Source organism: Tenrec ecaudatus, chromosome 7, assembly GCF_050624435.1.
Source record: "Tenrec ecaudatus isolate mTenEca1 chromosome 7, mTenEca1.hap1, whole genome shotgun sequence".
In the NCBI taxonomy this organism is placed as follows: Eukaryota; Metazoa; Chordata; class Mammalia; order Afrosoricida; family Tenrecidae; genus Tenrec; species Tenrec ecaudatus.
Genome location: NC_134536.1, coordinates 159,018,451 through 159,119,381, shown reverse-complemented (window position 1 = coordinate 159,119,381; position 100,931 = coordinate 159,018,451). Strand labels below are relative to the sequence as shown.

General features: G+C 46.7%; 1 protein-coding gene across 2 annotated transcripts; it reads left to right on the top strand.

The window, feature by feature from the left end:
- The first annotated feature begins 34,775 nt into the window (after positions 1–34,775).
- GPR137B (G protein-coupled receptor 137B) lies at positions 34,776–100,504 on the top strand. Of its 2 annotated transcripts, XM_075555290.1 has the most exons (7): positions 34,794–35,332; positions 73,971–74,020; positions 81,021–81,243; positions 83,952–84,101; positions 88,221–88,349; positions 93,244–93,368; positions 96,414–100,495. In XM_075555290.1, exons 1-7 carry the CDS (start codon positions 34,964–34,966, stop codon positions 96,520–96,522), a joined length of 1,155 nt encoding a protein of 384 aa, XP_075411405.1. In that variant the 5' UTR covers positions 34,794–34,963; the 3' UTR covers positions 96,523–100,495. The 2 variants fall into 2 exon arrangements, with proteins under 2 accessions (XP_075411406.1, XP_075411405.1); XM_075555291.1 differs by lacking the exon at positions 88,221–88,349 and having other exon boundaries at positions 34,776–35,332; positions 96,414–100,504.
- Positions 100,505–100,931: the final 427 nt, after the last annotated feature.

Below are 100,931 nucleotides of genomic sequence, written 5' to 3'. Positions count from 1 at the left end.
GAGAGAAAAAAATTTTCTATATCAGTATTTTACAAATGAGTTACTATAAATGAATTTGCATGAAATAAAACTCCAAAAAGAAGTACATCCGACCACAGTTCAGGGATCTGAAGATCTTTGTGATCAGAGCGTGGTGTAGAGATGATTACAGATAGTTAGGTTAAAATGTAGCATTTCATTCGAGCTCTCTTTTCCCCACATTGGATGATATGTGGATTTTGTCTCAATAAAACTGTTTTTATTTATTTTATTTTTAATAAAACTGATTTTAAAAAATGCTTTTTGTTAACTTTACCCAATTCATTCTCTTCCTGAAAAAACAAAAAAACAAAACAACAAAAAAACCCCTGGAAATTTCAATAGATGGCGCCAAAGTCTGTCTTTTCTCTTCTGTCCAGTTGCCTTTTCATCACAGTATTTCACAGTGAATGAGTTTCACGCTTATAAAAAGATAAGAGGAGGCTTCCTATGTTTGCAGCAACACTGGACCTTGTTGTTGTTGTTAGGTGCCATACAGTTTCCACCCATGTGCACAACAGAACGAAGCCCTTCCCAGTCCTGCGCCGTCCTAACAACTGTTCCCCTGCTCATGCCCTTTGTTTGCAGCCACTGTGCCAGACCATCTCCCGGAGGGTCTGCCTCTGCTCCTCTGCTTTACCGACACGACGTCCTGCTTCAGGGACTGGCCTCTAGATGGTGAGGGGGGGAAATGACCCTCGAGGGTTGTGGGCTAGGTGGGATCCAGATTCCCAGGCTTCCAGACGGGCTCTTTCTGATCTCTGTACTAGTTCTAGCTCTGCTCCCATCTGTCCCATCCACCGTCTCCAGATGTCTTGAGACTCCATGTGGGGCTAGAAGCTCAAGACCGAAGAGGATATGACACCCTGAGCCCTCTCCTTCTACCTAGACCCAGGCCTCTTCCCCCCGGAGGTGGAGGCAGGCATCCAATTCTGTCTAAGCATGCTCCAGGGGAAGGGGACTGATAGGAGAGAATGGGAATCTAAACCATAAATCCAAGTTAGATAGTTACCATATATACTTGAATATAAGCCAACCCGAGTATAAGCCAAGGTACCTAATTATTACCTGGGATATCAGAAAAACTGATTGACTGGAGTATAAGCCTAGGGTGGAAAATGCAGAAGCTATTGGTGAGTTTCCATAATCAAAACAAATGAAAATAAAATTACTAAAACTTGAGACATCAGTGGGGTAATGCACTTAAATATTTATCTATTTATAAATCATTTTATTGGGGCTCATACAACTCTTATCACAATCCATATAAATATTTATTTTAAATAAAAAACATAAATAAAAGGACAACAAGTCATTTAACATTAGTAAACCAGTACCGGAAGTGGAAAATAGGTTCAACAAAAACAATAAGGTATCAACAATGATACCTTAAGAGTACTATTCCCTGAGCTCAATCAGCAACCAAGCTAAAATGTAAAGAGTTAAAATCCTTCAAAACTGGATTCCTCATCATCATCCGCATCCCAATGCAGAGCTTCAGCTGGTGTGAGGTCATCATAGACGCTGTCCTCACTGAGATCGCCATCATCACCGTCACTGCTGTCATTTTCATTCAAAGCGCAGTCTTCACTGTCATCCATAGCATTACTAATACTACATTTCTGGAAGGCCCGTCGCACCATGTCTTCTGGAATGTCTTCCCATGCATCTCGAACCCACTTTGCTATTAACTCTAGGTCAGGTTTCATGAGATTTCCTCCTTGTGTTAGTCGGGCTTGACCAGATGACATCCATTCATGCCACTGACCCGTGTCTAAGCCGAACCCCAGTTTAGCAGCACATTTTTTGTGCTGAAAAACTCGGCTTATTCACGAGTATATACGGTATGTCTAACTACAAATATCTTTTTATTTGTTATCTATCTGAAAGGTCAGCAGTTCAAAACTACCCAGGGGCATCCTGAAAGAAAGACCTAGTGGTCCATGGCCAAGAACACCCGATGAAGCATAAACCACTGGGTCCCCAGGAGGTGGAATGGAACCCATGGCCATGGCTTTGACTTTCCCTTTTCTACGCATTGCGTGGCGGAAGAGTGAAGATTCTTCCCCTCCAGTCTTAATCGTCAGGCGGAAAGCATATCAGATCTGGTTCTGTGCTGTGGTCAGTTTATGCTTGCCTCTTCCCAGCTTTGCATCCAGAGACCACTCCTCAAAATCACACACCAAACTTACTGCCATCGAGTTGATTCCAATGTACACGGACTCTATGGGACAGTGTAGAACTGCCCCTGTGGGTTTCTGAGACTGAGAATCTTTCAGGGAGTAGAAAGCCTCATCGTTCTCCCCAGGAGCTTCTCTTGGTTTTGACGGCTGACCTTGCCTTTAGCAACCCAATGCATCAACCACGACATGACCAGGGGTCCTCCCACCCACGTCGTTACAGAATAATTGTAAGAGTCAAGTGAGTTGGGTTTGTCCGAAGTACAAATAAATTATAATAGATTTCTACCAGAGTAAGAGGCAGCCAATAAATTTTGAAAATTTATCATGAGAATGCCTAGCAAGTATTAGTTTTATAGAAATAAATAAGAGGGCTGGGGACCACTGGTGCTTCATTTTCTCCTCCCATTCCAGAGACGTGGTTTATCTTCTCAGCTAGTCTACTTCATGTGCACCCATTACGTGTCTCTCCCTAGATGTTTTCATGTTGCTGTGATGCTGAACAGGGTTTTAGGAGAGTTTCTAGCCTGAAATGAGTTAGGTCAAAAGATGTCTAACTGTCTACAGATGGACTTTGGGTCTCCACTCTGCACGCTCCCTCATTCACATTGATAGGATTTTTTGTTCTGGGTCTTTGATGCCTGGTACCTGATGCCATCGACACCTCATGATGACACTGGCTGGTGTGCCTCGTATGCATACAATTAGTACAGTTAACATTATACTCTGATGCCATCATTTAAATGGTAATACTGCCCATAATAGCCATCATAATAATTGGTGTGGAAACAAAACTATGACCAGAACCCGATCTTGCATCAAATAAAAAAAGTATAACATTATCTGTGTTTGTGCATATATGAATCTGGGGGAGTGGACATTAAAATAGTCACAGCTGCTATTTCTGGATAGCTTAAATTTCTTGCTTGTTCCAAGGCAGAAATTTCTTCTCTGGCTTTTAAAATATTGCTAGTGGCCTTTTCTTTCTTATTTTTATCTTTATGTTATTATTATTTATTGCTGTTTTATTTAGTAATTTCTGTTATGTTTCTAAGTTTATGAAGCACAGAAGGAGTGGACGCAGAGAGACGATAAATGATGCAATAGTTCATCGGGGGTAGGGGTTGGGAGGGTGAGGGAAATTAGGGAACAAATGATGAATGCCAGAGAGGGGAAGAAGAACTAGAACTGAATGTGCTGATGGTAAAAGCAGCTTAACTATGGAAGGGTATGATATGTGAGTTTTATACCAATAAAACAATTTTTAAAAAAAGAAATCATTTTATTTCAAGAAAACATCCTGACCCAGTCCAACTCCAGTCCATGGGTCTGATGCTCTCTGCAGCCGTCTTCATGTAACTGAAGGCCTGAGAAAAATGCAGAAAGGTGAATCAGGATGCATGGAAGTCATAGGCTGGTGGGTGCAGAGTTGAATGGATCCAAGTTCAGTGGGAATGTTCAGAGCTAGCAGGGTCAGCGGCCTCCCATGGGGCCACCCCTAAAGGCAGACAGAGTCCCAACAAGGATGAAGGAGGAGGACAATAGAGAGAATGGGAATTTCTCACGATCTCAATATCTAGATATTTCTCACGATCTGAAGAGCTGCACCCTCAAGCTACATCCATCATCTGCCTCCGACCTGATTGATAGTTTGGACGTGCCCCTACGCTTTCCCACAGGGTCAAGTTGACATAAAATCCCACTGCCACAGTCTTGCTGTGACTCAGAGCTGAGTCAATAGTACTGAGTTTGCTTTCTGGTTTGGGGTCAGAAAGGGAGAACCCTGGCTCTTTCTGTGCATGTAACTTCTAGTACAGTGACTGCTTAATCTCTCCCTCCAATTCTGGCTCCTCTGGGCATGAAATGAGTTTTCCCAGTATTGTGTATGTTTTATTTAGTGCACCACTGGGATGATTGCTCACTAAATCAAACAGTGACTCACAGCCATGTATCTTCAATCCCCTAAGATGCATGTGAAAGCTGGACTTGAATAAGGAAGACTACAGGAAAATTTGGTGCATTTCAATGGTGGTATTGGGGAAGAATATTGACAAGTCCTTGGATTGCCAAAAGACCAAGCAGGTCTGTCTTAGAAGAAGTACAGCCAGAATGCTCCTTAGAGGCAAGAACAGCAAGACTTTGCCTCATGAGCATCGGATACATTATTAGGAGAGACAAGTCCCTGGAGAAGGATTCCTGCCTGGTAAAGCGGAGGGATAGAGAAACCGAGGAAGACCCTCGATGAGTTGGATTGACGCAGCAGTTACAAGAACGGGCTCAAACAGAAGGACAATTCTGAGGATGGTGCAGGACCAGGCGGGGCTTCGTGCTGTTGCACCAAGGCTCCCTATGAGTTGGAACCGACTCAATGGCAATCACCAATGAAAGCCCTCGGCTGTTAATGGAGAGGTCGGTGGTTCAAACCCACCAGCTGCTCCTTGAGAGAAAGCCGTGGCATTCTGCTTCTGTCAACAGTACAAACTTGGAAACCCTGTGGGGACTGTTCTGTTCTGTCCTGCCAGCACCAGCGTGGTCATCCCTGGAGGTGTGAAACTGAGCGGCCTGCGATGGCACCCATGGAAAAGCACCCCCCACCCCCACCCCACACAAACTCAGCAAACGTTTATATAAGCTTAAATAGATATGCTTCAAGAGCAAAGCTGAGAAGGGCCCTGGGCTAGGAAATGGTTCTTGTTTCTATTTATTTAATTTATTTATATAGTTTTATTAGGGGCTCATTCAACTCTTACCACAATCCATACATATATCAATTGTATAAAGCAGATCTGTACATTTGCTCTCCACCCAAGTCCCTGGCGTCAGCTCCTCATTTTTTCCCCTGCCTCCCTGCTTCCTTATGAACCCTTGATAATTCACAAATTATTATTTTGTCGTATCTTGCCCTGTCCAACATCCCCCTTCGCCCACTTCCTTTCTGGTTGGTGAAGGCACAGTCAAAAGGGTGGAGATCCCAACTTCACAGACGGCCGTGCAGCTTTCTGCTTAGTTCCCTTCTTCTGTTCTTGAGTCGTCTCAACAGTTCGGTCCAAGTTTATCTCAGACTAGAGTTCGGTGGCAGGATCACCAGGCCTATCTCAAGGTTAGGGTATTAGCCCGGGGCTGACCTCAAGGTAGATTGTTCCCTCAGAGGCAGAAGTCTTGGCGATTTCCCCACCAGGGACAGGTCTAGCCTACCCTACTACAGCATCTTTAAAAGTTGGATGTACCTCGATGGCGATGAGATGGTTTTGTGTGTGTGGTTTTTTTGGGGGTATGAAAGGATCTCTCCCTCCCTTTCCTCAGCATCTCAGACTCCTGGCTGTTTAGCCATTTTCCTTTCCAAATCTGTCACTGAAGGTCAGCATAAGCTCCTCCAGCTAAGTCTTCTACATAAATAAAGACAAGTTCATAGGATCCTGTAGTTTTTGATAAAAGTTTTTATTTTGGTGAAATACATATAATAAAAGAGTGGCCATTTCCAGAGTTATTAAGGTTCCGGTTCAGTGACATATCATTTCTATATTCCTGTCTACTACCCTCCCATCATTAATTACATTCTCCTCAACACATCTGCTTCACAAGCCCTGCAACTAGCCCCATCAGGTTGGCAGACACCTCTTGGATACCGAATCTCATGGCTGACTCCTGGCCTGTAGCTTGCTTCTGGTCTGTAGCATTTGAAAATTTTATTTTCTACTCCTTCCTTGAAATATTCTCTTCCCACAGTTGACACACTATCCTGGGTTTCCTCCTACTTCAGGCTTCTCTTCCTGGTTGAGTAACCTCTCTCCACTTCCTGGGCTGTTTCATGAATCACCTGACTGGTTTGCCTAACTCTACCTTTGTGATTTTTTTTTAAGTTTTATTTTTCACTGTGATTTTTCTCTAGGGAAATCTGAGCCTGGTTCAACATCTGCAAGTGTGGCCCGAACTCTCGGGTTATAGTTAAGATTCCTTGATAAGATCGAGAGTGTTTCTTGTAACGTGGTCTCAGTAACTTCTAGAATTATCCTACCCTCACTGCTGTACAGATCAGCAGTATAGAACCATTTATAGTTGCAGGGAAAGCCCAGGTTGTCTTGCACCTCAGTACCTCCACCCAGGCGGTTTTTCATCTATCAGAACAAATCCTACTCTGCTCTTCTTTGTAGTTATGTGATTTCTCTTTTGTAGAACTTATTTTATTATACTTTCTGTGTTCCTGTCTGCTACCCTAGGAAAGGGTGTGTTAGTCTGGGTTGACTAGAAAAACACATCCCGAGACACTCATATGTGACTAAGAAAGAGCTTTAACTATGAGAGCCATTGAATATTGAGAAAACATCCCAGCCCAGTCCAGATCAAGTCCTTCAGTCTCTTATTAGCCCCTAAGTCTGATAACAATCTATACATTCCTCTTCAGACTCATGAAACACATGCAATGATGCCGAAAGCAGGAAGACCACAGGCCAGTGAGTAGAAGGTATTGTGGATCCAGTGGCGTTGTAAGCATCTCAGCGCTGGCGTGGGTCTCCACGTGTCTCCTCCAGCTCCAGGGCGCTAGTGTAGCTCCACGTGTCTTGTCTTGTCTTGTCATCAGGAATACCAAGTGGAGAGTGTGCGCATCTCGCTTCCAGTGAGCTATTTATCTCCATCACACCTCCAAAGGAGATCATCAAGCAGTGACCTATCAACAGGCTAAACTCCACCCCATTCACTCTTAATAGTCTCAAATTGGCACCGGATGATGTAACTACCACAAAGGGTAAGCTCCCTGAGGACAGGGATCTTGTTTTTTTGTCTTCATCTGGGTTGACTAGAGAAACAAATTCATAGACATTCATATGTGGATAATAAAGAGCTTTATATAAAAGAGCAATTGTACATTGAGAAAACATCCTAACGCAGTCCAGATCAAGTCCATAAGTCCAATATTAGCCCATATGTCTGATACTAGTCCATACATTCCTCCTTAGACTCATGCAGCCATGCAATGATGCAGGGTGCAGGAAGATCACAGGCCAGTGCGTAGAAAGTCTTGTGGATCCTGTGGCCGTGGAAGCATCTCAATGCTGGCGCGGGCCTCTCCGTGTCTCCTCCAGCTTGCTGAGTGTCTCAACAGCAGGAAAGGGAAGGCAGAGAGCCTGTGGGTCCCGCCTCAAGGGAAGAAGACGGGCGTTCCCAGAATCCTCAGGAGAAGGCCACAGGATCCACGAGACTTTCATGCCATGACCACACAGAGGCATTATTGGCTCTGACCTGATTGACAGGCTGGACACCACCCTTTTCAAGTTGACAGAAGGTTATGTAACTGCCACTTTTTTTTTCCACTTTGTCTCTCAGTATGATATCTCACAGTTGAATGATAAGTTTGTTGAGTGATTCTGGGAAAGAGAGGATGCTCGATTGAGATTTTAGTGTCAGTAAAGGGTACAACTGGGACTAGAAAGCAGATTTTGAAAACTCCTTTTTTTTTCTTACTGCAAAACCGCTTCTGCAACATGCAAACATGCCTCTGGAGGGAATGCTCGTAGAAGAGGAAAGGGGTGTCGTCACTGCATGTGAAGTGTGGTCCCCGGAAAATAAAGGGAAGTGAGCGCTGGAATCCTGGGCTACAGTAGGAAGAATGCTCCCCACAAGGCATTTCATCACACCCTGGGCGGGCTAGAGCTGCCAAGAGGGAAAGATCCAAGAGACCAAAACCCTTGATCAAGAACTTGTCTGAGTAATACGATTGTATTAGGTTTGGGGGCGAGGGGCCCTTATAGGCCAGGACTAAGAGCAGTACTATTTCTAAGAACAGCACTGCTTCTCCCAGGTGGCAGCTAGGCCGGACAGGAAAGTTTCAGCTGAGGGGTGGGGGTCATTCTGGGGCTCCCTTTTATACCAACAGTGTGGTAGACCACAGAAGCTCCAGTGAATCCATTCACCCCACAGCACTCAACTCAAAAACTCAAATTCACTGCCATCAAGTCCCTACGGGTTTCGGAGACGATAGCTGTTCGCAGGAGTAGGAGCCCAGGCTTGCGCCCACGGAGTTGCTGTTGGTTTCAAACCGCCGACCATGAGGCTCACAGCCCATCTCAGAACCTCTGCACCACTCGGGCTCCGTAACCCCACTCCACTAGCATGCCCCAAACTCAGATATGGGCGAAGGAACAGGAAGCATTCTCAATGCTGCTGGTTCTGCTCTGTCTCCTTGTCTATCCGTAGGGGGAGATTATCATTTAAGAGGCCCCAAGGACACTCTGGGAATGCTGGCTTCACCGAAGAGGCCATTTTTAGAGCATGGATTTATGTCCTTACAACCTCACATTGGAGTTTAAATATTTGTTGTTGGTTAGTGCTTGCCAAGTCACTCCTGACTCATCAGAACCTTATAGACAGAGCAGAATGAAACATTTCCCGTTACTTTGCCGGGCCTATGATTTTGGGCATGCTTGAGTTTATCGTGGTGGCTACTATCTCAGTCGAGTTCATTGGTTTCCCCCTTCTGCCGTGCCGACCCTCCAGCAAACATATCCTTTTGTAGGATTGGGCTTTCCTGGTCCAAGTAAGCGAGCCAAGGTCTGGCCATCCCGGGCTCTAAGGAGCAGTTTAGGCGTATGTCTTCTAAGACGTTCTTTTGGCAGACCATAGTCTAGCCAATATTTTGCTTACCAATGTCAGTTTTGAGAAAAGGCGTTTTAACACGTACTTTAATCTCATGTTATTGAAGAAGATGAAGTAGATGCTCTCTTTAAAACCCTGTAATCATGATCATGACTGCCCTGACTTTTCCCTCGTACATGTGCTCCCAGTGCCTACAGGCTGAGTGCTGGATTGCTGGATTGTATTGTTAGGATTAAAGGAATCAGCCCCAAGGGAAACCAGAAGCTCTTGCATTAAAGAGGGTGCCCTCAGGTCCAAAGATGGCAATAACAGAATCCAAATTTGATGACGGGGAAAGTATCTGAGCTGAAATTGTGGACACCCAATTTGTAGGAGGCGAAGGAGGACATGCGAGCCCCATCTGCAGAGTAGCTAGTGGATTAAGCCTCTGGCAGATGCCCTCTGGCCTCAGGTAAGGGAAGAGAACAACTTTACTACCAGATGGGAATTATTGTAAACTTGTTTGCATGGTGGATGAAACTATGGTGTAACATGATAGTTGGTCAGTTGACTTCCCTCTTGACCCCACCTGAATTTGTTCTAGGCTTACATATTTCTCACTTGTTCCACGACAGAAATTTCCTCTCTGGCTTTTAAAATATTGTTGGTGCTCTTTTCTTTCTCACTCTTTGTTTTCACTTCTACCATCATATTATTCTTATTTGTTCCTGGTTCGTATTGGTTTAGTTTGTTATCCCTTCTGTTGGGTTTCCCAATTTAGGAAGCACAGAAGGAGTGGGTGCATGGACAAGAACTGACACAACGGTTTATCTGGGGCAAGGAGTGGAGAGGGAGAGGGGATTTGGGGAGCAAATAAGGAACGTGGGAGTGGGAGGAAACATTTGAGTAGACCGTGATGTTTACACAACTCTTTTTCTAAGTAGCTTAACTATGGATGTGTCTGATATGTGAATTTTATATCAATAAAACTATTTTAAAATATATATCAGGGAGGGAGAACGGTGAGAAAGGGTGAGAAAGGGGAACCCATCACAGGATTGGATATATAGCTCCGCTCCCCCAAGGGAACGAATAACAGAAATCTGGGTGAAGGGAGACAATGGACAGTGTAAGATATGAAATAATAATACAATATATTCAAGGATCAAGGATTCACTCCCCCACCTACCTTCCTGGTATCACTGCTCCTGGTCCTAAGGGGTTTATCTGTTCTGGATTCCCTCCATTGCCCCCTCTCCTGTTTCCCCGTGGAACCGTCAGTCCCATTGTTTGCTCCTTCTGATTGTTCATCCCCCCTATCTTGTCCAGATAGACATGCACAGACCATAATACACGCAAAAAAACAAAGCAGAGCAAAACACAACAACAAAAAAGACAAAAAATAAATAAATCAACAACAGCCAATACAACAAAACAAAAAAATAAAGAGAAAAATAAAAACCAACAGCAAAAACGGAAAAGCCCTCAAGTGGAGCCAGGTCTGTCTGTTGACCTTTATGAGTGGTTTCCAGTCGAGGGCACTGGGGTCCCGCGCTCTGGGCCCCAAGTTCACCTTTGGCATTCCTCAGGGATGTCATTGCTCTGTTCCCCCTGCTGCTCCACTGCACATCCTTAGTGCTCACCCGGAGCGGTGGGGTCAGATTGGGCACATCTCCTACACGGTGTCCCTGGTGCTGTCCCCCTTAGCACTATGTGTCAGTGAGGAACACGTGTCTTGTCTCATGATGGGCCAGCCCTGTGTGCTTTGGTGCTCTCAGCCAGCATATTGTCCTTGGGGCTTGTTGGCTCAGGGTGAGTTCCACTCTCTCCTTCCCTCTTCGTTTGCTCCTGTTCAGACGCGCCCCCCCTTCATGAGCTGCAGCTTCAGTGCTGTCCTCGGAAGCACATGACTCTGGGGTGGGGGTGGGGGGTTGCTCACGTAGTTGGAATTGGGGGCCGGCTCCGCTGACTCTCTATTGGTTCCCTGGTTCATGCCTCTATGTTGTATTCATATCTTGCCGGCCAAGTTGAAGTCTGGTCCCTCTCTCCCTCTCCTGTGGAGATATAAACAACACCCTCCTCTCTCTCTCTCTCTCTTTTGTTTTTCTTCTCTCCCTCCTTATTAATTGGCTGCCCGATGCATCCCTGGTTGGGTTTGGTACCTGCCGTAGTACATGGACCTCACCCTGGGCGACATGACTAGTTTTATGATGAAAGTGGGACAGTCTCCTGTCTTTCTTTTAACGGACTTTTGCGAATAAACCCTATGAGTATATACTAACCATTTGCTTTTCTTTTTTAATGTAGCGTTCTGAAAATATGAAAATATTTCCTCCCAAAGGATCATGTCTAAAACTTGAAAGTTTTTCAACTACCTTGTTCTATGCTAAATGTTGAGGTCTTCCTCAATAGATCATTTGTTATTGAATTTGACTGAGTAAAAGATAGTGCAAAAAATATTGAACAGGGGAACCAGTGGAGAGGTCGGAGGGGCTGGCCCCAATCCCAACTACATGGACAGCTGCCCCTGCCCCCCGAAGAATTTATTTCAGAGGACAGCACTGAAGCTGCAGCTCAGGGAGAGGGACCTGTCTGATCAGAGGACATGGGAGCAAATGAAGGGAGAGGAAGAGAGAGTGGAGCACATCCTGGCCCACCAAGCCTTCATGACAATATTTCCGCTTAGCACAGCCAATCCACAGAGAGGACCATATGGCCGGCCCCACTAGGAGACACAATATCTCTCACTGACCCATAGTCCTACAGGGGACAAAACCAGAGACACAGTGTGGGAATTGCACCCGATCTGATGCCACCACACCGAGGCAGAACACTAAGGGCATGCAAGAGAACAACAAGGGAACAGAGCAATGAAGTCCCCAGGGTATACCAAAAATAGAGTTAGAAGCCAGGACTTGGCACCCCATCAGACTTGACCAGAAAACATTCCTAAAGGCCACCAAACAGTCCTTGAGCTAACTACAAGCTTTTTTGTTGTTGTTGAAGTTGTTGTCTTGTGTTTTTTTGTTTTATTTTATTTTGTCATTGGCTTTTTGTTATTGTTGGTTTTTTTTGTTGCTTGCTTTTGCTCCATTTTGTTTTTGTGCATTTTATTATCTTCACAGGTCTGTCTAAATAAGATAGGCTGAATGAACAATCTGGAGGAGAAAACAACGGGACCAATAGTTCCGGGGGGACATGGGAGAGGGGGAGGTGGGGAGAAAGGAAGTGGTGTTAACAAACGTAGGGACAAGGGAACAACAACTGATCCAAATCGGTGGTGAGGAGGTTGTAGGAGGGCTGGTAGGGCTTGATAAAGGGCAATGTAACTGAGAGGAATTACTGAAACCCAAATGAAGTCTAAGCATGATAGTGGGACAAGAGGAAAGTAAAAGGAAATAGAGGAAAGAACTAGGAGGCAAAGGACATTTAGAGAGGTCTGAATGCAGACATGTACATATGTAAAAATGTTCATAAATGAGGATGGGGAAATAGATCTATGTGCATATATTTATAGATTTAGTATTAAGGTAGCAGATGGACATTGGGCCTCAACTCAAGTACTCCCTCAATGTAAGAACACTTTGTTCTAATAACGTGGCATTCCATGGTGCTCACCTTCCTGACACAATCGCTGAAGACAAAGCGGGTTTGTAAGCAAATATGGTGAAGAAAACTGGTGGGTCCTGGCTATCAAAAGATATAGCATCTAGGGTCTTAAAGACTTGGAGATAAACAAGTGCCCATCTAGCTCAGAAGCAACGAAGCCCACATGGAAGAAGCACACCAGCTTGTGTGATCCAGAGGTGCTGAAGGGATCAGGTATCAGGCATCAAAGAACAAAAAAATCATATCATTGTGAATGAGGGGGTGCGGAGTAGGGACCTGAAGCCCATCTGTAGGCAACTGGACATCCCCTTACAGAAGCGTCATAAGGAGGAGATGAGCCAGTCAGGGTGCAGTGTAGCAACGATGAAACATACAACTTTCCTCTAGTTCCTAAATGCTTCCTCCCCCCCTCCTATCATGATCCCAATTCTACCTTACAAGTCTGGCTAGACCAGAGGATGTACACTGGTACAGATAGGAACTGGAAGCAGAGGGAATCCAGGACAGATGATCCCTTCAGGACCAGTGGTGAGAGTGCTGATACCAGGAGGGTGGAGGGAGGGTGGTGGGAAGGTGGGGCAGAGAAGGGGAACTAATTATAAGGATCTACATATAGCCACCTCCTTGGGGGATGGACAACAGAAAAGTGGGTGAAGGAAGATGTTAGTGTAAGATGTGACAAAATAATAATTTATAAATTATCAAGGGTCCATAAGGGAGGGGTGAGCGGGGAGGGAGGGAAAAAAATTAGGAGCTGATGGCAGGGCCTTACGTGGAGAGCAAATGTTTTGAGAAGGATGAGGGCAACGAATGTACAAATGTGCTTTATATAATCGATGTACGTATGGATTGTGATCAGAGTTGTATGAGCCCCCAGTATAATGATTAAAAAAAAACTCGACACGGAAATGAGTTTGAAACACTGTCTAAAGGTGGTGGGCAGGTGCACATGCTGAAGAGGGCCTGCGTGCTCTCGTTCTCTGTGCTGCATCGTGGCCGAGAGGAAAGCATGCAGGCTCCATTCCAACACCTGGCTTTCGTTTGTTTAATGGCCACAGTCTGTTTCTTGAGAATCTTTTCTTTTAAATAAAGAGCATTTTAATGGAATGCATGTCCGTACCGAGCAAAATTCATGTCGATTTAGCAAACGTTAATTATTTCTGAAGCTTTGACTATCAACTCTAAAATGCTGTAATTACAAAGTATATTTTAAATGTAAAAATGTAACCATAACACTTCATCAGTTCCTCAACATTTGTCATTTTATATCAAATTAGAAGACACATTCATATTGGCATAGAGTCCATTCTGGTCATAGCAGTCCTGGAGGACAGGGTAGAACTGTAGGCTTCTGAGACTGAACCGAAGAAAAAGAAAAACCCTTTATTGGTATATAGCATAGATCGTACAATTCAGTAGTTCATCAGTCGTATTACAGTGAGCTGTGCAATCGTCACCGCAACAGACTTTAGAGCATTATCTTCTTTCTTCTGCTCATTATGATTAGCTCGCCATTTCTCCCCCATCTCCTCTGCTATGCCCAAGAAACCATTAATCCCGTTATTGGTGCTATAGATTTTCTATCCAGGATTTCTTTCTTTTTTTTAAAAAAAAACATTAAAAATAACTTTATTGGGAGCGCTTACAGATATTATAGCAATCCATAATTCAGTTAGATCCAGCATAATTACACAGTTGCTGCCACCATCCGTTTCAAGACATTTTCTTTCTTTCTTCCTGAATTCTTTGATATCAGCTCCCTTTCCCTCCTCCCTCCCTCCACCCTACGCCCCAGGAACCCTTATTACATTATATATTATTATCATTATTATTTTCTGCCATGTCTTTCACCATCCAATGTATCCATTCACCTATAATCGTGTTATTCGTTCCCCTTGAATGAGGTTCCTGGATTTCATATACAGAAAAACACACAAAACAACAACAACAAAAACCGTAACAATAACAAAGTAAGACAGTGAGAAACCTCAATTGAAAAGAAAGTAAAAAAATACTAAACACTAGAACAAATTTAATTCCCACACTGTGTCTCCAGTGTTGTCTCCTGTAGGGATATGGGTCAGTGAGGGACGTCATGTCTCACAGTGGGGCCAGCCGTGTGGTCTTCTCTGTGGACTGGCTGCTCTAATTGGGAACATCGTCCTCACGGCCTGGTGAGCCAGGATGTGATCCACTCTCTCCTCCCTCCCCCTTCATCTGCTCCTGTGTGCTCAGATCAGTTATGTCCCTCTTCCAGCGCTGCAGATTCAATGCCAACCTTTGAAATAAATTCTTCTGGGGGAGGGGCAGGTGTCTGGGCAGTAGTTGTGCTTGGGACCAGTAGAACAAATTTAAAGTGGGTCAAAAAAGAGATCAAACAATAAGGTGTTAAATTTTAACCTAACTGCATCTGCAATGCAAGGCAATTCACGTCCCTGGTCTCTGGTCAGAAGGGATTATTCACCAGAGGCTTAACCTATGTGTGAACCCCGGCAAATGGACTTGGGGGTTCACTGCCATCCACAGCCGTCTGCAAACCAGGAGTGCACAATTTAAGTTTTGTACTACTCCCTCTCTGCAACTGAGTTTTATTATGTGCAATCTTTGGATCACACAGGCTGGTGTGCTTCTTCCCTGTGGACTTCATTGCTGCTTCACATGTAGCTGCCGGTCTGAAGACAAACCTTTGAGAACACAGAGCTGAGTCTTCCTGATACCCGGGCACAATCTAGTTCTCTGCCATATCTCAGTGACCCCTCATGAGGGGGAGGAGCCAACAGGGCTATGCCAGAAGAATGAATTATTCTTCGACCGGGAAGAGAATGAAGTGTGAGCCCAACTCCATTCATATATCTATGATTTGTGGTTCACTTTAGAGACACTATTCCCACTCTATGTTAGGGAATATAATCAATCATCCCCCTGTGACATAAGGTAATCCGATCGACAGTGTCATTAATTTAGCCTATGGTATAGAATTTAAGACATTGTTGGGAAAAGGAAATTATGTCGGTACAGATCAGCTTCAGACCACAATACACGAAGTGCTGACTTGTACAGATTAAACTGTGGAAAAAGAGAAGTTGGGGAGAAGCGGGTGTACAGTTTTGAGAAGCAGTTTGGAGAGTTGGTGGCTTAAAGTGAGCGGCCACTATTTACACAAACAATGGGGGTTGGTGATAGGGAAAGGGTATAATGAGTTACTTTTAACAGTGCCTGGCACAGAGACAGAAATCAATAGACACTAGGAATGCTGGTCAAAAACTCACTTGAACCAACCTGCTAAGCCTCGCTGAGCCCAGCAGTTGCCAAACGCTCTTAACTCGAAAAGTTTTATTTCTTTGTTTTTGAGGGTCAGGCACTATGCTGGGCATGTGGTCATAGGAATCCAAACCACATGCCTGCAAGTTTCTATCCAGAAGGGGACCAGGAAGACACACGTCCCAGGGTGGCTTACTCAGTGTGATAGTCTGGGTACATTAGAGAAACAAATCCACAGGAACTCTTATGTATAAGAGAACGTTTTATATAAAGGGTAGTGCACATCAAGAAAACATCCCAACCCAGTGCTGCCCAAGCCCACAAGTCCAACATTAACCCATATGTCCGACACCAATCCACAAAGTCCTCCTCCATCTCACAAAACACACGCAATGATGCTGACTACAGGAGGAAAGCCCGAGTAGCCAGTCTTGGGAAGGAAGCTGACCTTTGGGGATGGTCTAGACTTGGTTTCACACCTTCTCAGATCAGCTCCACTCTTGCTCACCTTGAGCTTTGATTCCTTAGCCATTTTTCTGCCTGTTCATTGGAGGTGGTTTTGGCCATTTGTTGTTTAGAACCTACTGCCCTTGAGTTGAGTCCACCTCATGGAGACCCTGAGCTTGCAAGGCTGTCAATCTTTACTGAAGAAGACTGCCACACCTTTCTGCCACCAAGCGGCTGGTGCGTTCAAACCACTCACCTCTCCGCTAACAGCCAGAGAGTAACATGACTCATCCAGTTTCTCAAAAACCAAACCGTAACTTCCAGCAGCCCCTGGTCAAGCAATCGCTCCCATCTGAGTCCCAGCCTTCTTCTCATGTGCCCTACAAGTGAGGGAATGCTCCAGGATAGGGGAGTCCTCGCTCCTCTGGCCAGAATGGCTGCCCCTCTGCTGGGAAGCTTGCTGATGTCCCAGGAGGCATCTGATACTTCCTCTGCTAGGTCTGTTTAAAATCACAACGCTTTTTTGACAAAATAATAAATGTATAAATTATCAAGGGCTCATGGGGGAGGGGGAAGCGGGGAGGGAGGGGACAAAAATAAGGACCTGATGCCAAGGGCTTAAGTGGAGAGCAAATGCTTTGAAAATGACGAAGGCAAAGAATATACAGATGTGCTCTACACAATTGATTGTATGTATGGATTGTGATAAGAGTTGTATGAGTCCCTAATAAAATGAAAAAAAAAAACCCAACAAAACAAGACAAAAAAGAAGGAAGAAAGAAAAAAAAGAAAAAATAATTTAAAAAAAGAAAAAAGAAGAGAAAAAAAAGGAAGAAAAACAATAACCAAGATCAAAATGCCTTTTAATGTTCCAGTCCACAGATTGGGTTATGCAGGTATGTATGTGTGCCTGTCTGCCGCAGGCTCTTGGAGGTCACTGCCTCTGTGTGGCAGCCGCCTTTCCGAACTTGCCCTGATTCACCAGCTGATGGAATCTGCACTTAGCCTGTCTGGTCTGGCCCTGGTGCTCAGAGCTTCCGTAGCGCTCACAGGTGGGCATTCACAGAGCAGCACAGTTCCTTCACAGCCCGAGAATGCAGGTTAAAGACCAAGCCCGCACAAGGGCTTAGGTTAAATGACCACAGCTGAGCAGTCAGCAGCGATCACTGGGGCAGAGGACAACTTCCCTTACCAGGCCCCTGAACAGAGGCCGAACCCAGCTGCATGTTCCAGGAAGCAAGTCTGCTGACCAGGGCGGTGGTTCACTTGTCCTATCCAGTGTTGTCACATGGCCGTACTATCAAGTGCCAGGAAGAGGGTCACCACTGCGTGCTTTACAACTCCCGCCTCTGGGCCTAATGTGCAGTGGGCTCAGTCAGCTGTGTTCCTTTAGGGATGAGCCCTAACCTCTGAGTCTTCTGTCCCCATCAATTAGCCAGAAGAATTGTATCCTAAATTCATGGGTATATGGTTAGGCTGTTAGGGATGAGTGAAACTACGCACGAACGTGTTTTATTCTTGTCGGACAGTGCACGATATGACAAAATAATTATAAATTAACAAGGATTCATGAGGGAGAGGAGAGTGGGGAGGGAAGGGAAAAAAAGAGGAGCTGATGCCAGGGCCTTAAGTGGAGAGCAAATGTTTTTGAGAATGATGAGGGCAATGAATGTACAAACGTGCTTGATACAATGGATGGATGTATGGATTGTGATAAGAGTTGTATGAGCCCCTCATAAAATTATTTTAAAAAGTGTTTTATTCTAACACATTAAAATGTTTTGTTTGTTTGTTGCTTTGTTGATTGGCTTTTCTCAAGCCTACTTAATTCTGCTTAAGCCCTGGCGATGCAACAGGTGCAAAGCGCTAGGTTGCTTACAGAAAGGTTGGCACTGGAACCCAGCCAGGGAATAAAGACGTGGTAATAAGGTAATAAGGATTTCAGCTCAGAAAACCTTATAGGGCAGGCCTGCTCTATCCTGTATAGGACGCTTGAGGAGTGACAGCTGACCCCACGTAATACAAAACCAGCACTGAATCCTCATGCCTGGCTCCCCTCGCCCCTGCCTTGCTCACCATGCTCGGACCTCCCCAAGGCTATTCCACATTTGCTGATTCTCTTAGCTCACACCCCCGTGGTTTCTGACCCTTCCACTTACCAGGCTTTTCCTCTCTCTTTTAGTTCCTACTTCTCTGTTAGCCTCACCTCCATCCTGCACTTCCTCTTGTCTGGACCTCGAGGGCTGGCCTGGGGAATCAGCAGGCCAGAACTACTCAGCCCCAGTCTTGTGCCTCTGAGTCACTTTTTTGCTACGGTGGAGAAAAGATAAGTAAAGGCAGGCAGGCAGAGCGGCACACACTCCTCTCTGCTCATGGAAAGGCAGCCCTCCTCTCTCTCTCTCTCTCTCTTACACACACACACACACACACACACACACACACACACACACACACACACACACAGTCCCTGGGAGGTGCTCAAGGTGAACCTGGAATCATACAAAAGAGCAGCCATGGAAAACTCTCTGGTGCGGTTTTACTTTGACACATGACGACGGTTTTTGTTGTTGTTACTCTTCCTGTTTCATGTCCCACTTTGTCGTGCTTGGCACTGAGTGCATCGCTTGAGCTTGTCTTCACTATAGCTCCAGGAGGTCAGTTGCCCACTCTGGATAGGAAGGAAGATTGACGGTGTTCAGCAAATCAGCAAATGGCGAGCCTCCATCCCAGCTAGTACTTCCAGACCTGCCCTTTGGAAGAGCACCTGATGTGCTTCAGGTCTTTTTGATGTCCTTTTTTAAAAAAACATTTTATTAGGGGCTCATATAACTCTTATCACAGTCCATACATATACATACATCAGTTGTATAAAGCACATCTGTACAATCTTTGCCCTAATCATTTTTTTCTCCTCTTTTCTTTTTTTACATTTTATTAGGGACTCATACAACTCTTATCACCATCCATACATATACATACATCAATTGTATAAAGCACATCCATACATTCCCTGCCCCAATCATTCTCAAGGCATTTGCTCTCCACTTAAGCCCTTTGCATCAGGTCCTCTTTTTTTTCCCCTCCCTCCCCTTTCCCCCCTCCCTCATGTGCCCTTGGTAATTCATACATCGTTATTTTGTCATATCTTGCCCTATCCGGAGTCTCCCTCCCCCCCCCCCCCTTCTCTGCTGTCCCTCTCCCAGGGAAGAGGTCACATGTGGATCCTTGTAATCAGTTCCCCCTTTCCAACCCACTCACCCTCCACTCTCCCAGCATCACCCCTCACACCCTTGGTCCTGAAGGTATCATCCACCCTGGATTCCCTGTGCCTCCAGCCCTCATATGTACCAGTGTACAGCCTCTGTCCTATCCAGCCCTGCAAGGTAGAATTCGGATCATGGTAGTTGGGGGGAGGAAGCATCCAGGATCTGGGGGAAAGCTGTGCTCTTCATTGGTACTACCTCGCACCCTAATTAACCCATCTCCTCGCCTAAACCCCTCTAGAGGGGATCTCCAGTGGCCGACACTTGGGCCTTGGGTCTCCACTCTGCACTTCCCCCTTCATTCAATATGGTATATATATATATACACACACACACATATATCTTTTTTTTTTTGCATGATGCCTTATACCTGGTCCCTTGGCACCTCGTGATTGCACTGGCCGTTGTGCTTTTTCCATGTGGGCTTCTAGCACCTTCTTAATTATCTTTCCCTTCCCTAACATTAGCACCCCACCACCCTGTAGCTTCTCACTACCCTTTCCAGGAGGGCAAGAGGTATGAAAATCTTTTCTCGAAATGGTAGTAACCATTTCATACAATTGCCCTTTTGTGATTGACTCACGCAACTCAGTGTAACAAGTGTCCTCTAAGTCCATGCCCATCAGGAAGTGTCGCGGCTTCATCAAGAATCCCTGTTGATGCATAGGAGTTGGTGGTATGGATCCACCAGCCTTTAGTGAAGCAGCCTTTCCTTGGTGGGGGGGGGGCAGTTAGGTTGTTTCCATCTTCTTGCTATTATGAATAATGCTGCAACGAACGTGGCTGTCCACATATCTATTCCTGTTATGTACTCTTATTTCTGTAAGGGATGGCCCAAGAAGCACTTGCTATTTCTTTAAAAAAAATTAAATTAATTTTTAATGAAGAATATTTGTATGCTGCCAACTTATTTGAGACTTGAAGAAAGTACAATTTAACTTAATATTTTACTATGAAAATCATCTAATCATTCTTTAAATAATAACAATAATTATTTTAAAATAATTTTATTTGGGCTCATATCACAAGACATATCACATGGTATTTCTATATGCAATTGTTGAGGAAGCATCTTGCTGCTTTTCACAGTATGGGACTGCTCTACGGGACCAATCGCAGTGGATGAGGGTCCCAATCTCTCTGGCCTCCCCAGCATCTGTTGTTTTCTACTCTTTCAAACATTGCTGTGACTGCTGGTATGAGGTGGCGGGTTTGATTTGCATCTCTGTGGTAGTTACATCATCTGGTGTCAACTTGAAACTATTAAGGGTGAAGGGGTGGAGTCTAGCCTGTCAATCAGGTCGCAGCTTAATGACCTCATTTGGAGGCATGATGGAGATAAAGCGCTCACTGGAGGCCGGATACCCCGTTTTCCTGTTGACAAGCCACATGGAGCTAAACTGATGGAGCCAGAGCGTTGGAACTGGAGGAGCCACGTGGAGAACCACGCCAGTGCTGAGTTGCTGCTACCACCCCTGGATCCACATGACTTTCCACCCACTGGCTTGTGATCTTCCTGCATTTGGTGTTATTGCATGTGTTTCATGAGTCTGAAAAGGAATTTACAGACTGGTATTGGACATATGGGCTGATATCAGACTTATTGACTTGATCTGGATTGGACTGGGATGTTTTCTTAATATATAATTACTTTTTATATAAAGCTCTTTCTTAGACACACGTGAGTGTCTCTGGATTTGTTGTGCCAGTCAACCTGGACTAACACAATTTCTCAGATGGCCAGTCATTGACAGCATTTCTCAGATTTTTGTTGGTTGTTTGAAGATCCTCTTTGGCACAGCCTCTACCCATTTTTTAATTTGGGTTGGCTTTTTTAAATTGGGCGTTTGAAATTTATATAGCTTTTTAGAGACTAGTCCCTTGTCTGATATGTCATTGGGTGTTGTGTGTGTGTGTGTGTGTGTGTGAATCCTATCGATTCAGACCTCTAGTGCATAACTCCCTCTGGTGTCCAGAACATTCCTGCCCACAGCATCCTAGCCGCCATTGGTTCCCCTTGCCTGCCTCCCCTTGCTTTCCTGGTCCCAAAGGAGAGGAAAAGGCAGGGACAAGATGAGTATTGTTCCAGGGGGCAGTTCACTGGTTCGTGGGCGAACTTCATTCTGTCCTTCCCAGACACAAGTGGCTACTGTGATGGAAAATGCAAATGAGCCTCTGGGAGAGTGGGATGGGGGAACCATGCCCTTCTATGACCCCAAATTCTGACTTGCATTTTTTTCCTTTGGGGCTTTTAAAAAATTTTCTTCCAGCAGGCCCGGCCTGAAATAACTTAAGACTCATTGTTTGCTGTCATTGTTAGGCGCATTTCTATGCATGGCGACCCTCCACACAGAGAAGAACAGCCTAAGAAGATTTCCAAAGTTGCAAATCTTTACTAAAGCCGACTGCCACATGTTTTCCCCAGAGATTGACTGGTGAGCTCCAGGGACCGACCTTTCCATTAGCAGCTCAGTGCTTGGCCTCCGGCTCTACCTGGGACCATTCTTCTTGACTTCCATTCAGGGAATTCCAAAGCTTTACTTCGATGGTCGAATCATTTAACGAGCACCGCACCACGTGCCTCCAGTTCCTAAAGTTTCCTTGCATCTGGGCGAGGGGTGCGGTTTGTGATAAAGAACTCTACGGAGGCTCCTGAGTGAAGAAAACTCGGGAGGTGTGTTCTTGGAAGAAGGAAAGCATCTAACCCAGATTCAGATGGTCAGAGAAAAAGAGGGAGACCCTCAAGGCGATGCACGGACGCCGTGGGTTCAAACCCAGCCCGATGCGGAGGACGTGCAGACTTGGGGGTTCAGATGGTTGTCCACAAGGTTGTCACAAGTTGGAACCACCTGGATAGAAGCTACCAACAGCACACACTATTGTGAATGTTGTAGTGCTTGGTGACGTTACTGAAAATCATTGAATTATACGCTGCAAATGGATGGATTTTTTGATTCAATAAAGGTTTATAAATCGGATACATTGACTTGTTTTTAAATGCAGTCTTTTCAAACACCTTGTAGGTATGCAGCAGATAGACACTGAGCAAGGAAGATCAGAGAGGAATCGATGCCTTTGAATTATGTCTTTGGTGAAGAATGTTAACTAGACCATGGACCATGGACTGTCAGAAGTAGGAAGAAGCACATCAGCCTGTGCAATCACGAGGTGTCGAAGGGATCAGGTATCAGGCATCATCAGAACAAAAAATCTTACCATAGTAAATGAGGAGGGGAGTGCGGGTTGGAGACCCAAAGCTCATTTGTAGGCCACTGGACACCCCCTTACAAAAGGGTCTCGGGGAGGAGATGAGCCAGTCAGGGTGCGATGTAGCAATGATGAAAAATACAACTTTCCTCTAGTTCCTAAATGCTTCCTCTTCCCCCACTATCATGATCCCAATTCTACCTTACAAATCTGGGTAGACCAGAGGATGTACACCAGTACAGATAGGAAATGGAAACACAGGGAATCCAGGGAGGATGATCCCTCCAGGACCAATGGTGTGAGTGGCGATGCCGGGAGGGTGGGTTTGAAAGGGGGAACCGATTACAAGGATCTACATATGACCTCCTCCCTGGGGGACGGACAACAGAAGAGTGGATGAGGGGAGACATCGGACAGGACAAAATAATAATTTATAAATTATCAAGGGTTCATGAGGGAGTGGGGAGCCGGGAGTGAGGAGAAAAATGGGGACCTGATGCCAGGGGCTTAAGTGGAGACCAAATGTTTTGAGGATGATGAGGACAATGAATATACAAATATGCTTGACACAATTGATGCATGTATGGATTGTGATAAGAGTTGTATGAGCCCTTAATAAAACGATCAAAATAAAAAAAGAAGTAGAGCCTTAGAAGTGAAGATGATGAGGTTGTATCTCATAGACTTTGGGCATGTAATCAGGAAAGACCAGTCCCTAGAGCAGGACATCATGCTTGGTAGAGGGGTCAGGGAAAAAGAGTAAAGACCCCCAAGAAGATGGATTGACATAGTGGCTGCAACAATGGCCTCAAACCTAACAGGGACAGGAGGGCACAGGACCGCTTGACTGTGGTTCTGCTGTACGGATGGTAGGTGTGCATCAGAAATGACTCCCTGGTTCCTACCAACAGTGAGGGCATTCGTTGCAACAGGGCCATTGAGAACAACAGAACTTTTGGCCTTTGCCCCAAGTAATCTTAGCCCACAACACCCATATCACTTCGGTTATCTCTCACCTCCTCCTCCACACATTTTGGAAATCTTAGCATTGAGATTTTATTTATTTATTTATCGTTTAATTAACTGTTTATTTCTTTTTTTTTTTTACATTTTATTAGGGGCTCATACAACTCTTATCACAATCCATGCATATATATACATCAATTGTATAAATATACATACATCAATTGTATAAAGCACATCTGTACATTCTTTGCCCTCATCATTTTCTTGTCTTTTTTTACATTTTATTAGGGGCTCATACAACTCTTATCACAATCCACACATATACATACATCAATTGAGCATTGAGATTCTAAAGTCACAGTGCAAGTCCCAGACAAAAGAAAACACAAGGAGTCTCAACTCTGTCATGAATAGCTAAGATGCAAACCATAGCCAACGATCGAGTTGTTCACGCTATAATGAATCGATTGGCAAAACAGGACACATCATTACTTTAAAAAAAATTTTTTTTTAAATTTTAACAATTTATTAGGGGCTCATACAATTCTTATCACAGTTCATACATATACATACACCAATTGTATAAAGCACATCTGTACAGTCCCTGCCCTAATCATTTTTTCCTCCTCTTTTCTTTTTTTACATTTTATTAGGGACCCATACAACTCTTATCACCATCCATACATATACATACATCAATTGTATAAAGCACATCCATACATTCCCTGCCCCAATCATTCTCAAAGCATTTGCTCTCCACTTAAGCCCCTTGCATCAGGTCCTCTTTTTTTTTCCCCTCCCTCCCCTTTCCCCCCTCCCTCATGTGCCCTTGGTAATTTATACCTCGTTATTTTGTCATATCTTGCCCTATCCGGAGTCTCCCTTCCCCCCTTCTCTGCTGTCCCTCTCCCAGGGAAGAGGTCACATGTGGATCCTTGTAATCAGTTCCCCCCTTCCAACCCACTCACCCTCCACTCTCCCAGCATCGCCCCTCACACCCTTGGTCCTGAAGGTATCATCCACCCTGGATTCCCTGTACCTCCAGCCCTCATATGTACCAGTGTATAGCCTCTGCCCTATCCAGTCCTGCAAGGTAGAATTCGGATCATGGTAGTTGGGGGGAGGAAGCATCCAGGATCTGGGGGAAAGCTGTGTTCTTCATCGGTACTACCTCGCACCCTAATTAACCCATCTCCTCTCCTAAACCCCTCTATGAGGGGATCTCCATTGGCCGACACTTGGGCCTTGGGTCTCCACTCTGCACTTCCCCCTTCATTTAATATGGTATATATATACATATACACATATATACACACACTTATATCGTTGTTGTTTTTTTTGCATGATGCCTTATACCTCGTCCCTTGGCACCTCGTGATCGCACTGGCCGGTGTGCTTCTTCCATGTGGGCTTTTTTGCTTCTGAGCTAGATGGCCGCTTGTTCACCTTCAAGCCTTTAAGACCCCAGACACTATCTCTTTTGATAGCCGGGCACCATCAGCTTTCTTCACCACATTTGCTTATGCACCCATTTGTCTTCAGCGATCCTATCATGGAGACACATCATTACTTTAGGCAAAGCAAAAAAAAAAAAAAAAAAACCTACCCCAAGTGTTTGAAATCTGGTGACTAAAACCCACATGACAGTCAACTGTCTGATACTGGGGGAAAAAATATCCACAAAGCAAGTCTTTCGTGGTTACTGAAAATGCTGATGTTCCACCTACCAATTTAGATCCATGAATATAAGTGAGCATAGTTTAATAATAGGGTCCTCTCTGATTAGATACATTACCCTCCGCCTCCCAATCATTTCTTATTTGATTAATATTCCTTCTTCTTAGTATGTTCCTTCTAGGGATTTCTATTAATTAATTTCTGGATTGTGCAGGCTGTTGTGGTTTATGTTTTATTTTAATCTATTTATTTATTTTTTGTTTATGTTGTTTTTAACTCTAAGAAATTGCTGCGCTCGAATCAGCAATACTAAATAGTACACAGTATGCTTTCCCATGAACATGACAGCATGGATTTATATATTGAAATGAGACTCACTTTGTAAATTCTGATTCTTCAAAGTGGGTCATGAGACAGAGAGCGAGCATGGGGGAGTGTGACAAAGGTCTGAGGGTGGGCACCCTGTGTATCGTTGGGACACCCGGGTTGCTGGGCCCTGGGCAGGTTCGGAAGTGCAGGGCTGAGACAGTGGCTGAGGTCGCTGAAGCTGAAAGAACAGCTAAGGGAAAATGTCTCTCTTTTTGGCCTGCCTTCTTCTCACCTCTTAAATATGTAAAAGAAAGTATATGTCAAAGCACAGCTGGGCAGCTGAAGAAGTGAAGGGGGAAATAATTCTAATTCAAGACTAAAAGCCAAGGACAATGGCGGTGTGGCAAGAATAGCTTCTCTTTTGCCACCACACCAAACCAAAAGGGAGATCCTTTGTCCTCCTGATTTAGCGCAGTTTCCGTTACATTTACCATCTCCTTTTGTCTCGGGTGCTGTACTTAGAGGATGGATTATAATTGGGCGACTGGCATTGAGGATACCTGGACTTGACAGCTGAGTACACATAACTCCCGTTGCTACAGGATGAAGCCCCATCTCTTTTGTATGAAGGGGCTGTTTCTGCCTTTCTTGACGATCTAAACGGGCAACTAAGGAGGCCACTGTGCAAGAAAGCAAGTGTTCTTGAGCCCCACCCTTGTCAGTAGACCAAACCAGAGCTGTAACATACATCTCATGCTATAAAGCCAGGCCTGGAAGAAGGAGGAGGCTTATGTACCAAAATAATTGCAAGATAAATCACAAGGGAGAGAAACACAAAGTTGGCTTATCAAGAGACTCTAGTTCGATGCACTTCCTAGCGCAGGGGGAATCATGTTAACTGTTTGCTTGCTTGCTCGCATGTAACCTGGACTCATGGTGGCCCACACTAAACAATGCAAAGATGCCAGAATCACGTTGGCATAATGTAGAAACAACTGTCCAGGGAATGCTATGTGAATGTCTTATACATGATGCACTAACCAATCCCATGCCTCTGCCCCCTCAGAGAGACTAGAAGACATTTCCTTCTTTAAGCTGTTAAGAAATATACTGGAGAGGGACGTGCCTTCAACTCTCAAAATGAATGACAATAATTGTTTTCTATAGATCAGAGACTTCAGATGCTGGACTTAAGAAAGGCCTCCCACATCTAGACCCGCCTTGTAGGATTCCTGGTCAGCATGGGCCCAGCCACCAGTAGAACAAGGCTTCTCCATAGAAGGCATGATCACCATGACCGTGCCCAGGACATCAGCCAGGGAATCAGAATGGATTGCTCATTGGAAAACTTTAGCAGAGACAAATCGCTCCTAAATCCTAGGGCTAAAGCAGATGTGTCGCTCACAATGGCTCTCTTTAATCTGTAGGGTAGAAATAAAATAAAGCTTTCTGTTCCCGTCGCAAGCCATCTCAACAGTCTTGTCCGCACACTTTATTCTCAGACTTGAATTGGAATGCCACAGAAGTGGAAAATTCCTATCACATTCCCACCCAACTGTCTAGTTGACCCAGAAGATGGATGGATGATTGTTGGATGATGATAATATGTTAGCATACATTTAATAAGGTGGTGACTTCAAGACATCAGATTCACACCGTCCCTCGTACCCATCAGGAACATAATCCCCTCCCCACCCCCCATTTCCCATGCACACAGGGTCTGGTGGTCTCCAACTGCTGAGACTCCGAAAGCCATTTTTCTTCATCTGGCAAGGGAAACTATACTTTCTTGTCTTGCTTCACAGGTATGTCAACCTTTATTTTCATGCTACATTTTGGTAGGCGGAAATCCGAATCCTCTTGCTGTATTTTTTAACTTTGTGAATTATGTGAAGGTTTACAGAGCAGTTCATCTGTTTTTCATCCACTGATTCATACATATTTTGTTTCAGCACATCTGTAGCAATCCTCTCAAAGTACCATCACTTATTCTGTTTTCTTTCTGTTTTTCTTGCTTTCACTTGGTAAATGCTGCCCTTTTCATTTTCGATGATTGTTTATTTTACCAGCGGGGTGGGCTCAGTTCCACACCTGAAGGATGACTAAGGCCATTGTCTTGGGGTGGGAAGAGGCTTCCCACCTGACTCTTCTAAACCAGCTTGGCCTCTTTTATGATTTGAGTTTTGTTCCACATTTTTCTCTAACGTGACCTCTTCTAGAACAGTTGGTAGTGGTGGCCAGCCACTATCTAGCTCTTCTGGTCTCAGTGCTGTGAAGCCGGATGCTTGCATGATCTATACGTCTACTGGACTTTAGAGTCCCATCACTCTTCTTTCCGATGAAAGGGGAGAGACCAAGAGTTGCACCTTACATAACTGCTCACAAGCTTTTAAGACCCCCATGGGGCCGAAGCCTGATTTGTGATTCAAGTGGGTTTTGTTGAAGGATCGAGGAGTTTTAGGTTCCACACTCAGGGCACTTCACACCCACCCGTGGAAACCTGAGGCCAGAGAAACCCTCAGCGGGGCTGAGGAGCTGCTGTGAAAGAGGCGAGGGCAGTGCAGCCCGGCCTTGCTGAGCTGTGGGTGGCCCTGGGTTTTCAGGCCCCCCCCTCTGCCCCCGGCAACCCTGTTGGGAGGTGTGGTCAACGGTGCTGGTCGACCATTGGCTGAATTAAATTCACCTGGCCCAGATGGGGTCCCATCCCGGTTTCCTGGCTTCCTGTCTCAAAGACCCGCATGGGTGCACGCCCTCCAGCCTTCACTGTAATGGGGGAGGGAGGCTTTGGCGTGTAGAGGGACAACTCTAGTTCTGCCTCTAGCTCCCTAACAACTTCACAATGCCACCGCGATGGCGTCAACCTACTAGGGCCCAAAGAGCAGGAGCAGCCCTTATTTCATATATGATAGGTGGTTACACACCAGGTTGCCAACTGGAAGGTCATCAGTTCGAAACCACCGGCCTCCCTGGGAGAAAGATGGGCTTCCTGCACCTGTCAACCGTGATAGTCTTGGAAACTCACAAGGGTAGTTCTACCCTGTCCTACATAGTCTTGCTATGACTCAGCATCAAGTCAGTGGCAGTGAGTTGAGTGAGTGGCCTCCAGGGTGGGCTTGTAACGGCAAAGCCAGCGTTTCAAACCCACCCACTGCTCTGCCAGAGAAGGATGAGGCCGTCTGTACAAGTAAAGAGTTCTAGTCTCAGGGCGGCTATAAATGACTCTAGAAGACAGAGTCCAACTGCCCGTGGGGGACCAGCCTCCACAACTAGATGGGTCCTAGGGGGTGGATGTGTAATTGAGGGGTCAATTAAAGCAACGGCAGACAAGACATGCAATGCTCACCTCTCCCATGGCCACGGGAACCAGAGTGAGGGAGGAACGTATTCTCCCACGAGTGTATGTAATCTCAGGCATGCATTATATACATCACGCATGCATCACAGGAAGGGGTTGAGTGAGAGGCATGCACGTAACAAGAGGGGGACCAGTGAGGGGTGCACAAGCAACAGGAAGGGGAGGTACTGGAGGCACACATGTGACATGGAGGCACATACTAACAACATGGGCGGGCTCTGTAGTTAAGATATCAGCCTACCCTTGGTCATGTCTGAGCTGGCTTCACCTTAAGGCTCCTGAGCTCATGTCCAGGGGAACAATCTAAGATCCTTATCAGAAGGGAGTGGGGGCGTACTTAGGGGTGTGGTGGTCTGATTGCTCTTGATGGCTGATGGCCTTGAGGCAGTTACCCTTCAAGGATGTGCTGGAAACCATGTGCTTGCAAGCAGCAACTGACAGCTGGCATTGTTGTGGGGGAACATAACTTTTACTTAAGAGAATGCGGCTGGGATGCATCCTGAACCCACGGATGTGAAGGTTCCCCTCCACGAGAGTCTCCGTCTCCTATTTTAAGGAGTGTAGAGAATTTGTCCGCATACACTCTCTCCCTGGCTCTCAGTCTCCTGCAACTGCCCTGGTGGGTCTCGGAGACTGTAGGTGATGATGCAAGTAGGACGCTTCCTCTTTCTCCCATGAAGTGGTGGTGGGCTTCGAAAGGCTGACCTTGTGGTTAGTTAGCAGCCCAGAGCCAAATCCAATTGAGTTGGTATCAACTTGATGGCTGTGGGTTTGCAGTTTGGGATAATTATGAGCTAACTGTCCTTCTCCCACTGAGTGGCTGGTGGCTTTGTTAGGTTCCAGCTCTCGGCCAGGAAGGGGTGGTACACTTAGGTGGGTGTTACACCTGGATTGGCCCATCTAGGCCAGGTGAATTGGATTCAGCCAATGGGGTCGCCCGGTATTGTCAACCACACCTTCCAAGGGACCCCTGCAAAGCCAGAGGCTTTGCTCTGGCGCTCTCTGTCCTAGTGACTTGGACACACAGTTGCACTCGGCTGTGCCATGTCCCACCAGTTGTGCTGCGGACCCTGTCTGGCTTGTGTTCCGTTTACTGTAAAACCTGAAACTGAGTCTAATTTTCATAGAACCCACCTGGATCACAAGCCAGGCTTCAGTGTGAATTCTGCCTCCCGTGAAGCCAGGGACGGAGGCCTGTCTCTCTGACGAGAGGAAGAGATCTAACCAGTTTGAACGGCCGACCCTGTGGTTACCAGTCAGATGCATAACCCACAACATGCAGGGATTACATAAAACACATTTGATGATGGGTTAATTCCCCACACCGCCTCCCCTTGCCACAAGCACAGAGAAACCTTCAGTGAAGTGGGCTGACAAGATATGTGCAACAGTGATTGTGAGCTTTGGCTTCCAGACTGTGATCCATGGGTGAACTAGAAGGTTCTAGCCCTGTGTTAGGGTCCAGAGAGAAGCTGAACACACACACACACACACACACACACACACACACACACACACACACACACACACACCAAGCAGCAAAGAGGCAAGTCACGGTAAAGCATAGGGTCACTTCAAAAGACACGAAGTGGGTCCACCCTCGGAGTCGAGAAGGGACTTTGTCTGGTTTTCAAAGGGCATTTTCCAACGGAAGGGGGTTGCTGCTCTGTAAATAGTTAATAGCAGCTCTCTAATTAGTTAGTCAGTCTGTCCTTGGGTCGCACACATCATTTCTTCCAAATGCATCGGGACTGTGGCTCTGGGCCAGCATGTCTCAGAATGAGACAGCTGAGTGTAATCCTGTGCCAGGATTTTCACTAGGCCCTGGTTCAAGGGTAAGGTGTTTTCCAAGCTAGTCCTCATGGACTCCCCTTTAAAAAAATCATTTTATTAGGGGCTCATACAACTCTTATCACAATCCATCCATCCATCCATTGGGTCAAGCACATTTGTACATAAGTTGCCATCATCATTCTCAAAACACCCGCTTTCTACTTGAGCCCTTGGTATCAGCTCCTCATTTCCCCGCCTCCCTCCCCGCTCTCCCCTCCCCTCTGAACCCTTGATAATTTACAAATTGTTATTATTTTGTCATATCTTACACCATCCGACGTCTCCCCTCACCCACTTCTCCGCTGTCCGTCCCCCAGGGAGGAGGTTATATGTAGACCTTGTAATCAGTTCCTCCTTTCTCCCTTACCTCCCCTCCACCCTCCTGGTACCGCCACTCTCACCACTGGTCCTGAGGGGTTCATCTGTCCTGGATTCCCTGTGTTTCCAGCGCCTATCTGTGCCAGTGGACATCCTCCGGTCCAGCGGGATATGTAAGGTGGAATTGGGATCATGATAGTGTGTGTGTGGGGGGTCCTCTTTCACTGCTTGTTCTCACAGGGTCCTTTGCTCATTCTCTGAGAAAGGGGGGCTGAACCCCTGTTCTGTTCCTGACGGTGATGGGTGCAAGACTCAGGAAGCTGAGGTTCTGTTTTATGCAAGGTTGCCATCATTTTCTTCAATGGCAACACGTAAAGCCAACAAACAATTCGGAGGAGAAGCAACGTAAGATGTTCTGTTTAAGAAAGGGGACATCCCCTAAGGGAATGATTAATAATGTTCTCTAATATAAAATGTCAACAGTGTTTCTAAGGTGACCCAGAGATATATAAACCATAAATATATGGAGTTTGGATTTGCACCTAATTCTAGTCCCAGTGTAAGTACAATTATGACATGGCCCTGCTTGATGCTAGCCCTCATGCAGAGATCACTGAAGACAGCGTGTCAGTAAAGTATGACAAAGAAACTAGATGGTGCCCGGCTATCCGAAGGAATAGCGTCTGGGGCCTTAAAGGCTTATTTTCAAACAAGCAGCCATCTAAGTGAGGCATCAACTAAGTCTACTTCCAACTAAGTGGAAGAAGTGCACCAGCCTGTGTGGCCCAAGGACTGTAAATAATAGAACCCAATCCAAAGTAGGGCCTTTGGATCAGGCCTTAAATTGTGAACACCTGGTTTGCAGAAGGCTGTGGAAGACAGTGGACGCCCATGTGCAGTTTCCCCACATGGATCAAGCCTCTGGTAAGTTGCCTCTGAGAACATTGCAAAGTTGATCGTGGCAGATGTAGTTAGCTTAAAATGTGGCATCTTATCATTCAATCTCCCTTTTGACCCATTAAAAAATGATTTCAGTTTAAAAAAGGAAAGAGAAATACACTTGGCTCAAGTCTATGGTGAATACTCTCTGACCAGAGACCAGGGACATGAACAGCCTTGCTATCAGGCTAAAGTTAGCATCATTTGATCTCCCTTTTGGCCCATGTAAAATTTGTTCTAGTTTTAATATTTTTATTTTTTAAAATTTAATATTTTAATTTTTGTTATTTTCTTCTTTTTTATTAGTTGGGATTTAATACATATATCATATTCCATATTTCAATCACATCAAGTAAAATTATATAATCGCTACCACAATCAAGTCCCAAACATTCCTTTTCTACATGGACTCCTTTACATCGGCTCCCTTTTACCCCTCCCTCCCCCACCATCCCTGTAGCCCCCTCCCCCTCCCTCTTATTCTACTTGCTGTGTCTATAGGTTCATCAATCCTGGGTCTCATATACGGAAAAGCACGTATCGAGGCTTTAAGACGGAGACCTGCATTGACATGACCCTTCTGCTCTGCACTCAAATACGAACAAAGAAAAACCAAACAGAACAAGACAAACTAAAAATACAGAAAACTTTGGAAACCAAATCAGGTCCAGCCTGCATCGTAGGGCGGAATCTACTGACAAAGTTTGAACTGTTCGGGTCAGATGTCTGCCTTTGATCTGCATCCTCTCTCCGAAGTCCTCTCCCTGTTTAGTGACCACGTTCCTCCCAGCCTCCATTTTAGACAAGGGGAGTTCTCCCGAGGCGTATTCCCTGTGTTGTTCCACAAATGAATCCTGGGCTCCTACCGTCATCCATTGCCGCCTGCACACTGCATTCTTACAATTTAGGCTCTGATACGATCCCTCCTTCATGTTCCCCCAAACATGGCCGTTCCCTTGCCCCTCTCCTGGGCTGCCCTTCCCATCAGTAAGCCTCATCCCTCTGACAGGGGTCGCCTCCCTCTCAGGGGGACTTCTCCCCAGATCCACATGGCTGACACTCAGCAGACAGCACACCACGCCGCCCTTCCCCAACTATTTGACCCCAGTTGTCATGCGGCGCTCTCCTACACTACACTTAGGTGGAGCGGCATAATGTGTGGTTCCTGGGCATTGGTCCAGTTCCCTTCCAGGCTGTCTGGTCCCCAGCCCTCCAGCCAGAAGACTGGGTGGCATGCAAGCCTGAGCTACTGCTTGTTCCTTCCGCGGTGGGCTCATACGGTGTTTGTCCTTCTGTGCTCGACCAACTTCCCTCAGCACAGTGTCTTCCACATCTCTGCACGTGTTGAGGTGTTTCACGGATGGTATCGTGATTGTTTAGGGATGCGTAGTATTCCATTGTGTGTATGTACCAGAGTTTTTTTAACCCACTCTTCTGCTGATGGGCATTTAGTCTGTTTGCAGCTATTGTGACTTGCGCTGAGATGAGCATGGGGGGCGGGGGGACTGCTCCCTTTCCTATGGAAGTCTTTATCTGTCTACTTTGTTATTGTTGTTGGTTAGGCGGTTGTTTATTTTTGTATGTTTTTTTTCCTGTCAATGAAATCGAGGCTAGGTAAAGCTACAGAGACAGTAACTTGATTAATGGCTTTGGTATTGTTGTTGGTTAGGCGGTTGTTTATTTTCGTAGGTTTTTTCTGTGGATGAAATCGAGGCTACGTAAATCTAGAGAGCGAGTAACTTGATTAATGGTCCCTTGAGGGTATGGAGGGTATGAGTCGCGAATGAGGACAAGAAAGAAGAAAATGTTCTGAAATTAATCGGGGTGATGATTGTACAACTCCTCTTAATTTGACTGAACTATTGAATTGTGTGATTTATATGCCAATTTACCTTGTGAATTATATGCCGACGAGACAGTTTTGCTTTTTTTAATTAATAAATTTTTTTATTGGGGCTCATACAACTCTTATCACAATCCATACATACCAGTTTTGCTTTTTAAAAGAGAAAGGAAAAGAAAAAAAAGGACACGTAATTAGGTACTAAACTGAGTACTGATTTAAACGGAGCAAAAAAAAAAATCACAACGATCCCTGGGGTTTGGGAAATTCCAGTCTCTTTATTCTGTTTCTCTGAAGGACTTGCTCGGACATGCTTTCTCAAGTTAGCCTGGCTCCTACGACTTTGGCCCATGATGCCTGCACAACACAAGCCGATGGGGAGGTTTCCTGGGACCGGGAGAGCCCACCTCAGGGACCCTCTGGGCGAGGACGCCCGAGCAGGTGCCTTGCGACCCATTTGCGAATAGGAAGGCCAGCCAGGGAGGTGAGCGGGCAGCCGGCAAACGGCCGGCCTTTCCTGGGAGCCTCAGAGCCATCCACGCAACCAAGACCTGGGATGAAGGCAGCGTCCAGCCGCCCTGCGTTTGCTCAGCACCATTATGCAACCCTCCCAAATCACCAACCGGGTCCCTGGCGCTTCTGGACAGAGCTGCCACTGCTGGAATGCCATTGCAGCCACTTCTGGAACGCCATTGCTTCCGGAAAGAAATGCCACTTCTGGAATGCCACTGGCAAGGCCAATGCCAATGCCATGCCATGTCAATGCCAATGCCAATGCCAATGCAATGCAGGGAAACGAAAACCCGGGCGCGTCCGAGCTGCGGGACGGTGATGCGGCCAGCGCTTGGCCAAGTTGCCAGTGCCCACGCCAAGGACGAGCTCGGGCACCACCAGACCCCGCCGCCCGGGGCGCTCGGGCGCTCGCGCGCGGGCGCGGCCCTGGCGGGGGCGGCGGCGGCGCTGCCAATCGCAGCCCGAGCCCGTCCCAGCGCATCATGTGGTGCGGCCGGAGGAAGTGCGGCCGGGTTTCTGCGCTCCGGGCCGCCGGCTCCGGGCGCCGCCGCGCGAGGCCGAGACACCCCCGCCGGGCCGGGGGCGGAGGTGGCCGCGAGGCCCCCATGAGGTCAGGGCGCCCCCGGGCCGCAGCCCCCGCGCGCGCCGCGCCCCGATGGCGGCCCCGCCCTGGGACCCCCTGCGCAACGACTCGCTGCCGCCCACCTTGACCCCGGCGGTGCCCCCCTACGTGAAGCTGGGCCTGACCGCGGTCTACACCGCGTTCTACGCGCTGCTCTTCGCGTTCATCTACGCGCAGCTCTGGCTGGTGCTGCGCTACCGCCACAAGCAGCTCAGCTACCAGAGCGTCTTCCTCTTCCTCTGCCTGCTCTGGGCCTCCCTGCGCACCGTCCTCTTCTCCTTCTACTTCAAAGACGTCGTGGCGGCCAACTCGCTCAGCCCCTTCGGCTTCTGGGTCCTCTACTGCTTCCCCGTGTGCCTCCAGTTCTTCACCTTGACGCTGATGAACTTGTACTTCGCGCAGGTGAGTCGCCTGGGGACCAGGCAGGGTGCCCTCCCCCCACCCTCCCCCGCACCCCAGGGTCACTTCCAACAAGGGTGTCAGGACATTGTGTGTGCAAGCGTCCCAGCAGACAGCCTATAGAGTCAGAGCCCCAGAAATATATATTTTTTTCTGACGCCCCGCTCGCACGGATGCGTTTACCTGCGAAGCTCAACCTGCTCACTCACCTGGCGAAGCTCCTGGTGGTGTCTAAGATCAGAGCTGTCATTTCTGTTATCCGCGCTCCCGGCCCCCTTTCCCATATTGTATGTTTCTAATCCCTGATGTTGGCAGATTTCCTGGGGGTGTAGCTACAATCTTAAGGTCCTTGGTATTTGTGAAGCTATACCAATAACCGTGTTTGTTTGTTTGTCTTTTTGGAGATGAAACAGTAGCTCAAGGAAAAAATCTCAGAGGGCTGTTTATTAGGTACCGGGAACGTTGCAGTTCAACGTAGAAAGCTTGAACAACGTCATTTTGAGGTTCATATTTCTGTAACCCAAGCAATATCCCATTTAAGTGATTTACAACTGTCTGCATCAGTTATTATCTTATGGCGACAGTGATTCATAAACATTGCTGAGGATTGCGCGTGGTCTGCTGCAGGAAGGAGGCGCTTGAGGGTGGAACAGGGTGATTATCCTGTAAATTATCCCTGCCCTGGATACACCAACTCCGTGATGCCACTGCCTGGAGTGGGCTCGCCTGGCAGGATGACCAGCACCCAACACAGCCGAGAGGGCTCCCTCGGGGGTGGGCAACACACTGTACAGGGGTCGGCTGAGCCCCGTTCTACTTGTAAGCCTCTCCCTCGGGCAGTCCCCTCCCATGCCGTATTCCCAATAGAGGCAAGGGCGTAGAAAGGTGAGGATCAGAGGCTGCGTTTAGGTTCAACTCAACCCACGGGCACTAGGTGCGACAGAGTACCTGCTGGCAACTCTAGCATCTTCGTGCACCCCATCAGGATTGGCACTGATGGAAGCTGCCGGCGGGGTAGCCTGAACGCGGAAATTCCCTCTCCAGATTGCTCGGTTCCAAAGCCTGGAACAGTCCTGTGTACTTTAGTCTCCAGACTTTGGGCTCAGGCCCCTGGCCTTTTGGAGTGACGGGAGGTGGAACCCAACATGGTTTGGATGAGATGTTTGGAGACCCCACCAAACTGCCTTTTACTAACTCATTCCACAGGATTTCCAAACAGCTCTGGGGTAACACCCAGCTCCTGGCTGCTGCCATAGGGGCTGGGCCCCTTGCCTGCTCTCATACCCAGAGAAAACCCCATTAAAGCTTAGTGGGGCCCCATTCCAGGCACACAAGAGTCATTTTATGAGATCTATTATGCAAATGACCCGACTGCTGCATTTTAAATGAAGATTGACTTAATGAAAGACCAGTCATCGTCAGAAAGCACTTTGAAAATACTGCTTAAATAATTACACAAAAGTTTAATAGCTCGGTCTTTTAATCATCTCTGAATCCATTCACTTTGCAGCCACTAAAATATCTATTCAAACTCCGGACTCTGCCCCAGGGAAATGTGCCAATTGTGTTGCCTGCGGCGGGGGTAATTTAAGACCAGTCTAACGGGCAGAATCCTGGTGCAAGTCGATGTTCGCTGGCCCTTTAAACGACATCTCTCAGGTGGCGTAGAAAGATGAGGCTTTCTACCCCGCTAACGAGTTGCAGCCTTGGGAACCTGCAGGTGCAGTTCTCCCCTGTCCTACTGGATTTGACAACAGTGCGGTTTCTTTCTATTCAGCGCGTTCTTTCTCAAAAGAAATGGTGGTTGGTTAAAAAAAAAAAAAAAGGTACAGAATAAGGGTCACCTTGGTGCAGTGGGAGCCAGTAAGAGGAAGTTTGGAGAAATGCGTGTGGCTCAAAAAACATACCATCTGTACTATTATTTCCCATTAAAGATTAACAACGTGGGATGGACCCTCGGAGCCTTCGTGTAAGTAGTGTTCAGCATGTCCCTGTCCGTAATATCTGTCCAAATACTGCCTTTAAAATCCCCAGACCACTTTTGACTTTTTAATTAGTCTGCAAGGGGTGGTTATAGAACCCAAATGAAACTTATTATCAGTGAGTGAATTCCGGGTCATAGTGACCTACCCAGGATTTCTGAGATGGCAAACCTTCACGGGAACAAACGGTGTCATCATTTTCCTGAGGAGTCACTGACAGCTTTGAACCATCAACTAGTATGATTTGACGAACTCTGACAGGGCCTGTGCTGCATATTGTGAGCTTTAAAATTGCCCCCTTTCAGGGGCATGGGTGTGGAGAGGGGGTGACAGAATATTACTCTCCAATCATGTGCAGATGCTGAACTTGATGCTGGATTAGGGGCGAGGCTGTGATTGGCTGCACCGCCTGCTGGTAGTGTAAAATGCTGACCAAGAAGGAGAGTGACCAGGCAGACAGGGCCACTCAGCACAGAGACCAAAGTCACGGCTCTGCTTCCTTTCTGTCCCCCAGGTAAAAGGGACCCTACAACAAAGGGTGTTTCTGTTGAGGGCACAAGGAGCCTGCCGGGAGAAGGAGGCACATAGGCCTTGGCCTCCAGGATCCAGGCAAGAGCAAAGCCTTTTCAAGCATCCTGTCACTAGGCTGCTGATTCTGGGGAGCTGTGAAGGGCATGCTGATGCCAAGTGGACACTCATTGTCCTATCCAGGAGCTGCACGGTGGAGTCACCAGGGCAGCTTTATAGTTGCTGTTACTTGGGTCTGCTTCAGAGCAAGTGACCAGACTTTGTAGGGAAAGGGTGGCAACTAGCAATTTAGAAGCATGTACTGGGTACCAAGCAGTCTTTAAAAAAAATCATTTTATTAGGGGCTCATACAACTCTTATCACAATCCATACAGACATCAGTTGTGTCAAGTACATTTGTACATTCGTTGACCTCATCATTCTCAAAACATTTGCTCTCCACCTAAGTCCCTGGTATCAGCTCCTCATTTTTCCTCCCTCCCTCCCTGCTTCCCCCTCCCTCATGGACTCTTGAAAATTTATAAATGATTATTTTGTCATATCTTGCCCTGTCTGACGTCTCCCTTTACCCACTTTTTTTGTTGTCCGTTCCCCTGGGAGGAAGTTATACATAGATCCTTGTAATCGGTTCCCCCTTTCCACCCCATCCTCTCTCTACCCTCCCAGTATCGCCTCTCTCATCACTGGTCCTGAAGGGATCATCCATCCTGGAATCCCTGTGTTTCCAGTTGCTATCTGTACCAGTGTACATCTCCTGGTCTAGCCAGATTTGTAAATTAGAATTGGGATCATGATAGTGTGGGGGTGAGGGGAGGGAGGAAGCATTTAGGAACTAGAGGAAAGTTGTATGTTTCATTGTTGCTATATCACACCCTGACTGGCTCATCCCCTCCTCAGACCCTTCCCTGAGGGGTTGTCCAAATGGCCAGGCACAGGTTTTAGCCATTGGTTTTACTAGATTATCCTATGAAGAAAGCAGCAGTAAGCTCAAAACTCGAACCTGATCTCCCTGGAGTTGATTCCAACTCATAGCAACCCTTCTAGGACAGCGTAGAACTCCCTCTGCGGGTGTCCAGGACCAGTGCTTTCCAGAAGCAGGAAGCCTTCCTCCAGCAGAGTGCATGGTGCTTTCGAACAGCTGTCTGAAAGACTGGTCCCTCACAGGACAGCGTTAGAATCTTCTTACCATGGGAAAGGTAGTACTTGGCATGTAATGCCTTGTTCTCCAAGAACTTCGAGTCAAGTTGAGGAGATGCTGAATACATACAAGTGGGTGCCCCCCCCCAAATGAAGTTGCTCTGGGCTGAGTGCACTTTTCATAGCGCGCATTTTTCCACTAGGAGAGCATCTAGCAACTCACTCTGAGTTAGTGCACCCAGTGGCGTCACCTGGGAAGGTTCTCTCTGGCCACAGTGAATTTTTTCATCAAAGCAGTTTCGCTCGAACCTTGCTTTTTTTTTGCGATGGTCGATTTCAGAGACCGGCTTGTGGCTGTGAATTTTTGTTTCCTGCTTGGGAAAATGGCCACAGAAACGGTTGTGATGTTGAACACAGCTGGCATGGACAGTGCAATGGGAAAAACCTCATGTACAAGTGGTTTTCTCGTTTCAAAAAACGTGAAATGCCGATTGAGGACAAACCTTGCTCTGGACGTCGGTCAACTTCCTGAACGGATGAAAATGTCAACTCGTGTATTTGGAGTTGTTCCACCAGGTCAGATGGTTAAACAAGCTTTCTATTTAGAGGTTCTGAAAAGATAGCCTAACAGCGTGTGACAAAAAAGGCCTGATTTGTGGCAGACGGGGGACGGGTTTTGCCACCATGACAATGCACCTGCTCCCGCATCTCACTGCACCAATTTTTGCCAAAAAGCATTGTGCCTCTCTTGCCTCATGCACCTTACTCAGCTGACCTCACTCCACGCGACTTCTTTTTGTTTCTGTGGATGAAGAGGGTCATGACAGGACAGCTGTGACGACTTAGGAGAGGGGGAGAAAAAAACGAGGGAGGTGCTGTCGGCCATCCAAACAGATGAGTTCGAGAAATGTTTCCAAGAATGGAATCGCAGATTTACCAAGGCTATGGCGTGTAAGGGAGAGTGCTTTGGGGGGGATAAGGTTGTTTTGTAAAAGTTTTAAATACATAGCTTTTGGGGAAAACTCCAGGGTTAAATCATATTTCAGAGAATTTCAGGGAACCCATTAAGAAACACTGTTGGGTGGACATCAGCAATGAAATTGTGGACCCATGAAATGTGGGGGGGGGTGTGGGTGGAAGAAGCTCTGGCAGTCCTTATGGTGGTGGTTATGGGTCTGGGGGTGGCAGTGGTGGAGATGGGAGCAGAAGGTTTAACAATTCAGAAGAAAAGAGCTACAGTTCCTGGCAGGAAAGAGAGCGAGGAGCTGTGAGGAAAGCCGCAGGTTACTTTGAGACGGTCGTCCAAAATGGGTTAGCGGAACTGTACAAATCTGCCACAGAAGGAGCGGTGATCCTCAGTCAGAAAGTCACTGCAGCTTAAACAGGAAGCCCTTCTTGTTCAGGACGGTTACAGCCACAGTTTGCAAGAAGTGCAGCTATTGGGAACCGATGACAAGGATCTACATGTGACCTCCTCGCTGGGGGATGGACAACAGGGAAGGGGGTGAAGGGAGACGTTGGATAGGGCAAGATATGACAAAATAATAATCTATAAATTATCAAGGGCTCATGACAGAGGGGGAGCGGGGAGGGAGGGGGAAAAGGACTTGATGCAAAGGGCATAAGTGGAGAGCAAATGCTTTGTAAATGATTAGGGCAAAGAATGTACAGATGTGCTTTATACAATTGATATATGTATATGTATGGATTGTGATAAGAGTTGTATGAGTCCCTAATAAAATGTTTTTTTTAAAAAAAGATAATCCATTAAAAAAGTGCAGCTATTGATTAATGCAATGTAGTGTCCCTTAAATGTACATTCCTGAGGTCTTTTATTTGTTGTAGTTTTGTCTTTTTCGTTTTTCATCACATCGGGTATATTGCCCTGTAAATTTTGGTAGTGCTACCAGGAATAAAAATTTAAGTAATTTTTAACTTAAAAAAAAAAAAGAAAAGAAACACTGTTGGAGAAAACAGTGTGAGAGCTGGGAGAAGAGGTGGGGTGGCCGGCTGGGAGGGGAGGTCCGGAGGAGGAGGATGGGACAGAGAGGAAGGGAGCAGCGTGGTTTACGTTGGGGTCTGGCGATGAAAGAAACTTTGCAGGCCCTGCCCTGACTTCCTTCCTCATCTCCTTTAAGCCTCCCTGGAGTCCTTGTGCGGAGAAACTTGTCCCCCTCCCTGCTGAGGGCTTGAGAGGTTGGGGTTTGCCCTTTGGAGGCGGGTGTGGAATGCCCTCTGGCAGACCCTGTGGTGCCGCCTTCGGGCAGCACTTAGAGATGTGGTTCTCTTGACCGCAGGGCGGTGCCAGCCCATGGCTCCAGTGCCGAGTGGAGCAGAATGCTGCCATCCTCATGATTGGTCAGGGAGCGGGAGATAGGCTCTCTAGGGCTTTCCTAAATAGACCCTCAAGACCTTCTTCCTGGAGTCTGCCTTAGCCTGGCAGCTCTGCTTGCTGAACCTGCTTCGCATCGAAGCAGCACGCAACCCTCTCCCGACAGAGAGGTGGTGCTTGTGATGAGGCTGCAAGTTGAATCTGGGTCTCCCACATGGAAGGGGAGAATTCTGCCACTGAGCTGTGGCAGGGCGACGTGCGGTGTGGAGGTGGTGGTGCCGGGGGACACCTAGTCGACTGACTCGCAGTGACTCCATGGGACAGAGGCTTCCCAGGCAGTTCTCTTGATGGAAGCAGATAGCTTGGGTCTTTCCTCCTGCGGCGCTGCCATTAGTGGGTTCGAACCACCAAGCTTTCGGTTAGTTGCCAAGTGCCTAACCATTGTGCCACCATGGCTCCTTCCTTTTGGGGGAACCCCCTCCCCCCCCCAAATCACTGTTTTAGAATTCTGTCTGATGAAGTCTCTTCTTCACCTCGGTCAAACAGTGGGTAAGCTTGCTAACCAGAAGGTTGGCGGTTCAAATTCACCAGCCACTCTGCTGCGACCGAGAGGGAGGCGGTCAGCTTCCGTAAAGGTTTATGACATTGGAAACCCTATGGGTCAGTTCTGCTCTGTCCTATAGGGTCATCACTGTGAATTGACATTGACTGGATGGCAGTGGGTTTGGGGGTTTTTTTTGTTTCACTTAGGTCAGTGGTTCTCAACCTTCCTAATACTATGACCCTCATGTTGTGGTGACTCCCCAATCATAACATTATTTTTGTTGCTACTTCATCACTGTCATTTTGCGACTGTTATGAATCGGGCAACCCCTGTGAAAGGGTCGTTTGACACCTCCCCAAAGGGGTCGCAAGCCACAGGTTGGAAACTGCAGTGTTAGGTGGATTTACTAGTTTCCAGTCATGAAAGCTTTAATCTCACAATCATTTAAAATAAATTTGAGGCTAAAGGCCAACGCCAAGGGCTGCAGCATCTCCGGCTCTCCCTTGGTCTCTGACTCTGGCTCTGCGGGGCCTGTAGAGGGGCAGGCAAGGGGAGGTCTTGCTTGTCTTGGTCAGCTCACTGCTGTCTGCCGGGGGCCGAGGCAAGTCAGAGATGTGGTCTGCACCCGGGTGGGTTTACTTTGCTTTGGTGCCCCTGCGGCAGCGGCCTTGGGCCTCCCTTCCTCAGGTGGCCATAACCCTGGCCTCCTTGTCTGTCTTTCACACCTGTTCTTCCAGAGCTGTGAGAATGGCTGAAGGCTGGTTTCACTGGCAGCCATCTGGTGACTGGATTGGGATCCCCCTGGGCTTTCCTAGCCTTACTGCCCTGCTCCAGGGACCCTCCCGCCCGCACAATTCCCAGCTTGGTGCCTTTGTGGTGGTTCTTCTTCCACTCAGATCCTGCCGTGAACACCGGCCCGTCCACCTCCCCGCACCCCTGCAAGCCAGCAACTCTTTTCTCTCCCACCTTCCTTCTCCAGTTCCCTACAGGTTGGGGGAGTGGCTGGTGGTAGGACTGTTTCCATTCACTGTGTGTCTGTGGGTGTCCTTAAATGTTCTCTCCGTGCATGACCCAAATGCCCGTGGCTCCCTGTGGAGCAAAAGATGTGGAATGACGATTGCTTCCAGTCATGGGCAGTAGCGCCACATCTGGGGCATAGCTACGCCCTTCCTCAGTCTCTGCCACAGTAGTAACAGGCCAGCAGCTAAGCCTTTCCCTCCAGAGTTGGCTTTTTAATGATGGAGCAAATCCGTAATGCTCAACTGCTAATCAGATAGTTTCATGCTCAAGTCTACCTAGAGCAGTGGTTCTCAACCTTCCCAATGCTGCGACCCTTTAATCCAGTTCCTCGTGTTGTGGTGCCCCCCCCCAACCATAAAATTATTTCCATTGCTATTTCATAACTGTCATTTTGCTACTGTCATGAATCGGGCGACCCCTGTGAAAGGGTCATTCGACCCTCAAAGGGGTCGCGACTCACATGTTGAGAACCGCTGATCTAGGAAATGCCTTGGTGGAAAGGCCTGGCAGTCTGCTTGGGAAAAATCTGCCATTGAGCACCGTGGAGCCCAGTTCTTTGCTGACACACACGGGGGTGCTGAGAGTCAGAAGTAATTCAGTGACAGCTGGTTTTAGAGCTTGGTTTTTCCTTTCTTTAGCTCAGCATTGGCTTCGACACCTGAAGCACGGGGTCTGCACCCCCTATGGGAATATGGTCCTCTTCTCTGCCACCAGGCAAAGAGTAAAGGCAGCTTCTAGGACCCAGGCAACTTGTGTGTGGGAGTCGCTTCTGGGCAGGCAGGTTTGCCTCAGAGCCCAAGGGGAGAGGGTCCTCACACAGCAGCTGCATTTGGGTGGCCATGCCTCTCCCGCATTCTTCCCCAGGAAGCACAAGCCTGGCTCTCAGACTCGGGGAAGACCCTGAGTGCTAGTTAGAGGTATAGGCTGCCCATCTTCCTGCTTCCAAGAGAACAGATATTAAGGTAAGTATCCCATGGCTGTGAAGAGCCCTTGTGGTGCAGTGGTTACGTGTTGAGCTTCGATCCACACGGTTGGCAGTTCAAAACCACCAGGAGCTCCATGGGAGAAAGACTGGACTTTCCACTCCCGTAAGCAGTTGCAGTCTCGGATACCCACAGCGAGCTATTCTGAGTCAGCATTAACTCGATGGCAGTGAGTTTGGATTTGATATCTCCTTGCTGTAAAAAGGAGTAAATAACAGGAATACTGTCTGTATCCAATCAACTTTCTCCTCTTCTCCCTCCACTACGGCACTGCGTTGGGCAGTTCAGGTTGTCCAGCTTGTTCGCTGCTGCCAGTTTGCCCCAGACCTGGTGCAGGCCCTCCCACAACAGAAGGAAAGGCTGCCCAGTCCAGCATCATCTTGGTGATGGGTTTCAAGTTAGACCATGAGAGTCCAGCATCATCTCGGTGATGGGTTTCAAGTTAGACCATGAGATCCTATGTTTCCACTGGCTGATGTTCACAAGGAGATCGCCAGCTCCCTCTCTTAGTCTAGAAACTCAGCTTCTACCTTGTCAACCTGTGGGCCGACCCCTGACTGATAGGTAATGCGCGCACAGGAGGTGCATGGGATGGGAATTGGCCCAGGTCTGCCCGGCAGGCGGAGACCCTTCCAAGGATCCGCTCACCCACATTTCAAAGCAGCTCTGAAGCACAGGCTCCCCCTGCTTAGACCACAGACGTCAGCACCAGACCCCTGGCCTGGCCTTGCCCTTTGCCAGCTTACCAGGTCATTACAATAGCTGGTTTCTGCTAGCAGCAAATCTTAAGGTTATACAATAGCAACTCGACATGGCCTAAGGGAGAGCGTGGAAAGTCACTTCTGCAGTGTCTGCAGCTTCTGCAGGCCCCGCCCCCTGTGTGCAGGTGAGCAGCTGAGACCTGCAGGAGGTGAGTGACCTGTACGAAACCAGGATGTTCACTGCACACCCCCCCCCCCAACCCTCAACACATACACCCTGGAATTGTCTCTGAGTTTGTGCCTTGGCCACGTGTAGCTAGGAGGAACGGAAAATCCAGCCTAGGCGACTTCTCCCCATGCACCAGGAACAGGAGAGCGGTGATCTTGGTTTCACTGCTGCTTTTGACAGTCAGTGTAGCCATATTGCTGGGCCCTAATCTGGGTCTTGGGACCATTGTGGTGAAGAGAGACATCTCTAGGTCTGTGGTAGGCCAGCATGACTAGAGAAGCAAATCCAGTAACACATGTGGAAGAAAGAGCTTTATATCAAGAAAGAATTATGTCTCTTGTAAACATCCCAGTCCAGTCCGGATCAAGCCCATAAGTCCAATACTAGGTCCACAAGCCTGTCTACAGACTCAGGCATTCACGTTCAGAGATGCGAGATGCAGGAATATCACAGGGCAGTGGGTGCAGAGTCTTGTGAATCCAGTGGCGGTGCAGGTATCTCTAGGGCTCTGGCCGCCGTCAGGCTCAGCCATCAGGAAGGTGAAGATAATAGAGAGAGACAGAAGGGGAGATCCCAAAGCCCTACTTAGGAGAAGGCCATGCCCACAGGGACCTAACCTAATTGACAGGTTGAATACCATCCCTACACGATAACATATGACATGAATTAAGTTGACATGAAATTAGGTAACAACTACAAGGTCCCTTGAAGAAATTTAGGAAACAGGTAAGTTTTGCCAGAATCCCCAGTATTTTATTTCAAACAAGGGATCATGTAGGAGCTGGGAAGGTAGTTTCCAATCCCTGGAAGGGCTCTCTGTGGTCACTGTGGGCTCAGCCAGCTAGAGCTGTGTGTGTGCACGTGTGTGCACGTGTGCACGTGTGTGTGCACAAGCACACAGGGCCCAAGAGAAATGCTCTTACTCATCCAGAAGCTCCTCCCAGGAGCTGATTTCTTAGTTTTCCTTCTAAGCAGTAGCCTTCTAACTTTATAGCCCAGGCTCCACCCATTCTTCTGCCCTCTTGGCTGCTTCCATGCCGACAGTGACCTTCACATTCTTGGGCACAATCAGATTCTCCAGTTGCTGTCAAGTTCGCTCTGACTTTCCATCTACTCCCCAGAGTAGAACTGTGCTCCACAGAACTTTCAAGGGCTGAGTTTTCTCAAGTGGATCACTAGGCTGTTTTTCCGAGCTGCCTCTAGGTGGACTTGAACCTCTAGCCTCTTAGTTTGCACCTGAGTCCTGTGATCCAGTGCTCCAGAGCACCCACAGTGCTTTGCACAACTGCATTGACAAAGCTTGGAGGAACCACAGCCGAGCCTGGTCCATTGGCTACTTAGCTACAGGGCGACTTCACGTTAGTTTGGGACCAAGGTCTGAAGTGTCTCAGGGCCATATTCTTGGCAGGAAGTTCTCTCATAACCAGTCCACGTGGTCCGGGCTTGTTCCTGGTCTGTGGTTCCTCATTTTTCTCCTACTTTCTCAGAGCCCATCGATGTGATCCTGGATCCCTGGAGGGTTTTCTTTTCTTTTTAATCATTTTATGGGGGGCTCATACAGCTCTTATCACCATCCATCCATCCATCCATCCATCCATCCATCCATCCATGGTGTCAAGCACATTTGTGCATTTGTTGCCATCATCGTTCTCAAAGCATTTGCTTTCTGCTTGAGCCCTTGGTACCAGCTCCTCATTTTTACCCCTCCCTCCCCTCTTCCCCCTCCCTCATGGACCCTTGATAATTTATAAATGATTATTATTGTGTCCCATCTTACACTGTCTGACATCTCCCTCCACCCACTTTTCTGTTGTCTGCCCCCCTCCCTCTAGAGAGAGGTTAGATGTAGATCCTTGTAATCGGTTCCCCCTTTCCACCCCTCATCTCTCCACCCCTGGAGGGTTTTCAGGGTCTTCTTTCGCCCGTCTGTGGGTCAGACAAGGAAGGACTGACAGACAAGTGGGGCTGGAGATAGCCCTTCCTGAGGTTAGCTCCGTCAACATGGGACTCAGTAGATGACCATTGTCTTCCTAGACATGGCTGTGGCTATGGCTGACCTGAGCAGCCCCTCCTGTCTAAAGCCCCAGGCTCCTCCTCTCTGACGGTGCACCGCTGACCCATAAGCCGCTGTGTGGAGGACGACTGACCGTTAACAAAATGGTGGGCTATTTATGAAAATAATATCTCTTGGAGATGCTTACGCATTTGGAAACCACAAGATCATGTGCTGCTTCACCATCCGGTTCCCGTTCAGCTTGCGTTTCCAGCGAGAGCAGAAGGGTTCCTCCTGGACTGTGATTCTGCCTCTGTTTGGACATTTGGTCACTTCCCCTAGAGCTCAGGGGGTGGCTACAGCTAAGACAGGACCTGGGGCCCAGGCGGTCACTGAATTCTCTAAAGCCCTGTCAATGTTTGACTTTATATTACCCTTTGGCCAGAGTTTGCAGTCTCGCCAATGCATGGGGACAGAGCCAGTCTGGGTGGTTTTACTCTTCAAGTAGGTTGGTGTTTTGACATTGCTTGGGGAGGATTGCAAGCCAGCAAGCCAAGGGCATGCGTGTGAATGTTTGAGGTCATTTGAGCATATTATTATTATTGAGAGCATATTATTTTTGTAAACAACCTTTAGCTGTAAAAGACACTTCATCTTTCTTTTCTTTTATTTTTTTATTAAAAGCTCTCAACCCATACCAAATCCATCTGCGGGCAATAATTTGCCACCCCTTGCTGCTCTGGAGAGGAGTCCTGGGGGCAAGGTCAGCAGTTTGAAACCAGCAGTCGCCCCGCCAGAGAGAGGCAAGACTTTCTCCTCTCGTGAAGAGTTAGTCTGGGAAGCTGTCGGGGAGGTTGTCCTGGTCCTGAGTCAGAAGTGATTCTATGGCTGTGAGTTTGGTTTTGGGGTTTGCCATGTTGCTCCCCGGCTGGAGGCAGCACCTCGTGTCATGGGAAGAAGCACTGCTTGGTGCGGTGCCATCGTAATGATTGGCTGGGGCTTTCAGTCCTAGGGTCTTCACGGCCAAGTAGATTGCCAAGCCGTTCTTGTTAGTCTCAGTCTGGAAGTTCCACGGAAACCTGCTCTGCATCACCGCAGCAGGTAAGCCTCTGCTGCTAGACGGCGCACAAGTGAGGTTTGCTGATGGGGGCTGGGCCGGAGGTGGCAGGACCAGAACGCACACTGTCACCTCCTCTTCTTGCTGCCCGCTGCCTTCTCCTCACCCTCCACCTTCTTCCCTTCTTTTCTGACAGTAAAACAGAGATAAAAAAGACGGGTTCACCTAAAGTTTTCTAGCTCCCCAAACACAAACGCTGCCCCCCTGCTCTGTTCTCATTTATTGGCATCCTTACCCGCCTTGCCAAGCTCCACGGTGTGTGAAGCACATGGCCTGGCCCACGCCCACCCACGGGGACACTCCCTTAGCTGCACCCTATGTCATGGGAATAACTCTCTAGAGTGGCTTTGCTGTGTGTGACAGAAGCCCAGCTTCCAGACTGATACCTGTCGGAAGGCAGGCTATCCCACATCGGTGGGGGGTGGATATAGGGGGCCCTTTTGCAACATGTGACTGGTGGCCGAGAAGGTGGGAGGGGCAGCCAGGACTGCCCATGTCCCACTCTGCGGTCTGGGTCTGGCCGGCTTTGGCAGACAACTGGTTCTACCGGAACCCAGAGTCACATTCCATTTATTCAATAAGTGGTTCTGCGGGCTTGCTTATGCTCTGTGTACCCAAAACAATCAACCGCACCCACTGCCGTCGAGCCCATTCTGGAACCCGTGAGAAGCAGGGTGGAAGCTGTGTCTGCCCTCCCGTGGCTTCCTGACTGCCACAAGACAGAAGTCAGCCATGCTCCCTGCTTCTAGCTTTCTTTACCAATGCCAACGCTAGCTGGCCCTCCCATGGCACGGGCTTGATAATTTGTTGCAATGTCCAGATAGAGCATAGAGACCCAGATCAGCCTTGTGGGGGCGTATTAGGGAAGGGAACGGGTTCCCACAGGCAGGATCAGTAAACAGTGAGGATACAGTCATTGGTCCACAGAAACACCTATTCTTCAATTTGGTGTTCTGTAATGCTGTTATTGTAATGCTTGATTTCGGTGTTTCTTTCTGGAGTTTTTCTTGTGAAGCTGGTCATGAGATTTCTAGATTTTCTCTTCTTTCTGTTTTTCTCTCAGACTCTTTCTTTTTTTTTACATTTTATTAGGGGCTCATACAACCCTTATCACAATCCATACATACACATACATCAGTTGTATAAAGCACATCCGTACATTCATTGCCCTCATCATTTTCAAAGCATTTGCTCTCCACTTAAGCCCTTTGCATCAGGTCCTCTTCCCCCCCCCCTCCCTCTCCGCTCCCCCTCCCTCATGAGCCCTTGATAATTTATAGATTGTTATTTTGTCATATCTTGCCCTATCCGGAGTCAGACTCTTTCTTAATCTATTGTATATGCACAACCATTCTTCTGAATTCTTTTCTCTGGTAATTCCATAGCCTGGAATTTTAGCCATTTCATTTAGGCTTGGGTGTTAATCATTTATTTGTCTTTTTGTTTTTGGCTGCGGGGGTGGGGGGAATTGATGGTGTGTGGACCATTATTTTCTGTTGTGAGACCTTATTTCTGTTGAGATCTTATACCCCACAGAATGAACCCCTGCCCGGCCAAGCGCCATCCTCATAATTGATACCTTGGAGCCGTGTGGCAGCCACTGGGCCAGTCCATTTCATTAAGGAGCTTCCTGTCTTTCGTTGACCCTCTACCAAGCATGATGTCCTTTTCCCAGGGGCTGAGCCTTCCTGATTGTACCCCTAAGGGATGGGTACCTCGTCTGGCAGCCCGTGTTCTATTTGATATCCTGACCCACAGTGTAATTCAAGGGCATCGATTTCCTTGCAATCTAACTTAGTCACCGACCAGCTCTCACATACATGCGAGGGGATTAAAAATATCGTGGCTGACACACCTTGGTCTTCAACATTGGATCTTTGCTTTTTTTTTTCTTCTTCTTCTAACACTTCAGAGAGATCTTTTACTGCAGACTTACCCAAGGCAATCATCTTACTCATTGACCGCTGCTTCCATGGGCCCCAGTAAAATAACATCCTTGACAACTTCATATTACACTGTATTGTCTCGCATTCTATTCTATCCTGTTCATTAGTCTGGTGGCTGCAAACAGTGTGACACACTCGGCTGTTAACTGAAGTGTGACTGGTTTGAACTGCCTCGGGGCACATTGCAGGGGGTGGGGAGCCCTGGTGGAGCTGTGGGTGTGGTACCGGAGGAGGGGAGTCATTGCTGGGCCTTGGGACCAGGAGGTTGTAAAGGTGGAGGATTGTGAATTGTCTTCCCTGACCACATTTCAGAGTGGGGGGTACAGAAATGGCCACCAGGAAGACAGAATGTAAGCGTTGTTTTTTGGGGAGCACTTACTCACCCACAGTTCCTGGGGAGAGTCTGAGTGCTGCATGGGGACCCCACCTCTGTGGGATGTCTGAGTGAACCCGAGACACTCCTACACCCACGAAGACAGCCCGGCATGTTTCTGCCACAAGCAGCCAACCTGACAGTAATAAAAGGGCGATTCTAAAATAGCAAATGGCAACTCGAAAACAGTGGGGGGGAAGTCGGAAAAGGGGGAGGGGGCAGCAAGGAGCTCACAGGGCGGGAGTGGAGTCCATGACGCACAAGCCAACTGTGACTTATTTAGGAGGGAGGCAGAGTTCAGGAGCTGCCTTGTTGGGAGAAGCCCTTCTTTGTGGATCACCAGGACCTCCTGCGTCAGAGCAAAGGGTACCGTGCAGGCTGAGGTCACTGGGAGGGCACACGGCTTGCCCAAGACCCCAGCCCACTGTAGGAGAGCGAGCAGAGCTGGGGAGCACATGCATCCCCCCACCCATTCCTGCTCCCTTTTTTTTTTGCCCCGTTTTGTTTTTACTTCAAAATAAGATATGTGCAGTATGCATAGGAATTTGTTCATAGTTTTTTTTTAAAACTATAGTCCAGCCCTCCAATGGGTCTGAGGGACAGTGAACTGGTCCCCTGTTTAAAATGTTTGAGGACCCCTGATTTAAAGGGTGCCATTCACTGCCTTTGACTATATTCACAGAGTTATACAGCCATTGATACAATCCTTTTAGGACATTTTCATCACCCTCTGTGTTAGGCTGGGTGGAAACAAATCTAGTGACCCTTATTTATGATATCAAGGGAGCATCTCATTTTTGGGCTAACATTGAATTCTAGCCTCTAAAAAAAGTTAGTTCTTCTGAGATGGCCCTGTCGATGCTCACCCTCATGAAGAGATCACTAAAGAGATCTGTGCCATAGCAAAGCGTGGTCAAGGAACTGGATGGTGTCGCTCTCAGAAATAACAGTGTCTGGAGTCTTAGAGGCTTGCCTTCCAATAAGCGGCCATTTATGTGAAGCATGAACCAAGGCCACATAGAAGAAGTAGACCAGCCTGTGTGACCCAAGGATTTTAAATAAGATCCAAATTTGAAGGAAGGAATTACCATTCCTTCAGAGCTTCCATTGTGGACACACATTTTGCAGAAAGCTTTAGATGATCAGAAGTCCAAAATCCATTTGCAGTGTTCACACATGGATTAACTGTCCTGTAAACCGTAAACCCCATTAAACCATAGTCGGAAAAAACAAACAAACAAACAACAACCCATAGTCGGAGGATGAGCAGCAACCTTGTCATTGGTCAGCGAGCATTATGAAGTCGATTATTAAAGACGACTTAGGTTCAATTTTAACACTTTTTTTTATCATTTAATCGTTCTTTTGACCCAGTTTAAAGTTGTTCCTGTTTTTAATATTTTCTTTTTGATTGAGGTTTTGTGTGTTATTTAATATAGTTTTCGGTCTATAAAATCCTGGATAGGTAAATCTGTAGAGCCAGGAACCTGATGAATGGCTTCTTGGGGGTAAGGAAGGGGAGATAGAGGGGAAGTGAGGACCTAAAAACAGTGAGTGAAAGAAAGAAGAAAATTGTTCTAAAATGGTTTGTGGTCATGATTGTACAATTCTTCTTATTGATTGAATTATTGAAGTGTATGATAGGTGACTTACATGCCAATAAAACTGATATATATAAAAAAGGAAGAAAGCAGCCCATCCCCGTCTAACTCAAATCGATAAATTTGACGCTAACTGAGACCCTCTTCAGACTCAAGTAGCTGCAGACGGATGACACAGCAAGGTGAAGCAGGTAGCGGGATTATCAGAGGCTGGTGGGTCCAGTCCCACGCATCCTGTTTGTGGGAACTTGGCATGGTGCCAACACGGAGAGTTGATCAGCACAGTGGGGCTGCGGCTGGGCTGGAGGCGGGCAGAGTCCCAACAAAGAGGAAGGCAGAGAGAGACAGGTGGGAGGGGGAGGAGAGGGAGAAGTTCCCAGTTTCCTTTTTAATTAGAAGGCCACACCCCCATGGAGGCATTTCCAGACTGACTTGATTGACAGGTCGGACTCTACTCCCCACTTTTCCTACAAATTCAAGTTGACATAAAATCATCCAATAACTTCATGGTCCCTCCCTCCCTGCCCTTGCCCCAAAGTACCCCTTTCCATTAACAGACAGTCTCTGAGTCTTTGTTATCTAGTGCTACTCTAACAGAAATACAAAAAGGAGATAACTTTTAAGAAGCAAATGTATTCTTCCACAGTTTAGGAGGCTGGAAGTCTGAATTCGGGATTGTAGCTCCAGGGGAACACTTCTGTGTCTGTTGGCCCTGAAGGACCGCATTTGTCTCCTTTCAGCCTCTTTGCCCTACTCTTCTTTGGGGACCTTCTGTCAGCTTGGGCACTGTGGTGCCATGCATGAGGCTGTGAGGTTGGTAACTGTCACCAGCATTTCTAATACAGGCAGGGTCACCCAAAGGGGACAGATTTCAGCAGAGCTTCCAGACTGAGAACTGATTATGGGGTGGGGGGGGGGGGCGGGAAATAAAGGGCTGTCCACATCTGAGGAATTAGTCCTGAGAACCTTGTGAATAAAGTAGAACATTGTCAGATATTGAAAAACCTCATGAATTGCTGTGTTACCTTGTCAGGTTAAATGCTGGAGGATGAGACCTTCAGGTTGGATTCCAGGCACTCAAAATACAACTGAGGAAGGGCTGTTTCGTTAAAGTAGTGACTGGAGGGAGTAAAACTTTGGGGACTTTGATTTGCCGATGGGGCATGACTCGAAATGAGAAGAAAAGAGATAGACACATCTATTTAATGTTGGAACACGGAATGTATGAAGTATGTGTCCAAGAAACTTGGAAGTCATCAAAAATTAAACAGAATGCATAAAGATCAATATGAAAGGCTGAAATGAGCTGAAATGGACTGGTCGTGGCCAATCTGAATTAATTTACTCTGCTGGCAATGACAGATGCAAGAAGAAAGGCATCATGCACATCATCAAAAAGAACATTTCACGATGTAGCTTCAAGTACATGCTGTCTGTGATAGGATAATGTCTGTGTGCACACAAGCAAACCCAGTCAAACAAATGTCACTCACATTCATGCTCCAATCCTAAAACGAATGATAACGATATCGAAGTAGTCTACCAACTTTTTCAGTTTGACATTGATCACCCATGAGATCAAGATTCATCGATAATTATTGGCATTTGGAATGTGAAAGTTGGAAACCAAGGAGAAGGAACAGTAGTTGGAGAAGATGGCTTAGAAACAAGATGGGGATCACATGAAATAATTTTGCAAGATCTATGACCTCTTCATTGCAAATACCCTTTTTCAACAACATAAATGGTAGCTGTAGACATGAACTTTTCCCAGTGGAATACGCAGAATTCCGATTGACTACCTTTATGGGAACAGATTCATATTTGTACCCATTTCCAAGAAAAGTGACCCCACATAATGCTCAACTTCTTAAACAATAGCTTTAATTCACATGCTAGTCACATTTTGCTTAACATCTTCCAACAAAGGTTGGGGCGGTACATTGACAGGGAGTTCCCAGAGGATTCAGAAGAGGGCGTGGATTAAGGGATATCATTGCTGATGTCCAATGGAGCTTGGCTGAAAGAGAATAAATAAATCAGAACAATGTTTACTTGTGTTTTATTGATTATGCAAAGGCATTTGACTATGTGAAGCATAGCAAAGTATAGGCTAGTCCTGAGAAAAATGGGAATTCCAGAGCACCTCATTGTGCGCATAAGGAACCTGTACAAGGGTCAAGTGCGCACTGAGTATGTCATGGTCTAAAATCAGGAAAGGCGTGTGTCAGGGTTTTATTCCCTCACCGTACTTATTCAGTTTGCATGCTGAGCAAATCACCAGAGAAGCTGGCTTTTAGGAAGAAGAGTGTGGCATCAGGGTTGGAGGAAGCTCTCAGCTTGGCTGCTGTTGTTGATTTCTGTCCACAGTGGTCCAGCTAATAATGTTTGCAATGCTGCTCTTGTTTGTACGAATTCCTTTAGTTTTTCACCCTTGTCTAGAAGTCCCTTTATTTCAACCTCATATTTGAGGGATACTTTTGCTGGATACGGGATTCTTGGTTGGTAGTTTTTTTTTCCCTGTCAGAATTTTAGATGTGTCACTCCATTGTCTTCTTGACTGCATAGTTTATTCTTCGAAGTCTGAGTTTATCTTTACCAGTTTTATGATTGTGGAGAAATTTTCTGCTGAGACTTCTCATACTATTGCCTCTGTGGATTTTATTGTTGTTACTTCTGGTTCCGGGAGCCCAAAGAGATGTATGTTGTTTCTCTCAATAGTGTCCCACATCATTCTTAGGTTTTGTTCCGATGCCTTTGCTATTTGTTGACTGTTTCTCTTTTTGATCATAGTTAGAATGATTGCCTTTGAGCTCACGGATTCCATTTCCCCCCCATCTATTCTATTCCTCGGGTCTTTAACGATGTTCCCTAATTCCATTACTTCATTGTTTATCTTCTGGGATTCTTTTCGGTGTAAAGATTTCAGTGTTTTAATTTCTTCTTTTCTCTTGAGTGTTCACCACCTCTCTTGAAATGACCTGAACATCGATATTCTGAGATTTGTTTCTGGCACTTGCAGGACCGCTTCTTTAGAGTACTCCATCAGGCTTGGTGACTTGCTGTTGGGTGTGTTTATTTTCCTTGATTTTTTTGTTTTGTTTTGCTCACTGTAGTTGATGGCTGTTTCCTTCAGCTTTTAGTGTGTGAGTTGCTGAGGTGCACAGAGGTAGCTGGCTCTGTTTCGTGACGTGGGAGAGGCTCATCGGAGCTAGAAAATAGATGGTGGTGAAATGGAGAAGAAGGGAGAGAGATGGGTAATTGAGCAACGTGAGGGGGGAGAGAGGAGGAAGAAAATAATAATAATAAAAGTAATGATGAATTGCTGTCTGGATAGGCCAACCGATCTGTAAACATAAGGGGGAAATGCATTTTAAGAGGGGTAAATCAGAATTATTAAGTCCCATGGAAATAGATTTCATGAGGTTAATGACAGCATAAAGTGATAGTGGACAGATGTACAGGGAGAGGAGGAACAAAAGAGACTAGACTTGAATGTGTCCTGAGTGCTGAATTTGTGTTGCTTGAAGACAAAGTGGGTGCATAAGCAAATGTGGTGAAGAAAGCTGTGGTGCCCGGCTATCAAAATACATAGTGTCTGGGGTCTTAAAGGCTTGAAGATAAACAAGCAGCCATCTTACTGAGATTCAACCAAGCCCACATGGAAGAGCCACACCAGCCTGTGTGATCATGCTGATCATGTCGATGGGATGAGGTATCAGGCATCAAAGACCCAGAAAAAAAATCACATCATTGTGAATGAGGGGGAGTGTGGAGTGGAGACCCAAAGCCCATCTGTAGGCAACTGAACATCCCTTTACAGAGGGTCACAGGGAGGAGACGAGTCAGTCCAGGTGCAATATAGCACTGATGAAGCATACAACTTTCTTTTAGTTCTTTCATGCTTTCTCCCCCTGCTCCCTTACTATCAGGACCCCAATTCTATCTTACAAATCTGGCTAGACCAGAGCAGGTACACGGGTACAGATTAAAGCTGGAAACACAGGGAATTTAGGAGAGATAAACCCCTCAGGACCAATATTGAGAGGAGCCATACCAGAAGGGTAAAGGGAAGGTGGAGGGGGAGGAAGGGGGAATCAATTACCATGATCTACATGTAACCCCCTCCCATGGGGATGGACAAACAGAAAAGTGGGTGAAGGGAGACATTGGTCGGTGTAAGACATGAAAAAATAATAATAATTTATAAATTATCAAGGGTTCATTGGGGAGAGAGGGTGGGGGAGGGGGGAATGAGCTGCTGATACCAAGGGCTCAAGTAGAAAGAAAAAAATTTTTAATTCATTGTATTGGGGACTCATACAACTCTTACCACAATCCATAAATACATCAATTGTGTAAAGCACATTTGTACATTCATTGCCCTCATTATTCTCAAAACATCCGCTCTCCACCCAAGCCCCTGACTTCAGCTTCTCATTTTCCCCTCCCTCCCCACTCCCCCTGAAAGAAAATGTTTTGAAAATGATGATGGCAACAAATGTACAAATATGTTTGACTCAATGGATGGATGTGTGGATTGTGAGAAGAGTTGTACAAGCCCCCAGTAAAATGATTTAAAAAATTTGTGTTGCTATTGCACTGTGAATATATGTGTATTCATGCACTGGGGCAGGGCAGGGGCTTGATTGGGTGGGTGTGCCAGAATCTACAGGACTACCTGTTTTTGCCTGGGTGGAAAAGGTGTAGTCTCAGAAGCATGGGGTTGTACTGGACAAGCGCTGGAAAAAGTGGGTGAGAACTCCAAAAGTACAATAAGAGTATTATTATAATTGTACAGAAGTACGAAATCGGAAGAAGATAAAGCCTCCCGGGTGGGCATTCTTCTCTGTAGGGAGTGTTATTTGATCACGTGTGGTGCATGAGAGGTTTGGGGCAGGTTGACAAGGACAGGTGAGGGGAGCACTAGAGAACCGGCCGGAAAGGGATAAGGGAAATAACAAGGCGAAAAGCTATCCTTGGGTACTGATGATGTCTCCACCAAGCTGCCCGCATCATTTGCTGTTCCCCTGAGGCCTTTGAGGTAAGAGGTTGGACTGGTTGGGTTGCCTCAGGGCCCAGAGAAAATCAGCTGGGAGTGGGGCTTCAGAAGCGGCGCCTGCTGCTGCTCAGTGGTAATGACTAATCTGTCAGCAGGCTTTAAGAAACTTGGGTCTACTTAGATTAAAAAAAAAAATTTATTGGGGGCTCTTACAGCTCTTATCACAATCCATACATCCCTCTATTGTGTCAAGCACATTTGTACATTTGATGCCTGATACCCGATCCCATCGACACATGGCGATCACACGGCTGGTGTGGTTCTTCCATGTGGGCTTGGTTGCTTCTGAGCTAGATGGCCGCTTGTTTATCTTCAAGCCTTTAAGACCCAGATGCTATGTCTTCTGATAGCCGGGCACCATCAGCTTTTTCACCACATTTGCTTGTTCACCCGCATTGTCTTCAGCGATGTTTTCGGAAGGTGAGCATCACAGAATGCAGGGTTATTAGAACAAAGTGTTCTTGTGTTGAGGGAATATTTAACTAGAGGCCCAAGTTTGTCTGCTACCTTAATAGTTAACATATAAATACATAGATCTATTTCCCTATTGTTATATATAAATATATTTACATATGTATGTGCCTGTATTTATACCTCTATAAATGTCCTTTGCCTCCTAATTCTTTCCTCTATTTCCTTTTACTTTCCTCCTGTCCCACTATCATGAATGGCCTTCATTTGGCTTTCATTAATTCCTCTTGGCTACATTGCCCTTGGTCAAGCCCCACCAGGCATCTTACCTTCTCTTAGTTATTGGTTTTAAATCACTTGTTATTCCCTTGTCCCTGGGTTTGTTGGCTCTCCCCTACCTTTCCTCCACTTCTCCCTCTCCCGTGTCTCCATCTTGCCTATGTTATCTACATAAACATGAAAAAAAAAGCACAAAAACAACAAAAAAGAAAAGCCTATAAATTGTTCCCGATCTCTTTGTTGACCTTTATGGGTATCTTCCGGTCTCAAGTCTGATGGGTGACACGCCCTGCCCCCTGAAGCCCATTTTTGGGACTCCTCTGTGACTTTATTCCGTTGCTCCCCTTGCTGTTCTGTTGCACGTGCTTAGTGTTTTGCTCCGGTGTGGTGGGTCAGATTGGGCAGCATTCCTGCACTGTGTCTCCAGTATTGTCCCTCATAGTGCTATGGGTCAGTGAGGGATTTCAGGTCTCTGGGGCCTGCCTATGGTCCTCTCTGGGCATTGGCTGCTCAGAGGTGGAATATCATCCTAGGGACTTGGTGGGCCAGGATGTGTTCCACTCTCTCTTTCGCTCTCCTTCCTTCGTAGTTTGCTCCCATGTGCTCTGATCGGATGCACCCCTCTCCCTGAACTGTAGCTTCAGTGCAGTGCATTCTTCTGAGGGAGATGCCACCCCACAGGGTCTACTTAGTTTTAAGTTGGGTTTCTCACTGCCAGGAAGTGCGTGCAGGCTAGCCTTCCTGGTGGAACCTCTCTGGTAGCTGCTGAGCAGATCTACCCATGCTTGCTATCTGGCAACCATCGTCATCACTGCCCTTTAAGCGTTTTATCGTTTTAGCTTTTCCATTGAGATCTTTGATTAATTTTGAATTATTTCTCAGTATGTGTTATGAACTTCATTCTTTTGCATGTGGCGATCTAGTTGTCCCAGTACCATTCGTGGAAAAGACATTTTCCCTCATTCAGTAGACTTGGCACTCTTGACACACAAAAATCAATTACATGTAGATATGTGGGATTATTTCTGGACTGTTGATTTGTATCAACAGTACGAATGCCAGTACAATAGTGTCTTGATTATGCCAGTACAATAGCGTCTTGATTGCTGTAGATTTGTAATTGGAACGTGTGAGTTCAACTTTGTTAATTCGTTTTCAACTGTTGGCTTTTGGCAGGCCTTTCCATATGATTTTAGTATCATTTTACAAGCTTCGATTTTTCAACTTAGATTTTTCATTTTACTAACTTAGATTTTCAAAGGGAGTGTAGTGAATCTGTACATCAACTTGGGAAGTATTGCCCTTTGAGTAATATTGTGTTCTAATCCATGAATCTGGGGCGTCCTTTCATTTACTTAGGCCTTCTTGCTTTCGGTAATGATTTACAGGTTTCAGAGTCAAAGTTTATGCTTGTGAAGTAGTGTGCTCTTTTTGATGCAACTGTAAATGGAATTCCTTTAAAAATTCATTTTTGGTTTGTTCCGTTGCTACTGTGTAAAATCGAAATGGTTTTTGATCTACCTGGATGACTGACACTGCACACCCCCTACAACTGTGATGGTGCCTTTTCTTCACACCACTTGCTGGTGTCTGAGGGTGTGGAAACACCACCAGTGAGTCTCAAAACTGGCCTCCTGCAATTTCCCACCCGCACCCCGAGGATGACCACAGAGAGAGCACGGAGGGGCGGAAGGAAGTCATGGCGGGCCCCTTTCCCACTGGTGTTTGCTGGCTTTCCGTTGATTCATTCGGTGCGAGGAGCACCCTGGTGGCCCAGTGGTTGAATGCCCCCCTGTTGACTGAAAGGCCAGTGAGCCAAACCCACCAGCTGCTCCGCGGAAGAAAGGTGTGGCATTCTTCATCTGTGGGATCACAGCTTTGGAATTCCCCCAGGGCGGTCCCACTCGGTCCCACAGGATCACTATGAGTCAGAATTGACTGCATGGCAACCAGCGGGTCCGGTCTTTTGAGTTTTGAGTTAGCATTTATGAGGAGGCTTTTCCTTAAGCTTGCAAACGGCCCTAAGTGAGCTGTTTCTCCTCTTCTCCTCACAGCCGGTTGGTACCTCCAGGCCCAACCGAACGCTCTGCCATTGAGTGGCTCAGCACGACTCTTCATGTTCACTTCCACGGCCTTCACACACACTGGGTTTCTCGTCTTCTGCCAGTAACAGTTGCCTGGACGCCTGGCAGCACTGACGCCTGGCCACCCATGCGTCTCCGGGCAGAACTGTGCCTGTCTGCTTGCCACTGGCTGCTTCTTCAAAGACGATCACTCGCCCTTTCTCCCAAAGTACTGCTGTGTGGACGGGGATTTCTACCCTTTGGGTTAGCAGCCAGTCAACCTCACCATTTCCACCACCCAAAGGACTCCCACCAACAATCAGTCCCGGCCTTTTCTTTGGCCTTTCTTAAAGCGCAAGTGGAGTTTCTAGTTTTGTTTTGGCTTTTCAAAAACCTCAATGACTGGCTTTCCAAAGGACTTGCTCCTTCCCCGACAGGCCTCCGGATGCCTCTTCTGAGCCCCTTTCCATGCCCACCCCAGCTTCTCTCGCCCCTCTCCCTTGTTGCCTCCCTTTTCCTAGCCTGTCTGGTGCTTACGTATGGATGAGCCCGAATTCTTTGACACCTCAGAGCATGTTTTCTTCTATATTTCCCACAATCTTGAATTCTTCCTGGTATCTCAAGCTCACTGCCTTGTGAACCTCCCCTCCCTTGACTCCATCCCCTCCCTGGACTCCACCTCCCCTCCCTGGACTCCACCTCCCCTCCCTGGACTCCACCTCCCCTCCCTGGACTCCACCTCCCCTCCCAAGACTCCTCCACCTCCGACCTGAAGGTCAGGTTGCTTCCCTGTTTTGTCTGGGCAGTTTTATTTGGACTCCTTTGTGTTCTAGCCGGATACCTCTTCTCCTTTGTAGTGGACAGTTTTGCACTGAGCAGGATATGCCCAGGTGGTCGATGGCTTTATATGAAATATTAAAGGTCATCCACCTTAGCTGCCTCCCCCTCCTCCCGCCCTAGGTCCCGTGGAGGTCACTGGGAGCAATGGTGTGTGACAGCCTGATATAATCACCCAGCATGCACTAGCAGAAATGGCCTGTGTCTAAGCCACAGCTGGGGCCAATCAATCTTTCATGAACTTGACTGGACACTTGACTGGAGTGAGGGCCAGGCAGGGAAGAGAGCTTAGATTGATTTTTTTAAAATTTTGGTCTGGATCTATGTGTTCTTTCACTTATGAGAACAAAACCAGTCCTAAAGTCATAGAGTGAATATATTTTCATATCGCAATTTAAGGTGTCAAGAGCGTATACGACTCTTTTTTTCATTTTTATTGGCCCATAAGCCACATATCTTACAATTCAATCATTTAGTCCCGTCAAGAATTGTACAGTCATTGCCACAATCAATTTCAGAACATTTTCTATCTTCCCCCCCATGATGAAATCATCTTTAAAATCAGCTGTGTAATCACATTCAGACATAGTGCTCTCTTCCTCTCCCACATTCATTATTTACTTTTGAAACCCCCTCCCCCACTCCTTTGCGTTACAGACCGGGAAACCCAACATAAACAATAAAGAACAAAATGAAATGAAGTGGTGAGGAGAAACCAATAGTCATATAAAGATAAAAATAGTAACCATGAGCGAGAAAGAAAAGACCTCCATCAATATTTTAAAAGCTGGGGAAGCAAGAGATCCATGCACCTAGAGCAAATTCAGGTTGGCTCTAGAGGGAGATCAACTGACCACGTCTCAACTTTGATCTAGTAAAATCAGGATTACAATGATCTTTGTTTGCTAAGAAGGCTGTTCCAGACGTTTGCCTGTGGCTAGAGGGGATCTGCCAATGGCTTAATCTGATGAGATCTCTGCAGATGGGTTCGGGCTCCCACTGCCCTCCACAGCTTTCTACAGATTAGGCGTTCACATTTTTAGCTCTGATAATTTTCCCTTTGTCACATTTGAATTCTTATATGGTCATCTTTGGATCACAGAAGTTTGTGTGCTTCTTCCTTGCGGACTAAGTAGGCGCCTCACTTAGATAGTTGCTTGAATAAAAGCCTTTAAGGCCCCAGACACTATTCTGATTGATAGCCGGGCACCCTGTGCTCTCATCGCCACACTTTACTGAAGCTCCCTTATCTTCAGCGATCATTTCGTGAAGGTATCAAGCAGGGTCGTGTTATCAGAACTAACTGTTCTTGGATTGAGGCTAGGGTTCAGTGGGAGCCCAGAATGCATCTGCATGCCCATGGAATGGATATGCATGACTGAAGTTTACTGTGGTGGTCATTTCATGGCGAAAATCGAACCCCCATAGGACCAACTACACCAGCACCAGCAACAAACCCACCAGCAAGCTAACAAGAGCTAGAGAAAAAAAAAAAAAAAACGAAACAAGCTAAAGGCAAGAAAACAAAAACCCAATAAACAAAAAAAAAATACAACGTTGTCACACATCCCCAGCGTAATAAGGTTACACTGATGACATCAATTGCCCCAGCCACACAGCTCTGCGGGCACTGTCGGTAAGAGGAACTACTGGTATGTGAGCCCAGATCCACCTTGAGCTGCCCATGCACAGTGTCATCTCTGTTCTACTGAGCTCTGTTTGCCGTAAGTATGGGGCTTGGTGCCAGTGGGAAACTTCTTGGATCAGTTCTTCCATGTGTAGATCCCTACCAAACAGATCAAAACCTGTCATGTCCCTGCGTGAAACTAAGTAGACGGTGATTCTGGGCCCCTTTCCATTGGACACCCCCTGAGCTGGGGGTCCTCCCAAGGTCCAATGACTGTCACTTTCACAGTCTCAGACGGCCACTCTACTTCCTCTCCCATCGGAATCCCTCAGTCCTCCGTCCAAGGGGATAGGCAACTTCGGGGGGGGGGGGGGGGGGCAGACACAACTTTAAGGAACTTAAAGTTAATATTTTCCGGGTGAAGGGAGTGTTGCTAAGCACAGCTTGAATAGGGTCAGTTAAATTTAACACGCAATTGCCACACAATATAAAGAGTGGCTGGGTAAAAAAAGAATCATGTTGGTTTGTTGTTGCTAGGTGCCACTGAACCGGGGAGGTTCCCCGCAGAGCTGCCTTACTCACAGAACAAAGCCCTGGGTCCTCCTCACGGTTGCTGTGTTTGCGTCCATGGTCCCAGATAATGTCTCACTCTGCCTTTCTCAGGGAGGGTCATTCTCTTATCCGCACACCATTCTGCAAAGACTGCTCTCTCCTGACCACGGGGCCCAAAGCCTGCTGCAGCCTTTTGTTTGGATGGCATCCCCCTTGCTTTTAGCTGAGAGAGGTCCCAGGTGATTGACCGAATAGCGAATTGAGCTCTTTTTCCTCCTCCAGGGCAGAGAGGTCCTGGTGATGCTGGCATGAGACTGAGCTTTGTAAAATATTCCTATCCTTTGTTTCGTAAGCCATTCTGCAGAGGGACTGTCTCTCCTTGTTTTTGAAAGTAGTAGTGACTAGCTATTATAATCAGATGAAAGTTACAATTAAAGTTGCAACGAACTCCTCATCTGTCCTTATTCCCATAGACTTTGTTCCCGGAAAGCTCATTAGGAAGGCCTTAGGGGGTCCAATTCGTCACTTAAAGTGCCACACACCACTGTCCTTGTGTGTCCTTGTGTGATGCCAATGACCTTCCGAATACCGGAAGAATCACCCATGCTAGATAGGTTTCAGCGGACCTTCTAGGCAAAGCTTCTATCTCCGAGCAAGAAAAACCTGGTGTTTTCCTTACATACATTAGTCAACGAATACCCTGCAAATCCCACTGGAGATCCCCTCACAGAGGGGTTTAGGAGAGGAGATGGGTCAGTCAGGGTGCGATGTAGTACCGATGAAGAACACAGCTTTCCCCCAGATCCTGGATGCTTCCTCCCCCCAACTACCATGATCCGAATTCTACCTTGCAGGGCTGGATAGGGCAGAGGTTGTACACTGGTGCATATGGGAGCTGGAGGCACAGGGAATCCAGGGTGGATGATACCTTCAGGACCAGGGGTGTGAGGGGCGATGTTGGGAGAGTGGAGGGTGAGTGGGTTGGAAAAGGGGAACCCATTACAAGGATCCACATGTAACCTCCTCCCTGGGAGACGGACGGCAGAGAAGGGGGGGGGGGAGGAGGGAGAGTCCGGATAAGGCAAGATATGACAAAATAACAATCTATAAATTATCAAGGGCTCATGAGGGAGGGGGGAACGGAAAGGGAGGGGGAAAAAAAGAGGACCTGATGCAAAGGGCTTAAGTGGAGAGCAAATGCTTTGAAATTGATTAGGGTAAAGAATGTACAGATGTGCTTAATACAATTGATGTATGTATATGTATGGATTGTGGTAAGAGTTGTATGAGCCCCTAATAAAATGTAAAAAAAAAATGAATACCCTGCAGATCCAAACAGGTTATTGTATGTTGGACTAAAATATGGCCGTGAGTTTGGAACATGGTCAATAAAGTGTTAAGCCTTCTTGACATGAGTTGGAGCCAACTCAATAGCAGCTAACCACAAGGGTGTAACTTGACTTTCATCCATTCATTCTCTCAGGAGGTTGCTTTTGGGTCCAGAGCTCCGTGAAGGAGATGGCCAGCTTGTCGCCAAGGAGTGAGCCTCCGTGCACACCACATGGCGGAACCCGTGACTTGCAGGTCAACTCCCTGTACTCTGGCCTTTCCTGCTGAGAGCTCTGTATGTGCCTGCTATACTTCTCCAGTGGGGCCAGGATGCCTTGAGGCAGGACTGGCCACGTGGTTCTTTCACATTCCTGATAGCATTGTGCAGGGCTGGTCCTTAGGAGTGGGGTGACCTAGATGTGCGTAGGCAGGGGCTGCAGTCACACCGTGAGGGGGTACCAGAGCCATCATTTTGAGCAGAATTTAAGTATTTCCTTAACAAGTCCAACACTTAAAACTAAAATCATTTTTTCGGGGGCTCTTACAGCTCTTATAACAATCCATACATCCCTTGTGCCAAGTGCATTTGTACATATGTTGCCATCCTTTTCAAAACATTTTCTTTCTACATGAGTCCTTGGTATCAGCTCATTTTCCCCCTCCCTCTCGCACCTTCCCTCCCTCCCTCATGAATCATTGATCATTTATAAATTATTACTTTCATATCTTACATCGACTTCTGTTTCCCTTCACCCACCTTTCTGTTGTTCATCCCCCTTGGGGGTGGGTAGTGGTGGTTATACATCAATCATTATGATTATGTTCCCCATCTCTCCCCACCTTCCCCCCCACCCTCATGGTATCAGACTCCTATTATTATTGTTTTTCATTATATTTTATTTATTTATTTTTAATCATTTTATTGGGGCCTTGTACAACTCCCTTTTAAAAAATCATTTTATTGTGGGTTCCTATAACTCTTATCACAATCCATACATCCTTCCATTGTGTCGAGCACATTTGGACATTTGTTGCCCTCATCATTCTCAAAACATTTGCTTTCTACTTGAGCCCTTGGTATCAGCTCTGAATTTCCCCCCCTCCCCCAACCTCCTTTACTCATAAACCCTTGATAATTTTATAAATTATTATTATTTTTCATGTCTTATACTGACTGATGTATCCTTTCACCCACTTTTCTATTGTCCGTCCCCCTGGTAAGAGGTTATATGTAGATCATTGTGATCAGTTCTCCCTTTCTCCCCCACCTTCTCCTTCCTCTCCCCATCCTGGTATGGCTACTCTCAATTATCTGTCCTGGATTTCCAGCTCTTATCTGTACATGCTCTGGTTTAGCCGGATTTGTAAGGTAGAATTGGTCATGACAGTGGGGGAGGAGGAAGCATTAAAGAAAAGAACTGGAGGAAAGTTGTATGTTTCATCAGTGCTATACTCTGCTCTGGCTGACTCATCTCTTCCTTGTGACCTTTCTGTGAGGGGATGTCCAATTGTCTAGAGATGGACTTTGGTTCTCCACTCCGCCCCCACCACCCTTTTGATGCCTAATACCTGATCCTATCAACACCTCATGATCACACAGGCTGGTATGCTTCTTCCATGTGTGCTTGGTTGCTTCCCAGCTAGATGACCACTTGTTTATCTTCAATCCTTTAAGACCCAGATGCTATATCTTTTGATAGCTGGGCACCATCAGCTTTCTTCCCCACATTTGCTTATGCACCCATTTTGTCTTCAGCGATCCTGTTGGGAAGGTAAGCATCACAGAATGCCGGGTTATTAGAACAAAGTGTTCTTGCATTGAGGGAGTACTTGAGCAGAGGCCCAATGTCCGTCTGCTACCTATGATTTAACATAAAATATACGTATATAGAACGATGTCCCTATTGTTATATATAAATATAATTATATATGTACATGCCTGTATTATACCTCTATAAATGTTCTTTGCCTCCTAATTCTTTCATCTACTTCTTTTTACTTTCCTCCTTTCCCACTATCATGTTCGACATTCACCCGGCTCCTAGTAATTCCTCTTGGCTACATTGCACTTGCTCAAACACCACCAGGCATTGTACACCCTTCTCACCATCGATTTTAGATCACTGTTGTTCCCTTGTGCCTGGGTTTGTTGGCTGCCCCTCTCCTTTTCCCCACCTTCCCCTCTCCCATGTCCCATTGGAACCCTCGGTCCTATTGTTTTCTCTTCAGGATTGTTTATCCTGCCTATCTGATCCAGATAGACATGAAAATACAAAAATCAAACAAAAGAACAACAACAACAAATAAAAGCCTATAAATAGTTCAAAGTCTGTCTGTTGACCTTTATGCATGTTTTCTGGTTGAGTCTGATGAGGTGTCATGCCTTGACCCCCCGAAGTCCATTTTTGGGATTCCTCGGGGACTTCATTCCTTTGCTCTTCTCGCTGTTCTGCTGCACGCCCTTCGTGCTTTCCCCCGGTGTGGTGGTCTCCAGGGTTGTCCCCCTTAGCGCTATGGGTCAGTGAGGAAGTTCGTGTCTCTTGATGGGGCCGGCCCTATGGTCCTCTCTGTACATCGGCTGCTCCTAGCAGGGATATTGTCCTCGGGGTTTGGTGGCCAAGGTTGCGTTCCACTCTCTCTCTCTTTCCCTCTTAGTTCGATCCCGTGTGTTCTGAGCAGACACACCCCTCTTCCCGAGCCGTAGCTTCAGTGCTGTCCTCAGTAGTGCATTCTTCCAGTTGGGTTTGGGTTTGGGTCTGGCCCGCAGACCTCTCTATAGTTTCACTCCTTCATGCCAGTGTGTGACATTCAAGTCTTGGCACATGAGTTTGAGGTCTGGTCCCTCTTTCCCTTTCCTAGGGAGACATAAACAATACCCTCCACTTGGGCAGGTTAGTGCCCTGTTCCCCCACTACCTCCCACCCCTTCTTCTTCCTTTTCCCATCCCTTTTGTTGGCTGTCATATATATATATCCCTGGGTTGAGTCTGACCCCTGTCAGAGTGCCTGGACCTCACCCCAGGAATGTGTGCATATACTGCCTTTCTCCCTCTGCCCCTTTTGCTTTTCTTAAATTTGCCTCAGTGGACTCACGTTGTACTTGACCTTTTGTGCTTGGCTCACTTCACTCAGTCTAATTTCCTCCACCTCTTCCCATGAGGCGATGTGCTTCCTGTCTTCATCACTGCTTCTTAGCAACGCGTGGTTCTCCATCGTATGTATGTACCAGAGGTTCTTAGTCCATTCGTCTGTGGATGGAAATTTAGGTTGTTTCCAAGCCCTTGCAATTGTGAACTGCGCCGTGATGAACGTCAGAGCACAGATGTCTGGCCGTGGTCTGTTTCTTGCCTCTTCTGGGCATATGCCCAGTAGGGGCATTGCTCGGTTGTAATGGTATGTCGATTTCCATCTGTTTCCGGTATCACCAAATCGATTTCCATAGTGGCTGCACATACCTACAGGTTCCCCAGCAGTGGATGAGAGCTCCTACCCCATCACACCCCCGCCAACACTTGTTACTTTCTGATTTTTGCATTGGGCTATCTTTGAGGGTGTGAGGTGGTATCTCAAAGTTGCTTTAATTTGCATTTCTCTTATGGCTAAGGATTGGGAATATTTTCTCATATGTTTATTGGCCATTCGAATTTCTGCCCTTGTGAATCTTCTATTCAAGTCCTTTCCTCACCTCCTCAATGGACAATTTGTCCCGACCCGCGGGAACTTCAAGGCGGACCCTGGAGGAGGGAGTGGGAATTGGGGAGACAAGAGACACGGGAAATGGAGACAAGACAATAGCCTGATCAAGTCTCGTTTATTGAGAGGAAAGTTACAGCTTATATGGGCCAGCAATGGGGAAAGCACCCATCGCACATGCAAATTAGGCTACTTTGGTGATGGGCCAATCAGGGAGTTCTGGGGAGCGCGCCCTGCCCGTGAGTCAGTAATGGCTTACAGTCTTCAACCAGGTATGCAGAGTGACATGTTTATGCAAATCAAGTGCAGGCGCTAGATAGGGCAAAGACAATCTTTTACCCAATCAAGGGGAAGCAGGATATAGGTGCTTGAGAAGCGAACTGCTTCCTGTGAGTGGAAGGTCGGCAAAAACCAACTGTCAGTCCCTTCTCTAAAAGGAAACAGGCAGCACTAGTAAATGGTGAAATAGAAATTTACGAGGCTCGGGCAGAAAAGATCAAGGCTGTGGCCGGGCCTCATGGCTCTGGACAACAATATTTTCTGTTTTTCCCCCAACTCCCTCATTAATGACCCTAATAGTTTGGGTCTGTGATCCTCAAGGTCTGTGACCCACCTTGAGTTTTTTTCTTGTCCACGGAGCGAGGAAAGGGTCTTGCTTCATTTCCCCCAGGTAGATATCCAATTTTTCCAGCACCATGAATTGAAGAGGGCATCTGCTTCCCATTTGATATTTTGTGGACCCTTATCAAGGATCAGTTGTCTGTATGCTGATTTTTTTCTGGGTTTTCAGTTCTTTTCCATTGGTCTGAATATCTGTCATTACACCAGTACTGTTTTGACCACTGTGGCTGTATGATAGGTGCTAAAGTCAGGTAAAGCAGGTCCTCCGACTTTGTCCTTCTTCTTGGGGTGTTCTCTGCTAATTTTGGGCTTCTTCCGTCTCCATAAGAAGTTGGTAATCAGTTTTTCCACTTCTTTGAAGAAAGATGATGGTATTTGTATAGAGATAGCATTAAACTTATATAGTGCCTTGGGCAGAACTAACATCTTTACTATATTGAGTCTTCTTAACCACGAGCCTGGGATATTGTTCCATTTGTGAAGGTTACTCTTGGTTTTTTGTAATAGTGTTCTGTAATTTTCCCCATACATATCGTTTAATTTTTGGGTCAGGTATATCCTTAGATATTTCAATTTATGTTTGTCTATTGTGAAGGGTACTACTTTTTGATCCCCTCTTCCATGGTCTTGTCCAATGTATGTAGCAGCCCGATAGACTTCTGTTTGGTGATCATGTATCCCACCTCTCTGGCATACTCTTCTACCACTTCCAGCACTCCCCTTGTGGGGCTTTTTGGATTTTCCATATATGAAATCATATCATCTGTGAATAAGGATAGTTACACCTCTCCCTTCCCCAGGCGAATACCTTTGATGTCTTTCCTTTGCCTTATATTTTTAGCTAGGACCTCCGGTACGATGTTAAATAAGAGTGGGGATGAGAGACATCCTTGTCTGGTCCCCTTTTTTCAGTGGGATTGGTTTTATCTTTTCTCCGTTGACTACCACGTTGGCTGTGGGTTTTGCACATATAGCTTGCATTATATTGAGGAATTTTCCATCCATTCCTATCTTCTTGAGTGCCTGTGATGCCATCTTGTACCTTTTGCCAACATTGTTTTTAATAACTAGTTTCTTGTCCTTACTTCGGAATCAGTGGTTATCAAAACAAGTTTCCCAAGTACTCCATTAAGCAAGAGCACTTTATATATTGTACGACTCCATGTTGCAACATATTTTGCATTTTATAAAACTCCATATTTTATAATAGTGCTTTGGGATTAGTGTATTCTTTTTTCGCACATCTGGTGGTTTAGTAACCTCGGCTGTGATTGAGAGTGTCAGAAGAAATACCAAAGGTAATATGACTTTCCTAAAATGCCACGAATAGGTGAAAGAAGCCACTCGATTTAGTCATGAAGCCAGGTGGGTTGCAAACAGCAAAGCTTCTTATGAGCCTAGGGGCAGACAGGCTGAGGCAGATTAGTACATCAACCCGTGCTGAGACTGTAACATGCATCAGCCCCAAGTTCAAGGCTTAATGCCCTGATATACAATGCAAGGCTAAGGGGAGGTGGCTAGCACCTGGGGGTGGAGCGGTATCGACTATCATTTTCTTGGTCTTACAGTCATTCTGTGTTATTGGGTTCTCAGAATGGGTCCAGGTGTCCATCAGTGTCCCAATGTCACTGTGCTTGGCTCGCTGATTAAACATATTCTTTCTGTTTGTGTAGAACTTTTTGCAGGGTCAGTTCTGGGGCAGACATGGAGGAACTTTGCTTCTCAGCATACTCTAGGCCGCCTTTCAGTCAGAGATACCTGTACTAGGACCACTGTGTCCACACCATCTATTGTGTTATTATCAGTCACTTGAATTTACTTGGGATGTAAGCTCTATCTCTCATCTACTTCATAAAGGATTTAAGATAGAGATAACACTCATGTAAGAAATAAAATGTTTCATGGCTCATTAGGTTCAGTTGGGAAGATCTGAGCTTTTTTTTTTTTAAGCATTTGCTGAATATTTTACAATCTGTAGAAACACTGGTATTTCCTTGCCAGAGACGGAGTTAGAATCCTGTATAGCCAACACACATTAGAAATGCAATTGTCATGGGGTAGGAGTGCATGTGCTAGGGCTGCCGGTGAATTCATGTGGCTCATTTGGGACCCATCCCAGGATTTCTTGGGTTACTTTCAGATACCTCCCAAGCAAGTCATCTCAAACTTCTTCCATGCCAGATGAGGGGCAACAATATCTGATTCATCTTGGGCTAGCACAGAGCCACAGGTGCTAGGTCTCCCATCCCTGACACAGGTGCTAGATCTCTCATTCCATGGAGACCTCTCTGGGCCCTCCTGCATGTCACCCTGAGTCGGGCCTCAGCTTGGATCCCCATTCACTTCAGTTGCTCTGTTGTGGGTGGGATTGAATTAATTCATAAATGAAAGTGGAGTGGAGTGGAGTGGAGTGGCGTAGAGTGACCTGGTGGCGTAGTGGGTTATGTGTTGGACTACTAACTGCAACGTCAGCAGCTCAAAACCACCAGGTGCTCCTTGGGAGAAAGATGAGACCTTCTGCTCCCATACAGATTTGCAGCCTTAGAAGTCCCCAGGAGTGGACTCGATGTCCATAGGTGAGTGTGCACACCTCTTGGCCAGGCGGACTGGCACCACAGCCCCAGGCCCTGTAGCAACTGTGTCGGCTTCTAGAGATCTCCAGGATTTCAAGCATGCGTTACTTGTCCCGTGGGACACACTTGAGCTTATGATTCTATAGCCTAAAACACAGTAGTTATTTTAAGAGTGCTGGAAACTCTGGGTAGTTGGTAGCTGGACACTCAAGTTCAACTTCATTGGGTACCAGGGAGACTCCTGTGAAATCGTACGGGCAGGCTGTCCATCTTCAGGGCAAGGAACAACATAGGCGAGTCCCTTGGAAGTAGTAGCCTTCCTTTGAGTATTGTGTGGACTGTATTCAAAGCAACAGAAAGTGCCGTGTCATAGCCTTTCTCCCTATATCGCCCTCTCGACTTCTTCCCCCCTGCCCCCATTTTCTTGGGAGTGCTTCAGATATTATAACCACTCATCGTTCAATTGGATCAAGCACGATTGCACAATTGTTGCCGCCGTCATTTTCAAAGCATCTTCTGTCTTCTTCCAGTCTTTGGTATCAGCTCCCCTTTACCCTGCCCTCCCTCAGCCTACTCTCCAAGAATCCTTGTTATTATTACATTAAATATGATTATTATTTCCCCACCCCATGCCCCATTCCATACACCATCCAGTGCATCCATTTACCTACCATTCTATCACTCGTTCCCCTCCAGTGGGGTTCTGTAGTCATCCTTGGTGTCATCCCCCCCCCCCCTCATTGTGTACCCTCAGGAAATCATCACCCTCATTGCAATTCCCGGGAGGTTTATCTATCTTGGATTTCATGCATCGAGCGATCCATTATACAAACGGACACATGCAGGTCTAACAAGATTAACGAGGTAAAACTAAGGTCATAATAGTAAGGGGGGGAATAACGAAAGAACAAGAGGACACTTCTGTGTTTCATCAGGGCTATAGTGCGCCCTGGACATACCACCCCTTCCGTGTGGCCCTTCTGTGCGGGACTGTCCAGTTATCTTACAGGTGATTTTTGGGTCTCCACTTTGTCCACACTCCTTCACATCAATTTGGTTGCTTGTTTTTGAACTTCTGATACCTGTTCTTTCATGGTCACACAGGCTGGTGTGCTTCTTCCATGTGGGCTTTTTTGCTTCCCTGCTAGATGGCTGCTTGTTTAACTTCAAGCCTTTTTTTTTTAATCGCTTCCTTAGGGGCTCGTACAACTCTTATCACAATCCATACATACGTCAATTGTGTCAAGCACATCTGTACATTCATTGCCCTCATCATTCTCAAAACATTTGCTCTCCACCTAAGCCCCTGGCATCAGCTCCTCATGTTTTCCCTTTTCTCCCCGCTCACCCTCCCTCATGAGCCCTTGATAATTTATAACTTATTATTTTGTCATATCTTGCCCTGTCTGACGTCTTCCTTCACCCACTTTTCTGTTGTCTGTCCCCCAGGGAGGAGGTCACATGTAGATCCTTGTAATTGGTTCCCCCTTTCCAACCCACCCTCCTTCTACCTTCCCAATATTGCCACTCACGCCACTGGTCCTGAAGGGATCATCTGCCCTGGGTTCCCTGTGTTTCCAGTTCCTATCTGTACAGTGGACATGCTCTGGTCTAGTCAGATTTATAAGGTAAAATTGGGATCATGATAGTGGGGAGGGGGTTAGGAAGCATTTAGGAACTCGAGGAAAGTTGTATGTTTCATCATTGCTACACTGCACCCTGATTGGCTCATTGCCTCCTTGAGACCCTTCTGTAAAGGGATGTCCTGTGGCCTACAAATGGGCTTTGGGTCCCCACTCTGCACTCCCCGCCTCATTCACAATAATATGATTTTTCTAATGATACCTGATCCCTTTGACACCTCGTGATTTGTACAGGATGGTGTGCTTCTTCCATGTGGGCTTTGTTGCTTCTAAGCTAGATGGCCATTTATTTACCTTCAAGTCTTTAAGACCTCGGACACTATATCTTTTGATAGCCTGGCACCATCAGCTTTCTTCATCATGTTTGCTTATGCACCCATTTGTCTTCAGTGATTGTATTGGGAAGGTGAGTATCATACAGTGTCACATTATTAGAACAAATCATTCTTGTACTGAGGTAAGATCAAAATAGAGGCCCAAAGTTTATCTGGTTCCTTGTTGTATGTACATAGATGTATCTATATCTATCCATCTAGCCCATCACCTATCTTTGTATATTTATATATTTACATATATATTTATATATAAATTTTTACTGTTTTGTTCTTGCCTCTATTTATTTTTTCTTTTCCCCTGCACCACTATCATGTTTACCGATTGTTTGCCTCTCGGATACATTTCATTTGATCAGTAAGGACCATCACTTTTAGACCCCTCGCTATTCCCCTGTCCCTGTTGTTATTGGCTCACACCCCGACCCCCAGTCTTCTCCTTTCCCATCTCTCACCCCCAGTCCCCCCACCTCCACACTTCGGTCCCATTGCTGTCCCCTTGGGATGATTTATCCTGCCTCTCGTATATACATGGAAACCAAAAGCAAAAGAAAAGAAAGAAAAAAAGAGCCCACGCTCACAGTTATATCCCATGTCTGACTATTATCCTGGCCCCGAGTATCTGCTAAATAACGAGCAGACCCTGGCAAAATACATCGTTCATTCCCTTTTTCTTTGGGGGAGCCATCTCCCAGGACCCACTTACCCGACAGCATGTACCTACCCTTTCGGTCTTCAGCAGTCACGTCCAACGGGCGCACCTTTTACAAGACCCGGTTGCTCTTCCTGCATTCAAGGCAGGAGCAATCTTGTGCTCCACCCCACCCCATTGCACCTTTAACTTCCAGTGCAGCGCCCTTGTCAATATCCCCAACCTGTTCAGACGAGCCGCTGCCAAGCACTGCACCCCCCTCCCCCCACCCAGTCAGCTGTCTGCTCTTGAGATGCCTCGGGGAATTAGGCTCCCATTGCTGGTCTCTTGCACTCCCCTCTTGGTTTGCCCCCAAGTGGGCTGGTCATGCAGCCGCTCTCCCGGAACTGTGGCTGTTTGGGAAAGCGCAGGGGAATTCTCAGTGATGGTTTGTGGTTACATTCTCCTGAAGCCAACCTGCCGTGTTTCTTTTATCGTTGCAGGTGATTTTCAAAGCAAAGTCAAAATATTCCCCAGAATTACTCAAATACCGGTGAGTACCCGGGGCATTTTTTTTGGGTGGGGGGGTAGAGGGTAGACGTTGTCACATGTTAGCCTTGATAGAATTCACCAGTCTTCTCCGCAGGGCCCGTGTGTGAACACCGGGGCCACAGCCATTGCCGGAAAGAGCTCCTTCGATCAGCACCTACTTGATCCCGTAGCATATTCGACGACAGTCTTATTTAGAAACATCCCTCCCAAGAGCCCTGTGTCTCCAATCGGCAGGAGGAGATGTAGGTCACCTAGACTCCTTTCTGGGGAAAAGGTGAACCAGAGAGTTCTTCACAGAAGGGTGGGTGGTACCAATGCTTTATATCCTCAGCTGCTCACTGAAGAAAGGTTACAGGTTTGAGTCCACCCAGAGGTACCCAGGAAGCAAGGCCTGGCGATTTGCTTCCCCAAACCACCCATCGAAAACCTAGTGGAGTTCAGTTTTATTCTGACAAATGTGGAATCACCGTGAGCTCAGTAGACTTGATGGCAGCTGGTTAATTCGTAGAATGGAGAAGAAAACAAAAAAACAAAATCTCACTGGCATTGAATTGACGCTGCCGGATAACAACCCTGAAGGGCCGGGGTGTGTTTTTGAGACTCGCTCTCCCATGGAGTGGTTTTGCTGACCTTACTCTCAGTGAGTGGGCTGGCATGTAACCGCTGTGCCACCAGGACCCCTGAAGGCAGAAGGGCTCCCTGAAGATGTTGATGTGGGACCACAGTGTTCTGTGGCCTCCTGACCCCCTCCATGCCTGCCGTGTGCTCGCGCAGCGGGGCAGACAGCCCGTCTGTTCTCTTCGTGTGCCCAGTCCCCTTTGTCTCCAGCTGCAGGCTGCTGCTAGGCCCTTTGTTTTCCAGAATGACGCAATCCATTGTACAGTCACAGCCTCAGTTACGGCATGAACTGCTGGTATTGTTTGCGGCCCACAAGCTGGCTCTCACTCACGGCAAGTACATGTGTAGAACAGAACAGAAACATGCCTGGCCCTGCACCATCTTCAAGTTGGTTGGTGTGTGTGAGTTCATTGCTTTCAACTTCTCTGTCAGTCCACCTCCTGGAGGATTTCCCTTGTGCCGCTAACCCTCTGCTTTACCAAACAGGATGTCCTTTGTGAAGGGTTGGTCCTTTGTGATGGACATGTCCAAATTAAGCCAGCTAAAGCCTGGCCGTCCTTGCTTCTAAGGAAGATTCTAGTTTCATTCCTTCAAAGGCTGGTGCGCTCATTTTACTGGTCTGCTGTATAGTTAATAACTTGCTATCTAGTTATTTATTGAAACTTCAACCAGTAAACACAAGATTTCCTAAAGTTGGTGGGGGAAATGGAATTAAATAATGAAAATTTCCCATAAGCCTTTGGAAGCCCCCTCATGTATTTTTGGCATTTAATACTGAAGCAAGAGTCTGTGTGCGCCCTTGAGAGGTGTGCACGTCTGCATAATGGCTACAGAACCCAGACTCTCTGGGAGCGAGGTCGAGCTACACGCAGAAACACGGGGTGACACGAACAGCCCCTGCCGGGGGCCTTGCTTCTTCCACAGAGTCTCTACGATGGCCACAGCTCGTGGCTGTACTCAAGCCAACCAAGAACTATTTTATTTTTCCACTTTGGTACCCTTTTGTCCCACGTTAGCTTGTTCTTTTGCAGAATCGGTGCCAATTTCATTGGGTTTTTGTCTTTCCCAGTATGTTGCGTTTCATCACTTCGACTTAAGGAGCCTGGTCACTGGACGCGATGGGATTGCTCAAGGGTGTTTTGACTTTTTAAATTCTCATGATTTCCCACTCCATTTCAAATATGCATTTTACGACAACACAGTGAGCTAGGCTTGTCTTGGCTCTTCTTTAAGCATTCGAAGATGCTGGAAGAGACATTTAAACAACTTCGTGTCATTCTTACTCCAGCTCCTGACAATAAACCAGTTACCATCAGGTCAGCTCGAGCGCCCGCTGACTCCGTGTGCGTCAGAGTAAATGATGTTCCACCGGATTTTCAGTGTGGGAGGTGTCCGCAGTCGATTACCAGGGCTTTCCCCGGGGCAGCTCCGAACTGCCCACCTTCCAGTCGGGAGCCAAGTGGGTTAATTGCTTGCTTTGAGGCACCTGTCACAATCCCCAAACCCAAACCAAACTCGTTGCCATCAAGTCAAGGCTGGCTCATGGTGACGCCATGTGGGTTTCCGAGACTATAACTGTTCACAGGGGCAGGAAGCCCAGTCTTTCTCCAGGAGAGCTGCTGGTGGATTTGAACTGCCAACCATGCGGGTCACAGCCCATTGCATAACCATGACACCACCAGGGCTCTACATTCAATAGGCTCCTCTTACAGTAGGACGTCATGAAGGCTGGCAGCGCCCTAATTGAGGTGTTTCCTGCCAGGATGTTGACCCTGGTGTGGTGGAGGTGGAGGAGGAGGTGGTGGTGATGGAGGTGGAGGTGGAGGTGTTGGTGGAGGTGGAGGTGTTGGTGGAGGTGGAGGTGTTGGTGGAGGTGGTGGTGGAGATGGTGGTGGTAGAGGTGGTGGTGGTGTTGGTGTTGGAGGAGGAGGTGGAGGTGGTGGTAGTGGAAGTGGAGTGTAGGAGGGTTGCCTGGAGACACGGTCTTACTCCTTACTCACTGACACACCAGCTTTTCCAGGGCCACCCTGACCCTCAGGTCTCACAGGAAAATGTACTTTATTCATCGACACTGGATCTCACTGGATTTTTGTTTCGTACCATGCCCAGATGGGTGACTTAAACTGACTCTGTCATTATGGCCATAGCTTTTATTCCTTGACCTGCCCCAATTGCTCCCCAAGGGGTCGTCTTTGTCTGGCTCCTGGACCCCAGATCCCTTTTTAAACCCACTGAGCTCAACTACTGCTGCTTTGCTCACTGAGCCCTGCACATAGTGATTGAGTTCGAGCCCTTGTTGCAGCCACTGTGTCCATCCATCTTGGCGAAGGTCCTCGTTTTGCTGCCCTCTGCTTTGCCAAGCATGATGCCCTCTTCACGGGACTGGCCTCTCCTCGTGATGTGTTCAGAGCACACGAGGCGAAGTCTCACCACCGTTGCTTGTAGAGAGCATTCTAGCTACACTTCTTTCAAGACGGATTTCTTTATTCTTTTGCCAGTCCATGGTACTTTCGATATTCGTCTCTGTTACCATAATTCAAATGCATGGCCTCTTCTTTGGGCTTCCTTATTCAACGTCCGACTTTCACTTGCAGAGGAGGTGATGGGAAATACCATGGCTTGGGTTCCAGTGGCTTGAGTTAGTCTGCAAGGTAACATTCTTGCTTCTCAATACTTTAAAGAGGTCTCGTGCAGCTGATTTAGCCAATGCACGTGTCCCTGCTCTCTTGACCACAGTTCCCCCGAGCCCTGATTAGGGAACCAAGCAAGATGAGATCCTTGGGAACCTTAGCCTCTTCCCCATTAATCATGATAGTGCCTCTTGGTCCAGTTGTGAGGATTTTTGTTTTCTTTATATTGTTATAACTCATACCGAAGTCTGTCATCCTTGACCTTCATCCACAAGGATTTCGAGTCTCTCAGCAAGCAAGGTTATGTCTTCTGCTGTTAATAAGGCTTCCTCCAATCCCGATACCACCTTTTCCTTCAAATAACCCAGCTTCTCTGATGCTGTGCTCAGCAGACAGATTGATGAGCCCGGTGGAAAGCATGCAACCCAGACGCACCCCTCTCCCGATTGTAAAGCATGCAGGACCCCCCTGGTTTTCTGACCACAGTTGCCTCTTGCTTCATGGACAGGTTCCACTTGAACACAGTGAAGTGTTCTGGAATTCCCATTCTTCTCCAGAAGCTAGCCAGGGAAAGCCCGTGGATCACGACAGAATATGGACTGATGTGGGTACTGACAGATGCACTCCCTGGGTTGGCATAACCACAGCAGCGCACTCAGACATATATCTGAACGATCGTGACGGCACAGGACCGGGCCACATTTCATTCTGTTACACCGAAGGTCCACTTGCGTTGGAACCAAAATCATGACGGCTAGCAACAAAAACAAGCATTAGTAAACAGTTGTCCTCAAACAACAACGCAATGGTTTTGTTATTCAACGCACACCTTAACTTGGATCAATTCCTCCCTTCTTCCCCTCCCCCCTTCTTCAACAAATATTTACTAAGTACAACGTGGTAGGTGGTGGTGAACACACAGACCCTCCCCCCACGGCACGTAGTGCTCAGGGGAAGCGACCATTGTGCGTGGATTGTCCTTCACGCGGTGATAACGTCCATGAAGTTGTAGGCCGCAGATGCCAGAGCAAACAGCTTGTTGCCAGGATTGCTTCAAAGGGAGAGGGCCCAGAAAGGCTTCCTGTGTGAGCTGGGCGAAGTCTGAGGAGGGAACAGGGCTTTGGAAATGGTGAGAGACCTTACCAAGGGCGCAGTCATTTTGTGGAATTCCCTTTGAGTTAGCTTGAGGGAGTGGGGCTTGTTACAGCACACTGACATCTGAGGGCGGGAGGAAGCACTTAGTCCTCCACCTGCTCTCCTCCCGGTCTACCGCATGCGCACCTGGGCTCCCTCAGCCAGGTTTCCCTGCCTCCCGTCTGTGATGGCTAGAGTCACTTCCATCTCCTTCGCAAACCCACTTCCACCTAATGGCTTCCTGCTTTCAGCTGTGCAGTAGTGCAAGCCGTCCACTCAGGTATTTGGAGTCAAGCCGTGTTGATCCTTGTGTGGGTGTTGACTGACTGTTGTCCTCTAGCAGTAATAATATGATACGGGAAATTCCAAAGGGATACAAGGCAGCTGATCGGAAAAAGTCTTTAATAGACCTGACATTGGTCACAGAGGATGCCAGTACTCTTGAGAAACTGTAGGTTAAGAATGGCCAATGAGAGGGGCCGATACCAAGAGCTCAAGTAGACAGAAAATGCTTTGAAAACACTCAGGGCAAAGTATGTACAAATGTGCTCTACACAATGGATGGATGGATGGATTGTAATAAGAGTTGTACGAGTCCCCAATACAATGATTTTTTAAAAAATTAAAAAGAATGGCCAATGAATCCTCACTGCCATCCAATTGACGCCAACTTGCCCCCGTGAGTTTTCAAGACTGTAACTGTTAATGGGAGTAGAAAACCCTGTCTGAAAGTGGTGCACAAGCAAATGTGGTGAAGAAAGCTATGGTGCCCGGCTATCAAGAGACATAGCATCTGGGGTCTTAAAGGCTTAAAGGTAAACAAGTGGCCATGTAGCTGAGAAGCAACAAAGCCCACGTGGAAGAAGCACACCAGCCTGTGTGCTCACCAGGTGTCAATAGGATCAGGCATGAGGCATCAAAGACCCAGAAAAAAAATCATATCATTGTGAATGAAGGGAGTGCAGAGTAGAGACCCAAATCCCATCTGTAGGCAACTGGACATCCCCTTACAAAAGGGTCACCGGGAGTTGACAAACTAGTCAGGGTACAGTATAGCACCCATAAAACATACAACTTTCCTCTAGTTCCTAAATGCTTCCTCATCTCCCACTATCATGATCCCAATTCTCCCTTACAAATCTGGCTAGACCAGAGCACATACACGGGTACAGATAAGACCTGGAAGCACAGGGAATCCAGGACAGATAAACCCCTCAGGACTGATATTGAGAGTAGCCATACCAGGAGGGTAAGGGTAAGGCAGAGGTAGATGGGGGGAACCCATCACAATGATCTACCTATTACCCCCTCCCAATGGGATGGACAAACAGAAAAGTGGGTGAAGGGAGACATCGGTCAGTGTAAGACATGAATTAAAAAATTTTTTTTTATAAATCATCAAGGGTTCATGGAGGGAGGGCAAACAATGAGAAGCTGATACCAAGGGCTCAAGTAGAAAGAAAATGTTTTGAGAATGATGAGGGCAACAAATGTCCAAATGTGCTTGACACATTGGATGCATGGATTGTGATAAGAGTTGTATGAGCCCCCAATAAAATGATTAAAAAAAAAAAAAGAAAAACAAAACCTCATCTTTCTCCCATGGAGTGGTTGATAGTTTTGAACTGCTGACTTTGTGGATCGCAGCCCAATGTATAACTACTACACCATCAGGGCCAGTAAGTAGCTTGCATACATATATTTCACCTCATACAAGTTGTAGCCCATCCTTCGCATCCTTTTCTGGGAGCAATGGTGTTCCCAGGGAAAATGAGTGCTAACTGGACCCCTCGGCCCTTTTCACTGGTGCCTTTGGGTGACTGTGTTAGGCTGGGTTGACTAGAGAACCAAATCCTGATACACTCATATATGTATAAGAAAGAACTTTTTATCAAAGAGTAATTATTAAGAAAACATCCCAGCCCAGACCAGGTCAAGTCTGTAAATCGGATATTAATGCCTAAGGCTGATACTAGTCCATTAATAACCTCTTCAGACTCACACAGCACTTTCAATGATGCAAAATGCAGGAAGATCACAGGTCGGTGGGTGCCAAGTCTCATCGATCCTGGGGAGGTGGAAGCACCTAAACTGTTCTCGCGGGTCTCAGCTTGGCTCCATGTGGCTTGTCAACAGGATGGTGAAGTGGAGGGAGAGTGGCCCACCTCCAGGGAGCCCTTTAACTCGGCCACCCACCAGTCCAGCTGTGACCTGATTGACAGGCTAAACTGCCCACATGTTCCTCTGGAAGCCATGTTGGCACCGAAAACCTATCCCAGTGGCTAACGGAAGGCGTGTTTAGTCTTATGCAGAAGGGGCCAAGGTTCAGAGAATGTACCCAGGTTGACATTGGAGCTCAGGTCTCTGCTCTTATCTGGCCACTGTGATGCACTGGGTGCTTCCACCGGCCTCGTTCATCCTCACGCCCACCTGCCGGCAATGAAGCCGATGGACCTCCAGGTAAGTACCTTGCTGAAGCCAAGAGTTGGTGATAGAAGCGCAGCATCGGTTGTCTCTGAAGTCTAGCTTCTTCACTGACAGTTGACATTCTTGTCCTTGCCTCCAGCAGTTCCCTGTGCATGAAGGGACGGTGCTGTACATGCCTCTCCTCTGTTCCAGATTGCCGCTCTACCTGGTGTCCCTCTTCATCAGCCTTGTATTCCTGCTGGTGAACCTGACCTGCGCCGTGTTGGTGAAGACAGGGACCTGGGAGAGGAAGATCATTGTCTCCGTGCGCGTGGCCATCAACGACACACTGTTCGTGCTGTGTGCCATCTCTCTGTCCCTCTGTCTCTATAAAATCTCCAAGATGTCCTTGGCCAACATTTACTTGGAGTCTAAGGTAGGGTGGAAATATGGTGATGCTCCCGTCATTAAAGTTTGCCCTCAGCTTGACTGGCTGGCTTGCCCAGTGGATCCATCTTTCACCCCCGAATGCCTGTCCATGTCACGGCTGCCAGCTCTCACAGGGACGGCGACAGCTGACTGACTGAGCTTTGGGTGCAAGAAGAGCTTCCATCTAGATTCCGTGATGAGCCGGGGGGGTTGCAGAATGACTGCGGAGAACTGGGTCTCTGCCTTTATACACCCCGGTTCAAACGGCTTTTTCAGGGCCCAGAGCAGTGGCTCTCCAGCTTCCTCATGCTGCGACCCTTTCACACAGTTCCTCATGTTGTGGTGACCCCCAACCATAAACTTAGCTTCATTGCTACTTCATCACTGTCATTTTGCTACTGCTAGGCATCGGGTGACCCCCTACCCCCCACCCCGGGTTGAGAACTGCTGGCCTAGAGGAAATGGTTGCACCAATCCCACCAAGCGCAAACACATACTAGTAATTTTACTGTTTCCAGATGCTTTGCCCCCGTGTTACATGTATAAACTTATTTAATCTTTATATAACCCTGTGGGTATAGGTGACATCATGACACCCATTTACTACTCGCTGCCACCACGGCAATGCTGACTCACAGCGACCCCCTGTGGGTTTCCGAGACTGTAACTACTTACAGGAGTGGAAAGCCCCGTCTTTCTCCCTTGGAGCTGCTGCTGGTTTTCAACCGCCGACCTTGCAGATCGCAGTCCAACACGTAACCACTTCACCACCTGGACCCCACGGACAGGGACACTGAGGTGTCCAGAGGCTAAGGAGTCCGCCTAGGTCACACTGCTTGCTAGTAGACAGCAAAGCTGGGATGGAGACCAGGCAGGGATGGAGACCAGGGATGGAGAGAGACCAGGCAGGCTGACTGATGCTCCCCACTAGACAGAAACCCCAGCTCTCCATTCTTTGACGAATTCCAAACCCAGACCAGGGCACCGTGGGAGTCTGGGGCAGTGGGAGGAATGTGGCAGTCAGGCAGTAGATGACCTGGCTTCTAATCGGCTGGGTGAGCCCACGTGACTTTGCCATGGTTTTCTCTTCTCACTTTGGCCAGTGGCGTACCCCTGACCTTGCCTTGCCCTGTTGCCCATCTGGCTGCAATTTTTCTTTAGTCTGAAGATAATGGGGGCAGTTCTCTCCCCCACGGTACTGTCTTTGTTAGGGATTCATGACATCAAAATGTCTACTTCATACATTAAAATAACAAACTGTCTTCAGATATCCTGGGGTCTGGCTGAGCTGTCTCAGAATTCTAACTCATAGCAACTCTGTTGAAGGTTTCTGAGACCGCAGATATTTCCAGATGCCAACAGCCTCATCTTTTTCCTGTGTAGCGACTGGTGGGTTTGAACCGCCCACTTTGAGGTTAGCCAGCTAACCCACAGCACTGCCAGGGCTCCATATGATTTTAATAGAAGGGGTAGACTTTTTTATAGGTTGTTAGAATATCACCGTATAAGGACCTCGTGGTGCAACGGTAGCGTGTCTGACTCCAGAATATCACCGTATATACTCAAACATAAGCCAACCCGAATATCAGCCGAGGTGCCTAATTTTACCACAAAAACTGCATTAAAAACGCACTAAAAAACTTGGCTTATACACAAGTATATACGGTACTCAGTATAGTATCGATTTAATTGTAGTTTGTTAAAGAACTATTTAGATTGCTTATATGGCAAACAAGACAGTCAGCTGCCATGAGTAAAATAATATGAAAGGGCTAGTTAATGATTTCCATATATAAAACTCAAACGTAATTTTTTGTGTTTGTTTTGTGTGGCCTCTCTGTTTCTACCTACTAGTCATTATCTGAATTTGAAAACTAATAGCTTCATAAATTGGGGCAAAAATTATAGATTTCCAAGTATATCCAAATAGACATATTTGGATATATATTGGATCCAAGTATATCCAAGTAGATATTTCCAAATATGTCCAAATCAATTGTCATTGAATAGGTTTGATTCAGGGCAACTCCGTGTGTGTAAGTGATTAACTCTGCTTCCAAAGTCTCCAGAGGGAGGCTTTGCTTTCAGAAGCAGATCATGAGGCCTTGCTTCCAAGGTGCTTCTGGTTGGGTTGGAACCTTTCATCTTTTGTTAGCAGCCGAGCACCTCAGTTGCATTCACGTTCCGGGTCTCCTAAGTCACATCAGTGCTCCTGGATCCCCAAACTAGAAGACGCTGAGGCATTGCTTGCTGCCCACACCTACAGCCAGCAGCACGGTGGTCTCTTCTAGCTGCAATCCCTCTGAGATCGTGTCCTCGCTGCCTTATAGCCAGTGGCTTGGGCATTTGGCTCGTTTCCTATGCTTCCAAGTTGAGGGTACGTCTCTGAGCCGAGGAGAGAACAGCTACAGGTTTAAAAAGAATAAGAATTTCAAAAGACACCTGTCTTGCTTGCTCTTAAAATAAAAACCTGGGTCAGACTGCTGTCTCCCCACCAGGTGCCCAGGTTTTGATGTGACTCTCTGAAGATAATGTGAATATTTAAGGGAGGGCTGGAGGATGAGGTGAGGTTTGGAGTGGAGTGAAGGGGGAAGGCTCTGATGATCCTCGTGGCTGCAGGGACCCGGAGCTCCCCAGCGGGTGACCAAGTGCGACAGGAGGGACAGGCTGCTTGGGCTGTGAGGGAGCACATCTCTCATGACCCCTCTATTCCAGGGCTCCTCCGTGTGTCAAGTCATTACCATTGGAGTGACTGTCATCCTGCTGTACACATCCCGAGCCTGCTACAACCTGCTCATCTTAACATTTTCCCAGAACAAGAACGTCCATTCCTTTGACTACGACTGGTACAACGTGTCTGACCAGGTCAGTGGGCTCACCTGGGAGGGCACTTTCCGCACGGTGACCCTTTGATGTTTAGCTTTCTGCGCTGCTCCGAGATGCCAGCTCCTTGTCTCGGCGGCTTTATCAGTTGTTGTGTGAATACAAGAAAGTGACTTACTGACCTTGGTGGTGCCCGCGTGCTCATCTGTAAAATGGGGATTATAGTGCCCGCCTTGCCTGTTCTATGTCACATGTTGTCTAGAAAAACTAGGCGACAGGTGCATACATCCTCCCTCCCCCACATATGCACTACACACATACACACCTCCCAAAACCATGTAAATGAATGCTTTTGTTTCCATATCGTGGTTTACTCCCACTCTATCAAGTTCTTAAACTTTTGATGTTGGAAACAAAAATCATCCAAGATCCAGCAAGGCAGAGACGTCCACAGGTTCAGTACATTTGTAGATACACATGTGGGACAGAAAGAGAACCTTGTACTACTGACATGTTGTGAGGATAGAATATGAGATGCAAAGATTGGAGTAATCTTATCGAGGAGTAGTATGATTATATGTGGTTCAACCAACCAACCAACCCTAAACCTCGCAACAAGTCGATTTCAACTCATATTGACCCGACACAGGGGTTTCTGAGGCTTGAAAGCTTTATAGGGGCAGAGAGCTTCCCTTTTCTCCCGTGGAGCCATTCATGGATTTGAACCGCTGACCCTGTGGTTAGGAGCCCAGGGCCTGTGACCCACAGTGCCGCTAAGTCACTGCCACATGATGGGAGAAGCAAGAACAATCATTCTGGGTCATTGGACTTTCAGGCTTGGGTTTGTGATATTCTCTTTCTTTAAAATGATGGTCTTGGTGACAGTGGCGCCCAGACCCCAGGCACGTTCCATGTCTTGAGGCCCTGCCACCTGCTGTCCAGATAGGACATGGTGCCAGGCCTTTGTAGCTATTTCACCGGCCCAGAATCCAAACTTTCCAGGGCAAAGAATTGGATATGACTGACCACTCCTGTTCTGAGACTACTACTGTCAGGATCAACATTGAGAAGGCAGGCTCTGTCCTCGAGTCCTGGAAGCTTCTAATTTCGCCTCCCCGGGAACAAGGTCGAGAGGCTGCTTAGCGCTCATGAACCATGTACCACCCCTTTCCTGTGTACCTCTTACAAACCACTTCACCAGGGGAGACCTCACCTCCCCCGGGGTCCGTTTTTCAAGATGAGAGGAGAGGGAGAAGGCTCTTCAGTTGTCTTACGATATTGTGCTAAGATAACCCCACTTGAACTCCTCCTAGCCGACTAAGTGAACCTTACTGTAAATTCATGTCACGATGGGGGTACGGAGGGATGTCTGGCTTATAGAAGGGGATTACATTACTATTGGTGGCTTAGCGGGGAGGAGCAACCTCCTATTGGGGAAACCTCTTAGCAGTACTTATAGAGAACCCAAGGGGGAGAATATGCCTGTGTTCCCAAAGGGACACTGTTGACCCGGTCCCTATGCAATCCTTGGTGCCCCAGGCTGTGTGCTATAGACTACTGGCTGGGCCTTTGGACTCTGTCCTTTCGTGGTGCGCAACATCTTTCATAGGCCACGCTGGAGGGATTTGATGTGGAAATCCCAGTAGGTGAACTGGGCTTGACTTCAAACTCACCCACCTACGCCCTTGGACTTAAGGCTGAAATGCCCCAGTGTGAGAAGAAGCAGATTCCTGCTAGCTCAAGGTTATGGAATCGGCAGGTTGAACTTTGGTTTGGAACCCTTGCTTTTAAAAAAATTATTTTATTGGGGGCCTCTTACAAATCTTACAACAACCCATCATTCAATAGTATTAAGCACACTTGTACATATGTTGCTGTCAACATTTCCAAACGATTTCTACTTGACCCCTTGCTGATGCTTCCTCCCGCCTGCCCTCCTCCACCCTCCCACCCTCATGAATCCTTGATCAATTATATATATTTTTTCATTTAATCATTTTATTAGGGGCTCATATAACTCTTATCACAAGCCATGTATACATCCATTGTGTCCAGCACATTTGTACATTTGTTGCCATCATTGTTCTCAAAGCATTTGCTTTCTGCTTGAGCCCTTGGTATCGGCTCATTTTTCCCCTCCCTCCCCCGCTCCCCTTTCCCTCATGGACCCTTGATAATTAATGATATATTATTTTTGTTATTTCGTGTCTTACACTGTCTGTTGTCTCTCTTGCTCTAAGGGCTCCCAGTGAATTTGTTAATGCTTTATTATGAGATATTAATCTGGCTGGAATGGTTTTCCCTTTATTAATGAGTGTGATTAAAAGTTTTTCCCTATCACCAACACTCGTTGTTTGAAGTCACTTAAGAGTTTGATCTGTACAGGTCAACAATTCACGTATTGTTGTCTGAAGCCATCTTATGCTTGTATACTTTCCTTTCTCAACAGTGTTTTAAATTCCATACCATTGGTTAAATTAATGACACTGTTAATAGAATTACTTTATGCCCTAGGGGGATGACTGATAATGTTTATCATAAAATTATCACTAAGGATATGGGTGCTATAGCAAACTGAGCTGAAGAAACAAGATAGTGCCTGGCTATCAGAAAGCCAGGATCGCATCTAGGGTCTTAAGGTCTTGTCTTCAAATAAGTAGCTATTGATGGTGTCAAGTCCACATGGAAGAAGCACACCTGTCGGTATGATCCAAGGATTGTAAATAGTAAAATCCAAATCGGAAGGAGGGAATAGTAGAGCTTAACTTGTGGACACCCAGTTTTCAGAAGGCTGTGGATAACAATGGATGCCCAAGTATCCATTTGCAGGGTTCACAATTGGATTAAGCCTCCGTAGTTGGGTAAGACAACTAGCCTGCCTACAGACAGCAAGCATTGTAAAATCGATCTTGGCAGATGTAGTTAGGTTGATAAGATGTAATATCTTATCATTTGATCTCCCTTGTTACCCGTTTCAAAGTTGTTTCCATTTTTAATATTTTCTGCATTCTTTTTGATTCAGGCTTTTCTGTTTTGAATAGTTATTGTGGTTAGGGATTAGTTTGTTGGTTTATTTGCTTCCTATTTGTGTTTTGCATGGTTTTCTGTATATGAAATGCAGAATCGGTCGATCTATAGAGACAATAACTGACTCGATAATTACCTAGAGGAATGAGCTGGGAGAGTGGAGAGAAATGAGGAGCTAACAAGAATGTGTATGAGAAGAAAATATTCTGAAATGGATTATGGTGACAATTGTACAAATCTCAATAAGACTGATTAAATCATATTATATGTGACGTACATGCCAGTAAAAGCTTTTTTCAAAGAATTGGTTATGGGTTATGTGAAGAAAAATTTTAAAAATTAACTTGCATACTAAGGGGGTAAGGGGAAGGTGGGGGAAGAAAGGGAAACCCGATCACAATGATCTACATATAACCCCTTCCTAGGGGAATGTACAACAGAAAAATGGGTGAAGGGAAACAGTGGTCGGTGTAAGCCATGGGGGGGAAATTTTTTTCTTAATAAATTATCAAGGGTTCATGAGGGAGGGAGGAAAATGAGAAGCTGATACCAAGGGTTCAAATAGAAAGCAAATGTTTTGAGAATGATGATGGCAACATATGTACAAATGTACTTGACACAATGGATGTATGTATGGATTGTGATAAGAGCTGTAAGAGCCCCCGATAAAATGATTTAAAAAAAAAACCAACTTGACTTGCTTGTCCTTGGTATGGATCTTTCAAGAATTTAGAAGGAACTCCCCCCATCCCCAAAAGTCTCACTATTCATAGATGAGTTTAAATATAATCGAGAGATTTCATTTGGACATAAGGAGATATTTTGAGGTGAAGTGATAAAATGTCAGATTGGAAATTTGCATATTTTTTCTTTTAAAATTATTTTATTGGAGGCTCAGAAATTTGCATATTTTGAAGAAAATAATCACCTTTTCTTTATAGTTTAAATAAAACCATCCATCTGCAATCATCATCGTGTTTCAACATGCGTAATATAGGGGAGAAGACATTATATTATGTTAGTACTGTTCTATTATATTAGTACTGTTCTTTGTCCCCATTACATAGAATCAAATCGAATGTATTTTCTCTGCCTTGGGTCTACTGACTCTGTATTTCTCCCTCTGTGAAACAGGCAGATTTGAAGAATCAGCTAGGCGATGCGGGCTATGTTGTGTTTGGAGTGGTCCTGTTTGTCTGGGAGCTCTTACCTACTACCTTAGTGGTTTATTTCTTCCGAGTCAGAGCTCCTGCAAAAGATCCTGTAAGTAAAGCTGTTTGTATTCGTAGAAAACACCTGCTCATTTTAATCGTGCAATATACCATTGGAACTTAGTCCTTCAACCGCCTCTTCGGTTCTGTTCTGTTCTGAAAAATACCTTTGTCTATTTTATCAAGAAATTAAAAAAATGTATGTCCCCTTACTTGCCTTTGGAGTTAAATGCGTTTTTCCAGTTAGCATTATTTTACCAAAGAAATACAAGTTGCGTCTTTATCCCCAAGATTCATTTCAGAGAAAGAGAATGCACCAAAGCCAAACTGTACGAGGCAGAGGGAAGGGATGCGGTGTTTTCCTAATATGACGCACCCTCACTTGTATGTGAAAAAAAAACAAGTTAAAAACCATGGATTGACACATAAACACCCCCCTCCCCCACCCGGGGGATGAGAGACAGTGGTTGGCTTGAGATATGAAAATAATAATGATTTTTAATTCATCAAGGGGTCATGGCGGGGGGGAGGAGGGAGGGGGAAAATGAGCTCAAATCGGAAATAAGTGTTTAGGAAATGATGATGGCAACATATGTACAAATATACTTGAAACAATTGATGTGTGGACGGTTATAAGAGCCGTAAGAGCCCCCAATAAAATGATCTTTGAATAATAAAAAAGGGGAAAAAACATGGTTAAAAAAAATCAAGGCTGAGGTTTTCCAGTGTGGGTGGTAAGTAAACCGTAGATCAATAAAATCCACAAATATGAATGTAAGCTAGAAAACAGGGCTCTGCTCATCATGCACAGACAGACAAGTCCAGGCAGAACAGGGCTTCCAAGGGGGAGCTGCTGACCGCTTAAATTCTAGGCACAAGGTTAGCTCAGATGGTTGTGGCCACTTTTGCTAGGGTCTCCAAGGGGGTAATCTTGATGGTTTATCTTGAGGGACACCAGGCACAACTTATTAGGAAGAAGGCTTAAGAGATGGATAACTGCACCGGTGAGGAAAAATAGACCAGGAGAGTTGTGCCAAGGAATTTTTAAATTTTTTCCAATACGACCATGCTCCCGCTCATTCTTTGAGGGTCGCAAAGACTCTCCAAGCAAAGCTTCCTTGGAAGACCATACACCATCAGTCTTGGGACCCCGATCCTGCCCATTGGAAGACCATACACCATCAGTCTTAGGGCTCTGATCCTGCCCATTGGAAGACCATACACCATCAGTCTTAGGGCTCTGATCCTGCCCATTGGAAGACCATACGCCATCAGTCTTAGGACCCCGATCCTGCCCATTGGAAGATCATACGCCATCAGTCTTAGGGCCCCGATCCTGCCCATTGGAAGACCATACACCATCAGTCTTAGGGCTCTGATCCTGCCCATTGGAAGACCATACACCATCAGTCTTAGGACCCGATCCTGCCCATTGGAAGACCATACACCATCAGTCCTAGGGCTCTGATCCTGCCCATTGGAAGACCATACGCCATCAGTCTTAGGACCCGATCCTGCCCATTGGAAGATCATACGCCATCAGTCTTAGGACCCGATCCTGCCCATTGGAAGATCATACACCACCAGTCTTAGGGCCTCGATCCTGCCCATTGGAAGACCATACACCATCAGTCCTAGGGCCCCGATCCTGCCCATTGGAAGACCATACACCATCAGTCCTAGGGCTCTGATCCTGCCCATTGGAAGACCATACGCCATCAGTCTTAGGACCCCGATCCTGCCCATTGGAAGACCATACACCATCAGTCCTAGGGCTCTGATCCTGCCCATTGGAAGACCATACGCCATCAGTCTTAGGACCCGATCCTGCCCATTGGAAGATCATACACCATCAGTCTTAGGACCCGATCCTGCCCATTGGAAGATCATACACCATCAGTCTTAGGACCCCGATCCTGCCCATTGGAAGACCATACGCCATCAGTCTTAGGGCTCTGATCCTGCCCATTGGAAAACCATACGCCATCAGTCTTAGGACCCGATCCTGCCCATTGGAAGATCATACGCCATCAGTCTTAGGGCTCTGATCCTGCCCATTGGAAGACCATACGCCATCAGTCTTAGGACCATACGCCATCAGTCTTAGGACCCGATCCTGCCCATTGGAAGACCATACGCCATCAGTCTTAGGACCATACGCCATCAGTCCTAGGGCCCTGATCCTGCCCATTGGAAGACCATACGCCATCAGTCTTAGGACCATACGCCATCAGTCTTAGGACCCCGATCCTGCCCATTGGAAGACCATACACCATCAGTCCTAGGGCCCTGATCCTGCCCATTGGAAGACCATACGCCATCAGTCTTAGGACCATACGCCATCAGTCCTAGGGCCCTGATCCTGCCCATTGGAAGACCATACGCCATCAGTCTTAGGACCCCGATCCTGCCCATTGGAAGACCATACGCCATCAGTCCTAGGGCCCTGATCCTGTCCATTGGAAGACCATACGCCATCAGTCTTAGGACCATACGCCATCAGTCCTAGGGCTCTGATCCTGCCCATTGGAAGACCATACGCCATCAGTCTTAGGACCCGATCCTGCCCATTGGAAGACCATACGCCATCAGTCTTAGGACCCGATCCTGCCCATTGGAAGACCATACACCACCAGTCTTAGGGCCTCGATCCTGCCCATTGGAAGACCATACACCATCAGTCTTAGGACCCGATCCTGCCCATTGGAAGACCATACGCCATCAGTCCTAGGGCCCTGATCCTGCCCATTGGAAGACCATACGCCATCAGTCCTAGGGCTCTGATCCTGCCCATTGGAAGACCATACACCATCAGTCTTAGGACCCGATCCTGCCCATTGGAAGACCATACACCATCAGTCTTAGGACCCGATCCTGCCCATTGGAAGACCATACGCCATCAGTCCTAGGGCCCTGATCCTGCCCATTGGAAGACCATACGCCATCAGTCCTAGGGCCCTGATCCTGCCCATTGGAAGACCATACGCCATCAGTCTTAGGACCCTGATCCTGCCCATTGGAAGACCATACGCCATCAGTCTTAGGGCTCTGATCCTGCCCATTGGAAGACCATACACCATCAGTCTTAGGACCCTGATCCTGCCCATTGGAAGACCATACGCCATCAGTCTTAGGACCCTGATCCTGCCCATTGGAAGACCATACACCATCAGTCCTAGGGCTCTGATCCTGCCCATTGGAAGACCATACACCATCAGTCTTAGGACCCGATCCTGCCCATTGGAAGATCATACACCATCAGTCCTAGGGCTCTGATCCTGCCCATTGGAAGACCATACGCCATCAGTCTTAGGGCTCTGATCCTGCCCATTGGAAGACCATACGCCATCAGTCTTAGGGCTCTGATCCTGCCCATTGGAAGACCATACGCCATCAGTCTTAGGGCTCTGATCCTGCCCATTGGAAGACCATACGCCATCAGTCTTAGGACCCTGATCCTGCCCCTTCAGATCTCTTTTTGGTTTCCAAACTTGACACACATTGAATGGGAATGCGCTTGAGCTCACTGTCGTTTTTTCCTTCCCTGAATTGAGGAGGGCAGGCAGAATTCTTTTGAGTAAGTGTTCGGTAGACGGAGACTGTGCCTTCAGAAGTATCTAGCTGTTTATAGGTTTTGTTATTTTTTGTTTAGTAAGTTTCTCTGCTACTGCACTCTTGTGCGTATCTCCATAGCTCACAATGCCCCCAGCTGGTTCTGAAGCTGGTTGTCTTGTTCTGCTGTTTGTTAACGCATGGTAGTGAAGAACACAGTCATTGCTGCCAGAGTTGCTACCAGGACTGTGATTTCTGCGAAGGCACCACGACAGTTGTTTTTTTCCCGGTGTATCATGTCATTTGGTTTCCTTGTGTTGTGTGTGGGTTTATTTGTGAGTTTTAATGTTTTCCCATTGTGTACTTTAAAAAATCCCTTTATCGTGAATGACGCGGTTTACATGTGAGATCATCATTTTTATATTCAGCAGTGGAAGCAGTTTGTCAAACCTCACGATGGCTCGTCCTGCTGTTAGGTGCTGTCGAGTTGGCTCTGGTTCAGACTGACCCTCTGCACCCCAGAGCAAAACACGGCCCTGTCCTGCGCCAGCCTCACCTTGTTGTCAGCTTGAAGCACCTTGTTGCAGCCCCTGTGTCAGTCCACTAGTAAAACAATACCCACATAGTACAAAGGGCAGATAATATCTATCTTAGGCTGGTCACTATAGTTAGTAACTCAGTATACTATATTTTAGTGAAGTAGGTATAGCCCTGCGGATCCCTGAAAGGACGGTCGGGGTGTTCCAGGGGCCTGTGGACCTCATTGAAGCACTATTGATCTATAGTAGTATTAACGTGCATTAAAATGATTCTCTGCTCTAAGCCCACGCTCTCCTAATTTACCACAGTGGAATTAACTCACTGGGAAATACTCATAGGCATAAATAGGAAAACATCTCCCTTTTTAAAACATGTTGCATGCATGAAGTAACGTCTAAACTTCCATTAGCGGAGGCGGACTTGGCTTGGGGAACAATTGATTAGGGTGTGAAAACTAGATGAGAGACTCACACAGAATGATTTCATAGTTATTTCCCCCCTGATTTGTTCGAAGTGTCTATGCTGTTGTATGAACCTTGTAACCACTGCGGAGCGACCCCTACCATAGGGTGTCCCCTTTGGGCATTGCCTGGCTTTCCTATGAGGAGTAGGGATTGAAACGATGATGATACACTGTTGCCCATTTAGCAAACAAAACTGATAAGCTATTTTATCCATGTTGATCAACACCAAAGCAGTGGAAGTGAACACTTGAGCTAAACGGTTACAGACAGGCATCACCTCCTTCCAGCCCACTAGCTCGTCGTAAGCCTTCTGCAAGGGGACCGCACTTACTGTTGTTTATGTGAAGCAAGATGTGTGCAAGTACGCTGAGCATGTGATTCTCCTCCTAGACTAACCCTGGGATGGTCCCCAGCCACGGCTTCAGCCCCCGATCGTATTTCTTTGACAACCCTCGAAGATACGACAGCGATGACGATCTTTCCTGGAACACGGCTCCTCAGGGACTTCAGGGAAGGTAAGGCCACAGCTCTGGTTAGAGAGGTCTGGTTAGACACCAGGGGAGTGAGTTCATTGAGCAATTGAAAACGCCTATCTAAAACCCCCAAAACCATAGAGCTGAAAACTGGTGGTAGGGGAGCATTTTATAGTCATGAAATCCTCAGGAACGAGAGAAGCTGACATCAAGGAAACACAGGCCCCACTGATGATTACGTGTCTCAGGGATTCCCACACTGTGCTGCACAGGGCACAAGTTCTTTATATGCATGCTCTGTGAAAGGAAGAGATGATTTTTTACAATATTCAACATAGTCTCAGGGCTTATGCTAAATGTACTCTGGCTACCCAAGAAGGAAACATCGTACTTCTGCTTGAAGTCATTCTGTAGGACATGATTTGGGAATTGCTGGCATACTTCTTTAATCGTAGGTTCTAAAGCCAGAGTGTAAATGGTATACTATTCACTTATTAGGCGAACGTGAGTTAAAGACACTTATTTTGGTCTTTAAACCGAAGTACGTTTTTATCTAACAAACACTGTTACGTGTCAGACTTAGGGCTAAGCCTGAAAGCTCCACTGAAACTTGTCCACCAGGGGTGACACTCTGGATTTTAAAAATACTGGTGCTGTAGCTCCTCCCATCCCAGGAACACACAAGCCGCCACAATATGACAAGCTGACAGACGGGTGGTGGACGAAGGCAGAATAGCAAGAAAGGCCTGGTGATCCACTTCTAAAAATTAGCTAGTAAAACTCCTACAGGTTATAACATACCTAATGTAGTGCTGGAAGATGAGGCCCCCATGGTTGGAAGATATTTAAATAAAGTACAGCAGCCAAAAAAATGTATTCAAGCATACCAAGCGTAATGTAGATGGCACAGGTCTGGACAATATCACTTTCTGTAGTACATGGGGTTGCCATGAGTTAGGGCTAACTCAACAGTTGTTTTACTCTCCTAGGGTTACTGGATTGTCCTCTGAGCCTTTTAAACTCATACCCTGATAGAGGAGCCGTAGCCTCTTATCTGCCAGCAGTGCCTTAGAGTGGCCAGGATCTTGACTACCCCTGTGGTTATCCCCCTTTCCTAGTGTGTTAGGCTGGGTTCTCTGGAGAGGCAACACCAGTGATGCTCATGTACTTATAAATAAAGAGAACTTCATATCAAGAAATATGGTTCACACAGTTGTAGGAGCGGGTAAGTCCAGCCTGGTTCAAGTTTATAGGTCAGATGCTACGCTGGATCCTCTTTCTACACTGTGTGTTTGCTAGAGCCAATGGAGCAGGAAGCAGGACGATGAAGCAGGAATTCCACAGGCTAATAGATCTGGTAGAGTCCAACAAATCTAAGGTGTGCAAGTTCTAATGGCGCTGAGGGTCAGCAGACAACGTGGCAGGTTCTGATAGTTCCCAGGGCCAGCAGGCAATGTGGCAGGTTGTTGATAGCGCTCAGGGTCTATAAGTAGCAATGGTGGACTTTTGGTTCAAGAACCAGAAATCTATGTGTTTGTCTGGGTACATTAGAGACACAAATCCACAGAAACTCATGTATAAGCGAGAGATTTGTATAAAGGTTAAGTGCACATCAAGAAAACATCCGAACACAGTGCTGCCCAAGCCCACAAGTCCAACATTAACTCATATGCCCAACACCAGTCCACAAAGTCCTCCTCCATCTCACAAGACAGACACAATGATGCCGACTGCAGGAGGAAAGCCGAGTCAGTGAATGTGTAAGCATCTCAGCACTGGCAGGGGTCCCCACACGGGTGCTCCAGCACCAAGGGCTGCATCGGGGTAGGTCCATGTGGCTTCTCCTCAGGGATGTCTTGCAGGAAGTGAGCCTTTCCAGTTGAAGCAGGGAACTGGCTAAGGCAGCTGCACCCTGGTCCGACCATCACAAAGCCAGAGACCCAAGAACTAGAAAGGCAAGGTTCACCGAGCCATTTATCCCTCTGCCCTTCAATTAACCCCACGTGTGTTTGTCGGCCAGGTTGGCACAATAAACTTTAACTACCTCACTATGCAACAAATGTGGGATCTGGGCTACCAAGAAGAAGTGAAGTTCTCTATGGCGTCTACTTAAATATCAAGTAGGCCCATCCCTAAGGAGATAACGTAATCAGGGCCATAACCTAAATAACTGCTTGACTCCCTGCAGATCCCATCGTGCACTTGATTATGTTATTTTCAATCACATTACAGAGGGGGCCTCAACTGTCAAACCACTGAGAAGTCTGGTCCAGCCAAGTTGACATCAAACCCAGTCTGTGGGAAACTGAAATTTAGAGTGGGATTTTCCACATCCTTTTTGATGTCTCCCCCCTTGCACTTTACAGGTCTTCACCCTCTTACCGTATATTCTCGCGCATCAGCCAACCCGAATATCACCCGGGGCACCTAATTTTACCACAAAAACTGCATTAAAAGTGTGCTGGAAAACTCGGCTTATACACGAGTATATATGGTAATTCTCATAGTAACCCAACAAGGTAGATACTAATATCAACCCCACTATACATGTGAGTAAATCGAGGCACATAAGTTATTTTTCCCCCAAAGACAAAACTCACTGCCATTGAGTTGATTCTGACTTAAATAGGGTTTCTGAGGCTGTAACTCTTTATGGGAGCAGAGAGCCTCATCCTTTTCTCCCTCAGAGTGACTGAGGGGCTTGAATCACTGACCTTTAGGTTTGTGACCCAACGCTTTTCTCCCAAGTCACCAGGGTTTCCAGTTTTTCCCAACACACAGAGATGTGCTTCAAGTTAGGATTTAAAAACAATTTTTAGTTAAAACATGTGCTATTGTACATAGTGATTGGTTTATGGCTGTACTACTACTGTACAATGTATAGTTCACGAGACTTCTTGTAGGCAGGCTGTTAATCACATTTTGTAGCACTGTTTCGTGTGGAAATGGGTTTAAGTAAGCCACATTTAAGGAACTTGAGGATTATCTAATTTATACCAAATGCCATTTCTATTGACCTCAAGAAGACATGCCGTATGTAATAAGGGTAATGCTTTAAGTCACTGAAATATTTCTTTCTTTTTTAAGTTTTGCTGCAGACTATTATGATTGGGGACAACAAACTAACGGCTTCATGGCACCAGGAGGAGCTTTACAAGACTCCTCTTTGGATCCTGAAAAACCCAGCGTCGGCTAGCCATCGATGCACAATACTGTGGAGGACTCCTCAGCTGAAAAGCTTCAGGAAGACCAACGTAACGGCAGCTGAGACCTCAAGGCACTTTTCCTAAAGGAATGGGACTTATTTTTATTTGTTCCAGATTTCTAGTAGCTCCATCGGACTAGGACATAATTTAGACTGATAGGACCTTATTTGAGTACTTAAAAAGCGAACCTGACTTTTCAGTGGATATAATTAAAAAGAAATTTAAATCTGTACTTTTATAAATATGTATTTTATATAACTTAAATAATAATGCTAAAGTACACTAGGGTTTTTTTCTTGAGAATGTTATTGCAATTTTTGCACACTTCTGTATAATTCACTTTAAAACAGTACAATACATGGTCTAATAATTTACAACTTTTGGACTGCCGTGTCCCGCCGATCCTTACCCCTTCAGGTTACTCACATTCTGAGTCGTATAGTTCCAGACTCCTAGAATAAAACTGAGATCGAGAGGGATCTTCGCAACACTAGAATTGAATGTTAAGACGTAATGGAGGTTTGGTCTACTGTAACTGGGAGCCTGGAGTGCTGTAAACAGTTCCAGGCTCAGCTAGGAGGCCTAAAGGTTGCTGGTTCTAACTCACTTAGGGGCACTTGGGAAGACAGGCCTGGCGACCCGTCTCTGAAAGGGCATAGCCCAAAAGCCCGATGGACAGGCCTATTCTGTCAAAATCGACGCCCTGGCACCTAAACCACTAGGAAACTGGCCTCTCGGTGTTCTTTAAAGTTCAGCGATGACTTGTTCCACAATCATCTTAAAATGTGCCAGTGTCTTCAAACTTGCCCAAAGGTAGTGTGTTGGCTGCACAGTAATGTGTACGAAGGACCTCCCACAAGCCCAGGGGGAAATCTTCTTTCTTTCATTCCACTTCTGCTTAAACTTTTTGAAGCCCACCCCCCACCCATATAATTTAATAGCATGTTGATGATGTGTACAGGCGGACCGTGTTAGTGCATTTCCCTGATGCTCCATGTCTGTTTTACAAACTGAAGGTTTGTGTGGCTTTGGGTTGAGCAAGTCTCCCGGCACCACTGTTCCAGTGGCATGTGCTCACTTTGTGTCTCTGTCACATTTGGATAATCCTCACAATCGTCCATTATGTTACTGCACCTACCCACTGTCCTCACATGTATTCTGACACACCGTGGCCCCTCTCACGGGTTCCTGAGGCTTCGTACATCTTTACGTGAACAGACAACCTCTTCTTTCTGCCGAGGAGCCGTTGGGGGGTCTGAACCAATGACCTTGTCATTAGCAGTCCAGTGCGTACCTGACAGTGGCACCAGGCCGCCTTGAATAGACCACACTGTAGTGTAAACGTAACTCTTAGATGCGTTGGAAACCAACAACATTGTGTGACCCATTTTATTATAATAGTTGCTGAATTTAAGCGGAACCAAACCTGCACTGCTCCGAGGTCTGCTTGCAGACCTAGGACTCACACTAGCACACCTATGCTGCGTCTCAGGGGCTTTGCCCGATTCTTGGTCCAGTCCAATCGAACCCCCATGAATTCAGAACTACAAGAGGACTGTATCTTCCCTCACTTGCTAAGTCTCTATTCCATTCAGAAAGACAATAAAATTCCAAAGGGGATTCATAATAAATACCCTGGCCCTTCAGCCAAAAGATGGTGTAGCTAAGTATCCGAATAACGTTTCCCTTCCATTTTCCGCCATATTGAAAATAGTGTTCTTCGATTCCAAAGGCAGTTATTTAAACTGCATGTTTGACAATGGGAATGGCATATATGTCTCTTAGCCACGTTGAAAGGCCCATGCCAGACAATTTCTTTGTAAGTTGTTTTTCCATTGAAATGAAAATCTAAGCCATGAAATGCCATTTCCCCTGCCCAGAGGGCCGTGTCCAAGCCTCTGCCCCACGGCCTTGTCACGGGGGCCGGTGCCTGGCTCAGCTGGGGGAGGTTCGATGTCCTTGTTTACTTATTCTTACCTGATTAAAAAAAAAATCATCTTGAGGGCTCTTAGTTACAGCCCATTCATCAACTGTATCAATCACATCTGTGCACATGTTGCCACCGGCCTTTTAAAAGCATTCTCTATTTGAGCCCTTGGTATCAGCTTCCCTGAAAACCTCCTGTTTTCTACAGAACTGATACGAGGGTCTACCACCAGACGCAGAAAAGACCCCTTTCCTTTTTCCTAGGAAATCTCAACCCTAGGCAAAGAGCGGGGCAAATGGGAAGGAAGAACTTCATTAGGAAAGGCCTACCCGCGTGATGGAGCTCATTTCCAACGACAGGCTGCACACGTTGGTCATCGTGAATAGTATTGATTTCACAGGGCTGGCCCGTTTCTATTGGATAGCGTTTCGAATTGGGACCTCAATCTTCAATGGACCGCGATTAGCGTTTTCATTCGAATACCTGGTAGCATGAGGGCGAGACACTTGGTTGCTTCCTGAAAGGTCCGTGGTTCGCCACCCCCTATGGAAGCTGACAGGCTGCCGCTCTGGAAAGCCCACTGAGGCAGTTCTGCTGGACCCTGTGAGACTGCTGCGAGTTGGAGTTCACAAGGTAGGCTTGGCTATGTAAGAGCTTTATTTCGCATAAGTCCGCATAACATCCTTACCTTTCAATGGGTGGAAGGCTTGGGGTGCCTTTTCCCATTTGCAATCGTGACTCCACGCTGAAGTCAAATCTCAACGGATTACTTAGGTGGCCTAAAATATTAGTTGTCCTCCTCAATACCTTTAAGAATATCCCATTATCACACGAACTTTGTGAATAAAGCTTAGGGTAGTTAACATTTTTTAAATCCTGCCAGCAGAAAGGCCTCCAGGTGCTCAATGTTAGGCCAGCGAAGGAGAGCTGTCTTCAGTGACTCCTGCTAGTGAGGCGCGTGCGTCCGAACAGCAATGGTCTGTGGTGTGAATCCACCCTGGGAGCGAGATGTAGCATCTCTCGTCTGTGAAGATCTGTAGCCTCAGAAGCCCCTAGCAACAGTCCTCCTCTGTCCTGGAGGGTCACGAGGAGCCAGAGGAAACATCATGGAAACTCGTTTGCTTGGTTTTGGTTTATGATAAAATTACCACTAAGGTAATGCTGATTATACTCACTCTGTGTCAATGATTTATGATTTTTTTTATTACTGGTGGGGAAATTTGAAATAGACAACACTCACTTGATGAATACCACAATCAACTTCTGTGATGAAGCTGCCAATGTTTATTTGAACTGTATTTGATTTCTGTTGTCGGAGAGGGTCTTGTAAATGTTTGTTTTCTTGGTTCCTCTCCCCACTCTTTAGAAAAATGTACAAACACCGACTCACAGTAGAACATAAAACACCACGTTGTATCAATTAACTCTCTTTTTGTCCCAGTAATTGATCATGTCTCCCCCGTGAGGTATGAGAAGATAAAGAACACTTCCTGGAGCTTCCTAATTTGGACGTGCTAAGGACACGGAAGGAAGCAACCCAAACCACCAGCACGACCAAACGGGTCCCTATGTAAAATAGTCCATGCTCCGCGCAGCACAGAAGGGTGAGTACTAGTTCTAAGATATGTAAACTGCCTTGCTTTTAAAGCTCATTTGAAAGTTAAAAATATCTAGGAAGTATCAATGAGAATTTGCTACTATTATTTATTCAAGTCCAATATAACACCAGAAGACCGCATCAAGTGCTTCTGGCTAACTCCTGGAAACATGCATCTCTTATCAGTAGTAGGGGCTTTGGTGACTTAGGGGGTTATGAGTTGGCTACTAATTGGAAGGTCAGCAGTTTGAAACCAGCAACCACTTTATGGGGAAAAGATGAGGCTTTAAAAAAAATCCTATAAAGAGTTATACCAGAGGATGTACAGCGGTGCAGTAGAGATCTGGAAACACAAGGAATCTAGGACAGACGAACCCCTCAACACCAGCGGTGAAAGTGGCGACACCAGGAGGGAAGGGGGTGTAGAAAGGGAGAAGCGATCTCAGAGATCTATGTGTAACCTCCTCTCTGGGAGATGGGCAATGGGGAGGTAGGCGAGGGGAGACACCGGGGAGTGTAAGATAAGATATAATAATTATTTATAAACTATCAAGGGACCAGGGGGGAGGGGGGTGCGGGGAGGGCGGGGGAGGGGAAAAAAAAGGGCAACCAAACTGATTCCAGGAACCCAAGTGGAAGACGAATTTTGAGAATGACGAGTGCAAAGAATGTATAAGGGTGCTTTGCTCAATTGATGTATGTATAGATTGTGATAAGAGCTTTATGAGCCCCAATAAAAAGATTTATTAATTTTAAAAATCCCATAAAGATTTACAGCTTTAGAAACTGTTGGGGCCAGTTCTACTCTGTTTAGTGGGATTCCTATGAGTTGGCAATCACTTGGGGGCAGGGAGTGATCTCTGCAGTTCCTGACA

What these genes read in the sequence shown, in the direction of transcription:
- GPR137B (XM_075555290.1), top strand. Translation starts at nt 34,964, where the DNA reads ATGGCGGCCCCGCCCTGGGACCCCCTGCGCAACGACTCGCTGCCGCCC. An exon ending in ACATTTACTTGGAGTCTAAG is followed by an intron (nt 81,244 to 83,951) that starts GTAGGGTGGAAA and finishes CCTCTATTCCAG; the next exon opens with GGCTCCTCCGTGTGTCAAGT. An exon ending in GGTACAACGTGTCTGACCAG is followed by an intron (nt 84,102 to 88,220) that starts GTCAGTGGGCTC and finishes TCTGTGAAACAG; the next exon opens with GCAGATTTGAAGAATCAGCT.